The following is a 121,896-nucleotide window of genomic DNA, read 5'->3' on the forward strand; positions in this document are numbered from 1 at the left end:
GGGAATTGTTATTGCAATCATTTAGTTCCAGTAAATTAACTCTGAGCATTAGTTGCCGTTTGTTTCTCATTTTCTTATGGCGTGATCACACACACACGCACACAGAGGTACTTTTCTCTGATCCAAACCATACTGGAAATGTTGACTTTGTTGCATTTTTGCATTGGGTTTGCTTTGGTTCACACTGCCCGATTACAAGTCAAGCAAGGCTTCCATAACAAAAAGGCACATGGATTCATTTAGTTTGTTTATTGTGTAGAGTGTTGGTAGCCTGTCATACTATAATGTTGCAGCTTTTGGAAGTATTGGGGGAGTGTAAACAGGCCTGATTCAAGGCCCTTTTACTGTAATTTGGCCTCGTTTCAGTTACTGCTGCATCTGTCCCGTCCCTATAAAACCTTTTGGGGTTATTTACTGTTGTTTTGGGGGGTTTTATATTCACTCCCAATGAACTCTACAATAGCATTATGTTGTCTATCCCAGTGTATGGCAGTTCCCTCCTTTTGTTCTTATTTCTAGGATCCTTCTCATCCCCCTCAGTGCTGCACGATGAGGGCTACTGTGCTCAAAACAAAATGCTCAGCTGCATGATTCTTATGTTTATATATGCTTTTTATTCAGTTTCTTATATGCATCCAAAGCTGTGCAGGTTATTTTGAAAAATTATCATATAGGAAGTCATTTTCCAACTGTTTACAGTTAAACATCCTATATGGGAAAACCATCTACTTGGCTTTCTGTAGCCATTATCATTTAATCGGTGACTTATGATCATCGTCTTTATCTACTTTATTTTGAAAAACATAAAGTACTGCCATGCACGTCCCACTCAGTCACCAATGGTTATCATTATTTAAATCCCCTTCTCCAGGTGGTTTACCTCCATGCCAACAAGATTGCGGCTGTGGGAACAGAGGACTTCTGTCCTCCCGGCCTCAACCACAAGAAGGCCATGTACTCTGGCATCAGCCTGTTCAGCAACCCTGTGCCTTACTGGGAAGTCCAGCCCATCACCTTCCGCTGCGTCTTCGACCGCTCCGCCATCCAGCTCGGCAACTACAGGAAGAAGTAGAGCGTCATGTGCACCTCTGCGAGGAAGTGTGTGTGTTTGTAAATGAGTGTGTGAACGTTTTCCAGCCCCACAACACTGACCCCTCCCTCCCCCCCTTGCAACACTGCCTCTCCACAGACAGTGACCTCATTAATCCACGCACTCATTCCAAAACGTTAATGGACATGGACCTCAAAAACGCGGCATATCATTTTCATTATTTAGCTTCAAGGTTGGTGCAGCAGTAGTAACCATGGCTTACAGCAAACACCAGCATACGGCGGTGATGCTCTCACACAAAGCACATCATTCATAGACGCAGTTATAAGCAAGCAATTAACATGACAAATATGTTCTCACATTCATGCTGTATCATTTGCTTTCAGTGGACAAATTGAAATTCAGAGGTGAACCCTAACCAAAAAGATTTGAATCCTCACTCAGTGGAAAATGTTTTTATCCCACTTTGATCTACTTTCAATCCTTTAGCCATTGTATGAATTATAAGAACGCAGGCCTGTAGAGCAGGCAGCAAGGGGATAACTTGTGTTGTACAATGCCTTCAACAACTGGTATACTAGAATGTACTAGATATTACCTGTGTACTAGGAATAGCATTCAGAGTGTAACATTACCACGCTGCACTCTTTGAAAGAACTCAGAGTTTCTATTTGTATTGTACTCAATTCAAGTAGAGATAAAAAGCAACCGTGACTTCTATCACTTTGTGATTTCTTGTGCTTACTTCAGTGTTCTGGGTTTAGTTCTGTTTTTTGTTTTTTTTTACACTTTTTCTTCATCGCATTTCCTCTCATGTTCCTTTCCAAGTGTATGTTGTTCCATTTAAAGAAAAACAAGGTGAAAATAGCTTATAAAAAAAATGTAGAATAAACAATATGTTTTAAACAGAAGCCATTCCCAAAGATTTATATGCATGCCCTTATTTCTTTTCATTTTAACTTGAAGCTGGTGCTTTCTGGAATCTCTTGTTAATCCCTATATGTATTTCTCTCCATGTTTCTCTGCCCTTTTATTTCTTTTTTTAAGAGTCAAGAAAAATATGGTGTACGTGGACCAGCATGCCCACTGTAACCATGTTGGTGTGAATGTTGTATGTATAGACGCTGTATATAAATGCTGTATAAAAACCTCTCATTTGCTTAAAGGCACAAGCACTTACCATAGCTCAGACTTAATATATCAGCAACAAAGGTGTTCCTCTTTTTTTTCCCCAGGAGAAGGGACTCCAGCTAAGGTGTCCTGAACAAAATAAAAATACTAATGGAAAAAGTAACAGTTTTTGATGGATGTAATGACCAGAACTTGCATTAATGATCTATGATGTTAATGGAGATGTGTGCTCCCACTGGATGGCGCTGCAATAGCTACAGCACAAAGAGAGAGAGGGCGGCGGCTTCCTGGCGAACAAGGTCAAGAGGAGGCACAGGTACCGTTGTGAAGCAGGTGAGGGACCTTAACAATGAACAATAAGCAGACACATGAGGTAAAAGTGCTCCAGACACATATTCATGATTAAAAAAAAAAGAGATTTGTCCAATAAGCTTGCCATCGCTGGCTCAATTAAATTTTTTCGAAAATGTGCTATTTTTAGTAGAGTAATGCAAACTAAAGTTTTAGACTTTTCAAAAAGGAAAGAAATGCGACCAAACAGCCGTACAGTAGAGGTTCTGCCACATTGCAACAGATATGTCTGCTGTCCAGCTGATGACAATAAAAATACACTCCACAGAAATCTGGCTTTTAACATGTTTCAGCCTCATGTGCACTTTTAACATTTTTATTAGACACTATCAGATTTCATTTGACAAAGCACATAAATAAATATGCATGGTTCAGATTATTCCTCTTTACGTTCCATTAACATAACATGGGGTCATTCATCAAGTTCATTCACTCAGGATATGAATTGCATGCATGCAGGGGATAGTGTTGTAGCTCTTTGGCATTAATAAAAGCAGCATTGTACATGGAGCTAATGGCAGTGTCCTGCTAAAGACCCATGTTTCAAAAACCACCATGAAAAATACTGTAACAAATCATTTAGTCCCATCGAGCCTTTGAGACATATTTTTTTAATAAAAGATAAAATGATATTACCAGTGGGTGCAACATGCAGAACTTGTTCCAAGTGCAGCCTCCCATCTATTTTCTATAATCCTTTATCCTGTGCAGGGCTCAGTTTGGGCGAAGCCATTCCCAGCATCCATTTGCCAAGAGTCAGGGTGCATCACAGGATGTACTGTATACATTTACAGGACATATGGTATATGTGCATCTATATACACAAATAGACGGACAACGCATTCAATGTAGAGTCTCCAGTTTACCGTTTCTGTGGTCTGTGGGAGGAAACCGTAAAGCTCTCTGAGGGAATCAAACTGACACAGGGAGAACATGCAAACTCCACATGGGCCGGCAGGTTCGATAATATAATTCCTAGCTGTGGAGAGACAATGTGGATTACTGAGCCATCGTACCAACACATGCATGTGCCGAGGGGAGGAAAGACAGTTGGATGGAAGGTTTTTAAATCAGACATAGATGGATTCTCTTCTACTACTACTACACTACTCCTGCAGTCTCCAACTCATGTTGATAGTTTTGTGGTCTGAGGTAAAACTAAAATATTTGCTCACGAACCATTTCTGGCCTTCGCCACCAGTGATTAAATCCTTCGTCGTTTAAGAGACTGTAATGAGAATATTTAGGTTCAAGAAAAAATAAATGCTACACCCTTGAGACATATTGAGACTCCTGCCTCTGCAAGCAGGTTGTATGGTGTCTTCAGTATTTGTTTAATTTGTTGCATTGTTTGAAGTCTCAGAAGTAACAAGTATCAATAGCATGCTATCGGATGAAAATAATCAGTGACTATGCAAGAGTTTATTAATTCAATTCATCCCAGAGCTATAGGTTTTCTTTTAGAGCAGAGTAATCAGTGCGTTACTGCCACTAACTGCTTATTTTCAACACACTCCTTTCTGTTTTTCCTATTCACCACTAATGTTAAACACGCAACTACTACAAACAAACAATTATCATAATTATAAGCACCAACAAAAAGGTGAGGTTTGAGATAAAAGTATACATATTAGGAGGAAATGTGGAATAAACAAAAGAAATGTGGGTAGAGAAATGATTGAATGTTAGAAATACATTTAAAAATATAAGTTTCCATTTATTTCATGAAAAAATAAATAAAAGAGAAGTTGTCACTTTTGGGACTCCACAGAAAAGCTGCTGTCCTCACTAAACTACTAACTGTGTGGCATTGGATTAAAAATAATGCATACTGCCTACCCCAAAAAATAAGTTATTAAAGAAAGAACATTTAAGAGTTATGATTGGCTCAAAATCCTCTCCCTCTGATAGGACTTCGGTCTTTTTTTCAGACAAGAACAGACTGAAAGGCATCAGTGTTTGAGCGCTGGCTCTCATCCCGCTGCACCTAAAAATCAGTTTATTACAGCGACCTGAATGTACTTCAAGCTGTTGCCCCCATGTGGTCTATATTAGAACAGCACTCTATACTCTTTGCCTGTGTCATACATGCATGAGCACGGTCCAACTTGATCTCCTCAATAGAAGAATATCCTCTCTAGACCATAAGTACTTAGGCGTATTGCTTTAGGCCCGCTGCCAGCATGTGTGTAGGTGCATGTACTCAGGTGTCTGCAAGGTTCCTGTTAATGTGTAAAAAGCTTTGGAGAAAATCAGTTGTTTGCAAATATGTTTCCATCGACTTAATTCAGAGCATATTTGCACATACTGTACACCCGTTGCTTAGTGTGTTTTTACATGCACACGTGACTGTGTGTGTGTATGGGTGAAGTGCTTGTGGCGCTTATGCAACCAAAGTAAGCCGAGCTGCTTCACCGTGTCGAAAGCAAAGACCGGTGCGATCCTGCCGAAGTGCAGATGTGTGACACATTCATGCAGAGGGCTATTTCAATCTGCAAATCCAAACTGCGTTAACCAAATGCCGAGTACACACAAAAACCTGGGCTTATACCCGTCTGATACCTGTAATGAGATGCGAAATTCCTCTAAACCCTATTATTAGTGTGCATGAGACTTTATATGAAAACAATACACTTTATCCCTTAATTTGGGGATTGTAGAATAAGGGTAATTTGTGTGATACAGGCAGGTAATTACAAAAAAAAAGAAAAAGACAAGAACAGAGGTCACTTTTGCGAACCTGTAAGAGACAAGGTGAGAGACTCACTTGCCCTGCCTGGGGATGAGTCTCTGTGGGTTTTAAGCGCTGTGCTTACCGCACGGCCACATGGTAGGAGCAGAAGGTGGTGTCTGAGTGCTGTCTGAGATTGTGTTAGAAGCCTCTGTGTGTCTGTGCCAAGGAGGCCAAAAATATCCCAGTTTGCTAATATGCTTGCTCGGATCTCCATCCTGTGTGTCTGTGTCAGAGCACGTGTATGTGCACCTTAGTTTTTATCTGTAATTATGTCTCTGCATGGTGTTGACAAGGAAGAGCAATGCAGAGGAGATAGCTTATTGCACAGATGTTACATCTATGGTATATATGTATATATATATATATATATATATATATATATATATATATATATATATATATATATATTAAATTCATCTTTGCTAAATAGAAAATGTGTATAACGGGGATAATAAGAATCTTTAATAAGAAGTTTTTACACATGGGGCTATTATGCGATAACAAACTCTTGCACCAATAGCACTCAGGTCTGCCCAGATGCAAGCAACCAAGTGAAAAGCTGTCCTTTATTATTCACTCAAGCTCTGCTCAAAAGCATACAAGTTTAAAAGGCAAAGAAGTCTCAAAGGGGCCTACAGACCAGAGTTTCTTGCTGAATATGCTAAAATGAGGTCGGCATTAAATCGAGGGTGAGCAATCCCCCCCGCCTTTCCTAAGCCCAAAAGAAAGAGCATACTCGCAGCCTGATTGGCCGAGAGGAGAAATGCACGATGCTGCTCTCAAGTCTTTGCAAGAAGCAGGTCCTTGCACAACAGGTGATCTCAATAACCCTCCAATCAACCCATGGGAACTGTGACATTTGGCTAAAATGCAGTATTTCTGTTTTATCTCAGTGAAGTTTGAGTGTATAACCATTGAGTTATTTAAATCATTTCACTTTAATTGTGTCCTAGAATTTCTAGTAATACAAAAAGGTGCTGTGGGATATTTGTAATCTAGTGGAAAACGAGTATTGATTTGAATGTTAGACATGGATTGATCCAAATTGGACAAGACTGACTGGAAGCTGTTATATGATGGGGTTTTTTCTACTACAGACAGAATCAAATATATATCAGATAAAGGAGAAAAGAGTTCTTGCCCTTCATATGCTCACACAGTATGCCCTTCATCTGTAACTTGGCCAGAATGTTTGTTTCTTTGAGGGTTGGTGGCCTTTTAACTGTGAAGCTGTTGCAAACTGATTGAATTTTCAAGGCAGAGACACTGACATTTTGTTTAGTCGTCCCGCTTCCTCCCCTCAAATGTGATCTGACTGACTTTTATCACAGTTTATACCCTGATTTATTCATCCTATTACAGTCATTTTGTTGATTTCCTTGTAATAAAGCCAAGAGATGGATGACATCCTCAAACAAAAACTGTAATAGGTTTGGGTTTCTGAACACTCATAAACCATTATTGACATCCTTTCTACACAGATAAAGAATAATGTTCACAGCAAAGCAGTTTTGGTGTATTCATCAATATGGTACATGTTTGTTTGCAGACTTCTTTCAGGGACACGGATCAGTGAGAGAGTCCCGCTGGTCCATGCAGGTTGTTGGGCCGGTGACATGGTTGGTAAACACTATCATTTTATAAATAGATATTAACATATAGTCAATCACATTGCAGGCCTTCTTTTACAAGTTACTTGGAACTGGAAAAAAGAAAGCGCAAAGGAGGGGCGAGCAAACTGATTTCGTTGAACATACTTTGACTTTTAAAGGATGATTTCTAAAAAGATCTAAATATATCTGGGTCAGCCCCTGAAATATGTTTCAATGCATGGGAAACAGTTGCATTTCTGTTTGGTTGTTCCGTGAATTCGTGTTCTCATTGAATTCATTATTTGGCATTACTGCAGGGAAATTAAACAAGTTACACTTAAGTACAAACAAGTATTAGGAAAACTGTGCTGAAAGCCAATGTCTGCCATCTGGCCCGATGGAAAGGATGTGAGAGCATAAGGCAGACATCAACACTATGAAGGAGAAGAAGTACAGTGACGAAGCAAAAGGTCTGTTTTCCAGCCTCCACTCTGCACGGTCTGGAACCGCTTAAATCTGGGTTCACACAAAAACACTGCCAGTTACAGAGGTAAAAACACACCAACCTCAAAGAAATAAATATTTTTTTCCTGATGAAGGGCACGCATGTGAACTGTGTGCAGACCAATGGAAAGCTGTTTTCATTTAGTAAGAGCGTTCTGTCTATTATTTGCCCTCTAAAATGGAAAGGAATTGATTTTGATTTGTGTACTCCTATATTTTAAAACTGTTCCTCTCAATAGTTTGACAGTTGGCTAAATTGGACTGCAGAGCTTGGGAGAAAAGAGATAAACAAATTGTTTACGAGCCACCTGTGCTGTATGGGACTGAGGGAAAATAAGGTTAAAGAGTATGTTGTTATGTATGGTAAAATATAGACTTGAATACAAATGTGGACTCATTGGGTTTCAAGATTTGCTTTGATTCTAAAAAGTTTTTGGTGCCTGTGCTTTGTGACCTTTAAGGGGTTTTAAACTGCTGATGGCTCTAAAGACATATATCAATGAATGTCAGTGGAGACACACATAAGGGAGTAAGAACAGGAGAGTAAAAAGAGAGTTATCTCTTATCTATGATTCAGAAACAAAATTATCAAGAGAAACTTGTCATAGAAATACAGATAAAACAAAAAAGTGGGTAAAAAGTTTTCTTAGATGACTGACTGTTGGAAAGTACTACATGGTTTATTCTTGATGAGGTTGTGTGATGCTTTGTGTACTTAAATGAATGTTAGTTGTGGTCTTTATACTGTTACCATCCACTTTCCCCACATTAAAGGAACATTCCATTCTTTTGCAACACAGTTGCAGTGCAGTTTTACTCCTCAGATTTCAGGGTCTGCAAGAGCCCTCACAAAATGCCATTGCTGGTTTGTGCCAAATATATTAATAGTGAATGTGTCGCACGTCGAAATTGCACCAAATCCAACGCTGCACATCCTTTTCCCCCAGAAATACACCCCTCGAGTGTAAAGTACATCAGAGGAACTGATCTGGAGATATGCAAAGGACACAAAGATAGATATGGTTAGCTATACAAAGTGAAAACAAAAACATATTGTCTTTTTGAATAAAAAATACAAATTGTTTTGGATTTTTCAGATTGGTGGTATTATTTCTTATAAATGAAAAAAGGAAAAAAGATGATTCAGTGAGTCAAACAAGCCTTCAGACGCAAGCAAGGAAGTAACAATTCTAAAAGGCAGTGGAATGACAAAATATCTAACTTTCCATGATATTTATCCCACACCAGACGATCAGTTTGAGTTAGAATGTGAGGTATGGAAGTTTTCCACACACTTTGAAATGTGTCCAAGATGGTGTCAAAGAATGGTATGTGAGTAGAGAAACAGACGGCACTGCGACCAATTAAATCCATGCGTCCATTGCCAACATGCTGTGATGGTGTGATGGACGTCCACCAACAAATGGGAGAAACATTTGTCCATTTATCTTCCCCACCCCTTTGGGATACAAGAATAAAGAGTAGAATCATTCTTAGCAAAGACATATGAGGGGAATTGGATAAGATCTAACCTACTTTTGTCCATTTCATTTAGTTCATGCTTTTGGTCAAAAACAGAAGAGAATAAATGATTGTGTCAAGTGTTATGCAATACTTCTCTGGCCATCTCATAGCCTCATAACCAGATTTTCCAACGCCTCATTCACAGCCCGAGAGGAACTGCTAAATGTGTTCCTCTTCACAACCGGCGTCTGGGTTAAATGGCTGCCAGAGATCATTTTCACATTTTTCCACACATAGCTTCTTCCCCTACTGTTTAGATTTTTCCACAAACCGCCTTCCCCTTTTCAAATTGAGTTTCTTCATGCACACATTTTGGGATCGTTGTTTGGAGAACAATTACCAGAAGACGTGGTTGGTCTGGAAAGGTGGTACGTATTAGAAAAGGTGGAGGTAACATACTTTTCACCATTGAACCTTTTTACCTTTTTTTGTGATAATATTCTTGATGCACCTGCTCTTGGTTAGTTAACAGAAGTTTTTGGATGATGCTCCCCACGACACCTTTAATGTATATGACGACCTGACTGCAGCTTGCTGAATAAGCCTCCCCTCCTCCCTCTCTGTCTCTCCATCTACTTCTCTCTCTTTCTCCACCCCCTCTGTCCTTCTTTCCCTCTGTGTTTTTCTCCAGAGACCTCCAGTTTGTGAACACCACACTGTTCTTACCTACTGGCCCTCCACCCCACGCACACAAAGAGAGAGAGAGAACCACAGGTAAGCTTTCTTATGGAGGCATGGATTTGTGATTTCCTATTACTCTTTATTTTTGCTTTCCGGATGCTTTTCAGATGTCAAAGTTATTGTTTGTGGCTAGTGCTGGAACAGAGAAGGGAAAAATGACCAATGCATGGAACAAAAGATAAGTGGTAGCAGTCTCACAATTTGCATATTGTTTCAGGAAAACTGTATATTTGCCTTGATCCTACATGTTTATTCAGATCTGCAGTGTAGGGCGGTTTCTTAGATTTTGGTGACTTTAGACTTTGGAAAACAATCTGTTGCACTTGGCTCCAGTTTCTATCTGCATTTTTCATGTGTCTGGATTTTATTATTCTGGTTCTGCAATGTCTGCAGGTTTGATGTTGTACAGTCATTATCCTGAACAAGTAATATGTCTGGTTTTAGTTCATTGTCTATTTTTGCTTCATTGGATGAAAATCACTTTATTAAGTAGTCATATAGAAAACACATGTTGAAGATCGGTGTAACAATTCGATGTATATATATTGTGCACTCTAGGAACATCTGCGTTGCATTATTGCTCCCATTACCAGTTTGTGTTGAAATGTGACAAGTTGATAGATGAAGTGGTGCTGGGAGCAGTGCAGTTTGGTTCAATCTGCAGCTGTAATGATGTGGCTCGACACAGATAATGGAATCAAGAAATCTAGGAGGCATTGGTCAACAATGGGTTGACTTGAACTCTTGGCCAGTTATATGGGTGGGGGGATTGTATGCTTCATAGTCCTTTTATCCAGAATTATTAGATTAAGGCTCCAACAAAAAAAAAACATTTGTCCTATTTCTGTTGTTAACATTTGGTTGGTCTTGACCCATCTAACCTTTACATCTTATTACATGCCTCCCCCTCCCTTCTCTCTATTGGCTCCCAAGAAGTTATGTTCCCTCTCCGTGCAACCCTCTTGGCCGTATTGGTCAGCGTAGCCCTGTGCCAGTATGACGACTATGAAGAGTACCGGCCTGCTTCCATGCTAGGACCCTCAGGGCCCAACTGTGATCGAGAATGCGACTGCCCAATCAACTTCCCCACCGCCATGTATTGTGACAGCCGCAAGCTCAAGGTTGTTCCCATGGTCCCAAGAGGGATCAAGTACCTTTACCTTCAGAACAACCAGATAGAAGAGATCAAGGCAGGGGTGTTTGATAATGTTACTGATGAACTTCGCTGGCTGGTACTTGACAACAACCAGATTACCAATGCTAAAATAGCAAAGGGCACAATCGACAAGCTCACAGCCCTGGAGAAGCTATTCTTCAGCTACAACAACCTGACCGAGCCAGTCATCCCTCCCTCAAAGTTCCTCGATGAGCTGAAGATGATGCACAACAAGATATCCAAGTTCCCCGCTGGACTCTTGGCTGACAAGGAGAACTTGACTTCCGTTAACCTTCAGCATAATCGGCTAACTTCCGATGCCATCGGGGGAGCATTCAAAGGGTTGAAGAAGCTGCTGTCCCTGGATGTGAGCCACAACAAGCTGAAGAAGCTGCCAGCTGGAGTCCCAAGTTCACTGGAAATCCTCTACGCTGACTTCAACGACATTGATCTTGTCGGTGCAGGATACCTGAACAAGCTGTCCTCGCTGCAGTACCTGAGAATCTCCCACAACAAGCTGGTGGACTCGGGACTCCCTGCCGGGGTGTTCAATGTGACATCGCTGTTGGAGCTGGACCTGTCTTTCAACAAACTGCAGTCCATCCCTGAGATCAACGAGCAATTGCAGCAATTCTATCTCCAGGCCAACGAAATCAACAGTGAGTGTCAATTGGCAATCTTTCTTCTTAATGCCTTTTTTGGCTATTTTCTTAAAGTTATGTCTATAAGTAGTATGCCTTATCAATGTGCTTACTTTTTGTGCATTGTTTACATGCATGGTTGCTAGCCTGCAATCGTCTTGACTATCTTTGCAGGTGCATTGCTATATCTCTTTGTGCATTATCGCCAATGATCAGTCGGTCAGCAGAATAGCATGAAACCACAGGAATGTGTTCAAAAACTCCACAGGGTACCTTTAACCCCCTGGGGGTTGAAAGGTATTTTGAGTATTTTGTTTTTCTGCCAACTTCCATAACTTTCTCTCCACTTTCGATTCTCTGCAGAGTTTGAACTGACAAGTTTCTGCAAGCTCGTCACAGTCGTCAACTTTTCCCACCTGAAGCATCTGCGTCTGGACGCCAACCAAATCACACATGGCAGCATGCCCCCTGACTACTCCACCTGCCTGCGCCAAGCTTCAGATATCATGTTTGATTAAGGACCTCCCTCAAATCAATAACCTTGCCATACCCTCCTTCTCCACTACCATTACACAGCTCAGCCCAAAGCCTTCTGGGTTTGAATGGCGTAATATCCCTCCTATCTTAGTACTCAGATGTCGTTGCATTAAAGTATTATGCAAATCAGAGGTACTTTAATGGCATCTTCATCAATTAAAGATATATCTTGAATGAATCAAGAGCTGGGCAAATTTGAGATACAATAGATGAAAGGACAAGCTACAACATATTTCGCTAAACATGCAGTCAGATTGTTAAATTCATCAGGCGTTAAATAAGGGTTTTTAAATATCTGACTCTAGACATCAAATAAACATGAAGGCAAAAAAGAGAGGGAGGAAATATAGAAAATATAAAAAGGACCAAAGGTTCTGTAAATAAAAATGTATCCAATTGCTTTGATTGAAAACACACACTTTACATTCCAAACATGTATTTGATGATATTGAAGACAGACACAATGGAGAAAACAATGGCTCCAATGTCTCAATTCAGTTGTCAATCGTCATTTTGTTGTCGGTCTTGTATGTTCCAATGTTTAGCATGTATAATAAAAAGGTGGGTACAATAATGAATCCATTGCTGTGCAAAGGACCAGCAAATAGGGACCGCGTACTTAGATTTCAGTGTATAATGCCGAATGTGAGAAATGATGAACAAATGTAAAAGTGATTACATTTTTCAATATCTTGAATGTATCAGAGTGCTTTTCAGTAAAATATGTATGTATGCCTTCTTTAAATAGGGTGCCTTGCTGCAAATACCATGATGTTCCACTGATTGACTTCTTTGAACTACAAAGTAAAAACTTATTGAAATTAACTCTTTTAATTCCAATTGAGGGGAAACCAAACTGTTCCTGAAGTAGTTGGTGTCAAAGAGTTTAATAAATAACACTTGATTAAAAGACGTTGGTAGTATCCTTGAAACTGCTTTTATTTTCTGCTCAGCTAAACCTTGAGATGATATTTCCAAGAGTGCATTGCTGATTTGTATACATTTGCATTATTTGCATGCAACCAATGGCATTCTTTCATAATAAACTACAGCTTTTGCAGTTGAGGTGCTGTCATTGTTACGTTGTTGTTCACTATGTTTGATAAATGCTTCTTGTCAGTACAAAATCAACTTGGCAGCAGTGTCATGTTGGTTGAAGTAATATCACATTTTATTTACGTCATTTTTCAATTTAGCGTGATTTATTTTTGTGGCCATTGACTCAGTAGCTGCTCTTGGATTTGCTGTGAGGAAACACAAAGCAGTTGAATAAACTATGTTTCCAACATATTTGTATGATATTGCTTTTTAAGCGTGCTGTAAATAATTTCAAGCATGTATGAAAACAAATTGATGAAGCCATCTCATTTGATAAGTGAAAGTGTTAAGTCATCATTTATTTGCTGAAAACTTTATTTGTGAACCACATTCAACAAGGCATTCTTTATAAAGGGTTATTGGAAATTGATTTATTAGTTGTTGGTAGATAATATAATACTTATTTATAAATGATTAATAAAGGCAACTTACAAATTACACAAAAAATACATTTGGCTGGTGTAATAAATCCATTAGTTAAAGCATAATGTGTTTATAATGTATGCCTAAATGGTAGGAGATAACCAAATGTGAGTATTCTCGGCATTGATGTCAGTGACAGTGAATTGATTGTACCTAAACCTAAAATACTACAAATCATATTGCTCTATAATGATTAAATAGGTGACAATATGAATATAAACATTAAAAAGCCTTCTCTTATAGTCTACTTTTAGGATTAAACTGGAGCCACAATCTATAGTTTTGTCAACCGAGATAATACAGTATATAACTTCTATTTTCTACTTCTCAACCCGATTTCATGGGAAGGCATATGAATAGTATGACATTTCTGACATTTATGTGTTGCATTATTAAGCATTTTAGGCATTTTACATGTAATTTTACGCCATGTCGATACCTCAAAATTGGTTGCAGTTATATTAAAGCAACACAACTCCTGTGACAGCAGCAGTTAGGTTGAGGCAATAAAAAACACTTAGTTAGGATTACGAGAAATGTGGAAAATACAATGTGACAGGAAAACCTCAATGACGTTTCTCAAAACAAAAACAACACTTCTCCTGGCCTTACTCACGTTATACCACGATACATTTTCAGAGCGTAGTATATTCACATTGCAGTCAGTCCAGACTACATGCTGTACAAGTGAGATGCAAAAAGCAAGAAAGGCGTTCTTATTGCACACATAAGTTCTTACAAATTGTTGTGTTGTTCATACGCCAGTTGGTGGGAGTGGACTGTCTTACTATGTGTAGTGTGCTGTCATTTTTTAGCAGCTACTTTCTTTTTTTCAGGCCTAAATATTGAAGTCATAATGTTTCCTGTGATTTACAAAAGAGCAAAATAAAGAGTTTAATGCATTGTTTTTATTGGCCAAGGCCTGTTGGTGTGTTTCAGCTAAACTGTTTACACTCATGGCTCAACTGTTTTCAAAGAGCCGTACCTTGTGGTCTTCATCTGTATCTTGTATTCTCCTGACTCCACTTTGTGTCTTTCAAGTCATTCATTTACAATATTTACTCTACATAGAGTACCTATAATCTTTGTTTTGTCCTACGTTTTAATGTAACTTCAGAATAAAAAAAATAAAAAAACTGCTGGTCCTGGAGGGATGCAGGGGTTGCAGGGTCTTGCACAATTCCACAATTTTGAGATATTTTCTATGTAAATCTACCCTTCCAACTGGTTCAGACAGAAACCACAAATACCCCATGACTTCCCTGTGGAGCTTCAATACAACCACTGAAAGTTGCCTCAAGAGAAGACTCTCCAAGCACACTGAGTTCAATAAGATACAGGCTCACTTGTGGTCAAAAGTGATAAATGTTGACATTTTTCGAAAACCCTTTGTCTACACTTTTTTTTTATTGAACTGTATTTAGGAACGATTCATGCAAGTTCATCAAAAGGTCTTTTGGGCTATTTACCCGCAGAGAAACCCATTGTTTAACATTTTTCTCCACAGTTTTGCATCTCAATAGAGCTCCTCAAAACTAAATAGGGAGAAATAAGACTCAGGTTTCTGGCCCCTTCATTGTAGTGTGGTGCTTTTTGTCTTATGATTGGAGGAGTCTGAGCAATATGTTTCATTGTGTGCCAGAGGGAAATAAAACTTGAAAAATCAGCACATTCCTTTGGGTTTCTGCGCCATCTTTTAAAATGGGTACCGTCCAATTTACCAGTAAGAAGACTAAATAAATCCTAATATGGAAGTGATGTCAGTGTTTAAATATTTTTGGTGCAAGTTTTTTTTGTATTTACAAGAGCACATTAACAGATGTAACAGTTGAAACTAATCTCCAATTCAGTCATATATGGGGAATTATAGATCGTGTGTGTTTAACTGCTGCTCAAAACACCCTATTGTGGGTGTTATGTTGTATTATTTAGTAATAACTGACACGTAACTGGACCGCATTGTGCCGACATCAACAGAAAAATTCTCTGGATATTGTCAAAGCTATAAAAGTCTGCTTTTAATTAGTGTTCCAAAGAGTATCAGCATCTGTAATGTCTGGAAGCCACAGCAGACTATTCTCAATTCAAGAATTGAAAAAAAATTGAATCTTTCTTCCACTTTGTCGTAAAAGACAAGACGGATAACTGTCATCACAGCAGGAAATGACAGAAAAACCCTGGTACATCCTCAAAGTGTTCCCCGTGATGTAGAAATGCATTGACACTGGATAATATATCAGGAGCCAAGATTCATAGCCACTGTCTTTGGGTGTATTACTTGATATTAACTTGTCACTTCTTTTTACAGTATCAATAGCGCCTTTGCAAAGCTCTGCACCACTAATCCTCGCTGATGTGTACCACATGTGCTGGAAACACTTGTTTGAGTATTAGTCAAGAGTTCCTTCTTAGAGCTGACACTATTTAAAGTTTGTAGGTTAGTTGATTAAGGTTCGTGGCATTTGTAGTTGTTATGTAAATGTCTTCCAGATGTTCCGTTAGATTCCCCATAGGTGCTTGAAAGTAGATCCAGCTGTAAAGTTCAGTTTTACTTGAAATTTGACCCACTTATGTTAATGAAAGTCAGTATTTTTCTGTCTTGGAGTTGCTGGGATGTATCAATGACACCCAACACTTCTCTATGCCATCCAATACACGTCGGCGGGTAAAAATATTAGCCATTTGCTCGCTGCCACGACCTTTACGACATGTTACATGTTTGTTTTAACAGCTTTTAGCACATTTCACATGTTTTTATACGGTCATTTGCACCGTTTTCCAATCTCAAACTATTTCCTCCTCTTCCTCCTGGGTCGCTCTTATTAAGCCTGAGTGGAGCTCCTGCTGCCCGCGTCTAGACAATAAAGTCCTTTTATAAAGCCAGAAGCCTCACATCCTCCTGCTTGAGATGGTGAGTGGAAGTATAATCAGCTGTTGCAGCCCGGCCGCCCAGCACAAAAGATTGTGCTTCTGTCTAGACCATCTCCAGCTCTTATCTCTATTTATGTCTGTTGTTATTCCTATTTTGTGTCCATCCCTCATCACCCTAATCTAGTCTCTAACTTACATACAGACAACTGACACTTGCCAGTTGTCTCCTAATTGTTATTAATGATTTCCCTTCCTTCTTTTGACAGATAATGCTAGTCTCTGCAAGATAGTTTTTTGCACCGCAGGGCTTTGAGCGAAATATGAACAGCAGCACGCTAAAATGCTCACAATAGCAATGCTGACATACATATGTTTAGCAGGTATGTTTATAGGTGTTCCCCATCTTAGTTTGTAAGCTTCCTCCTGAGGTGGATAAGAATTTCATGACAATCAATCCACAGTTGTAAAGACGTTTCAATCAAAACCACATAAATCGACCTTGTGATGGCACTGGATGAAATGTCAGGGAGTGACCAAAGTAGTTTGAATTCATGATCTGGGAACCACAAATTTCTTTATCAAAATTTCTTAATCAAAATATCGAATAGTTTTTGAGTCGACTGACAGACAGACCACATAGAAAAAGTGCTCACAACAAAACAGCAGCACATTTTCAGATAAAATACAAAGGAAAAGGAAAAGAATAGTATATTGGTGTGCACGCATGCAGTTTAATTTAGCTCTTTGCTTTAGATCTTTTGGATACATAAGAAAGCATCAAACTAAAAATGCACACTTATAGTAGGATGCATGCTTGCCTAGAGCATTATGTTTCCTGGAATTACTATTTCCCATGATATCTTACGGGGAAACCACTCTCAAACTAATAAAATTGAACTTTTAATTTCAAATAACTGATTCATTTTATTAGTGGTCTGAGGCTCCTGTTCCACTCCAGTAGACAGGGTTGTATTGTGAAACGTTTTCTGGCAATAACCAGGTGTAAGAAATGACGTATAGTGACGTCAGCGACTAATTAGCTGGATAGTACTACAAGAAGAATAGTTGAGTTGTAAAATAATAAAAAATGAAAAAGGTCATTTTTGAAAAAGTTGGGTGTGAATGTCTGAGAGTGAACCCATCCAAGCTACTCCTACTGACAGCCTAGTAAACACACCTAAAGGCCTGTGAGCTGAAATGAGCCATACAATGTGCACCCATCCCCCATCGTAATGGGTAAAGAGAAAATCCTCCTCTGTAGATCAAATGGTTAAGTTGGGTGGAGTGACAGTAGTTCCACCCTTAACCCCACACCGATGACTTCAAAATCTAAAAAAACAAAAACAAACAGGGAGACAAAACAAAAAGAGGCGGAAAAATTGCTGGGCTGGCAGAAACGTAGGCAACACAAACTCTGAAAGGACATCCCAACTCACCCAATCGTCCTCCCACCAACCACACATGCTCCCTCCTCTCGGTTTAACTGGTGTCCAAAGGGCAAATTACAAGGATAACTGGGCTTATTAACAGTGACACTGCGGACAATCAGTAGAGCCATTCATTGGAGAAGCTGAATCGAACCACACCTGGCTGCATGCGGATCACTCTCACCAGTCGAAGGAGCAGGTAAAGATAATCTTATATTTCTTTAGTAATAAACAGTTTGACGGAGGGGGAGTGAAAGGCTTGGACAGTGCATTTTTCAGACGATTCACATCTGATTGGATTGATCTTTACCTTTGGGTGCACCTTGCATGCCAATATTTCTGAACTTGCAGGTATTACGTTAAAGAGGTGAAGTAAATTAAACATGGCTTTGAAAGTGTTTTATGTAAATGTCTCGGTGGATGCATGGAGTCACATATTATTTCATGAATTACAACGCTTCAGTCAGGATCAAGATTGATTGATTGATGTGCAAACGTTTTACAATCAAACCTGGAAATTAATAAACTAAGAAAAATCAACTGTGGCTGTTCGAAGGTTGCCAATGACACACATCTTGGAAAGTCACATATACTGCCAAATTTGTTTTTATTTCCACAGAATAATCATCCATAAACACAGTTACTTTCTCAGCTCTGGATGCAGGAAGCCATGAAAACTCTTCCAAATGTTTCAAAGTCATGATTTCAGCAAAGCCATCAACTGGAACCGATCCCACAAAACCCATGCAGTGCAAATACAACCCGTTGTATAATTAACATAGCTGGCTTAGACACAAAGCCCCTGGCAGGAAATGAGCATTATCATATTCCTCTCCATGTGTTTCTCTTTAGTCTGTCAGGGAGATTGTAGCCAACATTAGTTTTCAGTAATATATGTTCCACTTTGCAAATATGTAAAGCCCTGACTCATCATTTTCAACAGTTGGACCATTCAACACACATTATGAGTGCCTATTAATGAGACTAGAAGGATACCCCATCTATTGTATGTGCAAGTCTGTCAAGGTTTCTTTTAAATCAGACCCAGTTTCAGTTAAACCCTTGTGAATTGTATTTTAAAACATTGACATTTCTGTTACCTTAAATAGGTGCTTGGTATTGTTCAGGTGTCTGCATCGGGCAAACTGTTATATCAGATGCACAGTTTGACTGATTCTTGATTTCATCCCAAACCTTGTATAAGGCTGCTTGTTGGCAGTAGTAGAGGCTGAGTGGAGGTACATTCTTAGACTAGAAGTTACAAGCTGGCCGTCCTGTTGCAGAGAGTTAATGAAAGACTTTGTGCCAAGTTACTGTAGCTGTTACTAACTTCTGCAGTTTAACAGCAAACTGCATCATGCTGAGAGACATGCAAGGACATTTGCTTTCTTTAATTGACAATGAGCTCAAAGAACACATTGGAGAATGGCGTGCAAAGAAGGGAAGTCACCAAGCTTGTTAGGGTAGTATGCAAACGTCTCCATTCATCACGATAGTGATTTGTCTTTTACGTACAATTCCTTTAAATCTGCTCAGGACGTGCAAGTCATCACACAAGATTACATCACGTTCACAAACACACCTTGGCAAACAGAGGAGGAGCTGTGATGGGATTGCATGGCTGATCATGGATAAGTGTTGCCTCACAACTCAGTTGGGATTACCCTTCTGCATTCAAGCCTTCGCCATCATCACTGTTAAATTAGCGCAATTTCGCGCTGGCATTTTGAAAGGTCACCAATCCTGATACTGGCTAGCTTGTACAAAATCAATTTGCCTGTCCAGCGTGCAGTGAAATCCCCCCAGATAAAGCTTGACCTCTCTCCCATAACACCCTCAACTCTCATGTCTGTAGACAATGTGTTGTACTTAAGAGTGCGTCATCTCTTTGCTGGATCCTTTAGCAGTCAAGCTTGGACAACGTGCCTTCCCTCCTAACATTGCAATTTAGGTACTCACCAAAATCCTCATAATGTACCATGCAGAAAAAACATTTGGTATTTTAGAGTTAATTACACATACTGTACTGCAATTATTTCATCAAGCACAGAATCCCCATGACCACTGCACTGTGAATACCTTCTATGCCGACTTCATAGCATCTTGCAGTTCCCATAGATTTTAGTTTAAAAGTGTTTTTGAGTAAAGGTGTTTTGGAGTTTTAGACATACAGTTAGAGCTCAGGGAGATGGAGAGCTTCATGCCCGGCAGCAGCTTCTTCTCTTCCTGCCAGTTGCAGAACGCCGTCCTAACTACCACTTTGCACTGTCAAAATCCACCCAAAATGAAAGTTCCTTTGTAGAACTCTGAATATACTGTGGCATTTTGATTATGATCAATATTATGATTATGATAGTACAATTATACTGAGCTTTATTTGCGGACTTTGTGTTAATCCAACGTTCTGTGTTGACTGGCACTGTAAAACATAATAGTTCGCAGATTAATGAATCCTGATCTGATCGCACCATGGACAGCAGCAGCACAGAATTAGCACAAAGGTCGCCAAAGGACGCTCAGGGATTTGTGAGTGGATCAATCATGCCAACCAAAGGAGGACGGGTTGTACATGTGGAAGCCAGTAAACAAACAAAACAGGTAGGCTTGTATTAGCCTGTTTGTAAGTGGGTCATGTCTCAAGTACTAAAAAGGCTTAGGACACTATACACCACCATGGGATTATTACCTTTGGTCCTGGGAGAATCTCATTGGCCAAGAGAAGCTTTGGTGTCATCATGAATGACAGGTTGAATGAAAAAATAAGTAGTACAAATACAGGGAAGAAAGAGGTACAGCCATCATTTGGGACTACGCTTGATAACTTGCTAAGAAAGGACAAAGGCAAGAAGGAATTTACAGAGTTTTAAGGTAAGGTTCGGTTTCTGGAAGACAAAGATATTGACACGGCTTGATGACAGGGTTTGTGGTTCGGTAGATGTCTGTCTTGCAAAAAGTGATTGGGTTTTAGCTTTACGGAAACATGGATAACGATTTTAGCATTTGCACCACACCACGTATCTCAAAAGATGGGTCAAGGAGCTTTGACCTCTGTACAGTGAGAAAGCTCTCAAAAACAGGTGTGGCGGCTTTGTCTTTGATGTGTGCCCATCCATGGAAAAGCGTGGCCTGCTCGAAATGAGTTCCAGGCAAACATGGAGTGCTTCAAGAATTTAAACGAGCACCAGATGGCAGCTGAGGGGAATCAAGTTGAAGCTTAAGAGATGGGTGGATGGAAGATGATAGAGCTGACTACTCTTTTTTTAATTTTGCACTTGTCTGTCACATAGTATCTATTGCATCCCACCTTTTGCATTTGCCGTTTCCCTCAACTGCCATCGCTAACATGGGGAAGAATTTGGTTCTTCTGAAGTAAATGTTTCCATGTGTGTTTGTTTGCATGCATCATTGCATCAGCTGTACAAACCAATGATAGCGGACTTAAAAAATGTGTGTCCATACATGTTGCGATCAAAAGCCAAAAATCTTCCAACTGACATGCAACGTCTTCAAGTCTGAGCTTCAAGATTGTCCTAAGACAATTAAAGTTGACCTGCATCCTATCTTTGGAGTGTAACGTGTCATCGGCAGGCAAAGGAAAAAAATAAATGACCCAGAAAGAGCAGATCAGCAGCCAGACCGTCAGCTGCCATTGGTTTTAACGAGAGTGCATTTGTGAATGCCTAGTCAGCTGACGCCTTCGTATTTGATGCCAGCTACATGATTTGCAGGATTTAAAGTGTGTGTATTTTAGATTTCTAGAGTATGAAAGGCCTAACCAAGACTGTTATTACTCTAGATCATGAAACAGACACAGGATCTAATGAAAATAGTTGCATTGGGCTTAGATACAGTGTGGACCTAATTCCTCAAAGTCCCAAATCTTTAGGAAATGATCTGATCCTCTTGTGTGTAAACCTGTATCAGAGGCGTCTATACTATTGTTTTGTCTCTCTTTACCTCATAGGTTGGACATCAAAATGGCACTTGTCCTTAGCATTCTCTGCTTGTGCCTGGTCGGGCAAGTTCTTGGTCAAGACATGCCCAATGAGGAATATATAGCCCAGATCCAAGCCTGCCCCAAAGAGTGTCGCTGCCCAACTAACTTCCCTCGTGCTGTCTACTGTGACAATAAAGGCCTGAAGATCATCCCCAACATCCCTCCACACACATGGTATCTTTACCTGCAGAACAATCTCATCGAAGTCCTGTCAGCAGATGCCCTGCGCAACGCCACACAGCTGCGCTGGTTGAACCTAAACCGAAACAAAATCAATAGTAAGGGAGTAGAAGAAGGTGTCCTCGGTGCAATGTCTCACCTGGCACACCTCTACATGGATGAGAATCTCTTGTCCACTGTCCCATCTCCCCTGCCAACAAGCCTGGAGCATCTACGTCTCTCTCGCAATCGCATCTCCAGGATCCCTTCTCGTGTCTTCATGGGTCTAGATAAGCTGAACCTCTTGGATCTCCAAGGAAACAAGCTAATGGATGATGATGTAACTGAGGTGAGCCTGAAGGGTCTAAAAAACCTGGTACAGATCAATCTAGCCAAGAACCAGCTGAGTAGCATGCCTCTTGGCTTACCACCTACCACTACCCAGCTTTTCCTTGATGGCAATAACATTGAGAAGATCCCAGCCAATTACTTCAAAAATTTGCCGAAAGTGGCATTTCTGAGGCTCAACTACAACAAGCTTGGTAGCAGTGGAATTCCCAGAAATGTGTTCAATGTCTCCAGCATTTTGGACTTGCAGCTGTCCCATAACCAGCTGACCGAAGTTCCCATCATTTCCTCAGGCCTTGAACAACTTCACCTCGACCATAACAATATAAAAAGTAAGTTTTGACATTAATAATTTGAGCTGTAGATGCATGGCGCTTCTTCTATGTATCTATTGAATATGATTATTTATCAGAGAGGCATCCTGTAATGCTATCAAAACTAATTTATTGCCTTTGTTTATTCACAGGTGTAAGTGGCGCCAACGTCTGTCCAGTCGCCATTGACACTGTGGACGACTCCAACAACGAAAGTGTTCCTCGACTGCGCTATCTCAGACTGGATGGCAATACGATTAAGCCACCAATTCCCAGGGATGTAATTCTGTGCTTCCGACTCCTGAGGTCCATTGTCATCTAAAGAAAAAAATCTCCGCCGGGTTGTGGGCAAATTCTATTTTCCTGCAACTGATGATTGTCTGTGAATCAGAACTGTTGACATGAGAAATATTTTTATGTTTGTGAAGCTCAAATATTTGAAATTAGTTGGCATCAACTTGTTTCATTGCTGCGGCTTAGAGAATAGTTCTAGAAAACATTGATTTTGTTTCAGTGAAATTTTAATAACATCTAAAAGAAAGTTTAAAAAAAAGACAAGGAACTGGCAGGTTAGAAGCTGTATTGTTGCTACAATCTGTTGACCACTAGTTGTGCCTTATTGTTGTAAACATTTGCATTCAGAATAAAAATGTGATTACAATTTAGCACTGACATGTTGAGGACCCATTGTCATTATGCGTCTTTGAGCAGGAAGCAAAGCTTATGAATGGCAAAAATATCCCTTTTCCTTTTTTTCTGTTATTTCAGGAACGACTTGTAGACTTAAGGCCGAATGAATGGTCTTGTGTCTTTGGTTTGCTGTCTTATTTACTTTAGAAAGTCACTCTATTCTACAAATATTTAATTTGATTTGCATATAAAAGCATATAAAGAATATGCATGGACAATATTCCTTAATGTTTTTGTATACAAAATACATTTGATGACAACACATTTTTTATTGTTATTTTTCTGAATAAACTGATCAAGAGATGAATTGTCTTCAATTTGAATAAAACATCTGAAGATGAGCATGTTGTGTTTTTTTTACAACGGCAAGATTACATTTTAATCCAATTTAAATTTAATGTAATTAAATGTGCATGTAAAAATACTAATTATACACGTGTGGTATTCTGTCCAGAATATATTTTATAATGACTTTTTACATTATTGTGTAAGTTACATGCACAGATCAATACTTCCTACTCCCTCTCCTCTGCCTAAACATGTTAAGGCTCCAGATAGAGTTGGGTCATATGGTCAAAGAATTTAAAGTTGTTTTCCAACCTGGGGGTAAAAAAGAAAAGGTTGACTGTTGTGATTTAAGACAGCACATTTTCCCAGCTATCAGTTATGTTATGTTTTGAGTGGACCAACTCTGCAGGTCTTCTGAGGCAATAAACTGTGTCATACACTGTGCATCAATCATTGTCTCAAGCTTTTTTGGGCATTCAGTTATTTGTCTTTTGAGAATGCTAAGCAGAAGAATATAAATCCCAGCCTATATGGCAGGTGCAGATGGATTTCTGGCATTCTCGCGAGGTCCTTTTCCCCTCACTCATCAAAAGGTCTTGAGTTACCATGGGAGTGAGAGAGAGGGGCGGGCAGGTTGAGACATTATCGTGGACAAATAAAGCTGACAGGGTAAAGCTAGCCAGTATAGCATCGTGTCTGTGTCCATATGTTTTTTGCTGAAACAATGTTCATCGAAAACAGTCTATGAGTGCATGACGCACCTCCTTGAACGCAAACCCACATTGGTACAGAACTGCAATAGAACCACTTCTCTCCGGCTCTCGTCTTATCAGTCATGTGTTCGTATCCCACGACCAGAACGTTTAGCGAGCGAAGGTGCAAAGAGAAACCTGCTTCAAGCAAAAGGGAGGGCAGAGGCCTTCCTCCAAGAGGGGACTTCCTCTCAGCACCATGCTAACAGGGGCTTCTCACAGAGGTCCCATTGTGTACAAGGGCCCCGTAGATCCCCCCCATACATGAAAGCAACACATGCCAGAGTTTCACCTCAGGAAAAGGCAGACAAATATTTCAGTCTGATTGAGCCACACTCTTAGAATAAAGGATACTCTTGTAAGGAATAAAAAAGTATTTTGCCATTGGGGGGGCCTTTGCTCTCTCTTTCTCTGGTGTGTGTGTGTGTGTGTGTGTGTGTGTGTGTGTGTGTGTGTGTGTGTGTGTGTGTGTGTGTGTGTGTGTGTGTGTGTGTGTGTGTGTGTGTGTGTGTGTGTGTACGTGTGGTATTTGAGATGGTCGTGCATTTGGGTGTACGGTGTGGGGTGGGTGCACTCCGACTGACCAAAAGCAATGTGCTCTGGTCCAATCAGTCTCAGTGCCTACCTTCACACATAGGCGGCAGGGCACTCAGGTCCGCCAGAGCGCACAGACCTACACATACACACACACACACACACACACACACACACACACGCACACACACACACACCTTTCATACACTTCACACACGCACCCTCCCCTCTTCAAGGCACCCTGAGCGACCTCTCACCATTGGCCAAGTCCCGGAGCCCTCAGCATCTCCATCACGGCTGAAGGGACCATTCGGGAAAGCAGGACACAGAGGTAAGCGTTCTTGGTGCTATCTTCATGCCGGCTCAGTGGCTCTGTAGAGCAGGGGATTAGGCTCTGCTTGCCCCTCCAAAAAAATACTGCTATTCAGCAGCCGCTTGGCCAATTGGTTGGCGGTGCAGCTGCTTTATTTCCATTCAGGGATTTGCTTTGGTGAATGAAATGTGGACGTCTTTGTTGTCCTTTGGCAATCTTAGTGGTTATGATTGGTGGCAGTTAGTTGTTTTAAGCTTCAGTACATTGATTGAGTGATTCAGGTGTGTGCAGAGTGTCCGACAGGTGTTATTTTTTCATTATCATCACTATATTGACAGCATTGTTGATACTGACAACATTTTGCAGTTTTGACAGATGCAACGTTTTTTTTCATTTGATGCTATATCTAATCGAGCAAACGTGCATGAATTTTGCCTCAAGAGATTTATTGAGTCTTTAACTTTTTGATTATGCCTCCCTCCAGTTCCAAAGAGTGATTGGAATCTTATTTGTGGTTCATTTGTATATATTCTGAATTGTGTTCATATTTCATTTTCGTGTATTACTTAAATGTGTGTCACCTGCTTGATTGAGGATTTTCAAGTTCCTTTAAACCCTGTCAAAGTGTGTTGTGCAACCTGTAGTAAAGGGACGTCCGTCAAGTTTTCTCAAAGGTAAAGAAGGTAGAATCACTGGACATCAGGAATGCCCAAGAGGAAGCCAAGCATAACACGGAGGTAGTCAGGAGGCTAGCCTCATACACAGTTTCCACACACTGTACACTGTGATGGCCTGTATAAGCACACCTCTGTCTCTAGTATAGTCCCTCTTTCAGGGTAACCATGCTGGATTTCATAGCCTCGTGACAGATGGTTATTTCAGTGAGGATGCTCACCAGTCTGCTCACCTTTTTCTCAATGGGGTGCACTCAGTTCACGTTGGGCATTTCCAAGAGATAATGACAGGTTGATTTGCATAATGTGTCTAACCCTCTGATATCAACAGAGACTTGATTTGGGACTTAAATAACCTGTGAATGTTTTTTGTTGTTGTTTTATATTCGTCCTCATCCCCAAATAGCAGCAGAGGTTTCTCAATTTTCTCTCTCTGAAAGATAGGTGTGTTAAGACAGAGTGTGCATCTGTGAGAGGATGTGTCTTCCCGAGTGTGTTCTAGAATGTGTGCGTGTGTGTGTGTATGTGTGTGTAGGTGTGTGTGTGTGTGTGTGTGTGTGTGTGTTTGTGTGTGTGTCACTGCTGAATGAAGCTTTTCCTTGCAGCAGTAACTCACTGTCCACAAACCTCGGTGGAATTTGGAGTTTGAGTGCTGAGACAGGCAAAGACCGGGCCTCATAAAGGCCCTCTGTAAAGGGCGAGGGGTCGAGTTAGCTCAGAAACCTCTCTCTCCCTCTCCCTCTCTCTCTCTCTCTCTCTCTCTCTCTCTCTCTCTCTCCATCTAACCCTGAGGGCCAACATCTTGTCCACGTTTCTCCCTCTCCGTCTCACTCTTCCCTTCTCTTCTTCCCTTCCCTTGCTCTCCGTTTCTCTGCCCCGGCCTGGAGGACTCTCTTTAAACTCTTTTTCTTTTCTTTGGTTTTCACATCATCCATCTCAAGCCTCCTGGCATGTGTGGCTACACCTGCTATACAATTCCTCCACTGACAGATTATTTATTCCTTCACCTAATTACCTAAACGGTAATTTAATATGTGATAATCTTAATAGCGATTCCCACTAGGGATTCACATTCATGAACTTAACCAACCTCACTAACATTATGAACATCAGCTATCTAGATCACGGCAGTGAATGGTTCTGCACCCATGCAATGAAACTCATACATGCTAATGTATGATTCAAGTAGAAAAGCCCTCTTGTCTGTGCCCTCAATTCTTATTTGTTGCCAAGAATTTTGCTTCACATTTCCACCAAATCCTTTTTTCTGAAATTCAAATGTTTTATTGGAAAAGAAGCAACCAAAATCCCTTCTCCTTTAAACCGTTCTCACACACTCACAACATACTATTAAATAACTGCCAGATTTTGAATGCTAAAGTAATTGTGGAAAAAAGCAAAAGCGCCTTCTCATTGAACATTTTGAGACAAAACAACAAAATAAAGGCGGCCTGTTGAGGCTAATTCTTACAGGGTTTAACTGACAGTAGATTTCATAGAAGTACTTTGTGCATAGAAGTGTTAAGCACTGCCAATTGATGAAAACATTCCCATGGTTCCTTATCAGATCAACTGCGACTTCTGACCTTTGACACGCCACAGGCGAGCTCTGATTTGGGCCAAGATGGCTGCTCCCTGGAACAGGGAGCCTCCGGCCCAAGTGAGGCAAGAGGCCCCCATATTTTGATTCCTCCAGCTGTCTGCACCTCAGTAATGAAATCACTGACCTTAGTGATGTGGCACAATGTCAAGCCCTGGTCTGTGGTACCATATAGGCCCGATTATGAAGCCAGTATCATGAAGACATGTTGAAGTGTTACAACATGTTCAATTCTAACAGCTGTGTTGTACTTAGGAGCGCTAATGTAGTGGTATAGTATGCATATATTAAAGAAGGTCAGTTTAATGATGTCCTGTGCATCTACAAATGTAAATATTTGAATGGACATTCCCCTTTTGACTTCACCTCTCTCTGTCCGCGTCAAGGTGGACGACAGGATGAGGATGCTTATGCGGCTCGTGTTGGGACTCTTCGTCCTCAAAGCGGTGGTTGCCGGCCCCAGATTTTCCCGACAGGTGGACTTGGACACATACGACAATGCCAACTATGATGTGGATCTAGACAATTTAAATTTGGAGAACCAGGATATGTATGACTATGAAGATGGGCTGACAATCGATGATCCTCAGGTAAGAAACTGTCTCGGTCAAGAGAAAATGTTTGTCCCTTGCTTTTCATTGTACAGCTACAAATTGTCATTACAAAGGAAACCCTTGTGTTTTTACAACATTTACATTATTATTATTATCATTATTGTTATCATTCTTGTATTTGTTCATTTTTAATTGGCAGTTAATGAGTTGGGTCCTAGCTTTGCTTATGTTTAACTTAATTATGCAACATTTACATTTAGTTTGCTTCATTGACAGTGTGTGTTTTTTGTGCTACAATTCCCAGAAGTCACGGTTTTCCTCCGATTACACAAATCAAAGCAAGGACGGTGTATTGTTGGCGAATGGGCCGGTTTTGGACCAAGGTCACCGGGTTCATGAAGCAGACAAGCGTCCTGCGGATACCAGCAGAATGTCCATTTAGATAATGGACATTCTGCGCTCCAGCTTTTTGCACTATTGTGTCCAAAATATTTCACTTTTATACCTTGGCCTGCCACCATTTAGGTTACAACAGAGTTTCCACAGGCTTACTTCTGCATCTGGTGTATTTTTCATTTGTGGAATCAAACAATATTTATGCCTCAATGATAGATATATGACGGATATATTTGTATTTTCTGGCAAAAATTGAGGAAGGAGGAACCCAACATTTTTATGTTAGTTCTTTTTTTTGGGATGATTACATTTTGATTCAATCAATCACAATATATAATATATAAAGATTATTGTATTATTAGTTTATTTTATTTGACAGACGACAGTGTAGAAATGGGACAATGGGAGAGAAAGAGAGAGCGGGGTTTGAGATTCAACAAAAGTCCTGAGGTCGGAATGGAAACTGCGAGGTTGCGGTTATATGGCTGATGGCTGGATGATATGCACTGTCATCACTTGGACACTAAGATGCTCCCACAATATATCATCCTTTCAGTAGCGGGTAAAGAGTGTAAAATCTGCTTCTGCTCAAACTCTCAAACACTACTTTTCTCATTCTACTCAAATTGTGCTCGGCACAGCATCTTCTAAAAGGTGAGCGGAGAACGGTGGCAGAAAGCGTTACCAGCTGGATGCTGGCGTCCAGAGGTTCCCTTTAAATCAACTCAAGTTGAGCGTTATGTGGCAAGCCTGCAGCGCATGCTGGGATGGCAAGTTTTAGCCAAATTCATGTTGCATACCTCTCTGTTGCACGGAAATTCGGCCAAGGCATGTCAAGACGGCGGATTTTCAACAGGCTTCTTCTGAGCCAGCGATTTAACTTCGACCTGATGTGGATTGCACTCACACCACTGCTCTTATCTAACACCAATCCCACAATCCAATGCAGATTTAGCAGATATAGCAAGATGTAGCAGAACAAACACCATAAAGCGGGGAATTATTATAACAGCCTATTTTTAACGTGATTAAATTCTGTTGTGCAAAGTTTTACAGCTGAGAACAGTTGACAGTGTTCAGTGTGGGAACGTTGTTGGCCTTGATAAAGTCTCTCCGTTTAACAAGCCTGGATATGACCACAGCACATTGCAAAAGATTTTGTGGGAGTCTGTGGGAGCAGGAAGAGGAGAAAGCGTTCGCGTCTCGTTGTTCACACAAGGTTTTGACTCGTAATCTTGGAGAAAAAGCATATTGCTAGGATCTGTCATGTTGTTTTGTTTTCCACAGATAAAGGTGAGAGGGCAGCTCCTCAGATAGACTGGTTGCTAAAGGAGAGTAAGGATTAAATGGATTTTATTCACACACGCACACATCAGATGTCAGGGGAGAAATGAAGCGAGGGTGACCTCCATGCCTCTGGAATGCTGACTCTCTACTTTCCACATCCAGCTCTCTGTTTGTATTTCTCTTCTTTCTCCTCAGGGCTTGTCTCTTTTGAGAGCGGTAAAGGCTCATTTGCGATGTTATCCAAGCAAATTGTCTTCAGTCTGCTGCATTCAAAATGCTTTAATCACACAGTTTAGATTCATTTCGGCGTCTTCTTTGTTTCAACAAGACATTCAGTCGGCCCTCTTGAACCAGACTTTAGAGCCTCAGGTTTCAAGACAATGTCTGAAACTGCTTATTGTGCTGCTGCTGTAGTGGCTTGTATTACTGTAGATAACACGTCTTGCCAGCTGTAATCCTATATTTGCTCAACTTGGAAAACAACAAAATAATCTGACTTAAAAATACAAGGAATTTTATCCCAGCTTTGCCCTGCCAAGAGACGAATACCCCTCTTATGTCTGTGCGTTAAATATGAAGCTACAGTCGGTTTAGCTTAGCATAAAGACTGGAAGGGGTGGGGGAAGCTAGCTGCGCTCCGTCCAAAATCTGCCTACTAGTACTTCTAAAGCTCGTTAACTGACATGACGTTTGTTTAATAATCTGTTGTTTTTTTTTAAAGCGTTTTTTTATGTGTGAAACTTTTATGCTGCCGTCTTCGCTAGGACTCCCATGGAAAAGAAATGCAAAATCTTGGATAAATAAAGGTTAAATTGATTAAAAAAATAACTGTGGGAAGTTGCTGCAGCCAACGATCATATTTACTGTCCGGACTCGAGTGTTATCAATCTCCTCCTGTAGCTTGGCAAGAAAGCCAAAAAGCCTATTTCCCAAAATGTAGAACTATTCCTTTCAAGATACAAAGTACAGAGATTCTGTTGGTGCTCTGGACGGGAGAGCTTCGTAAATGTGACTCTAAATGTACCACATGGCTTTCCATTGGACTCAGACATGAAGTTACTTGGTATTGTCCATGCGGTGCAGTATCTGTGGATAAAGCATGAGCTGCTGCAGTACCTCCTGGTGCTCATTTCTTCACAAAGAACATTCTGTCATTTTGTGTGTTGTACAGGAAGCAGCTGTTGGACCATTGTGGGGAAAAATGAAGTCTGAAACTTTACTCATCGTGCTGAATGCACCTACTGATTGATACACTATGCACCACAGCGGCAACATACCATTTGGCATCAGCTTGATGCTCACATTCAACGTCCTGGGCATTCTGTATTCCCATGCTGTTTCCAGAGCTTATTTTTTCTCTCCGTATTTTTAGTTGCCAGCTTTTGGCCTCTTCTTTCCCCTCGGGTGGATGTGTTTGCTTTGGGGAAAGGGGGAAATGAAGGGGAGAGCTGCAGCGAGCAAACGCCGCACAACACTTTTCAAAGGCCTACCTTGTTGTATCCCAAACGGTGTCTCTGCCAAGCTTTAAAATGTGACTGGGCATCTCTTCATCGCTGCATTTAAAGTCTCAGCATGACTTTTTACGAGTCATATTTGTTGTAACCAATCACTTAATGGCTCCACGTTGTTTGACTGGATTTATTGTAACGCTGTATGATTTTTGATACCTCTCGGTTTACTGGCATCGGATTACTGTGGTCGCAAGTAGCTGAAAAGACCAAAATATGGATTTGCTGCAGCTACCATGTGTGTCTTGGTTCCACAAGGACCATTCCCTTTTTGGAGGGTTGAGTCAGCCGTGTTGGACGTGAGTGTCAGGTATTACCTGCGGTGGTGTGTGGGGGCTCATTGCCCTCGCCTGGAGAACGATAGAACTGCAGGTTTGATCAAACATCAAAGAGCAACTGCAGTGACTGGAACTGCAATTATACCGCCAGATGGATTTACCTGAAGCTTTTAATGAAGAAACCACAAAGGATTGTAATTCTTGAAGCTTGGTTGGTTCGGCAGAGCTGTCTTTTCAATTGTTACCCAGCATAAAACGTAAATGCTGCTTAGCCTTTGTTTAGAAAGTCATTTTATATTTTGAAATGAGATAGAGGAGACACTGACATGGTTGTGCGCTTGGATACAATTTTTTGTATTGTTTGTCTAGTGTTCAAATTGATCAAAAAAGCACCATAAACTGACCAAATATATATTACTTTTTCACATGGGATGATTTGAGAACCCTTCAATAAATAATACAAAATGAAAGTACACAAGCTTCAGACCAATCCATATAAAGTTTGAAAAGAAAGTAGCTTTCCTTGTGGAAAATAAATGGCATGATATCTGCCTATTTTCTTTTTTTGTTGATATGTGAAATTAGGTTAATCACTGTTATACAATGTGCAGTCTGTCCTGGAAGTTGCATTTGAGTGGCGATTGGATACTTAGAGCTGTACACTTTGCTGCCATCTAGTGGTTCCATCATGTTTTTTGTTTTGGTCTTTGATTCAGTGACACATCAGCTGGACTGTGACACCTCAGATCATATTGGCTCACTTCTGCAGACTTCTCCTGTTGTTAGATTTATACTTCTATCCTTTTGATTGTCTTGCACCACAGTAGAGAGCGAGAGAAAGAACTGACTTCCATCAATCCATCCTCCATTTTATGCATTTATACTCAAATTACACGATAACAATGACAAATTCTACCACTGTCTTTTTTGTTTGTTTACTTAGCACCAAAAAGGTCTTGGCCTGTATAATATATATGCTTATGTAGATATCATGTAGATAGAATGGATGAAAAGTTGTAAAATGGATGCAAGCGATTTAGATTTTCCACATTTATTTAAGTACTTTAAACGCCTGTCAAATAAAACATAGTCCTGAATTACATTGTGCAGAAGTCTTATGACATAGCAAGATGCCAAACATTGTGTATTGTGCCAATATTCGTATTATTCTCTTGAAATCAGTAACCATTTTAATGGCCAGGCTGTATCTTCTGCTCAGATTTATGCTTCATCTTACAGCTGATCCGTCACCATTATTGCATTAGTATCCAACTTTTAGTTAATTAATTTGCTAAGGTGGGATCTTTACCAAACATTCAAATGTGTACAGGTGAACTATTTAATTTTTGGAATAGAGCAAAAGGTCTTGCCACAATAATATCAGGATGAAGTTAACCTACCTTTAAAAAATACGAAAAACATTGATGCTCTCTCTCGAAGCAAACTATTTATCTTTGACTCACTGCCGCCGTCTTTCCCTCAGATAGAGATTGGAACGCTGGCCCCACCTGACTATAACTACCCTGTACCCGAGGCCTCGTTGGAAGAACAAGAAGAGGAGGAAGAGGACGAAGAGTTGCCCCTAACACCTCAGCTCATCCCTCAGGGTTCAGGGGGATCTGGGGTTCTCATGGGCCCAGACACACAGAAAGGTCTGAAACAGCACACACACATAAGCCTTCAGTCACTTAACTTCACTGGGTTTAAGAGAGGCCCTTGATCCTCTTGCTGCCGGCATTAAAGGCAGGCTCTCCACAAAAAAACATCCAAAACAAAGATAGACTAATCTACTTCCTAAACGTGTCGTCTGCATCTTCAACAATCATCTCCGCCATGTGCATGTCTTCCATTTAACTAGCTGTTAATGGTTAAATGTGTCCTTTTCAATGACTGTCCATTTGTCACCATTCGACTACTTAACCTGATCATCATTGTGAGTTGATTAATGATCCATTTCATCTGTCTGTTTATTAATACCTAATCTTGTCTCTAACAAGAGGTGGAGCTGCGTCTGACGCCCATTGACATCCTTCATGTGTCCGGGGATTTTGGGGGCTCCGTAGGGTCCGGGGCCTCGGGGGCTTCTGGGGCTTCTGGGGCTTCTGGCTCGGGAGAATCCGGAGAATCCGGAGAATCCGGAGACCTACTGGTCTCCAGCGGCTCTGGGGGTTCTGGTGATATTATCCTGATCTCCGGAGCCTCCGAGGAGCTCTTCAGCTCGGGGGGATCTGGGGAATTCTTGGTATCTGGAGATCTCTTGATATCTGGGGATTTCTCAGGATCCGGGGATATTTCTGGAGCCTCCGGGGACCTTGACTCTGGGATTTCCATTGAACTCCCCCTGGGCTCCGGAGGGTCTGGGGACCAGTCTGGTTCTGGGTTCTCTGGAGATCTCTTGATCTCAGGAGCCTCTGGAAGCTCTGGGGTTTCTGGGGACTCTGGTGAGTCTGGTGACTCGGGGATAACATTGTTATCTGGAGGTTAGTACAGATGGCAACTCTATTGCATTCCTTGATTTGTCTTTCTCTATGTTGATCTTTTGTCTTAAATTCCATTTAACTGCGTGGATTTGAAATGTAGTTAAATGTTGATTTTGCTCATAATCATACTTTGTTGTACTCTATGCCATCGTATTTGTGTTATTTATAATCAATGTTCTCCTAACCTTGTGTCTCATCTAAAATGTGAGTGTGATTGATTGGTGAATGGGTTGATTGATCGTCCATCTCACCCTATACCCTTCCTAATCTCGTGTCTCCTAACCCCAACCCTTGGCTCTAACAAGAGGAGGAGCTGCCCCTCATTCCTGAGCCTACCCCTAGCGAGGCGTCAGGTGCTTCAGGGGAGTTCTCAGGAGCTTCAGGAACCTCAGGGGCCTCTGGGGATCTTGGAGCCTCTGGAGACTTAGGGTTCTCTGGATCCTCTGGGACTTCTGGTGTCTCTGGCTCTGGAGACACAGAGGTCCCTGAGGTAACTCTGGTCCCTGACACTGATAAAGGTCAGTATCTAATCTAGACAGCATCGGCCCCGGCAGCCACTGAATCCTTTCAATACCTGGTCATTGTTTGTCAGTTTTGTTCACTTCATCTGAAGTGTAAATTAGCTTCTCCAGCTTTGTTTTTTCTTCTCCTCCATATCAATGCTTACTCGGTTGGTAACCAGCAGCTTTACGAGAACCCTGTGGAGGTTTTGACCCCTTAGTAGTGCTATGGAGCATTGTCTTAAAGTGGAGGTCCCAGTTTGTTAATATCATGCACAAGAAGGAAGAGACTGATAGCCATTTAACATGCTGCCAATTCATCCCAGTGGCCAGTCGTGGTGCAACCTATAAAACCAACTTCAATAAAACAAGGTCATTCATTATTAATTCATGAAGGTTTTATATTTGGAAAAACTTTCCTGCATGCTAGAAAAGCCACAGAGAATCCAGAAGCTAAAAATATGTTTTTGCTTGCGCACTTGACGAGCAATTTTAATATGAATGGGTACCATCTTTGAAGCCATTATCCAGTTGGTATAAAATATTCATGATGTCAAAATGTATTGATTTTTAAATCCCGCTGTTCACATAAAATGAGAACGGAATTCATCTTTTTACAAGATATTCCTTTAAAGTGAGAAGAGAAGATTTTAAGGAGAAATAATCTTTTGGAAAAGGAAACGCTTAGAAGAGTGTACGATTCTGGCACCTAGTTTGCAGAGAAGGGATGGTAGCATTACTTGAGCAATGATTTGAGTTATTCCCCCAGGAACTATTATCACATAAATGTTAACAAGCAAATTTGTGACCACTCAGCAGAACATGTCACCCTATTAACACCAAAAAAAAACATATTCATTTAACTTCCGTTCATCAGTTAAATGCCATAAACACTTAGTTAACACTGCTAATAAACTGTATGTTACTCATCACTGCGGCAAACAGTGGGCTGCTGTTTGCCAGACCTTCCCATGCTGATCTAACCTGTTTCTTTAACACCTAATCTTGTCTCTAACAAGAGGAGGGGCTGCTTCCAGCTACACCAGAAACCCCTCAGGAGGGTACTGGCGGTGTAGAAGGGTCAGTGAGCTCTGGGGAACCTGAAGAGCCCGAAGAGCCTGTGATTGACAGGGAAGGTCAGTATTTAACAACACAGGCGTTGAATTCAGAGAAGGGGGCTCAAAATGTCAGTTTGGAACTTGTCTGCAAACCCTGAATCCTCTGAAAAAACATTCTTCCCCTTACTTTTTCATATTGTATTCCCTCCCTCTCCTCTCCTCCTGGTCCCTATTCTCCAGGAATGCCCACTTGCTTGCTGTGCACGTGCCTCGGTGGGTCGGTCTACTGCGATGACTTGAAGCTGGATAGCGTTCCACCTCTACCCAAAGACACCACTCACTTCTACGCCCGCTACAACAGAATCACCAAGATCAACAAGTCCGACTTTGCCTTCATGAGTATGTCTGAAGTTAAATATGTAAATATTAGAGGTATTAAGGACCAGATGTAGAGTTGATGTTTTGGTGCTTTTGTCGCTTTCCTCCAGACAAGCTGAAGAGGATCGACCTGACCGCCAACGAGATCACGTCCATCGATGAGAGAGCATTTATGGGTCTGCCTGAGTTGGAGGAGCTGGTGATTCGAGAAAACCACATCTCCCAGCTGCCTGCTCTCCCAGAGACCATGAGCCTGATCGATGCCTGTCATAACAACATTGGCAGCAATAGCATTCACAAAGAGGCGTTCAAAGTACGTACATCAAGAGTAGTACGATATCAAGAGTATTTGTGTTTCAGCTATCTGAATGTAGTGAATGATTTGGCAGGGAGAACGATAAGGCTACAGAAGTAGGACAGGCGTATGCCACGAAAGCTTTGAAATAGTAATGTTGTATTGTCAAGACCACCTCTAAAACTTGTTGGGAAGTTCCTAAAGGCCTGAGCCAATAACGACTTATATCTTGTCTCCTTGTGTCCAGGATATGACGAGCCTGCTGTACCTGTACCTCACAGACAACCACATTGATTACATCCCCGTGCCTCTACCTGACAGCCTGCGCTCTCTACACCTACAGGTACATCCGCTTTGGCCTCATGACTCATCCATCCCCAATGCTAGTCATAATGGACTATGTTTACATGCACAGTTTTATTCCACTATTATTCCAGATGTGACAATATTCCAAATTTGATTTGGGTCATAAACAGCGTTATTATTTGACCCATATTTGGGTCATAAACAGCATATTCCGCTTGGCTATATTTTTTTATATTTTTAAAATTTACAGATTGGCCACGTGGGTTTGCCACAGGAGCAACATGACTGCAGTCGAAAAAGGAGGGAAATTAAAGTTATTAAAAGGGTTAACTGTAGGAAGCATGCCTTTGTCCGAGTATGTACTCCGGAATATTAGTGGAATATTGCAGTGAAAGTATCTGTGAGGTTGTAATTTGATATGTAAATATAGTTACTGAGAAGACAATGCGGAATAATATATCACAGGTGCAGTTGAACCCAGACAGGTGTTTTCACTTTGGCCCCTGATTAGACCACTGCTCATGCTGAAGTGGGCGGAGCAACGCCAAAATGACATGTCACAAAACTTCCCAAACCAATGAATGAGAGAATGAGAAAGCTGTCACTTCTTTCTCTCACAGGCAGTCCAATTAGTCAAAGTCATTGAAAACACCTGTGTGGGAGGAGCATGTGGATGTGCATACCCCCCCCTCCATCTTGGAAGTCTATATATAGATAGCTAGATGCCACACTGAATGACTCTGGTCCTGGAACCAGTTCCAAAATGGGGGGGGGAAAGATTTGACTGACATTTTTAATCTGAACTCTTGCCACAATTTGTCAATGCTCCCTATTTGCTCCATTCTAATCTATAATGATCCAATTTCCCCATTAGCAAGTAGGTATTATAGGCTTGGAGATGATATCTAATTATGTGTCGTCCTCCATCTTCTTTTGCAGCGTAACAATATTCAAATGATGCACGAGGACACGTTCTGCAACCTGCAGGATTTCAACTACATCAGGAACGCACTGGAGGACATCCGTCTGGACGGCAACCCCATCAACCTCAGCAGGACCCCACAGGCTTACATCTGCCTGCCCCGTATACCCATCGGGGATCTCATTTAACCACACAGACACACTGACTCCCACCAATACAACCACATGCACACATCCTTGTACATATTGACACACACAGACATGCATACCGTCTATCACTCCTCAAACAACCAATAAGCTACAGATACAAACTGCCATGCGTGCTGCTGACTTATACTATATGGATCAGTGAAGCCCTGTGTTGAAATGTATACTCCATAAACATCCACAAACACACAAGTTAAGGAGTCAGATTCTGGTGAAACACTGCTCTACTTCTTCTTGTCGTTGATACACGCCATCACTGTTGATACAAACCATCACACTCGCCTTCCCTCGCCTATCAAAACACATGCACACACATACACACACACACACACACACACACACCGATAAGAACTTTCTCGAAAGCCAAACTGTTCCGCAACTTCATTAAGAGAAAACAATAGGTGGCATTCGGAGAGATCAGTTTATTATATAAATCCTCAAATGCCATGTATGTGTCTGTTTAGTGTCTGTTCATGACTGGCAAAAAAATAAAAATACAACCAGTAATATTGTTTAAATGTTTGTTTTTGTAAAAATAAAAAATAATAATGTTAATATTATTGACAAACCGTAACATTTTTGGAAATGTATACTAGCATAAACCTATTGAAGCTGGAGCTTAATGGAAGGTAAATTGATCTAATGCAATAAAAGACGCATTTAAACACAATCATTTGTTGTAAAGTCTGTACTGTAATATAAAAATATATATTCTAAAAAAAAAGATTTTTTACATGAACTGCAATATATGGTATAATACATTTCAAAAAGTGATGTTTTAACCGTGCACAATAGCCGACATCAAAGACTCTAATGTCTAGAGTCGATCAAATAAAGACTATTGTTTGATTTGGGAGGGGGGTTGTTGATTTTGATTGTGGATGGGGTAAAGAATAATGCTAATAGCTTGCTATTGTGTGCTCTGTATGGAATAACCACAAGTGAATAAAGTTGTTGTGAAGACCTCTCCAAACTCGGAGTGGCTCAAAGTTTTCATTGACGCCTTGCGGGTGAAGTCTGTGCATTTTGAATTGATGCAGCCAAGGTGGAAAAACTGCTCGAAAAATAAAGTTCCTTCGGTTTGCCCAAAAACAACAACAGTGAATCACAAATTTTCAATGAGTTTTTCGAACAAGTTGAGAAACTGCTCCTTCCTGTCCGTGACGGCCGAGTCTTTCGTACTGCTGCCATCCTCCATGACCTCCTCAGTCTTTTCTCTGGTTGTGAAAAGTCTGTCCAGCAGGGCTTTCTCTCGCTCCAGAGCCAGCCGGTCCCTGCTCACGACATCTCTGTCCTTCTCTACCAGCGCCCTCTGCCTCTCCATCACCGCCTTCTCCCTCTCCATCGTCGCCCTCTCCCTCTCCAGCGAGGCTCTGTCTCGGTCCAGAGCGGCGACATCCCTGTCCAGCGTCGCTCTCTCCCTCTGCAGCATCAGCTGCTCCCTCTCGACCACCTGTTTCTCCCGCTCCATCACCCTCTTCTCCCTCTCCAACACCCGTCTTTCGCCGTCCAACATGTCCCGCCCATGCTCCATCTCTTGCATGGCGCGATCCAGCTTCCGGCTTGCCTCCTCCGCCGCTTCCTCGTCCTCATCTCCGTTCAGGGAAACCTCAATCTCTGGTCCGTCGGCTAACAAATCCGGAGGGGAGTCCGTCACCATGGATACCTTCCTCCTCTTGGGTTTGGAGATGGGTGGGAAATCTCCATTGGTGGGGAAGGCCTTGAGGATGGGGGCGCTGCCTTCCAGCCGACCCTCCATGGCATTGTCCATCAGATTGAAATGAGGCCACGCGCCAGGAAACACTTTTATTCCATCTGGCGGGTTCTTTAGGCCCTGAGGAAGAAGAGAGAGGGCGATGAATTGTCCAAATACTTAAAAATCTAGGTGGTTTCCTTCATGTTTTTTTAACTGTACCTTGTATCTCTTCTTCATGTTTTCCCATTTTTTGGATGCTTGACTGTGGGTCATCTTTTGCTGCAAGCCCATATGTTTCAGGATGGCTCTGAAAATACAATCATCTTAATAGCACACAAAAACATCATAGCTGAAAGCATTAGTTGATATGTTGATATCTTACGACTACTCAACTACTTTGACGATCTAATCATCATCAGAAAAAGTCACTGGTTTCAGCTTCTCAAGTGTGAATATTAACAAACATTTAGCTTTCTTTGATTTGATGCTGTAAAATCAAAGAAAAGACAAACCTCAATGATGAATACGGTAACTATTACCATAACTACTAATTATGGTAACTTCCTATCTTTGCATCTACATAGTATACATATATCTACATATACAGCTACGAAAGACCTTTTTCATTTTCACACAGTAACGTCTCTCAGAGCTTAAACTTGCTGTCATACCTCCATGCCCACATGGAAGTGTTTCTCCTTCCAGAGAAGAGGTACTTATTTGAAACCCTCAGCTTCACAAGGTCTTCGACTTCATTTGCACTCACTGAGAGGGGGGGAGAAAATAAATGAGTTAGAAATGAGTGAATGGGCTGCTGAAAAACATGTAGATTAAAAGAAAAAAGTCCACAACTCTTGACTTGAATGAAACATCAGCACTTTATTAACACTGGTTATTATGCTGTGTGCAATTTCCCAAATATTGTACTACAAAATAAGAGCGAAGAATGCTCCACACTCATTATTTCCGGTGACTAATTAGCACAACCTTGTGCTATAACCTGCTCAACCTTTGTAGGGGTACTTTACAACAGGTGATACCAATCAACAGTTGGTGTGTTGCATCATGGTTTGCTCGTGCTCATTTACACAATAGTACACAACAAATCAAACCTAGCGTTACGTCACCACTGGCGGTCTACAGTGAAATGCGCGTGAATTCGCTGTATTCACTTTTAATCGTTGCATGAAAGCGTGCTTATTGGGAACTTCCACCGTGGAGCACACTTGCTAGGTGCCCAAGCTAACTCCAAGTACGTTAGCTAGCTTCATTAAAACATGGCATCCCTCGCTGCCTGTACTTACTTTTATATGTGAACTCCACGGGGCTGAATTTATCATAAGTGGTGCTCGTGTAAGCGTGATCGTTGATTTCCATGTTTCCCTATTTTACGTTCTTCGTTTTGTCCTTTTTATCAAGTGCCCTTCGTGAGAAAGAGACCACTCGTTCCTCCTTCAGAGGGACCCTATATTCTTCTTCGCTTACTTTTAACAGAGTGCTTCCCCGTGACCTGTACACTGGGAGGCTCCAATGGCAAAATCAGCTCACTATCGCCACCAAGTGGCGCGGAGGTTTAGCACTTTTGTTTGCTCCACTGTTTATATGAATTGTTCCTACAATTGACTATTTCATTAGTTTCTTTATTGATTGATATGTATGGATACCATTTTTTAAAACCTATTTATTATCTCAGCACGGTTCGCCCTCCACTTACTTATTGTGTTAATATGTTATAATATTTTCAAACCTGTATACAATTTACAACAAAACTGAACCTTAAATAGACGGTGTATGTTGGTGTCTAGTTACATGCATTTACATGCATATCTATATTTATTTTAACCTCCATAACAATGTATGTATGTTTAGCTATCTGAGTTTTATCTTCACAAGAAAACACCGTTTGTTTATGTGTCATCTATTATCTGTGATTACTGGTATAATATTATAATATGGTATAATATGGTTAATATTGGAACGAATCACAAGCATTAATGTCCTCTTTCAGGAAAGGACTTTGTAGCCCCAGCACATGGCGAAACTATTGATTCAAGCAGGACCATTGGCAAACACGGTCTGGGTGTGTCAGCGCCTGTATAAAAACAGGGAAAACGAAATCGAAAGTTTTATAAAGTGTGCCTCAGAATGGCGACTGCACGCCGTAAGTACCTTGTAACCACCATTCTAATGTTTGTTCTCGTGATTTTGTGTTTTGAGTTGTGACCCCATGCGGAAACACTTTTATGCCCTCATGATAAAAATACAACTGTATGTGGTCGCAGTATGTTTGTGTATTGTTTATTTATAAGAAATATGATACTAAAAGTAGATCTTGATATCGAATCAAAACTTAACAGGATTATATAACAATACACCACATTAGGGGAAATACGATTGAAAGAAGTGTAAACAGTCAGATAAACAGATTTTATCAGAAGGCGATCACGTAGCAATAAGTTTCAGTTTCGTTTATTTTCATGGCAGTCTCTTAAAGTTTCTACCTACAATTAAAGATAGTAAAGTCATGCTTTACGCCCATTTAGACTGCGTTAAAATGAATCTGTACACAGCATGGGATTTAATTATCCAGCAGACCTATAAACCTGCATTTATGTATTTATGGAAGCCCATTTTTGCCAGTAAAAGAAAAAATTATGATGATAATGTAGCTGTGATAATTCAAATAGCCCCATGGTAAATCGAAATGATGAGATAAAGTCAGAATTGAGATAGAAAGTCATGCTTCTGAGATAGAAAGTCGAAATAATGAGATAGGAAGTCATAATTATGAGATAGAAAGTTGAAATTATGAGATAAAAAAAAAGACAACGCATTTCATATGTGTGTTTTTTTCCAGAGTCTGATGAGGAAAACTCTTCTGGAAGTGGATCCGACGTCAGCGATGAGTCGAACAGTGACGGAAACTCAGATATAGAAACTGATTGTCAGGTTTGTTGGAGTCAGCATCTAGTTTAAAATGACATAAAGCCATGAGAATGGACCACTTAATAAACCGGTCTTTACACATTTGCAGCTGCTGACGAGCGTTTACTGTCATAACGATACACTATGCAACATAACTATCCCTTACCGGTCATGGAAGCAAGCTGCTATACTTTCTTTTTCAGCCTTATGGGAAAGAGCCCTGCAAGTATTACAACAGCCAGGGCTGCAAGGCTGAGCAGTGCTCTTACCTGCACCTGTGCAGGTATGCCCTGAGAGGAAGCTGTCGATACGGGTCCAAGTGTAAGCTGGAGCACCCCAGAGCTGGACGAGAGTCCTCCGGTGACAGCAGCAGGCCTTCGGACCCATCAACATCCAGCGGTGAGAGAAAAGATGAGAGAGATGGCCTTTCTTTCTGAGCCACAACTTCATTTACGTATCCCTACGCTGCACCTGCCAATTGCATGTCTGTTAGTCTGGATATAGTCCTTCCTCTGGTCCCTCCTCTTAACTTATTCTCCTTTTTTGTATTTTATTTTTGAATTTGTGATTTTGACTCACTACAAGCATCCCTTTTTCACATTTGCACATTGTCCTTTGATCCATTATTGATATACACATATGTTGACTAGTGCAGCTTTAAAGCCCTTTAGGAATGAAATAGGAATCACTGTTTCTGTTGTGCTACATTTGCTCGATGGAAATTAAAAAGTCCACTTTTCTTTTTCACCAGACCCAAAGCTTACTGATGGCCGATGCTACCAGTGGCAGCTTAATGATGGAGAGGGCTGGTTCGATGTTGATAATGATCACATTCTCGAGGCCCAGTACTCACTGCCGCACAGCAAGGGCATTAAAATCTACAACACTCCATACGGGTAAGAGCTAAACACTTCCGAGGCGCAGATTCATAAAAACAGCTTTCTGACTTCTCTCTCTATCTCTCTGTCTCTTTCTCTCTCTCTCTCTCTCTCTCTCTCTCTCTCTCTCTCTCTCTCTCTCTCTCTCTCTCTCTCTCTCTCTCTGTAGGGCAGTGAGTATGGACTTTAACAGGATGAGAGTGTTCGTAAAGAGTCTGAGAGTGAGACGTTTGGATGATGGGAAGACGGTGTGGATCTGGTACTGCACTTTGAGTAAAAGGTGGACCAAGTATGGAGGAAAGGTAGATGGAGTTTAACAAGTTGAGCTTTCCTTTCGTGTTCCCGAGTGTGACACAATTTGTGATTGAATGTATTCTTTCATTTCTCTGCAGGATTCGAAGGGCAACCCCAGTCCCGTGAAGAGCTACGACATAGAGCAGAAGTTCCAGAGTGACCCAGCAGGCTCTTACACGTTCACCGTCGGGGCTGATAACTTTGAGATTAAATTCAAAGGTGAGGAATCCTCCCCAAAACTCTCACAGAATACTTAAATTATCTTCCACACAAAGTGCATTGTTAAGACCGCCTTCATTTTCTTTTTCGACGTTTGTTAGAAATGCGACAGGTGACGGAGAAGAGGAAGAGGAAAGTCGCTCGTCGACCGCTGTACCGCCCAAAGTGAGTTTGGAGTTTGTTTGAGGGAGAACGTGGAGCGAGCGTGTTTCACCAATTTAATCCGGAATTTTGGATGTTGTTGCAATTGCAGAGTTTCTTCAACAGCGGCCTCGGCCCTCCAGAATCTCTCTTTAGACGACAAACCCAAGTGGCAGTGGGGGGACACTGGAGCTTGGCACGACTTCAAGCGCAGGGTAAGTTATCCGGCTCCGGTTTAAGCTGAGGAACCTTGTGCTTTGAATGAAAATGACGCCGTGGCTGGTTTCAGCAGGACGGCACTCCGACTGTATGCAGTGACGAGATCGAGAAGAAGTACGTGCAGAACCCCACCGGCAGCATGACCTTCAAAGTGAACGGGAACTCCTACAAGCTGGACTTTAAAGGTTGACTTGGGTTTTTAATTAAACACCGTGATGAGAGAAAATGGCCGCACTGTTTACTAGCAAGTTCTAGAATATTTTAGAACTTGCTAGAAAGCTACTCATTTGTTACTTTTTTTTTTTTTTTACGGATAATAGAAACAGTTTGTTGGTTTGAGTTTCTCGAAATTTGTTCATTCCCAGGTAAAAAAACTGCAAATTACGACGACTTCATGGTCCTTTTAAGCGAAAACAACTCCCTCAGCTGTTCTGTAATTTCCATGAATAGTAATCCTGAAACATTTATGTATTTGTTTTGTTTCTCCCGCAGCGATGACCCAAATCAACCTCAAGACCAAAAAGTCACGCAATATCAGGCGCCTGTGAGTACTTCAATTGGATTTTAAAGACCTCAAGAAGAAAGTCTACACAAAATAGTGCAATACAATATTCATAAATTAATCTGGAGTTTACAATTTGGGTGTTTGGAGCACACTTTTTAGTGCTGGTTCTACTTCCGCCTCTTTACGGAGAAATGTAATATTGTGTTGACATCAGCATTCGAAATGAGATTAAAATCCTCTGAAGACTGTTTTTTTAAACATGATTGTCAAAGGAAGTGGTTCTTAACCTTTTTTCAGTGATTTTCAGAATATTTTACCCCCTGACCAGCACAAATCATTTTGGGTTGAAAAAAAGATGTAATACACATCGCTGTGCCATCAGTGTCTGATTTAAATTAAAATATATAAAATTCAGTTCAGGAATTTACACTTATATTTTATTGAATATTTATTAAATAACACATTTTTTGAAGGATGCTAATTTGAGAACCACTGCCATAGGGGTCTGTGTCCAAAGGCTCTGAAGTTCATCGACCTGGACCTAAATGCTGCCTCAGGCCAACGTGCACACTGCCAACCAACACGCATGTCACCATGCAGATATTATGTCATGCTACGCTCATGCTGCCTCTTCTGATATCAAAAACATTATTACGACCCCAATTGAAAGAACATTATGCCGCTTGAGGTGTTTCACATCACACAGGTGCTCACATTGTGCAATAAACATCTGCTATTCTTGAGTTACATTTTACAAGTTCTGCTCAAGATTAGAAGTTAACTCTTGGATCTTAGGGGTTATTCTGCTTTGATGCATGTATTTTTCTTTGAATGTGATACAGATTATATTATAGGCTAGTATGTGGTAATGAAAATGGGGAAGTATTGCAAATAAAAAAAATAAAATATATATATGTGTGTGTGTGTGTTTTTGAGGCAATAAGACCTGTTTTGTCCTTCATTTTAATATATTATTTATATATAGATAATCGATATAATTTCCACAGCCTTGTTATCCTGTAAACACTGTAAAGTCACTTAACTGGGGCGAAAAGTTAAACTTTTTCTTGAATATATAATTACAAAACAGATCAAACTTCCTAATTAAGATAAATCAAAGCTTAATCATCATTATATAACTTGTTGACTAACTGCAGATTGTTTTCAATACTCTACCAAAATAAACAGAAGCAAACCTCAGAAAGTCACATTGATGGAGGCTATCATGGTCTGGTTTGGTTGCGTGAGATCTGTGCGTGAGATCTGTGCGTGAGATCTGTGCGTGAGCTGCGTGAGCGCGCCTGACTGCCCTAAAAACGAAAGTGAAACACGAGCTCCTCTTGAAGTGACAGTCTGTATCTGAGTGAGACAGTGAAGGGGCTTTAACAGAACTAAAACGTTTTATTTCATAGGGTTTACGCTCACGTGACGTGTGTTCGGTTCCTTGTTATCTGGCTGCAGTGTGTCTTCCTCACAGCATGGTGAGTCCACGTCACGGACCACTTTTGGACGAAAGACGGAGTCTCTGTGACGTAAACATGATTTATGTATTTGTTGTTTACAGGAGCACAAAGAGGAGATGAACCACTGGCAGCAGACTCCAGGTCTGTTTGACGTCTTACATTCCTGCTTTATGAATGACTTATTGTTTATTTGTATCTGAATGTATGGCTCGCCCTTCAGCTGAAGGAGACACATCTAAAATGTAAGAATGATATATTACTGAAAAGTATGAGAGTGACTTCACAACATATGTATGACGTGGTTACTCATTGGACGTATTGGACATGAGGTCATTACATTACTTATTTTGTCTTTGTCGAGTTTTATTATCTCTACAAACATGGACATACATTGCCCAATTTAGCTCCACCCCTGTCCATACAGTAAATAAATAAAGAGTTAGAGTCAAACTTTAACTGGCTTGAACTGGCTTCTATAGCTGGCCATTGGTCAATTAAGAAAATACATAAATGCCCAATAAGCTCCCGTATTCTTTTGTTTTACAGTCAATGGGAAACATTACGAGTGGCAGCTGTCAAATGGACATCAGTGGCTGCCAATTGACAACGACCATGTGATCGAGACCCACTACTGCCAACCCGGAGCGAAAGGAATCACCATCAGCATGCTCCATGAGTCAGTGTTTTTCACTCCATATGAACAGAAAAAAAAAACATTCAACTTTTCTTGAAAGTTTGTAAATGTGATGACAATCATAGAAGTTTTGTCTCGAGGTTCAGGTATTTTATTGTTTATTTAGGAAGCTCTTGCATATAATTTGGAGGTATTTGGAAGAAAAGTTGCATATAAGCTTTGACCCAAAGTAGATGTTGACACTTGTAGTGAGTCTTTGAAAACAGTATTTAGTTAATTAAGGTCCATTGAAGCTGAGGATGGTGACATATAATGACATTAAGAAGAAGAATAACGCTGATATCATAGTCGGATGGATGGGTTCTGTTTTAGTGCGATCAAAACAAAATGTCACACTTTCTCCAACTTCATAAGCATATGTGTCTCCACAGGCAGGTGCACATAGACTTTGATAAGTTACAGACTCTGACTGCAGGTATGTGGGTCCAGAGACTCTGCCTCCTCCCTCAGGGCCAGACGGAGGACGTAGGCTGGTACTTCAGGGACGACCAGCTGTGGCGTGAATACGGATCCCAGGTGAGGGAGGTCTCGAGCATCGGACCCTGAGTTTGATCCTCTGGGTTTTCCACACTTGAGTGTCCTCTCTTCTCCTCCTTTCGTCCTCAGAGCTCCGGGACGACGTCGTCGTCCTCCATCAGCAGCGGAGACGTCGAGCGTCAGTTCTCCCTGAACCCTCTGGGAACCTTCAGCTTCACAGTGGGCTCGGCCGGCTACTCGCTCGACTTCTCCAGTGTGTGACATTCCGTTCACGTTGCCCGTTCATGTCAATAAATGTGTCTTCACACATCCTAAAATCCAACTTGATGGTGTTTTGCAGCCATGGCGCAAACAAACTGCGTCACAGGCCTGCGCAGGAATGTGAGAAGGCGTCCGAAATTCACTTCCAACGCGGGGAGGTGAGACTTTTCATCTGGAGGGGAATTCTCTTTCAGTCTAAAATGTGCATTGCTTGCATCCTGGATAAAAAAAGTTTGTTCTTCTCTGCAGCTTTTCCGCCAGCTCAGTTTCCTCCTCCCAGCTCACTGATGGAGGCCACAAGTGGGAGTTCATGGGAGAGGAGGGGGAATGGACAGAATACGAAGCGCATGTAAGTGGGGCATCCAACTGACGGTAGAAACCTGTAAACAAAATCACTATACTTTCAGCCAGAAACTTTACTGTTATGGTACGTAGATGTTTTGAAATATGTAGCTTATTTGAATTTCTTACTCTGTTCGGTGGACTTACTGTGACCTACTGTTCGCTGGGCTCATTTGTATTTCTGTGTAGATATGTTCATTTGACAGCGCTGCTATTGAGAGACAATTCCAGCAGAATCCACAAGGCCAGCTGCACTTTAAGATCAAGAGATACTCGTACACTCTGGACTTTTCAAGTAACCAACACACACAAAGCTACGAAGCCAAACTCAACGGCAGTATAACTCGCTATTAAAACTCTGTGTACACTGTTTATCACAGGAATGTGTCAAGTCAATGACAACATCGGGACTACAAGAGCAGCGAGGAGGACTGCTGACGATGGGAGTCAACAGAACAGCAGGTCAGGAGGAACATTTCACCCTTAAAATCCCCTTAAAATAACACGGATCCATGCTTAATTTATCCCTGAAAACATACCAAACACCTTCATTTAATTAAAAAATAAAACATATATAAGAAATTAAGTTTTTGCTTAAGGGGTACATACATGTTCCCCTTAATTTACAAGTTCTATTTGAAATATGATGAAAGATTATCAAATTTGTTTGCGGTTTTGAATGGGATCCATTTCTTGAAAGGCAAAAACTAAATCTCACAAAACCCTTTATTTTGAAAAACCCTCATGACCCTTCCCAATATGTATATTGATTTACTGCTGGACTAGTGTTATATCTATGTTTGTGTTCTTTGGTCTTCAGTTCGGGTACGCTGCCACGATGGCAATTTCAAGATATCGGTGGAGTTTGGAAAGATTATTCCAAAGGAAGCAGCGTCTCCAGTCAGGACATCGAGCTCCAGTACCAACAGAACCCGTCAGGCACCGTGATGTTTACCACCAAAAGGTTCAGCTATGAGCTGAACCTCTCAGGTGAGCTGGCAACATCTCTAGACTGCTGGTAATGTGACAGTAATGGATCAATCTGAAGCCCAGATTTACTAAAAGTCTTTATCTTTTGCAGCCATGACTCAGAAGAACCTGTCCACGAGCACCAGCAGATCAGTGCGGCGCCTTCACCAGTGAGACCTTACGTAACCTTTAATTAATCATGGGATATTTAACAGGTGTGAGGGGTTCTGCATATTTTTATATTTAAACATATATATTTGTCCTTCACTAGTCCGAGAGATTGAAATGTTAAATCCATTAAGTACTTTTGTTAAGGTAAGGGAGAAAAACTAATGAATATGAGCCTTCACATCTAGTTTACCTTGAAACCAATGTTTCATATCAGTGCCTATTCAAATGCACAAGTCTTGTTTTCAGAGCACTTGTAATGTTTACCTTTTGACAAGATACCTCTCTTAACATTAAACCAAAGGATGTTAACTTTGATGTTTTATTTAATACTGCCAACTAATTAAATGTAAATCTTAAAATGTCCGCTCTTACTGCCATCAGGGTTCTTACGTCATGGAAAACCTGGAAAAGTCATGGAATTTTAAAATGGTTATTTCCAGACCTGGAAAAGTCCTTGAAGTTTGTTATATTCATGTGTTCATGACATTCATTTACGCTGAGTTTGATATAATTAATATGCTTTTAAAAGAAAGACGCTCAAAATATGAGCAGGCATCTATATAAATGTTTATTCTTTTAAATCAAACTATTGTCTCTCATTATTTTGTGTCATTTAAGGTTTAGTGTTTGCTTTAGAATTCTCATTGTTAGTTTAAATACTACATTTTCTCACTTTTTCATGTATACAAAGAGATTTCACAAAATGTTTGGTCATGGAAATTTGGTTTAAAGTCATGGAAAATGTGTATGAACCCTGTGCCATGCAATCGGCTCTTTTCTAAATTAAAGTTACAAACACCGCACTGTCTGATCGTCGTGTTCTCAAGCAATCACACAAATAACCACCCCTGTCCGAGGGCATTAGATTGTGTATTTTCCTTTATATGTACAGGTTTCCATTGAACCACCTCAGAGACCAGCACCTCAACACATAAAACAAGGGCCACACTACACGTATATCGACAGTGGTATACAAACAGTCTCGTAGAAGAATAAGCTTTACTTTTCTGCTTTGGGGTTCTGCCAGGACGTGTGGAACACGCTTCACATCCACTTTGGGATGAAGTTCAAACTGCACTACAGAAGAAGGTCAGGTCGCAGAAACGGGGAACCGGAACCTGTAAAGTCCAATTCACGAGCGAGTGGACAGCGCCCCCCCCCTGTGCAGGCGGCGTTACTACACAGAGGCTAGAGTCGATTTCCAGTAGCAGACGATACTCACTGTCCGCAGAAACACAGTGAGACCGAGGTGCATCCTACGACTCTAAAATGGTCTGATTCTCATTCAAAAAATGTACGATTTCAAATGAGTAGAGATTAATGTCCAGCCGTTTAGAAAATCTGACAGACCGGTGTGATTATTGGAGGTCGGTGGAGATGAAGTGAAAAGAACACGCCGCCGGCCGCTTGAGCCAATCGACGCGCACCCTTAACAACCGGGAAGGATTATTGCACACGACTCATCTAAGGCCTCTTAACCGTTATCACCAAGACATAAAACAAAAAAAAGAAAATCCGAGGCCCTCACGGAGCAATCCATCTTTAAATAACTATACATGTACACTTCATACTCATATGCCACCAGCACAGCTCCTCAGACGGATGGAAAGTGCTGAAATCAAAATATATTGTGATAATCTTCAACATTGTACAAAATTAGTCAACTGAAATGGAGGATTTTTGAGACCCTTAAAAAAAAAATATGGTGGAATCATTATTGGAAAAAAGATGCTATAAATCTAACTTCAGATCTTTCGTGGTCAAGTTCAGTAACATGCAGCAAAGCAATCTGAGACGCAAATGCCGGACAGCTGATTCAAATGGAAAATATTAATACTTTAACAGCTGAGATGCCTGTCTGTCTAGTCCTACACTTGTACCCATGTAAGGCACAATAGCCTAAGCAGTCCTCGTTCATCGCCTTGTTAGAAGGACACTGCTGTAAAAGCTACTTCGCACATCTTATTCCACTCTAAGACACTGATAAATCATCCATCTATACATTCACAGATATTGACACAAGGATTTGTTTCCGTTCCCAAAAGAGATGAAATGGTCGTCAACCCACTGAGACCAGACTGAACCAACTCTTCCCTTTTCAACACGCTTGCATTGATGTCAAATTAAAGAAAAGAAGAATATAAAATAAAAAAAAGAGCCAGCTTTGCAGCCTTAGAACCTGATGATGAAAGAATGAAAAGATACACACAAAAAAAGATGACCAGGCCGCATCATCAGACTATTTTGTGTTCACAAACATGGAGGTTTTCTGGTGCTGCAGTGAAGCCTGAATGCAGTGGGGCCGTCTCCACGGAGGAGCCTCCTGGAGGCAGATCAGTGACTGCAGGATCGCCAGTGCTACACTTCAAGCTACCGCCCACTGGGCTTAGACATTTGTTTTTACGCCAACTCTCTGATCACTTTAGACATGCAGCAAATCCTAAAATAGCCTGGAGAGGCGATACAGATACAGAAGCCTGAAAATGAGCAGATGTGAAGCCATTTTTTTCTTCTTCTCCCTTCTTTGTGGGGTGATTCTGATGCAACTTGTTCAGGAAGTAAAATCCACTCAATCAGTCATGATATATGAACACAAAACCTTCCTGAATATAACAAGTTGGGATTAATCTTAACCCAACGACATTTGGACATTCCCAAGAACGTCAAGTACAAAATAGTAGGAAAACCGTCAGCATTTAAAGAACACAGCAAAGAGGAAGAAGTTCCTGCCTCAACCTTTTGTCCGTCTGGCCAAGTAGAAATGGAATTCGGGTGCAGGTTAATATGCCAGCTGAAAGTGAGTGAATCAGAATTGATACAGAGTCATATTAAAAATACAGACAGCAAGATTGGAAATCCTCACATTTAACCAGTTGGTCAGTGAGAATCCAAAGCTCTTCTGTCCAACGTCATTAAAAGAATATACCTAACCTGGCATTTTTATTTTGTATCCTTTTTTTTTAAATTTAGCCAAACAGGTCTTTGAGATCATTGTTGACTGATGCGCTATGTTTAATTCCACTTTGGTTCGGGCTAGGGACAGCAGCGGCTTGAGAAAAGTTCTGCGGGCTGAAAAAAGGGTTTGCTTGCATCCCAAACCCGCTGGGCACTCCTCCCATCCCTAGCGGCGCGCCCTGCATCTGAGTCTGAGCGTTCTGGGCTGAACCGTACTGATTGAGCCAAGGGGTGTTGCCGCCAGGTGTGGCCTTTGGACCCATTTGGTTGAGGGTGACTTTGTTCTGGTTGGGACTAAAAAGACTGTCCAAGGCCGACAGGTCGGGGGCTTTATTCGTCTGCCCGATGGGTCCTTGACTCTGCGTGAGGGCTCCAAAGTTTGGGGTGCTGGTGGTGGTGGCCATCCCACCGTAGAGGCCGGGGCCTGTGGGCCGCATGCCCATCCCCATGCCGCCTGTCTGAAAGCCCATGGGTGGGTTGAAGCCGTTGGAGACCGGGGCGCCCATTGAACCCATCATGGGGCTGGAGGAGGGGAAGGTGGTGCCCTGCACTGGGGCTGGTCGCGCCGTGTTGGCCAAGGACATGCTGTTTAGAGAGGTCATGCTGTTGAGCAGGCTGCTCGTCAGATCCTTCGTCTGCAACAAAAACACGGGATAAGATCTATCAAAACAAGCCAGAGGTGTTTGAGCATGGGTTTGTGTACACACCCGTTTCCAGACATTACCTTTGTGTTGGTGGTGTTGGCTTTTTTGATACTCTGAGGTGCTAATGGCTGCTGGTTCCTCAGTTTGGCTGCCTGCTCCTGCTCCTTAGCCAATCGCTGCTTCTCCTCCAGAGTCAGGGACATCTAGGGAGGAGCATGGACAAATTTGACGACATGCATAATGGACAAAAAGGTGAAGCTTTGCATATATGGAGGTGTGACATTGTTTCCATACTCTATTAGGCTGTGGGGCTGCTGATGATGATGATGATCCATTCTCTTTCCCATTAACCCCTGTGCTGCCAAAGATATTATCAATCTGAAAGAAAAGAAACATCCAAATAGAGCCACTGCAGCACAGAGAGGTAAAACATAACATTTCCCTTCCATTTCTTTGCACACAACACTGTAAATACACCCATATCCTCATACAATCGACCTCTCACCTGGTTGTTACTGCTGGGTGGGCTCGTGGTCTTCTCTGATGGGCCGCCTGGGTTTGAGATGTTTATACTCCTGTTAGAAAACACACAATGAACAAAATCAGAATTTGAATACAGACATTTATTCAAGCCCGGTTAGTCATACCATTATCATATTCATGTTATAGCTATTAGATGTTATAGCTAATTTGTACAAAATGCACGCTAATATGTATAACCACTTCATATTTAGTCACTGAGAGAATATAAATTGTGAAAAAGTAATTTAAAATCGTGACAGGCACCTCTGCTGCTCCTGCATGAGGTGCAGCTGCTCCAACTTGGTCTTGTGTTCAGCCTCCATGCGACCCAGCATGTCCCGAATCACCGCCATGAACGAGTTGAACTGAAAAATTGAATAAATCAAATAACAATAGATAAGAGGGAACTAAAGCAGGAGGAATTACGTATGCATGTGCGCTTGGCTGTGTAGTACCTGGTTCAGGTTGAGGTTGTTGTCTATGCTAAGAGAGACCAGGTGCGGCAGGCTCTTGGTGGCCAGGTGCTCTTTGGGGATGCCCAACTTCTTGTGGCTGAAGGTGCACTTATAGATTCCTAAAGTAGGGGAGTGGGAAAAGTCAAATAAGCAATCTTCAAGTGAATGAAACGCATGAGTAGGAAGTCAAGCGCGTCCGCTTTCTTTACCCAGAATGCCCATGAGGACTGCTGGTTCTCTGGAGGGGATCTGTTGTAGGAAGGGCAGGATCTCGTCAATGACAAACCACTTGTCGAGATATTCCAAAATCTTCCCAAGACACACCAGAGAGTTCACTCGTACCTGCACAGGAGCAAAGGAAGATGCATGCATAGACAAATTCAGAATATATAGAGAAACATTTCAGTTGGTAAAGGTTAAGTGTCAGAGAAGGACAAGGCAACTTAAAGGCATAACTACAGAGAAAAAAATGAAAAGCATAGGCAGGGGTACAAGCTGACGATGATGGAGACTCACAGCAAGCGAAGACGTCTGCAGACAGGCTGATTTGACTCGAGGGATGAGGGAGTTCTTCATGGACGGGTAGTCAATCAGGTTGGCAAACGTCGGGATGATGTTCAAGCACAGCTCCTGCTCGGACACAGATAAGACGTTATGAAATCTGACATCTCTATCATGCCAAGAGCTTTCATTTGCTTTGGACAACAACGAGTTCAAGGTTTTTGGAAGGCTAAAAGTATACACCAATATATTTAATTTGTATATATAGAGTAAGACTGTAAATCATATACCTGAATCTGTACTGAGGGAGCTTCCAGGGCTCTGTAGACCATAGGAAGCACGCTGTTCTTAATTTCCTCCGAGGGCGTCTTGGTCAACAGGAGGTCCATCTTCTGCAGGAATATCAGCAGGATCTACACAGCACAGGAGCCCGGTTAGGAATACAAGAGTCTGAAGCTTGATGCCATTTTCTACAAATGGTTAAAGTAGTAAGTGGAGGTTAACGGAGACGGTGCTTTCAGTGGCTGCTTTAGTGTAGCGTTTAGCTTAATAACTACAGACAAACACAAAACGCACAGATGCGACTCGGGCATATTCACAGCAGAGACCACTCACCATGTTACTAGCCTGAAGAAGCATGGAAAGAAAAAATACAGAGAGAGACAAGTCTTGATGAGGAGGCAGACCAAAACCCAAAACAGAGCATGCTCCTTAGTTATATTTACTTGCTCTCAAATCTCACACACACAAACGTCAAAAGGGAGGAAATACCATGCAAAGATTAAAAAGGGGAAATCCCACTTTACTGAGAGAATGTCGTTACTTCTAGCTACTCTAGCAGCGCATGCTCAGACTGTAACAGTAATGTTGAGCTGTTGAACACAGTATGTACCTGAATAGGCTCCTGCTGCTTGAAAACGGGCGTGAGGTCAGGCATGATGAGGCGGATATACTCCTCCTTGGTGCACTCCTCCGCGATCAGCAGCACGTTGGGCAGCACGAAAGGCACCATGTCCGGGTTGACAAACTCGGAGGTCAGTGCCGGCAAGATACGATACACCACCACTCTCTGAGAGAAAGGAAAGAAAACGGAGTTTCAGAAGCCGTGAAAGAGCATTCAAGCGGTAACACTGTAGGTTCACCGCGAGATCATCCGGGAGCACGTTTGACACACTAGTAGCGTTAAAGAAGTACAGAGAAAAAGGAATACAAAACAGGAACCAACTGAACAAAATATATTTCTAAGAAACAGACCTCGACCTTGTGTTTGAGTGTGAGGGTTTCTACGACACAACTAAACCGAGAGCATGTGAGAGATTGTGTTCTGATGGCTATGAGAACACTGACAGGATTATTTGACAGAAACATGAGCAGTCAGTTATTAAAAAAAAAATTCCTATACGTGTGCTCTCATATATTAATGGTTTAGCTCACTCTATTGATAATCAACTCTTTTCTTATACAAGATGAACGAGCAAGTACCTTGGGTAATTTGGGCAGGACTTTGGGGAGGCTTTTGTAGAACTGGGACTTCTGTAGGTTGTCCCTCTGGAAGAGGGAGTCAAAGTACTGCAGGGTCATAGCACCCACGTCGTCAAAGAATGGAATCTGAGTTTTACACACACAAAAAGCAAATTAAATACATTTTGTCTTTAGCCGTTGCTTGTATCTTCATGCGCGTCGCGGCGATGCAAACCTTGGTCATCTGGTCTGCATCCGGTCGGACGTTGGGTGTGATGCTGAGCAGCATTTTGACGTGCTCCCTAACCGCTTCTGGGATCTTGTTCAACACTGCTGGACTTATGCTGCTCAGCTACAATTGAAATACATAGGAAGCATGACAGAGGACAGAGGAGAGGAGAATAAAACCAGTGTTTAGTAACAGACACTTGAGATATTCTTAAAAATCAAGTCACGAGTGAAACATCTACAAATGGGCTGTCTCTCAAGTCCACATTGGCTTGGAGCAGCTGGTCCTGGAGAGTCACAGTCATCAGGAGTATTTCATGTTAACGTTTTTTTCATTTAACAACTCAAGTCAAATCAAAAGACGTCCACCTGCACTAAGAACTGGACAAGGACACGACTCTGAGCAGACGTGTTAAGAAAGTAATTGCATGGCCCTGTATTGTCGTTACATAATTTTCTGAGATATTTTTGTTTATATTTTTGTCCCTTTGTCTCTCCAGTCATTCGTCATGCTTTCTCTCACGTGTAGCACACCTCCACCCACCTGGTCCAGCTGCCTGCTGAAGCTCTTGAATATGTCATGCTTGTTGACTTGGAAAACAGGCTTGCCCTCGTTGAAGACGGCATGCATGACCACGCCCAGTGAGTACATGTCGGAGGCGGAGTCACAGCTGACGGACAGGATGTACTCGGGGGCCAGGTACTCAGGGTTGGGGAGGCAGAGCGGAGGGAGGTTAGGCTCCCACTCTTTACATGTGTACTTAGGCTGAAGAGGAGGAGATAAGAATATAAAGATGTGGTATTTTGGGAGAGCATATTTAAGGCGGTGAGCTTGGAAACAAGATGGGCGGCACTAAAAGTAGCAACACACCTCAGCATCTGAGGGGTTGATGGTGGAGATGCTGAAGTCAAAGCCCATGATCTTCCAGGCTCCACTCTTGTTGAGGATGATGTTTTCGGGAGACAAGTTGCCGTGGACCATTTTCACCCCGCTGTGGAGAAAAGATAAACCCTCCGAGATCTGAGGGGAGAAAATTAAATACATTTGGTTTTTAACATGAAAGGGTGAAAACGCTTCTGTGATGGCAACAGGATTATTTCACGGTTGTTCTATTATACATTGCAGGCATTTTCTCGGTCCATCAGCTAAAAATGATTTCCCTTCAGTATACAGAATGTATTTATGCACAGCTGCAGAGAAAGATCTGGCTACACTAATAGCAATAATATTAGGAATATTGTGGTGTAATTGAAAAAACTTTAATAACTTGAGTCAAGATGTCAAAGTCAAAATGTAATTTAAAAAAAGATACCATTTCCTAAATTCATGACATGATTTTATGTGATGAAATATATTTAGCTTCAATCCGTATTTGTTGGCATTAAGTCTTTTAAAAACAATGTGTACACTTCAGTCAAAAGGTTATTTAATAAATATAAGAAAAGAATGAACTGAATCAGCAGAAAGCATTTTGGATGATGACATTTGCCTTTATGGTGGCTCTGAGTGGTCAAACAACTGACAGATGCAAAACAAAATGCAGAAAATCTAACCCTAACTTTAAAGAGAGATGAAAGTTTCATTGCCGTTGTGCAAACATGATTGACATAACATAAGGTTGTATTTATTTTCAGACAAAAAATAAGGACTGTGCCTCAACTCAATTAACCAGGATTTTGTTCAAGGAATTTTGTTTAGTTTTTAGTAGGATGACGTAGACGTAAAAAAAAGATTTGCTACGAACATACTTCAGTAAAGAAGAATACTGAAATTAAGACCAATGACAATGTTGGAAAAACAACATACCACTGAAAGGTGAGTCTTGGAATGGAGCTGGTTCAACTGGCTTTGAGAACTCATAGAATATAAATCATATTGGACTTCTAGACTACGTGGTACTTAAACCTACAAGACAACTAACAAAGTGGCCTCATTAAAATAAACAGGACATTTCCCATTCAAAAATTATCTTACCTGTAGCAAGCCATACTTGGTCTCCACATCATAGAGTTTGTACTCCTTGATGTCATTGGGCATGGGGCTGGGCAGGTTCTCCCACTGGCCTAGAACATTGGCCAGACTGGCAAAGACCGGCTCTGTACAGAACGCCAAGCAGTCTCTGAGGGCCACATACAGAGATAACGTCAGTATAATCAACACACACAAAAAACGGCTTTTCAAATGTTAAATTATTCTTGAATGAGCAAAAACAAAAACAGAGCCAGAGAAGTATTTTGAATCCAGCGCTTCCCTGGGTGAAAGTTTAAGAAAGACATAAATTATTCAGGGCCCTGTCTACGGAGTCTTTTGATCAGGACGAGCTCCGGCTCATATATGCGCAAACAGAGGCAGACAAATACCATATTTATTATGCAACTTTCCCCTTGAATGTCAAGTCCTCCCTCCCCTTTAAGCTGTAGCGCATTCATTTTGCCCTTGATACCGGTGTTTTTTGTGTGTGTGTGTGTGTGTGTGTGTGTGTGTGTGTGTGTGTGTGTGTGTGTGTGTGTGTGTGTGTGTGTGTGTATGTGTGTGTGTGTTTGTTAATCACCGTGACTCTTCAAGAGGATGCTGCACCGTCAGGAGCCGGGGGTGACGCAGTCTGGTCAGCTGTTGCACCCCTTTTTTCAGCGAATCAACGATTTGGTCCTTCTCGAATTTCTGATACTTATCAATCATCTTCTTATCAAACACAAACACCGCTACTTCCTGGAGGGTCGAAGACAAACAACAAGGCACTGACATTAGCTTCATCGAGCCCTATTCATACTCCTGGTGCTGACATCAACAACAGCACAAGCTCTTCTAATTAAACTTTTATGAACAACACACAGACCTGTTTAGTTGACTTCTTGGTGCCATTGTAGATCCTCCAGCACAAGCCAGGACCCCCGCTGGCAATATGTCGTCCAACCTCAAACTCCCGCGTCACCGGGTTGCCCATGACAGCGCTGGTGACATCCGCCGTCACCTTGGTGACGGTGCTTTTCAGCTTGTTCAGCATAGACTCCATGTTCACGCCTGACCTGGCAGCTGAAGGGAGAGAGGTGGATCACGCACCGACCACCCAGGACAGGTGAGCGGCTCAAGAGAAATACAGTTTTTAAACCACAGTCAAATGTGAAAACAACGGCAGTTTGCAATCACTGAAAGGGCCCGGCTGTAGCGTTACTTTTTCAAGCTAAGCAAAAGCCTTTTTTTAAATAATTTTCCACATTTACTCCAATGCACCGGCTTGAAAATGTGCACATTAAAGTGCGAACCGGCATCTGGCCTGCTGAGGAGAATACGCACCATAACGGCCCAAACTGTCCCCTGAAATAAAACATGACTCACCACATTAAGGCTCTCTTTCAAAATACTTCAGAGTGACTTGAAAGTGTGTTAGGCAACAGGAAGTCAGACAAAAAGGAACATGCCTGACAGCTATATAGCCAATTCATTTTCATGTGAACAGTTTCTTCTGGGTTTTAAGTGGGCTCCTAGCACTTTGATGTTTATTTCACTGCAACAAGGCTAAAGTATCTTGTAAATTGAGATGCACATGAATGCATTAATAATTACGCATAGATTCCTGCATAGAGAAACATAAAGTATAAATGGATCAAAGCACACTCCATTTTAATCAAAATGTGAAGGCCCTTGCCAATTCCTACCCCGGCCAAATCTGTTGCACTCCATTTAAGCCCAGTCACGTATATGCATCCACAGCCAATGTCACAGAAATATGAAATCCAGCAATAAGCGTAGCTCAATCTGATGCTTTGTTAATGTTTATGCGTGTCAATCATTCTCAGTACTATAACTGTGGCAGTGCTCTTTATTTACTCTGTGATGGACAGACGGCCTGAGTGCAAACATTCACACCAAAGGAGTCAAGATACCAAACGAAAATTAATGGATAGCAAGGCCTACAATATATATAATTCAATATCCCCCTCGCCTTATACTGTTTAAATCGTTTCATCTGCAACAGGTAGAGTTATGTATTTGCCAAAGATTACAGCTTTGGTGTTATTTCTTATGATGGCACGTCTTGCACGTCACGAACTCACAACAATCAGCCAACGTTATGAGCTGGCGAGCAGCTTTTTGGGACCAGACAGTTCATCAATACCATCTGTAACATTGTTGTGATCCGACAGGCTCGTCGTGAGAAGCCACGCAACCATTTTAACGTTGGGTCGAAGCATTTAAACGTTGTATTTGTTGCTCGGCGTGACTGTCAAACAACCTGACATTAGCTAAGTTAATCGCGTTGTTTAGCCTGCGCGCGCACACACGCATCCAAAACTAGCACTGGGACACTTTCGTCAAGCATCTAACAGCGAGCTTCCCAGTCCTTCTTGTGCTCTCATATGTGTGTTTCCGGAAGGCTGACATCATCGTATCGATCTGTTGGCTACCACGAAAGACTTTTTGACGTAAACCTATCGCGGTAGCTACCAAACGCAAGCTATCTACCCCAACAATGCGCAAAGTAGACCATAACGTTAGTCATCAACGCGACAGTCGGAGACCCTCCGGCTACGTACCTCGATATAAAGAGGACTCTCCTTTGTATGTCTTATTATTCACTGTCTCTCAGCTGCCGTCAGTAATGGATGAGAGACACAGTCCCCATGTCTTCCAGTGGCATACGATACGAGGTAACGTTAGCTTAGTGCGCTAGTGAACGAGCAACCCTACTTCCGGGTTGTCAGGTGGGTCGACGTCATCGGCGGCGTCGCTGTTTCCCAGCCACTCCATGCAACGCTACGAGTACGCTGTCTGCAAACAAATAATACTGCACTGATTTCAACGTGCGACACAGAAGCAAATCACTGCAAAAGTATTCATTAGAATTTCCCCACGAGTTAGCTGGGATCAAATGCATTGTGTGTACTATTTAAATAGTATAGTCGTGATTTGAATAGCTATTAACCAAGTATTAATACCTTATAATACACAGATTGAGCTGTGACAAGCAGAAGCTGGGGTATAGTCATCTGTCTGACACAGCAACACTTTATTATTATTATGTTATGATAATAACATATGACCCTATCTAATTACTTTGCTCTATTTTTGTAAACAAATATATAGTATGTGATCAAGAATGATAGTCTAAGATTGCAGTTGCAATATGGCTACAAATCAGGCAATATATGTCGCGAACTGATGGTCACATAATGTGGTGTATGTGAGGAAGGATGTGCAAAAGAAATCACTGTAATTAGTAGTTATGGTCATTAAGGTAACCTCTATAGTGTCTCATTTCAACTGTCTCGTGTTAGCAGACCCCCTTACAACCACATCAAGGACCCCAGAAGAACTCCACTAGGACACATGCACACAAAAAAGAGAGAACACCAGTTAAACATTTATTAGACGTGTTGATACAAAAGAAAATAAAGCAGGCTTCAGCATCATAAAGTGCAATCTAACATGATTTCAGTGTATGTAGAGAACAAAAAAAAGCAGACTGAAATGAGATTTGCCTGCATGACCATTGCAAATAATTAAAAGAATACAATCCAACTGAAGCATCATGCTTAACAGATTCAATTAGTATTCTAAAATAACATTAAGTCATTATTTAGTACACATCTTCTGTAAAAAGACATAATGTCCTCTCAAGTAAAATCCAGTAAAAATAAACATGCTATATTAAACTGAGCTATGGTTAACCGATTACATTATTGTACCCTATCTGCTTACATTTCATATTTGTTTTAATTTAAAAAAATCTTCACAGAAAGATCCGTCTTCATCGATAACACAAATAAGTGAGTGTTAAACCTTATTCAGCTGCATTAGTGTTGTGTTTATGTTTCCTTAACCAGACAGTATGCTACAGCAAGCCTGAAAAACAAAACAAAAAAATAGTCATACAAGAAAAATATTAAAGCGTGATCAAAGTGCACAGCATTACTTCTGCAAACCACATGTCCAAAAGCATTTCCAAAGACAGCATCCACAGCTGTAGTGTTGTTTTTCTTGGCATCTACTGTGTTCTACAGTATTGCCGGGACAATATAGCAAATGCCCTCTTTTAAACATTATTAATCTTCATAATATATAATCAGTGTCAATGTACAATTAACAAAACGTGTCGTCACTCAACCCAAATGGCAACCCGTAGCAACAGCTGAAGCTTTAACAGCTCACAGACTACTGCCATTCAAGAGCCTGATATCATAGATGAACTGATAATTCATCATTTATAAACTAGTGCAAAACCCATTCACAACTATAACTAAACCCATGGTTTAGACTTATATCTCTCAAAATGCTTCATCCAATTGAGATGTTCATTAAATAGATAATGCATCCAGTGCAATACATTTGTATTAATTCCAGTAATATCTACACTGATCGCTAAAGACAGCTTGTTTAATTAGACCCACGATGTGCATCAACTCATGATTATTCTTCAGTGTAGAAGCTGTACCACTGCAAACTGGCTTTGTGAAGTGCACCGAGGAAGCCAAACCAAAAACCTGTCGGTTGTTTCAGAAGGTGCTGCAGAAATGCTGGAGGAAGACCACGGGGTGGTGTTTCTCAAACTCTTTGAGCAGCCGCTTCCTCTCCTTGGCAGGAATGGTTTTGCTGGAGGAAATATCGCGAAGCAGCTGTTTGAGGCTCGCCAGCGTGGTTGCCTCTCGCTGATCCTCGTACTCCTGTGGCGTCACCTGCTGGCAGAAGGTGAAAGCTGCAACACAAAAGAAGAGAAGAGGACGTTCGTGTTGATGCACCACTGAGTGGACTTACACAACCTGAAGTTTGTATATCTGTAGTCTGTATATGTATTTGACTTACTGGCAATTGAGTCAGGGTCTTTTCCCTGCTGCATAGTCCTTAGTGTTCTCCTCACAGCTTCAATCAGGGATGTGGGAGTCTGGATTCATTACAGGAAAGAGTAAACATAGTTTTAAAAATGTAGATTTTTTTTTTTTTTAAACTTGATTAAATGAAATTTTCCAATAAGTTTAATTGATGTGAACTAAAGCATGTTATTGATACCTGATAAAAACAATCTAAGTGTACCTTGAAGAGCTCCATACAATTGTCCATGAGAAACAGCACCAGGGTTTCGCTTTGGGGTCGAGTCAATTCATGATTCTGGACGATTGCTCTCTGGAACGCGCGGCACACCAAGGCCCTGTTATCAATCTGAATGGAAACACACCAAAAGGTCAACGATGGATACCAAACACATTGACTACTGATCCAACCCTGACTATAATACGACAAAATTAAACTCTCCAATCCAAACAAAAAAGAAGATAAGCAATGTACAGCATGGGCTGTGAACACCTAAGCTGGTTAGGGCCCAAAAAAAGAAGGACCTGTTTCTGAAGACGGCAAGCATCTGGGTGAGCTGCTGTAGCCATGAAGGTCAGTAGTCTCCGGAGTTCATCTCTCGCGCTCGTCTCCAGCAGTCGGAAACACAACTGAGATGCTTTGATGGCATCCTCCACCTTCCCCTCATCTGGAAAGAAGATGTGGTCAAGACAGGAGAAAGTAAAAGGAGCTCTACAATATAATTTAACTTGTTGCTTCATTATTTACACACTTTTCATCTGAGGTCAGCGTTGCCAGAATGGTCAGTCAAGTCTTTCTCTCCACAATTTACAAGGTGACAAAGACATAAAGCGTAAAATCACCCTTCATCAAATCTCACCCAGCGAGTCCAGGATGGCAGCATGTATGTCCAGGTGGCGTCCTGAGAGAAGCACAGCTCTTTCCTGTCCACTGTAGTACTTGGCAATGGTGTCAAAGAGCAGTCTCTTCTGGCTCGCCATCTGCTCCGCCTGGTCATCTTCTGAAAAGGCACCGACAACTCGATGGCCGAGCTGTTCCCCTGCAACCACAATCAGCTGGTCGGGAAAGAGCTCCAAGCAGTCGGCCGCTGCCGACATCCAGCCGTCCAACCTGAAATCACAAGACGAAATGAAAACCTGTTGTCGTTTTTGTTTACTGTGACTGTAGAGGCGTTGGAATACGTAATCAAGAGCACTGACTTAGGCAGATTAAGGGTGTTGGGCAGCTCTCTCTCCAGGCATGTGTTGGAGATAACCAGGTCCTGGGTGGCCAGAGGAGCTCTGCAGGTCTGGAGCTGGACCCTGGCAGGGGAGGTTAGGATGCATTCCAGCATGGGCAACTCCACTATCTGCAGCAGCTGCAGCAGCGTCTGCTGCTTCCAAACCTCATCCACCACTGTAGGGAAGGAGAAAAAGATTTCAGAAAAATATCCATCCACCATAACGGACTGGACTTACCCAGCGAATTGGCAAACACTGGCAGATTTAGCTCAGTCTTACCAGCTTTGGACAGAAAGGCAGAAGAATTTAAAGCTGGAGAAAAGGTCGGGTGCAGGTTGATGGTCCTCAGGAGCCTCTCAACCCTCCTGTCCGACGATCCGACAGCAAGGGGATTAGAGATCGTCCTCAGTTCATTCAGCCTCCTGAAACAAAGAAAAAGCATAAGCGCTCGGGTCTCAGGGGAGGAGCTGAGCCTTGATATTCATTTTTTATTTTTCCAGGTATGATTATTTATTTTTAAACCATATTCAATCTAATACTTAATTAGGGGTTATTTAACTTCTGAATGAATTTTTACTCAACTGTAACTCTGCAGTTCTCTAAAAGATGTTACCGAGAACTATATGCCAAAATCAATATTTTAAACACATATTTATGCAGCTCCAATGTCTGCCACGTTTCAATGCAGTGTTACTTTATTTTTGCACTAATGCATCATGGACACTGGATACAAGTAGTCAGTTAAGGAAGAAAACACATCAGATTCAAGGCAAAAACCAACCGGGAGCTCTTCTTCCTCTTCAGCCCCCATTCCTCCTGTGGCACGTCTTCTGTGGCACTGTTGCAGTCCTTTGCTGCTCGACCGGGTACCGCTTTGTATTCCAAGAAGCGGTAAAGGCTGCAGCCGCTGTCCTCGAAGGTCACTTCCTTGTCCCTGCGAAACAGCTTCGTGCCCACCGGTTCGAACACCTTGGCCTCCATCAGAGCCTGGCAGAGCCGAGCAGCTTTGAGCCGCGACACCTCACTCGTGCAAAACACCACATTCTGCATCAAATAGCTGAGCACGGCGTCCACGGCGTCTGAGCCCGTGAAACATTCGGCGTGAGCGCGCAAATGCCTTCGACAGCGGCGCACCTCCACCTGGAGCTGCAGGGCCTGGATGATGTTGTGCCACAGCTGGGTGGCACCGAAGGGCCCCGAGAAACCGCCTGTCAGGAGACACGGGGTGAGAGGGAGGGATAATTTACACATCCTTTCAAAAAAAATGTAAATACAATTAATTTAAAAAGGGTGATCATTAAGCTAAAATACTGCCTGGTGGAAAATAACACCACAAACAACTTGTAAAAAATGTATTGTCCCAGGTGTGTGTGTGTGTGTGTGTGTGTGTGTATACTCAGGTGCTGTACATGAGTGCAGACTCCATGTACTTGCACCTCGCTTGAGTATTTCCACACGCTTCTTATTCCACAGGCTAAATTCCAGATGTAAATAAATATTGTTCTTTTCGTCAAAACATGTATCTGACAGCTCGCGTCATAGCTCGAAGGTAGTTTAATTAACAAAGTAGCGCATTGTTACAGATTAAAATATCCGCTGACGTAGCTCCACGTCGCCCAACTGCAACAGCAACATTTTAGCAAACACAACAGTCATCAGTAATAACAATCCCACAATATACTCTCGAAGTATTCTTTTGAAAAGAACATAAAGCAAGTCACTCACTTTTTCCCACTAAACGTTAAACGTGTACAGGGGCAAAGGTCAATCTTGTGTTTTTGAATGGGGTGTTTTTATCAGTGGGATATTGTTACTTTCCTTAAGCAGCTAACTATTCTGAATACTTCCTCCATTAACTAGGATACCTTTTCTCCTTAAACAAGATCCCTAAACTCTATAAAACATTTTAAATGAAATATATTTGTTCCATAATCTTACCATTCTGTATATTTTCACGAAAACTTGTCGTTTGGCTGTTCAGCCTTCTGAAACGAGGAGTTAAATCAACCGCCATTGCGAGCTCTCCGTATGACGTAAGCGTCCTCTTCTTCGTCTTCTTTTTCTTCTTCGTCTTCCAAACATTACCAAGTAGCGCGCGGCTGCTCCCTACAGGCGACAACATGTACTGCGAGTTAGAACTAAACATGGAGAAGCAGCGTTCAGCTTTTCTGCTCCACTTATCTGGAACAAGATTCTGCTGAGACCCTCAGCTCCTTTAAATCCAGATTGAAGACTTTTCTGTTTGCTGTTGCCTTTAATTGGACCAGGTTTAAGAATATTTTGTAACATACACAAGGAAATGTGTTCTCAATTATAAATTATAAATATATATTTAGGTAGAAATGAGTGTGTAGCTGTATACTTTGTTCTTTTTATGTCTGCCTGTGAAATACATTACTACTGGTTTTGATTTGTGTTGGATAAATACGATTTTGTATTAACAACCACACAAGATGTGTTTTTAGATCAAACATGTGACGAATAGTCAACAATCGAGCGTTAAGTATTACAACTAGTCAAGTAAAATGAGGTCGGCCAAATTGTTCCACCGCTTGTTGATCCGAGTTCAAGAATTGGCAGATCCTCCTTGTCGCACCAGCACAAAAAAAGTATGAGGTTGCTGTAGGAATGTATACATAGAACAGGGCTCAGTTGTTCAGCGGCCATGTCACAACAAGAATGGATGTTCCCAGGAAATGTGGCTGCTCCCACTCAGCTCGGCAGCTTTTCTTATTTTATTTTGTATTATTCTTTGTTCAACAATTGTGCATGTACAATTTCATAAAGTGACGATAACAAAAATGGCAAAATACATTTAAACTAACATGCCTTGGGTGCCAAACAAGTGCAGTTCGCTTGCCGCTGTCCTGACACCTGTGACCCCTTCCACAGACTTGCCACTGTCAGTGTCAGTAATCGCACTCGCTGTGTCTCAGTTGCACCACAGCAAGCCATACATTCAAGACAGGTTTCAAAGCTGAAGGTCAATTTCTAGATGGAAACTTAACTGCCGTGATGTGTAACTGGAAGTTCAGGTTCTTGCTCAAGGACTCTTTGACATGAAAACTATGCAGAAACTGGGGATTGAACCAGCTACCTTGTGGTTTCAGGACAACCACTCTCCCCATGAGCTACAGATTGTAGATTAAACCTAATTTATGTCTCAACAGGATTTGGAGAAACTTGTCCAGTCAGAACTAAACATGGAGAAGCAGCGTTCAGCTTTTCTGCTCCACTTATCTGGAACAAGGTTCCTGAAAGCTGCAGGTCTGCTAAGACCCTCAGCTCCTTTAAATCCAGATTGAAGACTTTTCTGTTTGCTGTTGCCTTTAATTGAACCAGATTCAAGGATATTAATACATTTCTGCATCTCAATACTGCATTTTATTTCTTTAACTGCACTGCAACTTTTATAAAATGTTTAGCTTGTTTTCTTCTGTTTTGATTCTTTCAATAAAGGTTTTATGTGAAGCACTTTGAATCACCTAGTTGTTGAAATTTGCTTTACAAATAAACTTGCCTTACCTTGCCTTGCCTTGCCTTTATGTTTTCACCCAAACAAAACGGTAGGTATGACTGTTGTGTGACACACAAGGAAAGACTGTGAAAAGAAACACACAACACTGATCAATGTCAGAGAACCTGCAGGACCTCATTCCGAATATGTGTGATTACAATCAACACGCTGAAACCTATTTGGTTGAACAGTGTATCTAAGGCAAGGCAAGTCTATTTGTATAGCACATTCCAACAACAAGGCGATTCAAAGTGCTTCACATAAAACCATCAAAAGCATCAAAACATAATGCAGATTTAAAAACAGGTAAGAAAACATTAAAACAGTCAAAAAGCAAAATAAAAAATAAAAGTTGCAGTGCAGTTTAAGAAATAAAATGCAGTAGTGAGATGCAGTAATTGAATCTGGTTCAGTTAAAGGCGGCAGCAAACAGAAAAGTCTTCAATGTGGACTTAAAGGAGCTGAGGGTCTCAGCAGACCTGCAGCTTTCAGGGACTTTGTTCCAGATGTGTGGAGCAGAAAAGCTAAACGCTGCTTCTCCATGTTTAGCTCTGACTCTTGGAACAGAAAGTAGACCCGTCCCAGACGACCTGAGTGGCCGGGATGGTTCATAAGGTAGCAGCAGATCACAAACATACTTAGGCCCTAAACCATTCAGTGAGGGAGCCAGTGCAAAGACCTCAGAACTGGAGTGATGTGATCCACTTTCCTGGTCTTAGTGAGGACTCGAGCTGCAGCGTTCTGAATCAGCTGCAGCTTCCTGATTGACTTTTTACAGAGGCCTGTGAACACACCGTTACAGTAGTCAAGTCTACTGAAGATAAATGCATTGACAAGTTTCTCCAAATCCTGTTGAGACATAAATCCTCTAACCCTTGGTATATTCTTCAGGTGATATTAGGCTGATTTTGTAATTGTCTTGATATGGCTGTTCAGGTTGAGGTCTGAATCATAACTACACCTAGATTTCTGGCTTGGTTTGAGGTTTTTAACATTAGTGATTGAAGCTGAGCGCTGACTTTCAATCGTTCGCCCTTGGGACCAAAAACAATTACTTCTGCTTTATCTTGATTTAATTGAAGACAATTCTGGCACATCCAGTTATTGATTTCTTCAATGCATTTAGCCAGCCCTTGTATGGGACTATAGTCCCCTGGTGATATAGTTATGTAGAGTTGTGTGTCATTTGCATAATTATGATAACACACTTTGTTGTTTTTCATAATCTGAGCCAGATCTAAGAAAGAAGCTTCCTGCTGATAAACTGAGAGTCTTTCCTGGATTAGATTTATACTCTTAAATGTAACAACAAAAACCACATGTTGTAGAAAATCCTTATTTTCTGTATAGTTACATTTCATTTAGCTGACGCTTTTATCCTGCTAAATATATGAAAATGTCAGTGTTAAATTATCAAACACAAACATAAACATAAATGTATTTTTTAACAAATAACAAAAAGAACATTCCACTCATCCCTGTAACACTGACCATGTTTCAGATACAGAGTGTTGTTCTTTTCATGAGAACTGCACACAATATTGTAAATATCTATATATATATCCATTCCTAAAATACAGCATGTGTTGTGGGTGTAAAGATGGAGATTTAAGGTGGAATGGAAGAGTTTTGATTGTTGTTGTTCTTCAATTCAAAATTCAGCGAGGTCCAAGTCGAGAGAATGTCCTCATTCAGAACATCCATAACATACTTGCGCTATGATCTAGTCCCATATATTTAACGTCTGTATATAGTCAACAACTGACTAAGATATACTCTAATCATAAATACATGTTCTTCTCTTATTTCAAGTAAACTAGTGCCTGCATTATAAAATAAAATGTAAAAAATTTGACTTTTTCAGTTCAGTTAATTCATTTAACTGAACTGTCTTTGCCCTGCAGCTTTAAATCCAGTTCATTCAGGTGTGAAGTGATATCAATCACAAAAGCTACTTGTTTACATCATTTACGGCCAGTGTATTAATATGCGATAGGATTCTGATCATATTGGGCTCTGAGCTTTATTTTCTGTGCCTTCATTTGAGTGGGTACCATTTCTCAAGAGAGTTGTGCTTTGCCTCGTAGTGACGCTTCACATTATCGCTTTTTAATAATCGCCACATTCTCTGAAAACATTCAATTCAGTTTATTTTTTTGACATGAGGCCCACTGGTTGTGAACTACCCGTGGAAAGAATGAAGATATACGAGGCTGTCTAGTCTGTTTGTGAAAGGATGTGGTCACGATGACCACAACTCTCTTTTGTGGTGCACGCCATGTGACATGTCGCCTCTGTCTCACAGAGACGAATGTGTATTTCGCAAGGCGCAATGATTTCTCGGAATACACATATTTGATTGGCTGGGTAACATCATGAGATGTGATTTACGACAACTGTAATGGGTCGGTGTGTTTCCTGGATTGCTGAACGATTGTTGTAAAGGCAAGAAAAGTTGCGGCGGTGACAATAGAAGCGCTCCGTCAAAATGTAATATCTCTCAAGTAGCTATCGGTTATAAGTCCAGGTCCAGATACAACGCCGTCTGGGACCGGACTCGGATCGCGGTCGGCCTATTAGTGACCACCTTCACCTTTTTTACCTTTCAGCCTGTTGGAGGCTTGTCCTTAGTTTTGAAAAATAATTATTCTTACAATAAATATTCTCACAAGCGACTTACAATAAGTGTAGTTCAAACATGAGTACAAACTCAGAACAAGAATCAAGAAAGTACAATTTCTTCAATAAAGTTAAAAGTGCTATCAGTAAGTGCTACTAAAGTGCTACTACGGTATGCTAATACTTAACGCTCTATTGTTGACTATTACAGGTTTAATCTAAAAAGATATCTTGTATGGTTGAAAAGAAAGCTTATTTATATAACACATGTCAAAACAAGCAGCAGTGTTTCACAGGCAGACTGTGACAAAGCACACAACACTGGCCAACGTCAGAGAACCTGCAGGACCTCATTCTGAACATGTGTGATTACAATCAACACGCTGCAAGCTCCCCTCCATAGGTCTGTCTCCGGGATGGTGCCCCGGTTCCTCTAGTCCGGACGAGGTAGCTACATTCTGTGTGCTGCTATTCATCAGCTCTTAGCCTGGGCTATCTCCCGAGACCTGTTTGCCTTGGGTGACCATACCAGGGGCGGATGCCCCGGACAACAGAGTTCCCATGGATCGCTGAGCCATTCAAACTCCTTACTTTTATGGTGGCGATTTGCAAAAGATAAAACGATATCAAAATAGCATCACAACAAAATCAAACAGGCTCAACCCTCTTTCAAAAACAGAGTTGGACTCACATAACTAATACTAACTAATAAGTTCACTGTTCTTTGTGTGACTAAAGCAAAATATTTGATGAGGAAATAGAATGATTGATCGCGGATGATGTGGTCCTGTTTGCCTCCTCGGACTGTGACCTCCAGCATTCACTGGGGCGTTTTGCAGCCGAGTGTGAAGCGGCAGGGATGAGAGTTAGCGCCTCCAAATCTGAGGCCATGGTGCTTTGCCGGAAACCGGTGGATTGCTCCCTCCAGGTGGGGACAAACTGCCTACCCCAAGCGAAGGAGTTCAAGTATCTCGGGGTCTTGTTCACGAGTGAGGGTAAGGTGGAGCGGGAGATCGACAGACGGATCGGTGCGGCTGCTGCAGTAAAACAGGCGCTGTACCGGTCCGTCCTGGTGAAGAGGGAGCTGAGCCGGAAGGCGAAGCTCTCCATTTACTGGTCGGTCTACGTTCCAACCCTCACCTATTGTCACGAACTCTGGGTCGTGAACGAAAGAACGAGGTCTCGGATACAAGCGGCCGAAATGAGCTTCCTCCGCAGGGTGGCCGGGCTCACCCTTAGAGATAGGGTAAGGAGCTCGGACATCAGGGGGGAGCTTGGAGTCGAGTCGCTGCTCCTTCGTGTCGAAAGGAGTCAGCTGAGGTGGTTCGGGCATCTAGTCAGGATGCCTCCTGGACGCCTCCCATTAGAGGTTTTCCAGGCACGCCCAACTGGTAGGAGGCCCCGGGAAAGACCGAGGACACGCTGGAGGGATTATATCTCTCGGCTGGCCCCAGAATGAGCTGGAAAGTGTTGCGGGTGAGAGGGAAGCCTGGGTCGGCCTGCTGAACCTGCTGCCACCGCGACCCGACCCCGGATAAGCGGCTGATAATTGATGGATGGATGGATGGAAATAGAATGGAGAGTGCTGTGATTGGCTGCAGGTGTCAGGTTAAAAAGTAGACAGGATCATGCAAAGTATGAGGAAATAGAATGGAGAGTGCTGTGATTGGCTGCAGGTGTCGAAATAAGTAGACAAAGGATCATTTCCTCACACTCCTCACCTGAAGCTCGGCAGACACCAAACACAGTAAGGAACGCTTTAATCACTATTTGTAGCTGAAACTGCAAAAAAGAAAAAGTGAGATTTCTTTCCAGAGTGATCAGCTTTAGTTTGAGAAAAAAGTTAATACAATGTGATTTTGTTAAACAAAAAGAAAAAAAGATTAGATCATTACCTCAATGTAAGTTGAGCTGTTTCACTGATGGGACCAGTTGAACCAGTTGATCTGCTTCACTGTTTAACTTAAAACTGTTTCATAGTATTGATGTAGCTTTAGAAGAAGAAACCGGAACGCTTCTGATCCTAAAATGTTGTCCTGTGTCTGTTGAATGCAGCATGATTGTAGCCAGAAATCCTTATTGTGTCCTTTAAGTTGAAAAACAAAACCCCTTAAAAAACACCTGCAGTAAAAAAATTAAAAAATAAGTACAATATGTTCCACTAATATGCAAGGTAGTTGATGAGGAAATAGAATTGACAGCATCTGTGCTGTGAAAGGCTGCAGACTACTGTCAGGTTAATGTAAGGCAGTGGTTTTCAAACTCTTTTTGTCACGAAGCACACAGGAAGAAAGACAAATGTTCATGTCTCACCACAAAAAAAAGACTATTGTGGCCTGTTCAGGGCATAGCAACGTTTTATGTCTGTGTACTTTGTACTTTTGTACTATGTGAAGTTCTCTTATAGTTCATGGAGAGTGGTCCTCCTGAAACCACAAGGTAGCCGGTTCATCCCTGTTCTCCCATATTTACATGCTGAAGTGTCCTTGAGCAAGACACTGAAGCCCCAGTGTTTCACAGAAGCACAATGCTCCTGAATTAAAAAGGATGGATTTTATGACCGTACAGCACATATCCCGATACAATATCACAACTGGCTGAAAAGTTCTACTCTAGCTTTTGTCTGATTCATAATCAGTGTTGTGTATCTTTGTTGCTCTAAATGTTTATTTTTTTGTATGATTTATATTTGAGTTGTTGATGAAAATGTTGCCAAATGGCCACATCCTGATCTTGTTGTGGCCATTTCTACATGGAGTTTTTGGGTGTTTTTTTGGTGTGATTTTTAGATCATTACCTCAATGTAAGTAAAAATGTAAGTAGAGCTGTTTCACTGATGGGACCAGTTGAACCAGTTGATCTGCTTCACTGTTTAACTTAAAACTGTTTCATAGTGTTGATGTAGCCTTAGAAGAAGAAACCGGAACGCTTCTGATCCTAAAATGTTGTCCTGTGTCTGTTGAATGCAGTTAAAACATACAAAAACTAAGTCCACTAAGTTTGTGATGTCTTTTAAGTGCAAAATATGTGATGAGGAAATATAATGGAGAGTGCTGTGATTGGCTGCAGGCTGCAGGTGTCAGGTGAACGCAAGGGCACAGAGGATAATTTCCTTAAAAACGTTTAACCTTGACATGTAATGAATGTACTCAATAAAAATAATGTCTTTAATACATTTTGAAAGAGGGATAGCTATTGACCTCTACGTTCAGGATGTTATGAACCTAAAATTAAATTCCCTTAATTGAACCTAATCGGGGCATGATTGTAGCCAGAAATCCTTATTGTGTCCTTTAAGTTGAAAAACAAAACCCCTTAAAAAACACCTGCAGTTAAAAAATTAAAAACTACGTACACTATGTTCCACTAATATGCAAGGTAGTTGATGAGGAAATAGAATTGACAGCATCTGTGCTGTGAAAGGCTGCAGACTACTGTCAGGTTAATGTAAGGCAGTGGTTTTCAAACTCTTTTTGTCACGAAGCACACAGGAAGGAAGACAAATGTTCATGTCTCACCACAAAAAAAAACACTATTGTGGCCTGTTCAGGGCATAGCAACGTTTTATGTCCGTGTACTTTGTACTTTTGTACTATGTGAAGTTCTCTTATAGTTCATGGAGAGTGGTCCTCCTGAAACCACAAGGTAGCCGGTTCATCCCTGTTCTCCCATATTTACATGCTGAAGTGTCCTTGAGCAAGACACTGAAGCCCCAGTGTTTCACAGAAGCACAATGCTCCTGAATTAAAAAGGATGGATTTTATGACCGTACAGCACATATCCCGATACAATATCACAACTGGCTGAAAAGTTCTACTCTAGCTTTTGTCTGATTCATAATCAGTGTTGTGTATCTTTGTTGCTCTAAATGTTTATTTTTTTGTGTGATTTATATTTGAGTTGTTGATGAAAATGTTGCCAAATGGCCACATCCTGATCTTGTTGTGGCCATTTCTACATGGAGTTTTTGGGTGTTTTTTTGGGTGTTTTTTTGGTGTGATTTTTAGATCATTACCTCAATGTAAGTAAAAATGTAAGTAGAGCTGTTTCACTGATGGGACCAGTTGAACCAGTTGATCTGCTTCACTGTTTAACTTAAAACTGTTTCATAGTGTTGATGTAGCCTTAGAAGAAGAAACCGGAACGCTTCTGATCCTAAAATGTTGTCCTGTGTCTGTTGAATGCAGTTAAAACATACAAAAACTAAGTCCACTAAGTTTGTGATGTCTTTTAAGTGCAAAATATGTGATGAGGAAATATAATGGAGAGTGCTGTGATTGGCTGCAGGCTGCAGGTGTCAGGTGAACGCAAGGGCACAGAGGATAATTTCCTTAAAAACGTTTAACCTTGACATGTAATGAATGTACTCAATAAAAATAATGTCTTTAATACATTTTGAAAGAGGGATAGCTATTGACCTCTACGTTCAGGATGTTATGAACATAAAATTAAATTCCCTTAATTGAACGTTCTACAGTGCTGCCACTCCCTTAGATTTTACAAAGTCATGCTTTAGCGTGACTTTTGCCAAGTTGAAAACAACCTTGTAATATTTGATAAAGCATTCCCTTCTGATTGAAGTGCCTCTACAGCATCCAGACACCTGCTGTGCCTCCACGTGAAAAAAAAATCAGCAGGGAATCGTCGAGTTGTGGTTCAGGTGAACTAGGCAACCACTTGTTTTGTCGAATTTTAGTTTATTCATGACATTTCTCAGAAACACAGACACATTAATATTGTTTTTAACATTGTTTATTGCTATCTTTAAATAATGCAATCAATTAGTGTTGCTGTGTGACAATATCCTTCAGTTGTGTCAAGATTTGAGCCATACAGGTCACCAGTCTGTCTGTTGAATGCAGTAAAACAAAAAAACTAAGTCCACTAAGTTTGTGATGTCTTTTAAATGCAACGTATTTGATGAGGAAATAGAAAGGACAGTGTCTGTGCTGTGATTGGCTGCAGGCTGCAGGTGTCAGGTTAATAAGTAGACAAAGGATCATTTCCTTGCAGTCCTCACCTGAAGCTCCGCAGAGACCAAACACACAGTAAGGGGCGCTTTAAACACTATTTGTAGTTGCAACTGTTTCTTTAAAGATTTCTGTACAGAGTGATTAACTTTAGTTTGAGAAAAAAGTCAATAAAATGCAATTTTGTTAAAAGTGAAAAAGTGTAAATGAGTGTATAATAAATTATATAATATATCTGTTTCTTTTCAAGTTGTTTCACTAAAAAGTTAAAAACGTTTAACTTTGAAATGTAATAAATGTAATCATTAAAAAGAATGTATTTAATATATATTGAAAAAGGGATAGTTATTGAACTCTAACATACTTTCAGTACGGTGTCTTTATAATTGTAGGTTAATAGTATACTTTCTGTTTATTATTAACCTAAAATTAAATTCCCTTAATTGACCCTAATCGGGGCATGATTGTAGCCAGAAATCCTTATTGTGTCCTTTAAGTTGAAAAACAAAACCCCTTAAAAAACACCTGCAGTTAAAAAATTAAAAACTACGTACACTATGTTCCACTAATATGCAAGGTAGTTGATGAGGAAATAGAATTGACAGCATCTGTGCTGTGAAAGGCTGCAGACTACTGTCAGGTTAATGTAAGGCAGTGGTTTTCAAACTCTTTTTGTCACGAAGCACACAGGAAGGAAGACAAATGTTCATGTCTCACCACAAAAAAAAACACTATTGTGGCCTGTTCAGGGCATAGCAACGTTTTATGTCCGTGTACTTTGTACTTTTGTACTATGTGAAGTTCTCTTATAGTTCATGGAGAGTGGTCCTCCTGAAACCACAAGGTAGCCGGTTCATCCCTGTTCTCCCATATTTACATGCTGAAGTGTCCTTCAGCAAGACACTGAAGCCCCAGTGTTTCACAGAAGCACAATGCTCCTGAATTAAAAAGGATGGGTAATATGCAGAGAATAGGTAAAATAAATGTCCCATAAGATCTGTATTTAGGTCAATAGTACATACATAGCAAATAATCCAATGAAATACTGCCAATAAAGTGTTAACATAAAAAAGACCTCTACAGAAGGAGTAATGTGTTGTACCTGTTTCCACGTATCATCATACATGCATCCTGTCGAACAAAAAGCGGTTTCCATACGAGTGCGTGTCACCTTACGCTTACATGCATACAGTCTTTTCAAAATAAATGACTCCATCTTCAGTGGAAGAAAAATGGAATTGAGGCTATTATAATAGAGAGTGATGGAGCAAAAAAAAAAGGTGCAATGTTCAGATACAAACTGTCTGCATGTCTGAAAATAAAACCTTGGGATATATATAGATTATATGATGAGACTTGAATGCTTTAGTCTTTAAATGTATGATTTTGTTATTACAATAGTAGCTATGCCTCAATGACCTCTTATAAAGGAATCATTTTATTGTTTAATCAACCTGATAGTTCATAAGTCCTGAATAGTCTATCATGATAATAAAAACATGAATACATATTGTCCACTCTGCTAAACAAAGACTGACATCAGTGTAACATGTGCATAAAGCACTTCAATCAATGATGTAAAATCCATTAGCGTTTACTCTGAAGTCTCCTTCCCCTAATACTCACAAACAAAAAGAGAGGTATATCATTTTAACTGGTGCTGTAAATGACACTAAATACACAACCGGCACTGTGACATTTGAATAAACGTGATATTTGAATACATTTGGGATTAGAGGTGAGTATGAGTGTTCCTGTGTATTTGACCACACCCATTTCAGAAAACTGGGACATGGCTCTTTCATTAGCTCTGCTTGATTGAATGTGTGTCCCTGTGGTGGAAAAGAACCCATGTGGTGATAACGTGGCATCTTGTGATATTGAATGAAAATGCTGCCAAATGGCCACATGCAGATCAGTACATGGATTTAGAGTTTTTTGCTGTGTTGTGAGATGCATTATGTATTTAGGTTGAACAAGCTTTAAAATGGAGAAATGCAATAAATCATGAACAGTTTTCGAACCTGTTCTTTACTCCGTAAACGCACTGATAATTTAACCTTTTGTTTGATGTCAGAAAATGAAACAGAATTTCAGAGACTTTGCGATTTTACATTACTTTTTCAGTTTTGACAAATCTAGCGGGAATGACAATCTGTCCAGTCAGACGACTCAATGCATTGTCCATTCAAATGTTCTGTCTTCAATCAACCGCTCTCTTCTCTCTCCAAAGGTGAGCCATGTCCTGCGCTGCCTGTCCGTCTCTGCGTCCCTTTGTCTTCAGCAGCGTAGCAGTGCTGTGCTTTATCAGCATTTTCCTCATGTACAGGTCTGATGTCCAGTACCGCGATTTTGGAATTTACATAGGACAAGGCAATCCGTTCTGTCCTGCATTTCTGTGTGCAGAGGAAGCACAGACCAAGGACACACACCCCACCAACTCTACAGAGCTCCACAATAACCAGTCCAGCCAAGAAGATCCAGGCACAATAACCAGTCTAACCCCACCAACTCTACAGAGCTCCACAATAACCAGTCTAACCCCACCAACTCTACAGAGCTCCACAATAACCAGTCTAACCCCACCAACTCTACAGAACTCCACAATAACCAGTCTAACCCCACCAACTCTACAGAGCTCCACAATAACCAGTCTAACTCCACCAACTATACAGAGCTCCACAATAACCAGTCTAACCCAGAAGATCCAGGCAGCAGCAGTGGACGCTGAGCCTGACACAATTGTGCTGATCTGGATGTATCCATTTGGTTCTACATTTCCTCTCAGTTGCGCCGTTTTCAATATCTCAAGATGTCAGTTAACAGATGACAAGACCCTTTACAATAAAGCCCACGGGGTTTTGTTCCACCACAGGAACATAAATGGACAGTTGGTAGCAAATATCCCTAAAATGCCACGTCTCCCTTTTCAGAAATGGGTGTGGTTTAATATGGAGTCACCTGCAAACTCACATCCAATCTCTGAACTTAATCAAGCATACAACTTGACATGCAGCTATCGCCTTGATTCAGATATTCCAGTGCCTTATGGATATATGGAACCATTGAAATCTGAAGATGAGAGTTTTAAATTGCCAGCAAAGGACAAGTTGGTGTGTTGGATTGTGAGCAACTGGAACGCAAGATTCAGGAGAGTTGAGTTCTACAATGAACTGAAGAAACACGTTGAGATCCATACTTATGGAAGGGCCTTTGGCAAACAAGTAAATCATGAAGACTATTCAAAAATAATTTCGACTTGTAAATTCTACCTCTCTTTTGAAAACTCCATCTACACAGACTATATAACAGAGAAGTTTTTCCGTCCTATGAAATTGGGAACTGTCCCCATAGCTCTGGGCCCTTCAAGACAAATGTATGAGGAACATGTCCCACGTGATTCTTTCATTCATTTCCAGGATTTTTCTACTCCAAAGGAGTTGGCAGAGCGGCTACTTTACCTTGATCAAAATCATACTGAGTACATGCGATTCTTTAACTGGACAAGCAAGTTTAAAGTAAAAGATTCTGATTTTGGAAGAGAACATGCGTGCCAAACTTGTAAATACTTACAAAACCACAAGGAGTACCAAGCTGTTAAGGATCTGAACAGTTGGTTTTGGGGTTGAGATGTTGTGATCGCTCACATCCAAATGACATATTGTGTCTTTAAATTACTTCTTTGCTGAAGTTGACAAAATGCACTTAACTGATTATATTTTTATCGAAAGCATAGAAATGTATCTTTCACGTATATTCTTATAGCTATGAGTTAGACAATATTACATGTATTAGGGGTACAAGAAGATCTTTGAGCGTTGTGATCTGAAGTATCATTCTCACAAACACTCTTTTTGACATTTTTTATATATTTTCAGGTATTATGCAGTTATGTATTTGTGTGTGGGTTTTTTTCATCATGTGTGTCTTGCCCTTTATTGTTATTGCTAATGTGGAAAAACAATTTGCCCCTCGGTAACAGATAGAGGTCTAATGATTGAACCTAACATTTAACTTTACCTTATGCAAATGTATTCATGCATTTTGTTTTTCATCAAAAAGTGGTTGTATTTGTTAAGAATAAGCAACGCAACAACCTTTTATTTCTTAAATCAAATAAACAATTCAGGGATTTTAGGGATTTCAGGAAAACCAACTGAATGGAAATTCTACTTTAGTGCCAGTTGTTCATGTGATGTTATGTATTATTATAATAAGGGTATGAAATCCAGCATTCTGATTGGTTGAGAGTGAGTCACGGGGTGTACTTTATTGAGCCATAATGTACTGTAAGACTGTTTACATTTACCAGAACGCTCCATATCAGTGCGCACTCAAAATAACAGGTAGATTTTGTGCGACCATTAGTTGTCATTTCAAACAAACACGTTTCGTGTAAACTTTGATATTTTGGGGGGAATGACTTTTGATGAGAATAGCAGCGTTGAATAATGGGGGCGAGGGAAGAGGAGAGCAGATACCGCTCTGAGCGAGCAGACTAGTTAGCGGGGAGCGAGTGCGTAAAACCGGAAACTAAGATGAGGAATAAAAAGGGTTTGATAGCTAATCACAAAATCGTGATGATTTCCAATGAGAGATACTTACTGTCAGTAAGTCACAGACTCTCTCTCTCTCTCTCTCTCTCTCTCTCTCTCTCGCTCTCTCTCTCTCTCTCTCTCGTGTGTGTGTGTGTGTGTGTGTGTGTGTGTGTGTGTGTCTGGGCCTGGGTTGATTCTTTGTATTTCAGTTTGTTGTTACACCTGAGCCTGGGGTTGTGGTGGAACAGTCATTTTTATTGAAACATGGCCCTGTAAAAAGCTGTTGCATGAAGGCTATAATAAACAGCTTCTTTTCACTCGTGCAATATCAATGAAACTGTTCAATGTCAATATTTTCCTTTGTGCAATAATGTAGATGTAATGGTTTGATTATGTTTAGCTTTTTAACAGTTTGATAATGTATTACAGGCCTTCATTGTTTTGTTTTTACTGATGCTTCTTGATATTGAAAACAAGACTTTGTTCATGGCCAATTTGCAAAATGTACTGTTTATCTTATTTCATATTCTTTTTTTCTTCTTTTTATAACTTATTTGTTACATGTTCAAAGTAAATCAATAAATATAAAATGTAACGGAAGGGTTGTCACTGTCTATTTATATTGATCAAAATGAATCCCATTAGTTTATGACTGTATGATTATAATTGTTAACCCTGTGCAAGATGAGCATTTTGTTTGCTTTCATGGGTGGCAGACTTAGATACTGCCGGGTCTTTTCAAGTTAGGGACCTTCCGAAGCAAGGGGGGGAGCGACTGACAGACAGACGGACATACTACATAGTGGTACCTCACAGTACTGCAAAGTAATACTTTACAGTACTAGTGACTCCATCTGTGCTTTTATAAATAATAGAATAAAGAACATTGCAATCAATTTCAATTAAACCAGATTGCTCCATCAGACAAAAGAAATGTGTTATAACTTTGTTAGAAAAATTAAAATAAAGTTATATCCGTGGAAAAAATAACTAATATTTAGTTACTACTAAATAGCTTATTGTGTAAAAAAATAAGCTATTTTTTTGCAAAACAGAATGAGTGCAGATATGTGAGCATGACGTTGTATCAGTATTAGTGGCTGCAGTGAGCTGCTTTCCTCTACAACTCTTTTTAAAACGGGGTTGTAGATTTGATACGGCTCTCAATGCATGCTCCATGTTGAGAGACGCAACAGCAGGAAAGCCGACCTCACGGAAATCTCATAAAGATCGGCTTTTGGCGAAATGAAAGAATCGTCGAGTCGCGCATGCGCAAGCGCGACCTATTAACGGCGTACGGTAAAATCAGCATTTCCTCTTGCGCCCCACCTGTAATAAATACCGACCCAGTTTGATAAATGCTGACTTAAAGGAAACATGGTGTTCATGCATTTTAATGACGACCACAAAGTGAGCAGGCTTTGACACTGCAGGCTGTTCTTTGGGCTTTTGGAAGAATATTTCCAGAGCCTCGATATGAGAAGTCAGAAACATCATTTATGGAGCTCCGCAGGTTGCAGCCTGTTGGATGTTTGTCTTGATCTGCATATTTTTCGACGCTCTCTCTCTCTGTGTCCACTGTGTGCTCACCTGTGTGCATCGCATCGGGGCGAAACTCCGCCTTGCGCGACAAAGAGAGCAGAGAAGAGTTGTAACGCGACCCAGAAATGACATGCTGTCTTGTAGATAAGATCAATAACATACGGCCGTTTAGTTTGTTTAATAGCAAAACAAGGTGCAGACCTGTTCTATAGGAAATTACTAGGCCAGCCACTATATTGCAGGCTCAGATGCTCAACAATGGAAAATTATTTGCGGCAGCTAAATAATATTTTTTTGGACCAATTAAGTGGAATTGGAAATCTTCTCACGGCACACCTGACGATCTCTCACGGCACTCTGGTGTGCCGCGGCACAGTGGTTGACAATCACTGCTCTAAGGAACATTTTGCCATGGCAGTTGGCAGCAAATTCCTTCTTTTTTTTGGAAGAATAGTGCAATTTAGGCAAAGATACACATGATTCTCATGGAGAGTGATCTAGCAAAAACTGGAAAAATGCAATTCTGAGGTCAATGACCACTGAGATTGTTGCTCAGATTGTTTATTACAATAATAGCTATGCCTCAATTACCTCTTATGATGGATTATTTGCTTTATTGTTATGTCTTACTTTCTCCCACAAGTTGTGTTTCTTGTTCTGAGCAAAATAATTCAAATTCTCATAGACGTTGCTGTGCCAGGAGTTGGACCTCAAGTAACCGGGAAACAGACGTTCCTCCCAAAGACAAACACACACAATTACATCTGCCAAGGAAAAGAACAGAGGCGTTTTATCTTTGTCTTGCACATAGTAGCATGTCATGATTGCAGATAACGTTCTACAGTGCTGCCACTTCTCTTAGATTTTACAAAGTCATGCTTTGGCGTGACTTTTGCCAAGTTGAAAACAACCTTGTAATATTTGATAAAGCATTCCCTTCTGATTGAAGTGCCTCTACAGCATCCAGACTCCTGCTGTGCCTCCATGTGGAAGCTCGTGGTAACATGGGTCCAGAACCCAGGAAAAAAAAATCAGCAGGGGATCGTCGAGTTGTGGTTCAGGTGAACTAGGCAACCACTTCTTGTTTTGTCGAGTTTTAGTTCATTCATGACATTTCTCAAAAACACAGACACATGAATATTGTTTTTAACATTGTTTATTGCCATCTTTAAATAATGCAATCAAGTATTGTTGCTGCGTGCCAAAATAATTCAGTTGTGTCAAGATTTGACCCATAGAGGTCACCAGTCTGTCTGTTGAATGCAGTCAACAAAAAAAAGTCCACTAAGTTTGTGATGTCTTTTAAATGCAACGTATGAGGAAATAGAACGGAGAGTGCTGTGATTGGCTGCAGGCTGCAGGTGTCGAAATAAGTAGACAAAGGATCATTTCCTTACACTCCTCACCTGAAGCTGCGCAGAGACCAAACACACAGTAAGTGGCGCTTTAAACACTATTTGTAGCTGCAACTGTTTCTTTAAAGATTTCTTTACAGGGTGATTAACTTTAGTTTGAGAAAAAAGTGAATAAAATGCAATTTTGTTAAAAGTAAAACATTTATATGTTTATGTGGTTTGGTGTGAATGCAGCATAGGTGTGGATAAAATGCTGTTAAGCAGTTCCCAACCCGAGGCGTACCAGAGGCCTGAAGGAGAGCAACAGATGAAGACAACTCTGTGCAATGAGAAAATAAGCTAATAGGGAAAAATAATTATAATACATGTAGTGTATTTGTGAAAGATGTTCTGTCTTCAATCAACCGATCTCTTCTCTCTCTAAAGGTGAGCCATGTCCTGCGCTGCCTGCCCGTCTCTGCGTCCCTTTGTCTTCAGCAGCGTAGCAGTGCTGTGCTTTATCAGCATTTTCCTCATGTATAGGTCTGACATCCAGTACCGCAATTTTGGAATTTACAAGGCAATACGTTCTCTCCTGCATTTCTGTGTGCAGAGGAAGCACAGACCAAGGACACACACCCCACCAACTCTACAGAGCTCCACAATAACCAGTCCAGCCAAGAAGATCCAGGCACAATAACCAGTCTAACCCAGAAGATCCAGGCACAATAACCAGTCTAACCCAGAAGATCCAGGCACAATAACCAGTCTAACCCAGAAGATCCAGGCAGCAGCAGTGGACGCTGAGCCTGACACAATTGTGCTGATCTGGATGTATCCATTTGGTTCTACATTTCCTCTCAGTTGCGCCGTTTACAATATCTCAAGATGTCAGTTAACAGATGACAAGACCCTTTACAATAAAGCCCACGGGGTTTTGTTCCACCACAGGAACATAAATGGACAGTTGGTAGCAAATATCCCTAAAATGCCACGTCTCCCTTTTCAGAAATGGGTGTGGTTTAATATGGAGTCACCTGCAAACTCACATCCAATCTCTGAATTTAATCAAGCATACAACTTGACATGCAACTATCGCCTTGATTCAGATATTCCAGTGCCTTTTGGATATATGGAACCATTGAAATCTGAAGATGAGAGTTTTAAATTGCCAGCAAAGGACAAGTTGGTGTGTTGGATTGTGAGCAACTGGAACGCAAGATTCCTTTTGAAAACTCCATCTACACAGACTATATAACAGAGAAGTTGTTCCATCCTATGAAATTGGGAACTGTCCCCATAGCTCTGGGCCCTTCAAGACAAATGGATGAGGAACATGTCCCACGTGATTCCTTCATTCATTTCCAGGATTTTTCTACTCCAAAGGAGTTGGCAGAGCGGCTACTTTACTTTGATCAAAACCATACTGAGTACATGCGATTCTTTAACTGGACAAGCAAGTTTAAAGTAAAAGATTCTGATTTTGGAAGAGAACATGCGTGCCAAACTTGTAAATACTTACAAAACCACAAGGAGTACCAAGCTGTTAAGGATCTGAACAGTTGGTTTTGGGGTTGAGATGTTGTGATCGCTCACATCCAAATGACATATTGTGTCTTTAAATTACTTCTTTGCTGAAGTTGACAAAATGCACTTAACTGATTATATTTTTATCGAAAGCATAGAAATGTATCTTTCACGTATATTGCTATAGCTATGAGTTAGACAATATTACATTTCTTAAATTGCTGAAATACATTAAAGCCTTGTGGGAAGAGTTCTATCCAAACAGAAAAACTTACCGTTAAACTTACCGACCGTTAAGTTTATGTAATTACATAAACTCTGTTACATTGCCGTCATTTTCAGCGGCGGCCGTAACGTTTACAAAGTCGGATTTCAATAAACGATACCTCTTTGTAACCCTACGAGCTTGTAGGAGTCTAGAAATGCCAGAAGATATCCATTCATCTCTGTATATTAGTCCCTGAAAAATCTGTGTGCACCCAAACTGTTTCTTTTTCCTACTTCCTTGTTCCGTTTTCGTCTCTGCCTGATTCTGTGAAGGTGGGAGGTTTCTTAGACTGCGCCACACGCCTGTGTCAGAGCTTTATGCAATTTGAATAGCCAGCATGCCCCAAACATATGGTGAAAAGATATAAAGTTTATAGCTTTTACATTTTTGAACCGAATACCAATAGAACAAATACCCATGTATCAGCATCTCAGAGATGTATCTCTGCCATGATATATCATTATGTGTGGAAACAATACTCCTGTATTTATGTGTTTTTACTATGTGGTTATATATTTGTGTGTTTTTTTTTCATCATCTGTGTCTTGCCCTTTGTTGTTATTGCTAATGTGGAAAAACAAATAGAGGTCTAATGAACCTAACATTTAACTGCACCTTATGCAAATGTATTGGATTCCCTGTCTGCTCGTAAGTCTCCACCCCCGGTTTCCGCCCACTGCCACGCCCCTCTCCTTCATCCCAGCTGTTGTGCATTGCCTTGATCACCGGCAGGTGATTTAGGGACCACTGAGTACCTGGCTCATTTGTCGGGTTGTTCCAGTTCCAGTCTGGTTTGCTTCTTCAGGTGAGAGTGGATCACAAGAGCGGTTGAGTTGCCCTCCCGACTCTGGAGCAGGGGAGGTGGATCTCCTGTGTTCGCTGGACATTACCGTTGGTATTAGTTTGTCTATTCGTTGTGTTTTGTTTTGTCGCAATAAAGTCCGCCCTTGGAACTTGAACTGCTGCGTCTGTGCATTTGGGTCCTCAACACCACACCCCTTCTAACACAAATGTATTTATGCATATAGTTTTTCATCAAAAAGTGGTTGTATTAAGAATGAGCAACGCAACAAAATTACATTTCTTGAAATCAAATTTAAAAACACAATTTCAGGGATTCCAACTGAATGAAATTTTTACTTTAGTGCCAGTTGTTCATGTGATGTTATATATTAACATAATTAATACATTAACATAATTTGAACTAAAACTTCAGGTTTGTTTTTATTTCAGAAATATACAGTTTATTTTAAAACCTGTTTATCATTGGTATATTAATATCAGGTCCTTTTTCTCAGTTTCTGAAGCAGCAAAGTGTAGGTTTGTTCCCTAGCATCGAAGCTTCCCTCGTAATTAAATATGTATTCTATTCTTGTTAGGACCAATGAATGTCAGTTATTTAAGTCCATACAGAGGAAGTTGTCAAATATATGAACAGTGTTGACCCATGTGGGCCTGGGTTGAGTCTTTGTATTTCAGGTTGTTTGTCAGTTGAAGAGCTACACCTGAGCCTGGGGTTGTGGTGGAAACGCCTTTTTTTCAAACACGACCCTGTAAAAGCTGTTGTTCTGTTGCATGCAGGCTATAATAAAGAGCTTCGTTTCACTCGTGCAATATCAATGAAACTGTTCAATGCCAATATCTTCCTATCATAATGTAGATGGATGAATAAGCTGTCATCCATGATGGGCCACGCCTCCCACCCCATGCAGGACACTCTGGCAGCGCTGCACAGCTCCTTCAGTCACCGGCTGATTCATCCCCGGTGTCTGAGGGAGAGGTACCGAAAGTCCTTTCAGGACTGCACAACACACTGAGCTCTCAGTAAACCACTATCACTTGATCACTTTTGGACACTTGGTCACTTTATTCACTGTGGACACTTTAATTGTACTCAGCTGGTGCAATATAAATACGTTTAAGTACTTTTATATATATACTCTTATTCCGTCTGTATATTTAATTGAAAATTGATACTGTATTCTTTTTACTGTTTTACTACTGTTTATTGTTATTTTATTTATATTACTTGATTGTTTTTTACTATGTGTCTCTATTGTATGCAAGGCTGCTGTAATCCCGCAATTTCCCCACTGAGGGACTAATAAAGGATTATTTTATTTTATCTTATTTTATGGTTCGATTATTGTTAGCTTTTTAATAGTTTAATAATGTATTATGTGCCTTGATTGCTTTGTTTTTACTGATGCTTCTTGTTTTTGAGAATGAGACTTTGTTTATTGACATTTTTCAATGTTTTGTACTTATTTGTTACAAAGTAAATCAATACAACTTAAAATGTTGCCGCCACAAGGAGTGGTAAGGCGGCATTATCTTCTTTTCTTTGGTAGAGGAAGGTCCAGTGTTTCCTATGCTAAAGGAGCTACGAAAGGAAGCATTGAAGCACGTTTCCTAAACATTTAGAGAATTAAAAAAAAATTGTAACTAGATTACTTTACTAGTTACTGCATTTGAAAAGTAACTTCACTACTAGTTACTTTACTTTCAATTTTTTTAAGCAAATGTCCAAATTAACTACAAAGATAGATTTTCAATAATAATTTATTATTATTAATTAACATAATTTCCAATAATAATAATCGCACGAGTCACACAACACTTCCTGCATGAACAATCTACCGTAAACGTCGGGTTACGAGCCGCTACTACCTTCGGTCAGAGTCCCCGTTAGCTCCCCGCTGTAGCCAGCTGGGGCTCCTGCTAGCCCTCCGTCACTTCCCCGCTAACTTCCGCTAGCTCTCCGTTAACTTCCGCTAGCTCCCCGAAAACCACCGAAGATAGCGGGACCAGGCTCGACACCCGACTTAGGCAGAGGGGTCGCGGGCAGCAGCAGCAATAGCGCTAGCTAGCAGCTTGTTGCTACTGTTCATGCAGGAAGTGTCGTGTGACTCGCGCGCCACTAAAAGAGAACTTTTCGGACTGGTAAAAATGACTTGGGTAACGCAGGAAAGCGCGTTACTGAGTAGTAAAGTAGTGTAGTTACCAATATTTTTTGTGTAATGCGTTACTTTACTTCGTTACCTATAATAGTAATATCGTTACTGTAATCCGTTACTTTGTAACTCGTTACCCCCAACACTGCAAGAGACACATAGTGAAATAAAAAAAGCAAGTAATGTAAATAAACAGTAAAACAGTAAAGAAGAATACAATAGCCTCACCACCTGAACATTGATGCTCTCTTCCCTGGCTTACACTGCTGTTTAGTGTTGTTTGCTCAACACATTTCAACACATCATGCTGACATTACTGATTACTGACTCTCCATGGTGGTTTGGTTTAGTTCATGATATTCTTTAAGCAAATGTGATCATTTATGACTTTTCACTTGTTTGGGCTCCCATTAATATTGCAGCCTCTGAGCTGGGCTGTAACACAAGCTATAGTTACATAATTTATACCTGGAATTAAACACATATACTAGTGAAAATCGCCCTGGCCAAAACAGTGCTCTAAGGAACATTTTGCCATGGCAGTTGGCAGCAAATTCCTTCTTTTTTTTTGACGAAAGATCCAAATGATTATCATGGAGAGTGATGTAGCAAAAACTGGAAAAATGCAATTCTGAGGTCAATGACCACTGAGATTGTTGCTCAGATTGTTTATTACAATAATAGCTATGCCTCAATTACCTCTTATGATGGAATATTTGCTTTATTGTTATGTCTTTCTTTCTCCCACAAGTTGTGTTTCTTGTTCTGAGCAAAATAATCCAAATTCTCATAGACGTTGCTGTGCCAGGAGTTGGACCTCAAGTAACCAGGAAACAGACGTTCCTCCCAAAGACAAACACACACAATTACATCTGCCAAGGAAAAGAACAGAGGCGTTTTATCTTTGTCTTGCACTTAGTAGCCTATCATGATTGCAGATAACGTTCTACAGTGCTGCCACTCCCTTAGATTTTACAAAGTCATGCTTTAGCGTGACTTTTGCCAAGTTGAAAACAACCTTGTAATATTTGATAAAGCATTCCCTTCTGATTGAAGTGCCTCTACAGCATCCAGACACCTGCTGTGCCTCCACGTGAAAAAAAAATCAGCAGGGGATCGTCGAGTTGTGGTTCAGGTGAACTAGGCAACCACTTGTTTTGTCGAATTTTAGTTTATTCATGACATTTCTCAGAAACACAGACACATGAATATTGTTTTTAACATTGTTTATTGCTATCTTTAAATAATGCAATCAATTAGTGTTGCTGTGTGACAATATCCTTCAGTTGTGTCAAGATTTGAGCCATACAGGTCACCAGTCTGTCTGTTGAATGCAGTAAAACAAAAAAACTAAGTCCACTAAGTTTGTGATGTCTTTTAAATGCAACGTATTTGATGAGGAAATAGAAAGGACAGTGTCTGCGCTGTGATTGGCTGCAGGCTGCAGGTGTCAGGTTAATAAGTAGACAAAGGATCATTTCCTTACAGTCCTCACCTGAAGCTCCGCAGAGACCAAACACACAGTAAGGGGCGCTTTAAACACTATTTGTAGCTGCAACTGTTTCTTTAAAGATTTCTGTACAGAGTGATTAACTTTAGTTTGAGAAAAAAGTGAATAAAATGTAATTTTGTTAAAAGTGAAAAAGTGTAAATGAGTGTATAATAAATTATATAATATATCTGTTTCTTTTCAAGTTGTTTCACTAAAAAGTTAAAAACGTTTAACTTTGAAATGTAATAAATGCACTCATTAAAAAGAATGTATTTAATATATATTGAAAAAGGGATAGTTATTGAACTCTAACATACTTTCAGTACGGTGTCTTTATAATTGTAGGTTAATAGTATACTTTCTGTTTATTATTAACCTAAAATTAAATTCCCTTAATTGACCCTTATCGGGGCATGATTGTAGCCAGAAATCCTTATTGTGTCCTTTAAGTTGAAAAACAAAACCCCTTAAAAAAAACACCTGCAGTTAAAAAATGAAAAAACTAGGTCCACTAAGTTCAAATATATTTTAAATGCAAAGTAGTTGATAAGGAAATATGATTGATAGTAGCTGTGTTATGAAAGGCTTGCAGACGACTGTTTGGTTCATCAGTAGACAGAGGATCATTTCCTTATACGCCTCACCTGAAGCGCCGCAGAGACTGAACACAGTAAGGGGCGCTTTTATCACTATTTGTAGCTGAAACTGTTCATGAAAAAAAGAGATTCCTTCTATACAGAGTGATCAACTTGAGTTTGAGGATAAAGTAAATAAAATGTTATTTTGTAAAAAAAAATTTAAAAAGTGTATGTCTTGATGTAATATTTCTGTTTCTTTTCAAGTTTTCACTAAAAAGTTAAAAACGTTTAACCTTGAAATGTAATAAATGTCCTCATTAAAAAGAATGTCTTTAATATATATTGAAAAAGGGATAGTTATTGAACTCTAATATACTTTCAGTATATTATTAGCCTAAAATGTAATTCCCTTAATTGACCCTAATCGGGACATGATTGTAGCCAGAAATCCTTATTGTGTCCTTTAAGTTGAAAAACAAAACCTTAAAAAACACCTGCAGTTAAAACATAAAAAACTGAGCTGCAGGCTGCAGGTGTCAGGTTAATGAGTAGACAGAGGATCATTTCCTTACACGCCTCACCTGAAGCTCCGCAGAGACCAAACACAGTAAAGGGCGCTTTAACTATTTGTAGCTGAAACTGTTAATAAAAAAGACCTCTACAAAAGGAGTAATGTGTTGTACCTGTTTCAACTAATCATCATACATGAATCCTGTCGCACGAAAAGCGTTTTCTTTACGTGCGCGCGTTACATACATACAGTCTTTTCAAAATAAATGACTCTGCATATTTCATGTTCAGTGGAAGAAAAATGGAATTGAGGCTATTTTAATAGAGAGTGGAACAAAAAAAGTGCAATGTTCAGATACAAATTGTCTGCATGTCTGAAATAAAAACCTTGGGGTATATATAGAGTATGACACTTGTATGCTTTAGTCTTTGATTGTATGAATTTTTTATTACAATAGTAGCTATGCCTCAATGTCCTCTTATGATGGAATCATTTCATTTTTTAATCAACCTGATAGTTCATATAAGTCCTGTATAGTGTATCATGATGATAAAAACATGAATACATATTGTCCACTCTGCTAAACAAAGTGCAAGATTTGTAATAAGCACTTTAATCAATAATGTAAAGTCCATTAGTTTTTAGTCTGAAGTCTCCTTCCCCTAATATTCACAAACTTCGCTGTGATTTAGTCTTTGTACATAGATTTAGAGTTTTTTGCTGTGTTGTGAGATGCATTGTGTATTTAGGACGAACAAGCTTTAAAATGGAGAAATACAATAAATCATGAACAGTTTTCGAACCTGTTCTTTACTACGTAAATGTGCTGATAATTTAACCTTTTGTTTGATGCCAGAAAATGAAACAGAATTTCAGAGACTACTTTTATGACACAAATCTAGTGGTAATGACAACCTGTGTTTCGCAAATCATTTGCTTCCAGTCAGACGACTCAATGCATTGTCCATTCAAATGTTCTGTCTTCAATCAACCGCTCTCTTCTCTCTCCAAAGGTGAGCCATGTCCTGCGCTGCCTGTCCGTCTCTGCGTCCCTTTGTCTTCAGCAGCGTAGCAGTGCTGTGCTTTATCGGCATTTTCCTCATGTACAGGTCTGACATCCAGTACGGCAATTTTGGAATTTACATAGGACAAGGCAATCCGTTCTGTCCTGCATTTCTGTGTGCAGAGGAAGCACAGACCAAGGACACACACCCCACCAACTCTACAGAGCTCCACAATAACCAGTCTAACCCCACCAACTCTACAGAGCTCCACAATAACCAGTCCAACCAAGAAGATCCAGGCACAATAACCAGTCTAACTCCACCAACTATACAGAGCTCCACAATAACCAGTCCAACCCAGAAGATCCAGGCAGCAGCAGTGGACGCTGAGCCTGACACAATTGTGCTGATCTGGATGTATCCATTTGGCTTTGCATTTCCTCTCAGTTGCACCGTTTTCAATATCTCAAGATGTCAGTTAACAGATGACAAGACCCTTTACAATAAAGCCCACGGGGTTTTGTTCCACCACAGGGACATAAATAGACAGTTGGTAGCAAATATCCCAAAAATGCCACGTCTCCCTTTTCAGAAATGGGTGTGGTTTAATATGGAGTCACCTGCAAACTCACATCCAATCTCTGAACTTAATCAAGCATACAACTTGACATGCAACTATCGCCTTGATTCAGATATTCCAGTGCCTTATGGATATATGGAACCATTGACATCTGAAGATGAGAGTTTTAAATTGCCAGCAAAGGACAAGTTGGTGTGTTGGATTGTGAGCAACTGGAACGCAAGATTCAGGAGAGTTGAGTTCTACAATGAACTGAAGAAACACGTTGAGATCCATACTTATGGAAGTGCCTTTGGCAAACAAGTAAATAACGAAGACTATTCAAAAATTATTTCGACTTGTAAATTCTACCTCTCTTTTGAAAACTCCATCTACACAGACTATATAACAGAGAAGTTGTTCCGTCCTATGAGATTGGGAACTGTCCCCATAGCTCTGGGCCCTTCAAGACAAATGTATGAGGAACATGTCCCACGTGATTCTTTCATTCATTTCCAGGATTTTTCAACTGCAAAGGAGTTGGCAGAGCGGCTACTTTACCTTGATCAAAAAAATACTGAGTACATGCGATTCTTTAACTGGACAAGCAAGTTTAAAGTAAAAGATTCTGATTTTGGAAGAGAACATGCGTGCCAAACTTGCAAATACTTACAAAACCACAAGGAGTACCAAGCTGTTAAGGATCTGAACAGTTGGTTTTGGGGTTGAGATGTTGTGATCGCTCACATCCAAATGACATATTGTGTCTTTAAATTACTTCTTTGCTGAAGGTGTCAAAATGCACTTACCGTAACTGATTATATTTTTATCGAAAGCATAGAAATGTATCTTTCACGTATATTCTTATAGTTATGAGTTAGACAATATTATATTTCTTAACGGTACTAGAAGATCTTTGAGCGTTGTGATCTGAAGTATTCTCACAGAAGCTCTTTTTGACATTTTGTATTTATATCATTGGAAGTGATTTTTACATACTTGGCTGCTGCCATCCCAATACAATGAGGTTATATGCTGCATAGAACCAATGCCCATGTATCAGCATCTCAGAGATGTATCTCTGCCATGATATATCATTATGTGTGGAAAAAATACTCCTGTATTTATCTGTTTTTATTATGTGGTTATATATTTGTGTGTTTTTTTTTCATCATCTGTGTCTTGCCCTTTGTTGTTATTGCTAATGTGGAAAAACAAAGGTCTAATGAACCTAACATTTAACTGTACCTTATGCAAATGTGTTTATGCATTTAGTTTTTCATCAAAAAGTGGTTGTATTAAGAATGAGCAACGCAACACAATTGTATTTCTTAAGTCAAATTAAAAAATCAATTTCAGAGATTCCAACTGAATGGAAATTTGACTTTAGTGGCAGTTGTTCATGTGATGTTATATTTTAATATATTAATACATTAACTTAATTTGAACTAAAACTTCAGGTTTGTTTTAATTTCAGAAATATACAGTTCATTTTAAAACCTGTTTATCATTGGTTTGTTCCCTAGCATCAAGGCTTACCTCGTAATTAAATATGTATTCTATTCTTGTTAGGACCAATGAATGTCAGTTATTTAAATCCATACAGAGGAAGTTGTCAAATATATGAACAGTGATGACCCATGCGGGCCTGGGTTGAGTCTTTGTATTTCAGGTTGTTGTTTGTCAGTTGAAGAGCTACACCTGAGCCTGGGGTTGTGGTGGAAAGGCTTTTTTTTCAAACACGACCCTGTAAAAGCTGTTGTTCTGTTGCATGCAGGCTATAATGAACAGCTTCTTTTCACTCATGCAATATCAATGAAACTGTTCAATGCCAATATTTTTCTATGTGCAATAATGTAGATGTAATGGTTCGATTATATTTAGCTTTTTAATAGTTTAATAATGTATTATGTGTGTTGATTGCTTTGTTTTTACTGATGCTTCTTGTTTTTGAGAATGAGACTTTGTTTATTGACATTTTTCTATTTTTGTAACTTATTTGTTACATGTTCGAAGTAAATCAATACATATCAAATTTAACGGAAGGGTTGTCACTGTCTATTCATATTGATCAATACCATTTGTTTATGACTGTATGATTGAAATCCAGTAAGAATATGTGGTAGATGCTGTGGTAGATGCACCATTCCCTTTCAAGTGGAGAAATGCGCTAGGTCAAAATACAGGGAACTATAGGGACTTTCAGAGCCGCATGAAGAGGCTGGAGCTCCTCCTCCCCAAGCTGATTTCCAGGAAGGCTGCCGGCCACCATCAGACTGAAACCTATAGCCCTGCCAAAGTTCACTGGGAATAAACGTGACTTCCACAGGTGGAAAAAGGACTGGGAGGCGCTGCAGAAGCAAGGTGAGCCAACCGGTTCAAGAGAAGTGAGAAAGTTTCAACTACTGGACAGTCTTGATGATAAAATCGCAAGAGACCTTCGCCTGACCAGCTATAATACTGCAGGTGGCATTTTTTTCGTGTCCTAGAGAACCGCTATGGCAATACAATTGCTATTGCTATTGACATAGTGGAGGAGTTGCAGAGAATGCCAGCTGCCAGAAGTCATCAGCCACGAAAAATAGTGTAATTAATCCAAGCTGTGGAGAAGGCACTGAGACACAGGCGCAATCAAAAATCCTCTGGTGACGAAATCAATAGAAAGTAAACTTCCAGAAGTTCTGAAGAAGGAATGGCTTGTCTATGTCGCTGACAGGAGAAACACAGTGGCAGCAGAGAAACCAGGAGGAAACATACAAAAGATTAAGAGGAGGTCTTCAACAAGCTTTCCCCAGAATTGGCAAAGCAATGTCGGGATGTGTTCTCCAACACTGCGTCAAGAGCCTTCAGTACTACAAAAGATCCACCGAGCCTTCTTGTGGAAAGTGGACTGCAACAGCTACCAGTGCTTATGATGCTTCTCGAGGTCACAGCAAATGTTGGACAAAAGATCGGGACATTAATTGATTTGGCTTCGGACACAAATTATATAACCCACAAGACTGCAAGTGAACTGAACCTCAGGAGTGAAGAAATTACACTTGTCGTCCATGGAGTTGGAGGGATGAAGGTTAGTGTGGAGACAAAGCGTTACCTTCTAATGCCGTGTTCACACCAAAACAGTTGCAAATTTTCGCAACGCCACTTTTCGCCCTATGTGGTTAATCCGTTTTTTCGCAACCATCGCTGGGGAGAGGGGGCGGGGCTTATCTCTGTGTCTTGAAAACATTTTCTATTTCCTTCATCCACCAACAACCACTAGTTCTGCTTTATACTTGTTGAGGAAGTCCCACATCTGCTTTATACTTGTTGAGGAAGTCCCACATACGTCGGAACAGCAACCGCCCCGTGTCTGGGTTCATAACATTATCCGTAGTCACACACAGCTCCGACTCCTCCAGGACGAGTGTCTGAATGAAGCCGCTTCCAGCGCTCCTTCAACGGGCCAGCAGTTTGATTCAGTAACGGCGGTGATGCCGGGCGGAGCTTCTATCTCCGTGTTTGTGAAAGCATTTACCATTTCCGCCATTCAGCATTGAAATAACCACTAGTTCTGCTTTATACTTGTTGAGGAAGTTTCATACACGTCGGAACATCAACCGCCCCGTGTCTGGGTTCATAATATTATCCGTAGTCACACACAGCTCCGACTCCTCCAGGACGAGTGTCTGAATGAAGCCGCTTCCAGCGCTCCTTTAGCGGACCAGCAGTTTGATTCAGTAACGGCGGTGATGCCGGGCGGAGCTTCTCAACGCTGATTGGCTTTCCGCGTCGGGCGAATTATTCGCTGGAGTTGAAATATTTCAACGCCGGCGGAAAAGCGGAAAAGCGGATTTGCGAATATTCGCAACGCCGTTTCGCCTCTATCGCGACGCCCGGCGAAAAATCCGCTTTTTCGCAACCTAACGCGTCTGTGCATTGACTTAACATGTAATCTGGACGCGCGAATATTTCACAACTGTTTTGGTGTGAACACGGCATAAGGATCCGAGTGAAGACTCACAAGGGCACTCTCAAACCCCATCAATTGCTTTTTTATGGACTAGACAGCATAGCAAATGTCCACAAAAATGTGACACCAGAGCAGCTGCACAGGTTTTTCCCAAGCATTCCACTTGATGAACTTGTGAGACCCAAAGAGGTACTTTTGCTCATAAGCCACAGAGAAGGACAATTAGCTCCACAAAGAGTCAAAGCTGTTGGAGACCTCCTACTGTGGGACGGACCTCTTGGCGGAACGCATCCTGACCTCCTGACCTCTTTGAGGAGCTCACTGTATCAGCCCACATGTCCAAGACTCATTTTGCGAGGTCAATGAGAGCAGCAGCGGTAAAGTACGAGGAACTCACTAGCAGGATCCCTGAGACCCTTCTATGAGATCTAAACTAGGATTACAAAGTTTGCCTTTAAAGTTGGCGATCTCCACAGTGGCTCCATGGGAAGATCGAGTGGGAGGTGTCAAGTGTGTTTAGATTTTCTATCAGAAAGATATAAATAGAAAGTAAAACATGTAAATAGGAAAAAAAGATGATTGGAGAATGATTAGAGATAATTGTAAAATAAACAAAGCAATTGGGAAACGGGGCGGAGCTTATAGAACGGAAATAACCACGGGGCGCACTTAAGTGGGTGATAAACAAACGCCGCGAGAAAATAGTAGAGGACGCAGCAGACGATCTGCGGAAACAGCAACGGGGCATCTACAAATCGTAGAGGAGTCGGAGAGGCAGCCGGTAAGAGAGGCAAACTCTAAACGCTGACTGACTGGTTATGACTTTCACTTCCACCGCCAGTGCGGGAGCGTCAGCGACGGCATGGGGCTCCGCAACGCGCTCACGTATACAGGGGTGAATTGTTTGTAGACAAATATCGTTTGGTTTAAAGGATTGAGTTTGTCTAAGGTTGATTGTCCGGTGTCTTGTTATATTGTTTGCGATTTATAATTCAGGGGTCGGCAACCCGCGGCTCTTTAGCCCGTCTGTTGCGGCTCCCTGAGGCTTTGACAACAAAAAAAAAGAAGAAAAAGACGTTTTTATTTTATTCTCTTTTTTTGCCCAGTGGAAAAACTTTCAAAAGGAACTCCTCTTATCTTGGAGTTTTAGGTCATATTGGGTCACTGAAAATAAAAATAAATGTTTAAATATTTCTTTAACTAAAATGTGCATCACATCGCTGCCTCTTCGCTTGCAGGTGGCTACTCATGATTCAGAGCCCCGCCCTCGCTAAACTATCAACGGATAAATCAATAAAAAGAAAAGTCAAGAAGAGCGTTTAATTCTGCGTGGACGTATTAATTTGCTTTCACCGCCAACGACGCTGGATGACCTGTATGCTCGATATGTGGCGAGAAATTAGCAAACAACAAAACATGTAATGTTTCAGTTTGCTGCAACTGCTGCAGCAAACTGAGCAAAGTAAATATACTTTCAGGAAGTGGATCCAACTCTACTACTGCTGCTGGTTCTGTGTCAGCTAATGAGACACTGAGGCGTCCGTTAGTATAAACGGATCCGTCCTCCTCCGTTTGCGGTGCTCTAAAAGTCCAGCGTAGTGAATACGCTCAGTGTAAACTAAGCAAAAGATATGCGTTTAAAATGTAAAACTCGCGTGAAGAGGACAGGTATCGAACCTACTACCTTGTGGTTACAGGACAAACACTTGAGCCACAAATATAGACAGTATTCAAGATCTGCATAGTTGTGCTTTTAATGAATCTCAATGTAGCCGACACATGATTATTTTTTGTTTGATAGTTATAAACAGGTAAAATAGCAATCCAATGTCAAAAATTGTCTTTATTCTTGTTCTATAATTTCATAAATACAACAAACTATAGTTTTTTGTATATATAATATAACTATAAATGAAACTCAAATAGCTTTTGCGGCTCCAGACAATTGTTTTTGGGTGGAAAAAAGGGCAAAATGGCTCTTTGGATTGGAAAGGTTGCTGACCCCTGGTCTAACAAGACAAGTACAGAGACAAGTCCCCTATCTGATGCAACTAGAACAGGGGTCGGCAACCCCTCACGCGTCTTTCCCTGCAGGTGGCTACTCATGATATGCAGAGCCCCACCCTCAGTAAACTGTCAACGGATAATAAAAGAAAAGTCACAGCTAAAAATAGAGTTTAATTCTGCGCGGACGTATTCATTTGCTTTCACTGCCAACGATGCTGGCTGACCTGTCTGCTTAATATGTGGCAAGAAATTAGTAACCAACAAAATGTTTGATGTTGAAAGACTCTAGAACAAGGACACAGCATTTTCTGAAATGTATCAAAAGATATGCCTTTTAAATGGAAACGCAGTAGTGTGGACATTGCCTATTTATTTCAGAGTTATTTTATTTAAATAATAAGTTATCACATGAAAACCATACTTAGCATTCTAGGTGCAGTGGGCTGCGGTGAAGAGCCCGGGGAGCAAGTACGGGTTCAGTTTCTTGCTAAAGGACATTTCAACATGCACACTGTGAGGAGGACAGGTATGAACCTGCTACCTTGTGGTTACAGGACGACCACTCTATCCCATGAGCCATACATATGAGGAGGGATCAAGGCCGGCATAGATGTGTGTTTAATTGACCTCAATGTAACTGACACGTGACTGTATTTCTTGATAGTTATAACAGGTAAAATAGCAATACAATGTCAACAATTGTCTTTATTCTTGTTCTATAATTTCATAAATACAACAAACAATAGTTTTTGTATATATATTATGACTATATATAAAACTTTATAAGCTATGATATCAAATAGCATTTGTGGCTCCAGACGATTTTTATTTGGTGGAAGATAGGGCAAAATGGCTCTTTGGATAGGAAAGGTTTCTGACCCCTGAACTAGAAGGTCATAAGTAATTGTCACTAGTGCATCTTTGAATGTGTGATTGTTTTTATTACAATAGTATATATGCGTCAATGGCCTCTTATGATGGAATCATTTTATTGTTTAATCAACCTGATAGTTACAAGTCCTGAATAGTCCTGTGTGTGTGTGTGTGTGTGTGTGTGTGTGTGTGTGTGTGTGTGTGTGTGTGTGTGTGTGTGTGTGTGTGTGTGTGTGTGTGTGTGTGTGTGTGTGTGTGTGAAGAATTTCAGAGACTACTTTTACAAGTTTTGAAAAATCTAGCGGTAATGACAACCTGTGTTTCGCAAATCATTTGCTTTCAGTCAGACGACTCAATGCATTGTCCATTCAAATGTTCTGTCTTCAATCAACCGCTCTCTTCTCTCTCCAAAGGTGAGCCATGTCCTGCGCTGCCTGCCCGTCTCTGCGTGCCTTTGTCTTCAGCAGCATAGCAGTGCTGTGCTTTATCGGCATTTTCCTCATGTACAGGTCTGATGTCCAGTACCGCAATTTTGGAATTTACATAGGACAAGGCAATACGTTCTGTCCTGCATTTCTTTGTGCAGAGGAAGCACAGACCAAGGACACACACCCCACCAACTCTACAGAGCTCCACAATAACCAGTCTAACCCCACCAACTCTACAGAGCTCCACAATAAACAGTCCAGCCAAGAAGATCCAGGCACAATAACCAGTCTAACCCAGAAGATCCAGGCAGCAGCAGTGGACGCTGAGCCTGACACAATTGTGCTGATCTGGATGTATCCATCTGGCTTTAAATTTCCTCTCAGTTGCGGCGTTTTCAATATCTCGAGATGTCAGTTAACAGATGACAAGACCCTTTACAATAAAGCCCACGGGGTTTTGTTCCACCACAGGGACATAAATGGACAGTTGGTAGCAAATATCCCAAAAATGCCACATCTCCCTTTTCAGAAATGGGTGTGGTTTAATATGGAGTCACCTGCAAACTCACATCCAATCTCTGAACTTAATCAAGCATACAACTTGACATGCAACTATCGCCTTGATTCAGATATTCCAGTGCCTTATGGATATATGGAACCTTTGACATCTGAAGATGAGAGTTTTAAATTGCCAGCAAAGGACAAGTTGGTGTGTTGGATTGTGAGCAACTGGAACGCAAGATTCAGGAGAGTTGAGTTCTACAATGAACTGAAGAAACACGTTGAGATCCATTCTTATGGAAGTGCCTTTGGCAAACAAGTAAATAACGAAGACTATTCAAAAATAATTTCGACTTGTAAATTCTACCTCTCTTTTGAAAACTCCATCTACACAGACTATATAACAGAGAAGTTTTTCCGTCCTATGAAATTGGGAACTGTCCCCATAGCTCTGGGCCCTTCAAGACAAATGTATGAGGAACATGTCCCACGTGATTCTTTCATTCATTTCCAGGATTTTTCTACTCCAAAGAAGTTGGCAGAGCGGCTACTTTACTTTGATCAAAATCATACTGAGTACATGCGATTCTTTAACTGGACAAGCAAGTTTAAAGTAAAATATTCTTATTTTGGAAGAGAACATGCGTGCCAAACTTGTAAATACTTACAAAACCACAAGGAGTACCAAGCTGTTAAGGATCTGAACAGTTGGTTTTGGGGTTGAGATGTTGTGATCGCTCACATCCAAATGACATATTGTGTCTTTAAATTACTTCTTTGCTGAAGTTGACAAAATGCACTTAACTGATTATATTTTTATCGAAAGCATAGAAATGTATCTTTCACGTATATTGCTATAGCTATGAGTTAGACAATATTACATTTCTTAAATTGCTGAAATACATTAAAGCCTTGTGGGAAGAGTTCTATCCAAACAGAAAAACTTACCGTTAAACTTACCGACCGTTAAGTTTATGTAATTACATAAACTCTGTTACATTGCCGTCATTTTCAGCGGCGGCCGTAACGTTTACAAAGTCGGATTTCAATAAACGATACCTCTTTGTAACCCTACGAGCTTGAAGGAGTCTAGAAATGCCAGAAGATATCCATTCATCTCTGTATATTAGTCCCTGAAAAATCTGTGTGCACCCAAACTGTTTCTTTTTCCTACTTCCTTGTTCCGTTTTCGTCTCTGCCTGATTCTGTGAAGGTGGGAGGTTTCTTAGACTGCGCCACACGCCTGTGTCAGAGCTTTATGCAATTTGAATAGCCAGCATGCCCCAAACATATGGTGAAAAGATATAAAGTTTATAGCTTTTACATTTTTGAACCGAATACCAATAGAACAAATACCCATGTATCAGCATCTCAGAGATGTATCTCTGCCATGATATATCATTATGTGTGGAAACAATACTCCTGTATTTATGTGTTTTTACTATGTGGTTATATATTTGTGTGTTTTTTTTTCATCATCTGTGTCTTGCCCTTTGTTGTTATTGCTAATGTGGAAAAACAAATAGAGGTCTAATGAACCTAACATTTAACTGCACCTTATGCAAATGTATTTATTAAATTTCAGGGATTCCAACTAAATGGACATTTGACTTTAGTGCCAGTTGTCCATGTGATGTTATATATTAATATAATGAATACATTAACTTAATTTGAACTAAAACTTCAGGTTTGTTTTAATTTCAGAAATATACAGTTAATTCTAAAAGCTCTTTATCATTGGTATATTAATATCAGGTCCTTTTTCTCAGTTTCTGAAGCAGCAAAGTGTAGGTTTGTTCCCTAGCATCAAAGCGTCCCTCGTAATTAAATATGTATTCTATTCTTGTTAGGACCAATGAATGTCTGTTATTTAAGTCCATACAGAGGAAGTTGTCAAATATATGAACAGTGTTGACCCATGTGGGCCTGGGTTGAGTCTTTGTATTTCAGGTTGTTGTTTGTCAGTTGAAGAGCTACACCTGAGCCTGGGGTTGTGGTGGAAACGCCTTTTTTTCCAAACACGACCCTGTAAAAGCTGTTGTTCTGTTGCATGCAGGCTATAATAAAGAGCTTCTTTTCACTCGTGCAATATCAATGAAACTGTTCAATGCCGATATTTTTCTATGTGCAATAATGTAGATGTAATGGTTCGATTATATTTAGCTTTTTATTAGTTTAATCATTTATGATGTGCGTTGATTGCTTTGTTTTTACTGATGCTTCCTGTTGTTGAGAATGAGACTTTGTTTATTGACATTTTTCTATTTTTTTAACTTATTTGTTACATGTAAATCAATACATATACAATTTAACGGAAGGGTTGTCACTGTCTATTCATATTGATCAATACCATTAGTTTATGCTTGTCTAATTGTTAAGATAAGCATCTTGCTTGTTTTCATGGGTGCGTCACTTTAAATGTTGGAGTGGTAAGGCGGCATTATCTTCTTTTATTTGGTAAAGGAAGGTCCAGTGTTTCCTACGCTAAAGGAGCTAAGAAAGGAAGCATTGAAGCACCTTTCTTAACATTTAGATCATTTGAACGGCTCATATCATTGTGGCCACTTAGATACTGCCGGGTCTTTTCACTCAGTTAGGAAACTTCCAAAGCAAAAGGGACTTTTCGACTGCTGCCCGTGTGAGTCCAGCGATAAGATAAGATATTCCTTTATTTGTCCCATAGTGGGGAAATTGCAGGATTACAGCAACAGCATAACAAGAGACACATAGTGAAATAAAAAATCAATATAAAAAAAAACAGTAAAGAAGAATACAATAGCCTCACCACCTGAACATTGATGCTCTCTTCCCTGGCTTACACTGCTGCTGTTTAGTGTTGTTTGCTCAACACATTTCAACACATCATGCTGACATTACTGATTACTGACTCTCCGTGGTGGTTTGGTTTAGTTCATGATATTCTTTAAACAAATGTGATCATTTATTACTTTTCACTCATCTGGTCTCCCATAATATTGCAGCCTCTGAGCTGGGCTGTAACACAAGCTATAGTTACATAATTTAGACCTGGAATTAAACACATATACTAGTGAAAATCTCCCTGGCCAAAACAGTGCTCTGAGGAACATTTTTGCCATGGCAGCTGGCAGCAAATTCCTTCTTTTTTTTTGTGGAAGAATTGTGCAATTTAGGCAAAGATACGCATGATTCTCATGGAGAGTGATCTATAGCAAAACACCTTGGGCATAGATAATGTTCAAACATTCATGCTTTAGTCTTTGAATGTACAATTGGGTGAGATTGTTGCTCCGATGTTTTATTACAATAGTAGTAGCTATGCCTCACTGACCTTGTATGATGGAATATTTGCTTTATTGTTATGTCTTACTGTCTCCCACAAGTTGTTGTATCTTGTTCTGACCAAAAGAATCCAAATTCACATAGACGTTGCTGTGCCAGGAGTTGGACTTCAAGTAACCACGTGGGAAAAAGACGCTCCTCCCAAAGACAAACACACACAAATACATCTGCCAAGAAAAAGAGCAGAGGCGTGTTTTGGAAAAATAAACACTTGACATGGCTTTGATAATCATTGTGGATTTATCTTTTGTCTTGCACTTAGTAGCCTACCATGATTGCAAAACAACCTTGTAATATTTGATAAAGCATTCCCTTCTGATTGATTGCCTCTACAGCAGGGGTCTCAAACTCAATTTGGCTTGGGGCCACCGCTGGTATTGTGATCTCATTGGAGGGCCACACAGAAAGCGCAATATTTTTTTTTACATTCATAACATTTTTTCATAAAAAAGGCAACCAGCAGTTTCTATACATTTTTATAATAGTTTTTAACAGTGCAAATATATTTTATATTTTAAATAACTTATTGAAACTGCACCGAACCAACAAATGCATTACATTTGTACTTTATTTCTTGCCAGACATCTTGCAGCGCTTTTGCTCACACAGCTGAGCCACAGCGGAAACTCTGATCCAGGTCACAGTAGAAACCCTGAGTACAGCTTCATGATAGGCATCACTAAGCCTGGACCTGTACTTGCATTTATTAAAGTTCATAGTCGAGAAAGGTTTCTCACACAGATGTGTGCTTCCAAAAAGGTACATTACCCGACTGATCACTTTTTTCTGCTCGGGGCAGGATGGAGGCAATTCTCTCAGAAATGGTCCAGTCATGTCTGGTTTTCCTTGTGCCTCTGAATTTAGCTTTTAGATCACTGTTGCAAGTCAATAAGTTCCATTTGCAACATACTCAGGACTGAGAAATGACTTCATACTACAGATAAAGCTTCATGGGGTGTGTGCACATGAAACATTTTATGTTACAACAGTTTTTGTTTTTAAACAAAATATTTACTATATATATTTGAGTCAAAATATATTCTATAGAAAAACAAACTATTTACCAGAACATGTACTATGTACACTGCAAGTTTCTTTTTCTCAGGTGGTAGTGTGTAAAAACCAGTGTATCTTTGCAGCGTAGATGGGTAGTTTCACACAAAGTCGACGTGGGTCCAGAACCCAGGAAAAAAAAAAAAAAATCAGCAGGGGATCGTTGAGTTGTAGTTCGGGTGAACTAGGCAACCACTTCTCGTTTTGTCGAGTTTTAGTTTATTAATGACATTTCTCAAAAACACAGACACATGAATATTGTTTTTAACATTGTTTATTGCCTTCTTTCAATATGCAATCAATTAGTGTTGCTGTGTGCCAATATTCTTCAGTTGTGTCAAGATTTGAGCCATACAGGTCACTAGTCTGTCTGTTGAATGCAGTAAAACAAAAACTAAGTCCACTAAGTTTGTGATGTCTTTTAAATGCAACGTATTTGATGAGCAAATAGAATAGACAATGTCTGTGCTGTGATTGGCTGCAGGCTGCAAGTGTCAAGTTAATGTAAGTAGACAGAGGATCATTTCCTTACAGTCCTCACCTGAAGCTCCGCAGAGACCAAACACAGTAAGTGGCGCTTTAAACACTATTTGTAGCTGAAACTGTTTCTTTAAAGATTTCTTTACAGAGTGATTAACTTTAGTTTGAGAAAAAAGTGAATAAAATGTAATTTTGTTACAAGTAAAAAGTCCGAAATTTTCATTAAATGCATAATATGATATTTATGTTTCTTTTCAAGTTTTCACTAAAAAGTTAAAACTGTTTAACCTTGAAATATAATACATGTACTCATTAAAAAGAATGGCTTTAACATATATTGAAAAGGGATAGTTATCGAACTCTAATATTCTTTCAGTATATTAAGAACCTAAAATTTAATTCCCTTAATTGACCCTAATTAGGGCATTTTGTCCTTTAACTTGAAAAACAAAAACACCTTAAAGAACACCTGCAGTTAAAAAATAAAAAAACTGAGCAGGCTGCAGGTGTCAGGTTAATAAGTAGACAGAGGATCATTTCTTTACACTCCTCACCTGACGCTCCGCAGAGACCAAACACAGGAAGGGGCGTTTTAATCACTATTTGTAGCTGAAACTGTAAAAAAAAAAAAAGTTAGACATCATTACAGAGTGATCAACTTTAATTTATGATGTTCCAAGAGTAAAAAAAAAGTAGACTGTGCAGCTGATCCAATAAAATGCAGACGTAGTCAAGGGCCTCTGACGTGGATACAAATACATCTTTTTCAGAATTCACTGAATATGATATATATTTTTAAATCGCATTCTCCCAAACCAGAGCAAAGAAGAAAACTTTTTTTTTTGCATTACGTCCAAATTTGAGTTGTTTCCAAAACGTTACTTTTAAAGCATTTATTAGAGCATGTTTGACCCTGGTATATGTTTACGCTTTCATGACCGTACAGCAAATGTCCCATGAGATCTGTATTTAGGTAAATATATACATGGTAAATAATCCAATGAAATACCATCATATAAAGTGTTACCATAAAAAAGACAAGAGGAGCCGCCTCTCTTCTTCTCTCCTGCTCCATTCCCCCTCCTTGCCATTTGTCCACCTCCCTGACGAGTAGACCAGGTGAGTCTCTCCCCACACCTGATCTCAATGCGCTCCTGACAAGGAGTGGGTGGAGCCTTCTGGCTGGAATGGAGATGCCAGACACGACCCTTCCCCTCAGGCCCTTACAATATGATGAGACTTACATGCTTTACTCTTTCAATTCATTTCAATTCAGTTTATTTTATATTGCCCAACATCACAAATACAAGTTTGCCTCGGAGGGTTTTACAATCTGTACACATAACATCCCTGTCCCGGGACCTCACATCGGATCAGGAAAAACTCCCCCAATAAAGATAGTAAAAACCCTTTCACAGGGAAAGAAGGGGAAGAAACCTGAGGGAGAGCAACAGAGGAGGATCCCTCTCCCCGGATGGACAGAAGCAATAGATGTCATGTGGCCAGAATGAATAACGTAACGGAGTTGCAGCACATTCAATGAATATGACAGAAATTATTCATATAATGAGTAGTAGGCAAGGTCCATGATCCAGATAGCCACGATCCATGAAGCAGAAGTAGGAAGAGAGGAGGGGCGGCATCAGCAGGGTCATGGCAGCTGGCAGGACCAGTTACAGGCCGGTTCCATCAGCAGGGCCATGGCAGCAGGCAGGACTGGTTCCAGGCAGCCACGATCCATGGCAGGGGGCAGGACCAGGGGCAGGGCCGGTTCCAGCCTTGAATCCATGGAAAAAGAAAGTAGAGTTATTAATGTTCATTGAAGAGACAATAATTTATCCAGAAGGAGAGAAAGAAGAGGAGAGGAGGAGAGGAAGAGAAGAAGAGAGGAGGAGCTCAGTGTATCCTAAAATGTCCCCCAGCAGTCTGGACCTATAGCAGCATGTCTAGGGCCTGGACCAGGGCAAACCTGAGCCAGCCCTAACTATAAGCCTGAAACAGCCCAAACTATAAGCGCTATCAAAGAGGAAAGTCTTAAGTCTACTCTTAAATGAGGTGGCCGTGCCTGAAAGTGGAAGCTGATTCCACAGAAGAGGAGCCCGATGACTGAAAGCTCTAGCCCCCAACCTTTTTACTTTTTAACACTCTGGGAACCACAAGTAACCCTGCATTCAGTGAGCGTAATGCTCTAGTGGGGTTATATGGCACTAAAAGCTCCTTAAGATATGATGGTGCATCACCAGTTAAGGCTTTGTAGGTAAGGAGAAGAATTCTAAATATGATTCTCTATCTTACAGGAAGCCAGTGGAGAGCAGCTTGTACAGTAGTAATGTGATCTCTCTTTCCCGTGTCCTCGTTAGTACACGAGCTGCAGCATTCTGGATCAACTGGAGAGACCCAAGGGAATTACCGGAGCAGCCTGATAATACGGAGTTACAATAATCCAATCTTGGGGTAACAAATGTGTGGATCAACGTTTCTGCACCTCTTTGAGACAGGATGTGCCGGATCTTTGAGATGTTCTGTAGGTGAAAAAAGGCAGTCTTTGAGATCTGTTTCACGTGGGAGCCAAAGGGCAAGTCCTGGATTTCATCTGGCTTGATTGACAGATATAGTTGAGTATCATCGGCAATACAGTGAAAGTTTATGGAGTGTTTTCTGATAATATTGCCTAAAGGAAGCATATATAAGGTGAATAAAATTCACAAGCACAGAACCTTGTGGAACTCCATGACGAACAGCGGTGGTCATCGAGGCCTTATCGTTTACAAATACAAACTGAGATCGATCTGATAAATATGACTTAAACCAGCTTAGTGCTGTACCTTAACACCAATCAACTGGTCTAGTCTCTGTAATAAGATGTCATGGTCAATGGTGTCGAACGCTGCACTAAGGTCTAACAAGACAGTACAGAGACAAGTCCCCTATCTGATGCAACTAGAAGGTCATTAGTAATTGTCACTAGTGCATCTTTGAATGTATGATTGTCCTGAATAGTCTATCATGATCAAAGCAAATATATATATATATATATATGAAAAAAAGAATTTCAGAGACTACTTTTACGAGTTTTGAAAAATCTAGCGGTAATGACAACCTGTGTTTCGCAAATCATTTGCTTTCAGTCAGACGACTCAATGCATTGTCCATTCAAATGTTCTGTCTTCAATCAACCGCTCTCTTCTCTCTCCAAAGGTGAGCCATGTCCTGCGCTGCCTGTCCGTCTCTGCGTCCCTTTGTCTTCAGCAGCGTAGCAGTGCTGTGCTTTATCAGCATTTTCCTCATGTACAGGTCTGATGTCCAGTACCACAATTTTGGAATTTACATAGGACAAGGCAATACGTTCTGTCCTGCATTTCTTTGTGCAGAGGAAGCACAGACCAAGGACACACACCCCACCAACTCTACAGAGCTCCACAATAACCAGTCCAGCCAAGAAGATCCAGGCACAATAACCAGTCTAACCCAGAAGATCCAGGCAGCAGCAGTGGACGTTGAGCCTGACACAATTGTGCTGATCTGGATGTATCCATCTGGCTTTAAATTTCCTCTCAGTTGCGGCGTTTACAATATCTCGAGATGTCAGTTAACATATGACAAGACCCTTTACAATAAAGCCCACGGGGTTTTGTTCCACCACAGGAACATAAATGGACAGTTGGTAGCAAATATCCCTAAAATGCCACGTCTCCCTTTTCAGAAATGGGTGTGGTTTAATATGGAGTCACCTGCAAACTCGCATCCAATCTCTGAACTTAATCAAGCATACAACTTGACATGCAGCTATCGCCTTGATTCAGATATTCCAGTGCCTTATGGATATATGGAACCATTGACATCTGAAGATGAGAGTTTTAAATTGCCAGCAAAGGACAAGTTGGTGTGTTGGATTGTGAGCAACTGGAACGCAAGATTCAGGAGAGTTGAGTTCTACAATGAACTGAAGAAACACGTTGAGATCCATTCTTATGGAAGTGCCTTTGGCAAACAAGTAAATAACGAAGACTATTCAAAAATTATTTCGACTTGTAAATTCTACCTCTCTTTTGAAAACTCCATCTACACAGACTATATAACAGAGAAGTTTTTCCGTCCTATGACATTGGGAACTGTCCCCATAGCTCTGGGCCCTTCAAGACAAATGTATGAGGAACATGTCCCACGTGATTCTTTCATTCATTTCCAGGATTTTTCTACTCCAAAGGACTTGGCAGAGCGGCTACTTTACTTTGATCAAAATCATACTGAGTACATGCGATTCTTTAACTGGACAAGCAAGTTTAAAGTAAAATATTCTTATTTTGGAAGAGAACATGCGTGCCAAACTTGTAAATACTTACAAAACCACAAGGAGTACCAAGCTGTTAAGGATCTGAACAGTTGGTTTTGGGGTTGAGATGTTGTGATCGCTCACATCCAAATGACATATTGTGTCTTTAAATTACTTCTTTGCTGAAGGTGTCAAAATGCACTTACCGTAGCTGATTATATTTTTATCGAAAGCATAGAAATGTATCTTTCACGTATATTGTTATAGTTATGAGTTAGACAATATTACATTTCTTAACGGTACTAGAAGATCTTTGAGCGTTTTGATTTGAAGTATTCTCACAGAAGCTCTTTTTGACATTTTTTATTTATGTCATTGGAAGTGATTTTTACATACTTGGCTGCTGCCATCCCAATACAATGAGGTTATATGCTGTACTATTTCAGGGCATAGAACCAATACCCATTTATCAGCATCTCAGAGATGTATCTCTGGCATGATATGTGTGGACAAAATACTCCTGTATTTATGTGTTTTTATTATGTGGTTATATATTTATGTGTTTGTTTTTTTCATCATCTGTTTCTTGCCCTTTGTTGTTATTGCTAATGTGGAAAAACAAATAAGAGGTCTAATGAACCTAACATTTAACTGCACCTTATGCAAATGTATTTATGCATTTAGTTTTTCATCAAAAAGTGGTTGTATTAAGAATGAGCAACGCAACAACATTACATTTCTTAAATCAAATTAAAAACTAAATTTCAGGGATTCCAACTAAATGGACATTTGATTTTAGTGCCAGTTGTTCATGTGATGTTATATTGTAGAGTTGAGAAACAGCGAGACAGTAGGCGTAGTTGCAGTCGAGATAGTTTACTCAAGCTCCACATAAAATGTACAATACTTGTGCAGTACTATAGCGGCAGCGCAAAACCCCACGCTTCCCGGAAACCAAACCCACAAAACCAACCTAGACCCCGGAAACCCCACCAGCTCTTAAAGGCACAGTAGCCCTTAGGTGAATGTCTCTCACAGTCCGTATGTGGGTCACCACAATATATTAATATAATTAATACATTAACTTAATTTGAACTAAAACTTCAGGTTTGTTTTAATTTCAGAAATATACAGTTAATTTTAAAACCTTTTTTCAAACATGTCCCTGTAAAAGCTGTTGTTCTGTTGCATGCAGGCTATAATAAAAAATAAAGAGCTTCTTTTCACTCGTGCAATATCAATGAAACTGTTCAATGTCGATATTTTCCTTTGTGCAATAATGTAGATGTAATAGTTTGATTATATTATATATAAGGTCCAGTGTTTCCTACGCTAAAGGAGCTAAGAAAGGAAGCATTGAAGCACCTTTCCTTAACATTTAGAGAATTCAAACGGCTCATATCATTGTGGCCACTTAGACACTGCCGGGTCTTTTCACTCAGTTAGAAACCTTCCAAAGCAAAAAGGACTTTTCAACTGCTGCCCGGTGTGGGTCCAGCTATTGATGCTCTCTTCCCTGGCTGACACGACTACTGTTTAGTGTTGTTTGCTCAACACATTTTAACACATCCACACATGCATTACTGATTACTGACTCCATGGTGGTTTGGTTTAGTTCATGTTATTCTTTAAATAAATGTGGTCATTTTTACTTTTCACTCGTCTGGTCATTAATGTTGCAGCCTCTGAGCCGGGTTGTAACACAAGCTATAGTTACATTTATACCTGGAATTGAATGAATGAATGAATGAATGAATATGTACTTTATTAATCCCCAAGGGGAAATTTAGTGTCGCGTAGCAGCCATTTACACAGAAAATAAGATAAGATATAAAAAAAACAGGGATGAAAGATATATGCAATAATAATACTGATAGAATAAAGATAAAAATAACAACAACAATAAAATAGCTGTATGAAAGAAAGAATAACAGAGTATCAATTTAGGAATTAAATTAAATTAACCTTGAACATTAGAGGTGCAAGAGTGCAAGTATGTATGTGCATATTAAGGTGTAAATGCAAATATAATAAAAATAAAATAAAAACAACAACAACAACAACAACAAACAATAGAAGAGTGCAAAAATGCAATAAATGTATATAATTGTATATTTGTATATAATATGATATGTTAAGTGTAGGTAACTATGAACATGTACAGTGTTTACATTGTTTAATTCACAGAGGGACTAGCAAGCAAGCGGTGACTTGTTGTAAAGCCGTATTGCTGTCGGCAGGAATGTTTTCCTGTAGCGGTCCTTCTTGCAGCGAAGCGTGAGGAATCTCTTGGAGAAAGTGCTCCTCTGGCCCTGCAGTAGGTGGTGGAGAGGGTGGTCCAGGTTGTCCAAAATGGACAAAAGTTTCTTCAGCGTCTTCCTCTCCACCACCTGCTCCAGAAACTCCTGCTTGCAGCCGATGATGGAGCCGGCCTTCTTAACTAGCTTGTTGAGTCTGTTGGTGTCACCGGCTCCAATGCTGCTCCCCCAGCAGACAATAGCGAAGTACAGGGCGCTGGCCACAACCGACTGGTAGAACATCTCCAGCATCTTGCTGCACACATTGAAGGATCGAAGCTTCCTCAGGAAAAAGAGTCGACTCATCCCCTTCTTGTACACAGCGTTGACGTTGGCCTTCCAGGTCAGTCGGCTGTCGATGGAAACACCCAGGTACCTGTACTCCTCCACTGTGTCCACGTCCTCTCCCAGAACACTCAGAGGACTAGGAGCTGTTGTCTTCCTCCTGAAGTCGACCACCATCTCTCTGGTCTTGGCCACGTTCAGAAGCAGGTGATTCACGCCGGCCCACTTCACAAAGTCACTCACCACTGCCCTGTACTCCTCCACCCGTCCATCCCTAATACACCCGACCACTGCAGAGTCATCAGAGAACTTCTACAGATGGCATGACTCCGTGTTGTACTGGAAGTCAGTGGTGTACAGGGTGAACAGGAAGGGAGACAGAACAGTTCCCTGTGGGGCTCCAACATCACTGACCACCGTCCCAGACAGCACACGGCCCATTCTGACAAACTGTGGTCTGCCTGTGAGGTAGTCAGTGATCCAGGAGAACACATTCCAGGTATATATACACATATATATGTATCCTCATATATATATATATATATATATATATATATATATATATATATATATATATATATATATATATATACATATATATATATATTTATATTCCAGGCTATGTTTTGATAGGGCCCATGGCGGCATCTGGCAGCAAATGCCATCTTTTTCGGAAGAATAATGCAATTTAAGCAAAGATACACATGATTCTCATGGAGAGTGATCTAGCAAAAACTGGAAAATTGCAATGCTGAGGTCAATTCCACTCAAGGTCACCAGAGTTCAGACACAATTGTCTCCATGTCTAAAATAAAACCTTGGGCTTATGTAGATCATATGTTCAAACTTTCATGCTTTATGCTGCGTTCACACCAAAAGCGTTGTGAATATTCGCGACGCATTACTCGCGTCAGTTTACCCGCTCGACAATAATGCTGTTTTCACACCAAAAGCGTTTCGAATGTTACTCGCGCCTCAAAGGGGGCGTGGCTTATCTCTGTGGCTCTGTATCTCCGTAAAGATAAATTGCTGTTTCCGCCATCCACCATGGAAATAACCACTAGTTACCATCGTCGCATGATGGCGGCGCAAGCAGATCGCGAGGCCCAGCGTCTCCCCAGTTTTAGCCTGTGCCAACATGCTTTAAAGCTACATCCATCGTGCCAGTGCCGAAACATTCCAAGCCGACGTGCCTCAATGACTACCGCCCTGTAGCACTCACACCCATCATTATGAAGTGCTTTGAGCGGCTAGTCCTGGCACACCTGAAGGACTCCCTCCCACCCGCACTGGACCCACACCAGTTTGCCTACCGCAGCAATAGGAGCATAGATGATGCAGTCTCCACAACACTGCACTGGACAACACCAACACCAACGCACGATTGCTGTTTGCTGACTTCAGCTCAGCCTTCAACACTGTCATCCCCTCCAAGTTAATCATTAAACTTGGACACCTGGGCACCAACGCCTCCCTCTGCAACTGGATTTTGGACTTTCTGACTAACAGACCACAACATGTTAGGTCAGGCCACACCTGCTCCACCATTTGCTTTTTCTTGTTCTTAGCTAAATAATCCAAATTCTCATGGACGTTGCTGTGCCTGGGGTTCGACCTCTCATAAGTGAAGTAACCACGTGGGAAAAAGACGTTCCTCCCAAAGACAAGCACACACAATTTATCTGCCAAGAAAGTTTTGGATAAATAAACACACTTGACATGGCTTCGATAATCATTTTGTCTTGCACTTAGTAGCCTATCATGATTGCAGATAATGTTCTACAGTGTGTTAAGTATTCGAAAAACCTTGGGTGCTCGTGCGAAGAGAAGTCCAGAATTCGATGAGTTATAATAAAACGTTTTTAATGAAAAGTTGATGATGATACAGTGTACATTACTCAGATGAGGGTAGTTTTTAGCCTTAGCTTCCACAGGCCGTTACTGTCTGGCTTCGGCTCAAAAGACCTCGAACAGGAAACTTCTCTGGGGTTTTAAAGTCCAGCACTTTGGGCTCATTCGCCTCTCATTGGTCAATTCTACGGCATGCGATTGGCTAAAGGTCTGTTCAAATGCAAATCAGATACCCTTCCCTCTGCCTAGTATCAAGTAATCAATCATTTGTCTAGACAGGTCATAGATTAAGAACAGGATATGGTGGTGTTCCAGTCCCTTTGTTCTTGTTTTCTTTGTAAACCTCACCTTAAAACAATAAAAAAAACAAGTGACTTCTCAACTAGTGACTTCCGCTATGTATACTAATATATATTTTCATAAGGCTTGCATTCTGCTTTCAACATAACCATGGTAGAAAACATTGAATTTCAGGTTTAAGTTACTCCTCTATTTAGGGTTATGTCTCAGGAAGAGTATTGCATTGTCCTAATATTGTGCTGAAAGACTCAACACTTTTTGAATGCAGCTGTTCTTATACAGATCAAAATTAACTGTTTTTGACTGAGGGACATGTCAATTTAGTGTAAAATGTATAGTATATCTGTTGAACATGTTTCTACATGTAATAATAACAGTGCACATCACTCAATCCAATCAATAGCTCTTTATTAAGCATTGACAAAATATGGCATACCCACTGTGTCTATACTGGTATAATAAATATACTGGTTTGTACTTTATGACCAAGGCAACTATGTTGTATTATATTAAACATGCCAAAGATTAAAGAAGTAGCAGTATGTCTACTTGATGAAATAGACAGGAGAAAACCAAGTCTTAATAGGCCTTCAAATGCTGGCTGAGTCCCCCTAATGTCTTTCAGACACAGCTGTAAACAGACTGAGGTCACATCCGTAAACACAGTCGTCCCACGTGAAACAGAGTGGAGCGTACCATTTCCACCATATAATGTAGAATATCGTTTAAAGTGTCTCTCCCCAAGCTCGACATGTGCATTTAGTTAAATATATACCGGTTTAAAACTTGTATTTTATTGAAAATAGGTGTAGTTTGAATCACAAACCTTCTGTTCGCATTCGCCTGGCCCTTGATCGACCCTATATATGAAATGGTTTCGCCCATTTGTCCTCGGCGTCATGTTGGGGTAACTAAAGACCTTTAAACAGGGAGACGAGCCTCACTAAACGACAGCGGATCTTCACTTTAGAGTTGAGCTATTTTGGGTATCAGTCTCCTTTTCCGGAGACTTGAATGAGGTAAAGGTCGGATTTTGTTCAGCTCAGTTTACTCAAATTGAAATTGTCACTCACTGGGCTTGTTGTTGTTTTGCAACTTTACGTTAATTTTGAGTTTGGCTTCGTTGTGGAGCAGCAACTTGCGTACAGTCGTCGAAGGTTCAAGCTAACTACAGCTGACGTTAAAAAAATGACCAGTATTATGCTTTACGTTATATACGGCTGTTGTGTTCCAGAAAGCGTCGTGTCGTGTAACAAAGACTGTCGTTAAACCCTGCTGTAACGGAGCCTCGACGAGTGACGAGCTTGTCGGTTATCTCCGTATGTCGCAACGCACTTCGTCTGACTGCAGTTTTTGTTTGGCTTCTGACGTTAGCATGGACATGTGATGAACTATATTCAATTTGCATGACGTTCTTGTTTTTGTCCGCTGCTCACATCACGTGTGCCCACTTCTTACGCGTGTGTGGATATTATTATTGTTTTTTTCCACATGCAAAGCGAGGCAACCAAAGATTTTCCATGTCGGGGTGAGAGACAGGGAGCTGCAGCCAATAGCGAGAGACCCCGTCTAGTTAGCCCCGCCTCTCTGACCCATCGCTTTGTTTACAATATACTGCAGACGAATCTGGGTCCCAGAAGACTGCCTTTGTTTGTTTAATATGATGTAGATTATTTGCATGTTGCTCGTTCTGCATTCATCCAACATACCTGGGCAAGTGACATGGATGTTGACGGATATATTACCAGCTCATTGCATTCCAGTGCTGTATCGTACGGTCTACACAATGAACCGACTTCAAACCTGTCAAAAACATTTAAATTGTTTATTAAAAAAATATGTTAACTCACGTGTACATACGTATGGCAAATGTTTAGGTTGTATCTTTATGTTATTGCATACTGCATTTTAATGTGCCTAGTATTTCGACTACTCTGCTTTCTTATAATGAAGCAGCAGATGACCTAATCCGTAATCAGTTTTCTGGACTGCACTGCTCTCATCACTCTAGATAATCTCTGAAAATGGCCTGCTACGTTGCTGTGGCCTAGCTGTCAAGTCTATCAGATGATGTAATGAATGAGCTGCGGACACAGCAGGGGTACATGGAAGTCACACCCTCACCCTTTGAGCTATCTTTAAACCAAATGAGCAGCAAGGGAGTGTGCGTTCATTTTTGGCAGCAGATAGCTGAGGCCGGGGACGGGAAGAAACACCCAAGGGTCACCCTGTCAGCGCAGATATTAGAAAAGGCCTTCTTGATAAATTAAAGGTGTTACAGTAATCAAGATGCATTTTATTGTTGCTTTTTCTGGCAACATATGTGTGATGAGGACATGAACACAACGTCCACAGTAGTTCAAGTTCACTCGGTTTGGATTTAGCTCATATGTTAAATATTTGTTTGAAAGACAGGTTGTTTGAATAGGGACAGCTGTAACATGATCGTTTCAGAAATTGAGAAGCCCTCTATTGTCCCATGTTGCCCTGGAGACCCGATTTCTCTCAGATAGGCCGACCACAGAGGTAGATAACAGTATCCAAAGTCAGGACACACAAAGAAGAACCTATTTTCACAATTTGGTTTAAACAAATAGGCCTATCCATATCTAGGTTTAAACTCCAAACGCTTTTGTTTAAACCTAGTAATGGATAGGCCCTCTGTTGTCCCATGTTGCCTTGGAGCCAATGTATCTGGGATGGGCCTATTTGTTTAAACCTAGTTATGGAAATAGGTCGCTTTGTTTGTGTCCTGATTTTGGATTATGTTGTCCACCTCTGTGGCAGTACAAGTGCACTGAAAATGTTTTCCAAAGAATTACTTGATCACCATCAGCTGAGTTTAATAGGATGTTGATACTTACTTAATTATTGTATTCTCAGTAAACTCATTTTGTGGAGGAGAAAAAAAAAGGGAGATTCTCAAGAATATAGCATCGGAGTTTCCTAATTGTCAGTAGATCCCACGAAAAAGACCACAACCAACAATCCATTACTCTTACATAGTCTTTGAATACTTTCTAACATACTCTGTCTTTCCCTGTCCACCTCAAGTCATTTTTATCCCACTGAAGATGTAAATCTTGAAAATGATCAGATTGTGAATATGTAGTTTGTGTTTTTAAAGGCAGAGAAAGGGAAACTTTCCATTTCAATTCTAAACCTGTTCCTGGTGTTTCTGTTCAAGTAGTAAGATACCTCTTAACAGGTTCAGAAAGAGAAATCCAGTTCCCTTCTGCTGAAGTCATAGCCGACGAGCTAAGGGTTATAACCAACTTCTCAGGTGCAGCTACAACCCAAGATGCCTCTAAACGATGAGCGACCTGCCTCCACGTCCAGCGGTGAGGAACAAGGCAGCGACGTGGAGTCGTCCTCGGATCGTTGCGACAGCATGACGTCGACCAGCGACGTGGACTGTTCCCGTGAAAGCTTCACTAGCAACTGCTCCAGCAAACCTTGCACGCCCTCCTGTGAGTTTCCCACCTCACCGTGTTTTTTCTCAGACTTCTGACTTTCTGCTTTTTATTTTTGTGTCCATGATTTTCTCAGTTGGTGTGGTTTCTGCACCGACTCAGACTCCACTTTGAGAATTAATATCTATGATGATATTTTGTTGGTAAAAAAAATGCATCTGCGAGAAAGGGGAAGCCAATTAAACAAATGTTTTAATTAAGCCTGTATTTTATCTGCAATCACAGGAATTACCAACCTCACGGTTGATTTTACACTTTTTGTTTTGTTTCAGCTCTCTCATTAATCTATTTTCAAAGCTTGTTCAATATTTGGTTCCCACAGCAAGCCCACCCAAAACCTTAACCCTGGATGAAGTCATGGCGTCCACCAGAGACCTCTCTAATCTCAGTATTGCCCACGAGATCATCATGAACCGCGACTTCCATCTGGAACCAGACAGCCTGCCTCAGGACAGGTATACTGCGAAAAACATCTTTCACACCTCGATCATTAGTAAATGTAAACATCAGTTGGTCAGGTCAGGGCTGTACAAAACAAATGAAAGTAAGTGCACATGAGTTGGATAACACAAGCTTTGATTTCAAATGTCAAGTTGTCCATCTCAAATCATTAAACTTGCCGCTGCCTTGCAGTATCCAGACTCTACGCCAGAGATTCATCCTGAAATCTGGAATAAATTGGTGTTTAGCAAGAACTGTTTATTGTATCTATGCTTCCTATTGAATATAGAGTTTCACAGTATTGACAAAGTTATGTGTACACGTCATGGAAGAAAACTCATCACCGAACTCAAATGAAAGTGAGTCTGGATTCAATTTTACAGTAAAAAGAAAAGATGGGCACCACATATGTCACCGTCTGTCTGCCTCTGTTTACCTTTAGCATAACACTGAACTGAACAGGAGAGAGGACAGATGAGGGGAAAGTAATGTCTTTAGTGGAAGAGTGAAGACAGGGACAGTAGAGGATAAGATACTGGCTGCAATACAACAAAAGTAGGGATGTTTTAATTTTTAAATTTCTCTTTAGATGCTGTTGGTTGTTTATCGCTACCAAACTCTATTTCATAAGTGGGCATTTTTCCTGACAGATTACAAACGCAGCTAAGCTAAATCTTCCATTTCTTTTTTTTTTAGTTTATGGAAGATAGTTAGAGATAATGTCCACAAGGCCTTCTGGGACATCCTGGCGTCCGAGCTGAACGACGACCCGCCTGAGTATGGGGAAGCCATCAGATTATTGGAGGAGATCAGAGAGGTCAGCACACACTCTGTGATGTCACCCTTCACTCGGTCTGCAGGAATTACTTAATCGCTCCCATTCTCACGGTCCTTTTTTATCTGGTTCTCTTTATCTCCATCTTCTTTGTGACTGTCGGAAAATCAGGAACAAAATAAGCAACATCACTGATTAATTTAGTTATGAATAATGCTAGCTACCGTTTTCCTATTTGGACAGGTTTTACTGTCATTCCTGAATCCGGGCGCCAATCGGATGCGGACTCAAATCACGGAGGTGCTGAACATGGACCTGATTCGTCAGCAGGCTGACAACGATGCTGTCGACATCCAGGGGCTCGCCTCTTACATTATCACCACCATGGGCAAGATGTGTGCGCCAGTTAGGGATGAGGATATCAAGAAGCTCCGCGACAGCCCAGATAACGTAGTGACACTGTTTAGGTACGCACACAAATGCGATTTAAAGCCTTTAAAAACATTTGTTTTGATTTTTATTGTCTGTCTGAGAGAGAATAATCTTTGTGAGTTAAATAATTGAACTATTTTATATGGAGCAAGTTAATCCCGATGGCTTTTTTTTACACCCCAGGGAGATCTTCCGTGTGCTGGACCTGATGAAGGCTGACGCAGTCAACTTTAAAATCTATAATCTGAGGCCTGTGCTGCAGAGGCAGGGTGTTGAATATGAGAGGGCAACGTTTCAAAGCATCCTGGACAAAACCCCCAGTGAGTGAACAAGAACAGAATTTTCCCTACAGCTTTTATTTACGTACATATTTTATCATTTCTGTAGCCAGGTAGTACCAACATGTGTATTCTCGTCAAAAAAATAGCATGAAGAACAAACCCCTCAATCGGTATTACTGCGATAAACCATTTCAGATGCTTTGGCGCACACCACCTCGTGGATCAAGTCTGCAATTGAGGAGCTGTCGAGGAGCTTTATCACCAAAGAACCGACTGATGGTCAGGGGAAAGGACAGCAACTGATGCCCGGGCCCTTTCAGGTCCTCAACGTTGCCTTCCTCCGCATCCTTACATGGGACTACGATAAGATCCCACTGCCTGAGGTGAGTGTCTTGAATTTGTGTATGTAACTGAGAGAAAGAGATTATATTACCTCTTTGTATCTCTGGTGTTTATTTATTTTTGAATTATTTATTGTTGGAAGCAGTGAGTCTTAACATGAGTTAGTGAGGTAACCAAATAGTGAGCTTCAGAAGTGCTGGGTGGTAGATAAAAAAAAAAAAATTGGGACAGGGCCAGGATAGCCGTTTTCCCTAGAAGACAAATATTTCCCAAAATGTGAAACTATCGCTGAATCTCTTGTGCAGACCTGGATGACCGATGAGACGCGTCTGCGGGAGATTCAATGGCAGCTCCAGCAGAGTCAGGCGGTGAACGAGGTGCTGCTCATTATCTACAGCACCGTTGGAGGGGCCATCCAGGGTCTGCCCGCCTTGTCTGAACGCCTGAAGAGGATGATCAGTGTGTTGCTGGACGGGATGCACAGCCCGTCAGTTCACTTTAAAAAAATTATCCATCTTTTAAGACATGGTCCGGTGTTTTGAAGTGGGTTTGTATGAGGTACTTATCCATAGTCGGTGTATTAACTCACGTAGATGGCGGTCGGCACACTCACAGCTTGGAGAAACTTGCAGGAGTATCAGCACGGGACCAAAGCAATGAAGCCTACTGCTGTGGACGGGGGCTGCAGCTACATGTATTTTTAGACACCTAAAAAAAGGCTCACTTGAAAAAGAAGTGTCAGTGTACCCTAAATTTAGAATATTTTCCAGCTGGTAACAGAACTGAAAGTGAAACGTATCGACACTGCTGTCATCGGTCTGGGGGCTTGAAGCGAGAAAAGATAAATGTCACTTCAGTACCCCGTCGGAAAAGATGAAGCGGGGAAAATATATTCTGTCTACAACCCCACATTAAAACTCCAGGACTATCCCTTGACATCCACAATCTGTATTCAAAAAGCATCTGATCGTCACAGGTTCACTCTCCTCTCCTTCTATCTGCAGGGCCTTCAACCTAGACGACGCACTAGAGAGCGTGAGCGCTCAGATCTCCTGTGAGCTCAACAAGTCTCTAACGGAGAGAAGCTACCCCGCCCTGAGCCCGGCGCTGCAGGCCACCCTCACAGGCCAGATCCGCAGCATCACCCAGAAGGACAATCCCATCCGCACTCTCGTTGGTAAGACAGCGAGGGCTCGAGGGACTGTTTTTTCCCCCTCAAATATTGGCATTTTCTAACCTTTCCCTTACTCATTTTGTTTCTGTGCAGAGGATCGGGTGCAGCAGTTCTTCATGGCACTCATCTGTGATCCTAAACCCCAGGTCAAACTTGAACAGGTGCCAGCCGGCTTGACCGCCATCAAGCCGGAACTAGCATCGGTGGGAGCAAAGTTCATCTCTCTAGTTAACTACAACAAGGTTGTCTATGGACCTTTTTACGCGGATATCATCAAGAAGCTGATGTTCATGAGCAGTGCACCAGCAGCAAACCCTCTGCAGGACACCACTCAGGACTCGGTCACCTCCAATTAAAACCAAAGTCTGTCTTGTGTAGTCTAAGGAGTCTGTTTGCTACTGCACATAGCTAAAGCTAAGGAGGCACTACATTAGCGAGGCAGTGCAACTGCTTCGCTCAAACCAGTGTACTCCAATAGTTGGAGTTACCTTCATTGTATTGCAAATGTATATTTTTTTTCTCACTGCATTGAGCAGTGAAGGCCCTGCAGTGTAGGCGCCATGCAGGAGACATTTAATGTGACCTGCATCCTTTGTGATGAATGCTCTAAAAGATGCTTCGCTGTGAATATTTTTCAGCTTCAAACCCGGATCACCAGTGTTACAGCGATCCATTTCTGAACCTCATGGCGATCCCTACATGGGGAATGTGTCTGTAGTCAGACTTTTATTGTAGAGCGAGTCCAGAGGGGGGAAAAGATCAAAACCAGTGTGTCCGATACAATAAGCTTTATAAAGTAAAGGGGTAAACTGTTATATTTAGAAAAGTAGCACATGAGATTCCTTATGGAGAACAAATTATTTATCACTGCTAAATTCTAAGGTCACTATGTATATAATATAACTACCGTTAACTATGACCACCCTTGAACAAATTAATGCAAAACACAAGATAGCCCTTTTCCCACGGAATTCATCTTTTTGTTTGTTCTCCCTTTTTGCTTCTTTATTATCCAGATAACTTAACTTTCTGCATTTCTTTAATCCACTTGTATTACTTTACAGCAAAAAAATAACTGTGTTTTTATTGTCTGCATGAGTAGCTTTGTGTTTGTGTTTTATAATCATGAGTCATTTGTTGTCACATGATGTATGTTCTATACTTTTACTTATTTTCTGCCAGTGGAATATTTGTTATGTTGACTTAGTTGCCATGTTTGTTCCATGTTGAGGTCCTGTAGTTGTTACAGTATTGCTGTGTTGGCAGATAGAACCTGTGGGGAAATGAAAGAGGCTGAACTCAAAAGTGAATTTGTGTCCAAAAATTTCCATTGGTCCCAATAATGCACAAAGAAAAGTGATGTGTACTTTTGAAAAGGCGTCTATACAATGTGGGAAATTGTTGTTGTTTTCTTCTTTACCACAGTTAATATAATACAACTTTTAAAATAAAATTGACCACGTCTTAATTTGTTTGAGGACAGATTTGAAGTGCTCTGAAAAAAGTGTGTGTGTGCGCGTGCGTGCGTATACACACACACACACACACACACACACACACACACACACACAGAGAGAGAGAGAGAGAGAGAGAGAGATCTAAGTCTGTGTTTTATCAGAAGGCCTCAGGGAAAACGTTTAGTGCTGTGAAGCTGGAGACTTGAGCTGGGAAATATCCCCTGAAATCAATAACACAATTAATTATCTTCTTCTCCGCTGAAGTGATTAAGGACACAATATTGATTATCTGTCCTCACACTGGATCTGCAAATATTAAGCTGTTAACATCCCTTGTCAGAAATGTAAATAAAAATACGTAAATATACCTTAGTTAGAGTTTCTTGAAGCCCAAACTGGCATTTTTAAATAGCTTTTTTTCTGATCAGCAGAAAACAATCCAAAATATCATACACATTATTAGTTTAATATCACAAGACAAAGAAAAGCAGCAAATCAACACAAGATTTAGTTCATGTGCGCTCGAAAACTTACTTACCAAATTAATTAGTTGACTGATCAACCAGACGACAGCGAAGCTTTTTGGTTTCAAACTATAGTTATCAAGTTATCTGGCGTCCGTTGTCTTTATTGTTTTGTTTTCATAAAAGGTGGAACGTTTGGCCTCATTGGAGAGGACGGAGTGAGAAAGAGATTGTGGAAAGATGGGGGACAACGGCCACAAGTGGAATTTGAAACCCGGGCCTGTGTTCTTGAGGTCTCAGCTTTAATACTTTGGGTGTGGATCCACCAGGCGAGCTTCATATTTCAACTGAAACCCATTGTTTGTTGTTGCTATACAGAGAAAGGAGCTGCTCATTTCTGTTGCGGGCTGGAGGCTC

The 121,896-nt window shown here is 40.8% G+C and overlaps 14 protein-coding genes across 18 annotated transcripts in view; 11 read left to right on the top strand and 3 right to left on the bottom strand.

Moving 5' to 3' along the window:
- The window catches only part of dcn (decorin), a 17,850-nt gene extending 16,076 nt beyond the window's left edge, over window positions 1-1,774 (top strand). For both annotated transcript variants that reach the window (XM_079235972.1, XM_079235973.1), the window contains exon 8: window positions 872-1,774. In XM_079235972.1, coding sequence (XP_079092098.1) covers window positions 872-1,072 — 201 coding nt within the window. In that variant the 3' untranslated portion in view covers window positions 1,073-1,774. The remainder of the gene's footprint in view (window positions 1-871) is intronic.
- A 7,380-nt stretch (window positions 1,775-9,154) lies between these two features.
- Window positions 9,155-12,967, top strand: lum (lumican). 4 transcript variants are annotated; one of them, XM_079235978.1, is made up of 4 exons: window positions 9,155-9,255; window positions 9,519-9,601; window positions 10,502-11,383; window positions 11,729-12,967. In XM_079235978.1, exons 3-4 carry the CDS (start codon window positions 10,507-10,509, stop codon window positions 11,881-11,883), a joined length of 1,032 nt encoding a protein of 343 aa, XP_079092104.1. In that variant the 5' UTR covers window positions 9,155-9,255; window positions 9,519-9,601; window positions 10,502-10,506; the 3' UTR covers window positions 11,884-12,967. The 4 variants fall into 4 exon arrangements, with proteins under 4 accessions (XP_079092104.1, XP_079092106.1, XP_079092105.1 ...); XM_079235980.1 differs by having other exon boundaries at window positions 10,505-11,383; XM_079235979.1 differs by lacking the exon at window positions 9,155-9,255 and having other exon boundaries at window positions 9,513-9,601.
- An 8,731-nt stretch (window positions 12,968-21,698) lies between these two features.
- Window positions 21,699-22,861, top strand: kera (keratocan; the record flags this gene model as incomplete). The annotated part of the gene is made up of 2 exons (XM_079236246.1): window positions 21,699-22,557; window positions 22,692-22,861. 2 exons carry the CDS (start codon window positions 21,699-21,701, stop codon window positions 22,859-22,861), a joined length of 1,029 nt encoding a protein of 342 aa, XP_079092372.1.
- A 4,927-nt stretch (window positions 22,862-27,788) lies between these two features.
- epyc (epiphycan) lies at window positions 27,789-37,544 on the top strand (the record flags this gene model as incomplete). Its single annotated transcript, XM_079236357.1, has 7 exons — window positions 27,789-27,980; window positions 32,897-33,065; window positions 35,413-35,529; window positions 35,692-35,850; window positions 35,940-36,142; window positions 36,372-36,467; window positions 37,370-37,544. 7 exons carry the CDS (start codon window positions 27,789-27,791, stop codon window positions 37,538-37,540), a joined length of 1,107 nt encoding a protein of 368 aa, XP_079092483.1. The 3' UTR covers window positions 37,541-37,544.
- A 1,113-nt stretch (window positions 37,545-38,657) lies between these two features.
- LOC306752576 (uncharacterized protein) lies at window positions 38,658-40,698 on the bottom strand. Its single transcript, XM_079236356.1, has 4 exons — window positions 40,559-40,698; window positions 39,926-40,019; window positions 39,474-39,561; window positions 38,658-39,392 (listed from the first exon to the last, which is right to left on the bottom strand). The coding sequence occupies exons 1-4, from the start codon at window positions 40,629-40,631 to the stop codon at window positions 38,664-38,666; spliced, it is 984 nt and encodes a 327-aa protein (XP_079092482.1). The 5' UTR covers window positions 40,632-40,698; the 3' UTR covers window positions 38,658-38,663.
- A 701-nt stretch (window positions 40,699-41,399) lies between these two features.
- LOC306752356 (protein mono-ADP-ribosyltransferase PARP12-like) lies at window positions 41,400-45,309 on the top strand (the record flags this gene model as incomplete). The annotated part of the gene is made up of 11 exons (XM_079236107.1): window positions 41,400-41,415; window positions 42,112-42,203; window positions 42,383-42,578; window positions 42,931-43,075; window positions 43,227-43,359; window positions 43,450-43,570; window positions 43,672-43,735; window positions 43,824-43,926; window positions 44,004-44,115; window positions 44,423-44,474; window positions 44,909-45,309. The coding sequence occupies 11 exons, from the start codon at window positions 41,400-41,402 to the stop codon at window positions 44,919-44,921; spliced, it is 1,047 nt and encodes a 348-aa protein (XP_079092233.1). The 3' UTR covers window positions 44,922-45,309.
- Window positions 45,310-51,761: 6,452 nt separating this feature from the next.
- On the bottom strand, window positions 51,762-58,592 carry scyl2 (SCY1 like pseudokinase 2; the record flags this gene model as incomplete). The annotated part of the gene is made up of 18 exons (XM_079235735.1): window positions 51,762-52,402; window positions 52,492-52,614; window positions 52,706-52,789; window positions 52,917-52,986; window positions 53,198-53,298; window positions 53,389-53,507; window positions 53,598-53,730; window positions 53,905-54,018; window positions 54,180-54,302; window positions 54,505-54,516; window positions 54,782-54,958; window positions 55,372-55,497; window positions 55,586-55,702; window positions 56,123-56,344; window positions 56,450-56,599; window positions 57,554-57,698; window positions 58,131-58,288; window positions 58,416-58,592. 18 exons carry the CDS (start codon window positions 58,590-58,592, stop codon window positions 51,779-51,781), a joined length of 2,775 nt encoding a protein of 924 aa, XP_079091861.1. The 3' UTR covers window positions 51,762-51,778.
- Window positions 58,593-60,961: 2,369 nt separating this feature from the next.
- On the bottom strand, window positions 60,962-65,623 carry depdc4 (DEP domain containing 4). Its single transcript, XM_079236320.1, has 9 exons — window positions 65,545-65,623; window positions 64,388-64,814; window positions 63,886-64,028; window positions 63,586-63,781; window positions 63,246-63,496; window positions 62,911-63,053; window positions 62,609-62,734; window positions 62,381-62,459; window positions 60,962-62,273 (listed from the first exon to the last, which is right to left on the bottom strand). The coding sequence occupies exons 1-9, from the start codon at window positions 65,618-65,620 to the stop codon at window positions 62,074-62,076; spliced, it is 1,641 nt and encodes a 546-aa protein (XP_079092446.1). The 5' UTR covers window positions 65,621-65,623; the 3' UTR covers window positions 60,962-62,073.
- Window positions 65,624-76,952: 11,329 nt separating this feature from the next.
- LOC306752357 (4-galactosyl-N-acetylglucosaminide 3-alpha-L-fucosyltransferase 9-like) lies at window positions 76,953-79,835 on the top strand (the record flags this gene model as incomplete). Its single annotated transcript, XM_079236108.1, has 1 exon — window positions 76,953-79,835. One exon carries the CDS (start codon window positions 76,953-76,955, stop codon window positions 78,339-78,341), a length of 1,389 nt encoding a protein of 462 aa, XP_079092234.1. The 3' UTR covers window positions 78,342-79,835.
- A 2,745-nt stretch (window positions 79,836-82,580) lies between these two features.
- Window positions 82,581-84,209, top strand: LOC306752358 (4-galactosyl-N-acetylglucosaminide 3-alpha-L-fucosyltransferase 9-like; the record flags this gene model as incomplete). Its single annotated transcript, XM_079236109.1, has 4 exons — window positions 82,581-82,681; window positions 82,991-83,286; window positions 83,430-83,556; window positions 84,194-84,209. The coding sequence occupies 4 exons, from the start codon at window positions 82,581-82,583 to the stop codon at window positions 84,207-84,209; spliced, it is 540 nt and encodes a 179-aa protein (XP_079092235.1).
- A 6,267-nt stretch (window positions 84,210-90,476) lies between these two features.
- On the top strand, window positions 90,477-91,748 carry LOC306752359 (4-galactosyl-N-acetylglucosaminide 3-alpha-L-fucosyltransferase 9-like; the record flags this gene model as incomplete). Its single annotated transcript, XM_079236110.1, has 1 exon — window positions 90,477-91,748. The coding sequence occupies one exon, from the start codon at window positions 90,477-90,479 to the stop codon at window positions 91,746-91,748; it is 1,272 nt and encodes a 423-aa protein (XP_079092236.1).
- Window positions 91,749-98,271: 6,523 nt separating this feature from the next.
- On the top strand, window positions 98,272-99,504 carry LOC306752360 (4-galactosyl-N-acetylglucosaminide 3-alpha-L-fucosyltransferase 9-like; the record flags this gene model as incomplete). Its single annotated transcript, XM_079236111.1, has 1 exon — window positions 98,272-99,504. One exon carries the CDS (start codon window positions 98,272-98,274, stop codon window positions 99,502-99,504), a length of 1,233 nt encoding a protein of 410 aa, XP_079092237.1.
- Window positions 99,505-106,839: 7,335 nt separating this feature from the next.
- Window positions 106,840-108,033, top strand: LOC306752361 (4-galactosyl-N-acetylglucosaminide 3-alpha-L-fucosyltransferase 9-like; the record flags this gene model as incomplete). The annotated part of the gene is made up of 1 exon (XM_079236112.1): window positions 106,840-108,033. The coding sequence occupies one exon, from the start codon at window positions 106,840-106,842 to the stop codon at window positions 108,031-108,033; it is 1,194 nt and encodes a 397-aa protein (XP_079092238.1).
- A 5,536-nt stretch (window positions 108,034-113,569) lies between these two features.
- Window positions 113,570-121,353, top strand: tcp11l2 (t-complex 11, testis-specific-like 2). Its single transcript, XM_079235775.1, has 10 exons — window positions 113,570-113,659; window positions 115,924-116,110; window positions 116,436-116,568; window positions 117,251-117,371; window positions 117,573-117,796; window positions 117,945-118,081; window positions 118,238-118,425; window positions 118,690-118,871; window positions 119,389-119,561; window positions 119,652-121,353. Exons 2-10 carry the CDS (start codon window positions 115,942-115,944, stop codon window positions 119,912-119,914), a joined length of 1,590 nt encoding a protein of 529 aa, XP_079091901.1. The 5' UTR covers window positions 113,570-113,659; window positions 115,924-115,941; the 3' UTR covers window positions 119,915-121,353.
- The last annotated feature ends 543 nt before the right edge of the window (window positions 121,354-121,896 follow it).

This window comes from Taurulus bubalis (genome assembly GCF_910589615.1).
Source record: "Taurulus bubalis genome assembly, chromosome: 20".
NCBI classification, from domain to species: domain Eukaryota; kingdom Metazoa; phylum Chordata; class Actinopteri; order Perciformes; family Cottidae; genus Taurulus; species Taurulus bubalis.

Excerpts from the sequence above, each read along its gene's own strand:
- lum (XM_079235978.1), top strand. The coding sequence starts at position 10,507 with ATGTTCCCTCTCCGTGCAACCCTCTTGGCCGTATTGGTCAGCGTAGCC. Across the intron at positions 11,384-11,728 it reads CCAGGCCAACGAAATCAACA|AGTTTGAACTGACAAGTTTC; the intron begins GTGAGTGTCAAT and ends GATTCTCTGCAG.
- LOC306752576 (XM_079236356.1), bottom strand. The coding sequence starts at position 40,631 with ATGGAAATCAACGATCACGCTTACACGAGCACCACTTATGATAAATTC. Across the intron at positions 40,020-40,558 it reads CGTGGAGTTCACATATAAAA|TGAGTGCAAATGAAGTCGAA; the intron begins GTAAGTACAGGC and ends CCCCCCTCTCAG. Across the intron at positions 39,562-39,925 it reads ACTTCCATGTGGGCATGGAG|AGCCATCCTGAAACATATGG; the intron begins GTATGACAGCAA and ends TTGTATTTTCAG.
- tcp11l2 (XM_079235775.1), top strand. The coding sequence starts at position 115,942 with ATGCCTCTAAACGATGAGCGACCTGCCTCCACGTCCAGCGGTGAGGAA. Across the intron at positions 118,082-118,237 it reads CATCCTGGACAAAACCCCCA|ATGCTTTGGCGCACACCACC; the intron begins GTGAGTGAACAA and ends AAACCATTTCAG. Across the intron at positions 118,872-119,388 it reads CTGGACGGGATGCACAGCCC|GGCCTTCAACCTAGACGACG; the intron begins GTCAGTTCACTT and ends TTCTATCTGCAG.
- depdc4 (XM_079236320.1), bottom strand. The coding sequence starts at position 65,620 with ATGGCGGTTGATTTAACTCCTCGTTTCAGAAGGCTGAACAGCCAAACG. Across the intron at positions 64,815-65,544 it reads TCGTGAAAATATACAGAATG|GCGGTTTCTCGGGGCCCTTC; the intron begins GTAAGATTATGG and ends GTCTCCTGACAG. Across the intron at positions 64,029-64,387 it reads AAGAGGAAGAAGAGCTCCCG|GAGGCTGAATGAACTGAGGA; the intron begins GTTGGTTTTTGC and ends TCTTTGTTTCAG.